This window comes from Anas acuta, chromosome Z (assembly GCF_963932015.1).
Source record: "Anas acuta chromosome Z, bAnaAcu1.1, whole genome shotgun sequence".
Taxonomy (NCBI): Eukaryota; Metazoa; Chordata; class Aves; order Anseriformes; family Anatidae; genus Anas; species Anas acuta.
Window position 1 is genome coordinate 49,721,276 of NC_089017.1, and position 103,083 is coordinate 49,824,358.

The 103,083-nt window shown below is 43.4% G+C and overlaps 2 protein-coding genes and 3 long non-coding RNA genes across 10 annotated transcripts; 2 read left to right on the forward strand and 3 right to left on the reverse strand.

The window, feature by feature from the left end:
* Positions 1–459: 459 nt before the first annotated feature.
* On the reverse strand, positions 460–29,659 carry LOC137848495 (uncharacterized). The gene is made up of 5 exons (XR_011091390.1): positions 29,508–29,659; positions 20,037–20,202; positions 18,556–18,630; positions 15,149–15,285; positions 460–2,790 (listed from the first exon to the last, which is right to left on the reverse strand). It is a non-coding gene; the product is annotated as an uncharacterized lncRNA (long non-coding RNA).
* LOC137848496 (uncharacterized) lies at positions 28,116–40,351 on the forward strand. Its single transcript, XR_011091391.1, has 3 exons — positions 28,116–28,247; positions 39,301–39,478; positions 39,565–40,351. It is a non-coding gene; the product is annotated as an uncharacterized lncRNA (long non-coding RNA).
* A 9,554-nt stretch (positions 40,352–49,905) lies between these two features.
* On the forward strand, positions 49,906–78,155 carry GNE (glucosamine (UDP-N-acetyl)-2-epimerase/N-acetylmannosamine kinase). 3 transcript variants are annotated; one of them, XM_068668008.1, is made up of 12 exons: positions 49,906–50,081; positions 62,769–62,977; positions 64,278–64,729; positions 66,020–66,172; positions 66,608–66,820; positions 67,556–67,643; positions 68,748–68,958; positions 70,061–70,190; positions 73,032–73,253; positions 74,263–74,445; positions 75,111–75,227; positions 75,928–78,155. In XM_068668008.1, the coding sequence occupies exons 1-12, from the start codon at positions 50,031–50,033 to the stop codon at positions 76,161–76,163; spliced, it is 2,265 nt and encodes a 754-aa protein (XP_068524109.1). In that variant the 5' UTR covers positions 49,906–50,030; the 3' UTR covers positions 76,164–78,155. The 3 variants fall into 3 exon arrangements, with proteins under 3 accessions (XP_068524109.1, XP_068524111.1, XP_068524110.1); XM_068668010.1 differs by lacking the exon at positions 49,906–50,081 and adding an exon at positions 57,142–57,229; XM_068668009.1 differs by lacking the exon at positions 49,906–50,081 and adding an exon at positions 61,518–62,028.
* A 4,764-nt stretch (positions 78,156–82,919) lies between these two features.
* CLTA (clathrin light chain A) lies at positions 82,920–96,176 on the reverse strand. Of its 4 annotated transcripts, XM_068668017.1 has the most exons (7): positions 95,914–96,176; positions 90,268–90,305; positions 88,302–88,419; positions 87,150–87,261; positions 85,672–85,725; positions 84,405–84,440; positions 82,920–83,356 (listed from the first exon to the last, which is right to left on the reverse strand). In XM_068668017.1, exons 1-7 carry the CDS (start codon positions 96,125–96,127, stop codon positions 83,185–83,187), a joined length of 744 nt encoding a protein of 247 aa, XP_068524118.1. In that variant the 5' UTR covers positions 96,128–96,176; the 3' UTR covers positions 82,920–83,184. The 4 variants fall into 4 exon arrangements, with proteins under 4 accessions (XP_068524118.1, XP_068524120.1, XP_068524119.1 ...); XM_068668019.1 differs by lacking the exon at positions 85,672–85,725; XM_068668018.1 differs by lacking the exon at positions 84,405–84,440.
* On the reverse strand, positions 91,732–95,896 carry LOC137848676 (uncharacterized). The gene is made up of 2 exons (XR_011091475.1): positions 93,048–95,896; positions 91,732–92,456 (listed from the first exon to the last, which is right to left on the reverse strand). It is a non-coding gene; the product is annotated as an uncharacterized lncRNA (long non-coding RNA).
* Positions 96,177–103,083: the final 6,907 nt, after the last annotated feature.

Here is a 103,083-nt window from a genome sequence, read left to right on the forward strand (position 1 = left end):
CCCTAGAGAAAAACACATGAAAAAGAAAAAAAAAAGAAAAAAAAGAAAAAAAAAGGGGTGCACAGGAAGGAGTCTTCTGTTTACAGCCTGTTCCCTTCCCTGTGCTTTTCACCTGGCTCTCAGCCACAAGTGAGAAGTGAGATGCCTGCACTAGTCACATGAGAAGGAAGAAGCTGCAAAAGACAGTGCCAGCAAAAAGGGAAAAAGCAGACCTACCCGACCTAGGGTAGGCTCATGCCATTGTAGAAGAGGGATTTACAGACATTGCTCTATCACTGCACGGCAGATGGAGGGAACTGACCCTGGGAAAAAAAAAAAAAGAAAAAAAAAAGTAGTGAACTCTTTAAGTATCCTCAGAATTATGCTGTAAATCACACAGGACTGCATGAAGAGATCAGAGTGGTGTACCCTTCTGTTAACACTGTAGCCTGTCCTCTGGGCTCTGCTGGTAGCTACAAATAGAAGTTGGAGCCTGGAGGATCTCATCTCTCTCTGCCTGAGTCTCTGTAAGCCTTGGCAGGATCCCCGCATATCCCTATGCTGAAAAGCTCTGCTTAAAGTAGTTCACATGATGGAACTGAGGTCAGGCTGTTGTCAGGCTGGATCTGGGGTGGGTGGAGAATTTATAGCTCACATAGCACCACTCCGTGACACTCACATGTCGCTGTTTACATGAGCAGGGCAGCTGCCTCACAGCTCTGCAGTCAGCCTTTCCTCTGCTCCCCTGCCCATAGGCTCCCCGTCTGCGGCTGTAGCTCAGGGAGAGGAACTAATGCAGCGGTGCCAAAAACGCTGAGCACAGCTGCTGCTTGTACACGGTGGATGAGGGTACGGAACATAAAGCTTCCTCCAACCTTCAAATACCAGAAGCCATTAAAGCAACTGGAAACTTTTATCTCCGTACTTTCTAAGGCACAATGTAGAGGCATGACATTTTATATGAAAGAACCCCATTCGATCATGTTATTTTCACTGCCTGCTTTTTCTACCTTTACTTTCTGTTAATACAGTACTCTAGACCCTTGAAATTGAAGTCAGGACTGCTTTTATTGGACATGCTTTTTAACCCAGTGTCATCCATTCTTTTGCACTCAAAAGAATTTACTTGGTACCGGACAAGCAAGTGAACAACTTTTAGAGAGCACGATGACACCTCAGCAGAAGGAAATTAGCAGAAGATGTGGGCTCACAGGAAGGTAAGGACACCATGACCTCCCATGCAGCACAGCATGAGACCTTGGCACAGGAAACAGGCTGGGATCTCAGTATGAGAGTAAACTAATCGGACGGGTGCTTGGGCTCTTTCACACAGGAGCATGGCACTAGTATGGAAATACGAATTGGTTGGCTGTACATCCACCCAAACGCTTACCAGCATTTCAGCACACTCCTGATCTTGCATGCTGAAGTGCAGGGATGAATGCTGGCTATCAAAGCTTTGGGGAAAGTCAGATGGATACAGCATCAGAGTTAACCATCACCTTCTTGGTCGTGAAAGGAATCCCACTGAGAGAGGAGATTGTTTTCACCCAGAAGACAAAAAACCTGAGCACTTCCTCCTCCTTTTATAGAAATCTTCTATTTTCACTTGACATTCAGCAAAGCAGGGTTTCACCAGATGAAATCCTTTCTGACTCGCAACTGTTGAGCTGCCATTTCACCAATTGCCTTACGCCATAAGCAAATACATCTTGTTATCAGGAGAGATCTCATGACATCTCCACAACTGTTCCAGCTATTGAGTGGCATATCAAATCTACTGAATGAAGTGAATGAAGTATTGACCTTTCATGGAAAAACTGTTTACTTCAGGAGCCTTATATCTTCATTCTGACTACAGAATCAGTCCTACAAGTATGTCAAACACATCCCAGGAGACTACAAGTACATGTTATTACCTACAGTTAGCAATAAAAGAATCAGCAACAGAAACAGCAAACACAAAGAATCTCCTCCCCAGTCAGTCCTCTCTGTTTGACATCACACCTATTTCAACAGATGGTTATTTCGAGTTCCATGAAATGAAAATATTTTTGAAAAGACAACACACCGCTGGTTTATTTGTTCCATTGGGAGATATCCATGCTGTACAATGGCTCTCCATACATAGCTTCAAAGCTACCAAAGTTTCAACGCTTCAAAGCTGAATTTATGTTCTATGGCAAGAGGTGGCATGAGGTAAGATGATAATTCTGGAAACTGAAAGCTTTCACTTCTCCTCAGGCTACAGTGGACCTCACTGCCTGGAACTTCTGGTAGTGAATCTGTCAAATTGTGTAACCACAAATTGGAGAGAAAATCACACTGTCAGCAGTGAGAAAATGATACTGTCTGGCTGGCTATTGAGTCACGGACATTAGACCTCAGGAGGAAAGCTGTCTGATATTAGCAGACTGAAACTTAAGGGGAAGCATACCTTCCTCACCAGGCAAAATTTGATTCTTAAATAAATTTGCTGACAGCTCTTGAGAGTCATCTGCCTTGAAGGCATTCTGGAGAAATCACTGGACAGAAGGAAATCAGAAGATCCAGAACTCCTCTGTTCACTTTTCACTCAACAATCAATCAATCAACAGATGGATTTCTTTATCTCAGGATTCACTTCTGCTGTTTATATTATCCCAATAGATATGACTGGTTACTTTGACATAGTTGTGACATTGACACCTCTTGCAAATTTCTTCCCTTATTTTATGTTATGTTTCTATGCATATAGGTTTGCAGTTCAGCATTGTGCAGCTATCCAGAAGCAATTCTGTTCTGAACTTCTTCCAGTCCAGATGGACAAACCTGCAAAAAGAATGCAAAATGATTTTCTTGAAGTTTTAGAGCAAGCCAGTAGCAGAAGCAGTGCCAAGCCTCCAATATTTGGTATGGTCTTTCACAGGTTAATGAGATGAAAGGAGTTTTCTTTCAGAGCATGTTCCTAGCACAGAGACTATGCTTTTAGAATTTAGAAGTATATTCTTAAACTTGAACTTGCTCCTAGGGCTGCAAATCTCCCATGGTCTCCTGCCTGAATAAAAGTGCCCCTAACTGTTAAACCAACTCTGATCCAAACTTCTGCTGCATGAGACCTCTCCTCTTTCCTTTGCTGCAGAGCAAGGATCATTGGCTCTGTCCAGATTTGCTGCACAGATGTTTCTTATCTGTTTGTAACTAAAAGAACTCTCCCCTGTGTTCTAACATGGAAAATGTAAAGGCACAACACCACAGCAACAACCTTCGTGGGCAGAAAACAAAAAGAGGTGAAGTGGAAGGGGAAGTGCTTTACCACAGTGGTGCTAAAGGTTTGAACAGCAGCATAGACCCTCCTGACCTCGTTTGATCTTGCCAGACCACCTGCACTTTCCCTCCAGAAGACATACTGGGCAGAAGGCTCAGGTTCTGGGGCCTTATGGAAGTACACCTGAGAAAGCAACCAATGCCTGCTACAGTCAGCGGGAGCTCCTCCATCCACTTCAAGGAGCTTTGTGGGAGGGTTAACACAAATAAAAACGTCTGCTGTGCTCCTCCTAGCACCAGGACAGAAACCCACATGCTGCCCTCTCCTAAAGCCCTAGTCTGAGAGAGCTGGGACTGGTTTAGCCTGGAAAAGAGAAGGCACAAGGGGGTTTTATCAACGTATAGAAATACCTGAAGGGAGAGTGCAAAGAGGACAGAGCCATGTTATTTTCAGTGGTGCCCGCTGCCAGGACAAGGGGCAATGGGCACAAACTGGGATACAGGAGGTCCCCTCTGAACACCAGGAAGCACCTCTCTACTGTGCAGGTGCCTGAGTTGCCCAGAGAGGTGGTGGAGTCTTCCTCCTTGGGGATATTCAAAAGCCATCTGGATGTGGTCCTGGGGACCCTGCTCTAGGTGTCCCTGCTTGAGCAGTGGGGTTTTACCAGATGACCTCCAGAGGTCATCTGGAGAAAGGCAGTGATTGTTATTACCAGCTCTGTCCTCCGGAGCAGCTGGAGACACAGCTCTTAGTTCTTAACCTCAGTCACTCCTCTGGATGGTGTTTGGAAAATAGGGATGACAATGTAATCCCTAACTCTTTCTGGTTCCTCATCTGCTAAGAAAAACGTAGACCTTACTGCCAGACAAAACTTAGGGACTGTTAGTCCAGGAAGGTGTCATGAGGACAACGGGCATTGATCTGTGCTTGAGCAGTCAAGAGGCTGGGAGACAGATAGATAAACCTTGCAATAGCAGACAGAGTTCTCCCATTCAGTCCTGGAGATACAAGATCTGTCTTTTTAGGGAAAGGCACTCAGATTTCAACCCACCTCTCTTATTTCACCAGCTTCTTTAGCTGCAAAAATGACAGAAGTAAACCAGAAGCTGATTCTTTCCCCAAAGTCCACACAAGGGGTCTTGTGCCTTCCAGGTTCACCAAAAATAAATAATATTAAAAGAAATAGAAAAGAAAAGAAAAGAAAAGAAAAGAAAAGAAAAGAAAAGAAAAGAAAAGAAAAGAAAAGAAAAGAAAAGAAAAGAAAAGAAAAGAAAAGAAAAGAAAAGAAAAGAAAAGAAAAGAAAAGAAAAGAAAAGAAAAGAAAAGAAAAGAAAAGAAAAGAAAAGAAAAGAAAAGAAAAGAAAAGAAAAGAAAAGAAAAGAAAAGAAATAAAATAAAATAAAATAAAATAAAATAAACAACAAGCATTTTCCATTTTCACAGGCTGTGTTTCAAAGACACAAGCAGTTCTTGAACAGCTCACTCCCACTAGTGGCCAGTGAAGGCCAGGCTCTCTCAAGTGCATAGTGCTATTTCCAGCATGTTTTTCTACATGTATTCAGTTGTACTCCTTTGACCTGAAAAGTAACGTGCTTTTTTGTTTGTTTGTTTTTCTTGCAACAGTCTCCAAAATGTGATTATCCAAGTACGTTGTGAATAGCTACCATCAAGCAAACTCTCGATCTCAGTCTGCAGATATGCCTCTAAGACAGAATATGACTCCATCCTCTTCATGCTATTCAGGAGAAGTTGCCATATACCATAAGTGGTTCACATCCTGCAGGAACAGATTGTTCAGGCAATCTGTGCAAGGGATTCAGGGAGTTGTTTGCAGAGCTGGAAACACAGCTCTTGCCATTCCTGGTCCAGTACCTTAACTAACCTCTTTATCTAGGATCATGACAGTGACAGCAGAGGAGGAGGAATAGAAATCACTCTTTCCAACAACTTTGATTTCTCATTAAAAATGATAAATTTGTATGTGCAATAGAAACTTAATAGTTTTCACACTCAGTAGATGACCAAAGTTAACCACTGAATGCTGAAACGTAGTATATTTAAATAACTCATCTGTTATTTAAATGACCCAAAGTCATTTGTTATTTACAGTAAAAATAAAATAAAATGAAACATATGTGAATTTAATTTATGTTCAGGGTTTAATCAACCCTTTAAAATTTGCCAAGAGCATTTTAAATAAGATCTATTTTTGTAAATCAGAGATTTTGACTAGAGTCTTTTTTTTTTTTTTTTTAATGACTGGGGAAATAATTCTTTCTCATGGCTTCAGAAAATCTAGACAAGAATTGGTCTAAATTGATCTTCAAAGTGTTCCTGAAACATCTTCAGAAGCTGCTAAGCATCTCTCAGTTCATTTCAGGAAGCTGCCATGGTAATCAACACAACAAAAAGGGTAATGAAATTACCAGATCAAAATGGGCATTTCATCATTTTATGCAAAATGAACAAATTAGAGGAAGAACGGTCCCTGAATGCCTCCTTTATCCCAAGCAATGAGCCACTACAAACTGCTGTTTGCTGCTATCATCCACACAGAGACCTCTGCTCCCACCATTTCTCTCCAGACTTGGAAACATACCATACTGTGCAGCTTACTTGTTCCCTGTCAAACAGTTCTCTGGTGCTTGCACGCCCAGTTGTCTTTCTCCCTTGTTCTGCTCATTTCTCCCAACTTTAAGTCACATGCAATAAGCTACAATGAGTTCAGGTGTCATTAAAAGAGCTCTAATAGAAGCTTCTAATGAAGGTGAAGCACATGCCTGTCTTTTAGGAAATGTTGTCCCTGGTACTATAGGAAAGCATTGAGAACACCTTTACAGGGTGCCAGGAGAGTCCTGCCACACCACAAACAACATGAGTAAAACAAACAAACAAACAAAAATTGAAGTTATAGAAAAATCCTCTGAAGCAGGGAGAAGACATGAGGCATGGAAAGCAAAGCATCTTTGGTTCCTCAACAGTTTGCTTCAGGAGGGGTTGTTTAGCATGGAAGCAGCCAGGATGTTAAAACAGACTTCCTACATTCCAAGAAAATGCAATTTTCCCTACATATGCACCAGTCTTCATGAGAAAAGAGAAAAGCTGTGGTGATCACTTTCTAAACTGTTTTTGATCCATGTAAAGGATTTAAGCTCCAGCTCCAACTAAGGACACAGACTAATCGTTTTAATGTGCTTATTAAGAGACTGCTTAAATGACATTTCCAACCAAAAGGTAGTTAGTAATCTCATTAAAATGGTGTCCTTCAAGCTATTAATAGACACTGAAGAGGCAGTGCATGTAGTTATGGAAAACCATTCAAAGCTGAGAAAATACTGCCATTTTTATTCCGTGTCAAAATTAATAAGAATTATAAAATTAGACTTGTGAATAATTCAGGTTATTCCTAATATAACTTGGTCAATTTCAGCCATCTGCAAGTAGAATGGTTTGCAGTTTAATTGGAAAACTTTCTTCTTTTTTTTTTTTCACTTTATATCTTTGCAGTGTTTTTTAACACCATCCTCTACTGAAACACAGATAAAACCTACTTTTAATATAAAAAAGTACCACATGCTCAACAACTCCACTGGCCCATGCCAAAATATAAAAATATATAAAAAGTCATTATTTGTCTTAGTGTTGATTTCACACTAGAAAATGTCTGCTTGTGGACATAAAGGAGAGGACAAGAAGGGAAGGCTCTTTTCAGTGAGGAAGCTTGGATAGTTTGGAAGCCAGGAAATGTCATTCATAGTTTCAAATCAACACCAATCATGCTGCAATGTTCTGCAGCCCAAGAGGTGTTTCACAGGATGTTCCCAGTAACTTGGATGAGTAACAGGGGCTGAAGACATGAATGGCCTAAATGTTGTAGAGGTCTTTTTGTTGTTTGTTTGTTTTGTTGTTGGTGGTGGTGGTTTGGTTTGGTTTGGTTTAGTTTGGTTTGGTTTGGTTTGGTTTGGTTTGGTTTGGTTTGGTTTGGTTTGGTTTGGTTTGGTTTGGTTTTTTCTCCTCATTAGCACTCCTGTGTTTGTGACTTAGAACTTGGGGTCTTCTACTAGTCTGGGGGCCACCAAACTCATTCAAGAATTTAGCTGGCCTCTTTTGTCTCTCAGTTAGGAGTTATACTGAGGAAGATGCATGAGGCTGGCAGCTGCTAATTAGATGGCCATTTCCCTAGCACTTCAGATTTTTTTATTTTTTTTCCCTAGTTTGGTATAAAGCTACCAAACTGTTCCCAGAATCTTTGTTCACAGAATCACATGCATCTTTGCAGACTGCATAATTGCTGGTCAGAACCAGACTATTCATCTTTCCTCAAAAGACCAAGCAATTACTCTTCCTTTAAAGAAGGGAATTCTCCAAAGTACATAGCTTCCTAGTGGTTTACACACTGACAAAAACATGTTTTCAGAGGCAGGAGCTGAACCATTCTTTCTTCTCCGCAGTCATTTCTTGTTTTCATTTTCTCAGCAAGCTTTAGCCCACTAAAACAGAGACATGAGGGGATGCACCAGTAGGCAGAGGCTCTGATTCCCTACGTAGATAATTGTTTTGTTATCTGTCTGCCTCAGCATATTTCAGGCATGGGAAAATCCAAAGTGTAAAGCTCCCATGGAATTCTTCAAAGTAAGTACCTTGGTATGGGGGTTCAAATTAGAGTCTCCATTGCCATAAAGCCAAAGTCATAACTGTAACAATTACTGTTCTGTGAGCTGGCCCATCAGCCAGCGTGGGTCTGCCAGTGTACATACATATCAACAGGAGCTGCCACCATTCCACCTGGACAGAAAATTTCATTCTTGTTTCTCAGTAAAAACACTAAATCACAGCGGCACTAAAAGGTTAAGCGTCTCTGGTTTTAGAGACCTAGAAGGAAAAGAAAGATGTGCAGCCATTTGGAAAATGAGAATCAGAACCCTAAGTGCTCTGTTAGGCTCCACAACCTCTTGTTCTCCAAGGGATTGGCAGCCTGTGTACAAATCCAGCTTGGACGTAGTACATCTGTGTAAGCAGGGAGGCTGGGAAAGAGATGGATAAGAAAAAGCTGTGAAAAGCCTCGTCTGGGATTTCCACTCAGACACCAGACACCCTTTGGCTTGGGAGCTACACTGCTCCATGCCTACGCTACTCTGCCTTCATGCTTGTGCCCGACCACGTGCTGACCCTGACCATCTACCTTGCCACTGGAGTTCAGACCTGCCCCATCTCTGGATTTGTCTGGCCAGCACAGGGTTCTTGTCTGCCTCTGGTCAGCATCACAAGACCTGCCGTGCTCTCCTCCTTCACGTACTCTGTTTCCACACCTGATCAGGGAGGTCAGCGTCCTTGCCTGTGCTGTGGCCACCCTCAGCTCCCTTGTGAATTCCTTTCCCTTGTGAAGCAGCCGCCTCATGCTGCTCTTTGGATAGCAAGAGAGAAACAACCATGCTGAAAATTTTGCATTTGCACCTGATTTATGGATTGTTTCAGTCCCCTGATGAAATACAGTGACTTACAAAGCTGGAAATGTGTATCACACCCTCCTAAATTCAGTCTTCCTGGTTTTGCCAATACTTCCCCAAAGCATGCTAGTCCTACGTGATTACAATGCAGAGTATGTACTCACTTTAGAAAGGCTGAACATACATGGCAAAATGGAATACAGCTGGAAAAAAAAATACCACTTTTGTGATGTTTACAGTTGAAACTGCAACGAGGGTGTCAGTAGGCCCGTGAAACTTGTTGCTGAAGTGAAAAACACTGACATACACTTAAAAGAAGAATGGGTGAGCGTTTGCATCAGGCTTACTAAACAGAAAAAAAAAAAAAACACATCATGTTCAGGGAGTTCCCTGAGACAGAAACAGCAGGAAGCTGGTGATTACTCAAAGGAAGTGTCAATTACACCTGCCCTGTTCTTATTCTTCCCTCAGCATGTGCTTTTGTATGCACTAAGAGGCTGGCCAGTGAGAGGGGCATCTGAGGCATTCATCCAAGGCAGTGCTGGTATGCTTATGTTCTTGATATTGTTGTGCTTACAGATGTGCAACAGTAAAATTTGAATTAGCCCACAGAGAGTAGACACATCTAGCACAATTAACATAGCTACAGTTAATAAAATAAAATAAATTTTTTTTTTTTCTTTACTAAACCAGTGTTCCAACTGAAAAATTGTGACCATTTCTAACAGCTTGAAGACATGCATCAGCAGATGGCAAACAGAGCTGAGCAACTGTGATCAAAGTGCTTGTCTTTCAGCTTCACCATGAGGATGATAAACCGTGTAAGTGAGAGCAAGGTATTAGTCATGGTTAAATTGCATAAATTGTTACGGGACTACCCCATTGAGTCTCCTAGGAGGAAAGAAATCCCTATTAAACTGAAAAAACTGTAAAATTAGTAACTGCTGCTGGAAAGCAGGATAACTGTCTGACGCTGGCTGTCTTTCACACTGAACAGGCCACAACAGGCCTGATACAGTGCTGAGTCTCCTAAAGTCACTGCTCCCTGCTGTCTGTGCATCCAATAAACACCTGGATTTAATAGCAACATGCAGCTTCAAAGGAATAAGAACAACCAGCCTTAAACTGACAGGTAATATCCCATTTCCATGCATTTACCTCCGTTTCTAATGCATGCCACACGCACCAGTTTGTGGGGTAGTGTGGAGATCATATAAATATTTGTAAAGTCATGGATTCATCATGCTGCTCCTTAGCAGCAAAGAATTATGTCAGGTCACACACTTGGAGCTCCTGTGCCACCAAGAAGCTGACCCTGGACAAGGTGCCAGGTGCTGAATGAGTGACAGGACCCAGTAGAGGTCCTGCAAAGCCATCACCGCAGCCTCCCTGCACAGCACCAAAACTGATCAGCACATGGAGAGCCAGCGTTCCCTTCTGCCATCCTTTTGCCAGCAGCCTGATTTCTTCATCCCACATGCTTGAGACCCTGGATAGGGTCTCCCTTGGAAGGCAATGGCCATATGCCAGGAGGAACTGCAGGCCAGAGAAGACCATAAATCTGCCTTACCCAGAAATAAAAGGTGACTACAGCACAGCCATAACGTCACCAGCAGCAAAGCTCATCCCTCATCCTGTGCCTATTGCCCCAGAAACACACGTAGCATGCCTCAGAGCTGCACTTCCTATGATTGAAATGCCTGCTGCTGGCATTTCTCAAGACCTGGTGGGTCTCCAACTGCCCAGGACAGGAGAGACAGGTTTAATGGGTGGCTTTCTGTTTGAGCTTGCTGTGGTGGAGGAGCACAAGGGTTTGCCATCAGCACTCAGCCCAGATAAATACTCTTATGCAACATTTCTATTTCTGGCCCTGCTTCAAGGTCACTCAAAAGTCAAGCTGAGAAACAGATCTTGTGATGGCATCTCTTTTCCCTACCCCCTCCCAAAATCTACGCTCCCCAAAATCTGTTCTGCTTTGCTAACTACAGATGATATCAGAAAGCACAAGCACCCAGCCTAGCTTTGGCTGGCAGTGTGATTTCAACTGCAGTGAGATGCCATGAGGATTAGCTCCCAGGAGGAAGCAGGCACAAAGCAGCTACCTAGACAAAGCAAGATTAAATGATTCAAAGTAAGTAGTGAGACTACAAAGCGTAATTTAAAGGCCTAGGAGTTTAATACTTGATATTGTATAGGATTCCCAACAGAGACTCTGTCTGCTATGGTACCAGCATAAACACCCTCAAAAAGCAAGCACGTGGATGCATGAAATCACACTAGCAACTTCTATGGCACTAAGGATAAACAAAACAAAATGAACAAAAAAAATGTCTACAGTATTTCTGAGCTGCAGGACTAATAAATAACTCTTGCTGCATGTTGCATAAGGCTGTATAGAGGTCCTCTCTGCTGCAGACTCAGGTGCTCCCACTGCGTCACGGGGAATGGCTCTCTGATGGGTGGCTCTTGTTTAGTTACGGTGCAGATGTATTTGCACACAGAGGTGCAGAGAAGCAATTTCCATACAGAAAACAGTAGCACTGAAACTCAGATAGCTGAACAAATTCACTTTCCAAATATATCTTTTCAGAAAGCGGCATGTGTGTGTCTGTTTGTGCATGCATGTGGCTATACATACACAAAGACACACTCAACTGAAAAGCTTTGGCAGCTACAAATATGGCAGGTAGCTGGACAGATGCTCAGCTGACTTACCAGCACATACCCTTGAGGTAAATTTTCAAAGGAAAGATGTTTTCTTGCCTCCTCCCAATCCCAAACTGCTTATGGAAAAAGCAGACAAGAACGGCTCACTCAGAGCTGTTCAGCTTGAAACTACTCCTTCCACAGCATTGTCCCTGCTTGAGTATCTTTTTTCACTGCCTCACTTTTCACTTCCCTCAGTGTACCCCAAAACTCTCCTGCAAAGCAGTCTGCTGCCCCGTGAAGCACAATTACCGCTTATGCACTGAAGGAAGAGATGTCAGTTGGTGCCCCCACCTTGTGCAATCCTTGCACGGTCAAGACGGGGTGAGTTGAGTGCACCATGACCCTTGCTTCCTACACTCCCCTGTTTTTTTCCCGCGTGTGTTGCTCACTGCTCAGTTGTACACAGTTCACAGATGTCAATGCAGTGCTGCTTGTTCTGCATCAGCTGGGGCAGGGGTGAGAGCAGCTGAGACCAGGCAGGGCTCTTTCTGCAGCTCAGCAAGGCCTGACAGCAAATGACTTACAAAACAGCTGTTTTAATAAGACAGAATAAAAACAGGAATAGAAATAGCGAGCAAACCTTATGTCCTTTCAGATGTTGAGAACCCCGCATTCATGCAGCATTGGGCAGACCCTGATGGGTTTTCACACAGCAAACTGTGAAGATCCCATCTGTGGGGAGAAATTTTTTTCTTTCTGATCATTTGAGATATACTATTTTCTTTAGATTTTTTTTTTTTTTTTAGAGAAAACATCTCTATTTATAAAGAATTTTTACATGACAGCTTCTTGTTGCTCTTGTAGGTAAAGGCAAGGACATGTGGGTGTCCTAATTGCTGGTACCAAGTAGGAGCTGCCTGCAGGCTCCTCTGTCGCAAGGAGCTGGCTGAGTTTATTTGTGTGGATCACTAGCTCCAAGATGTACAACAGTCTTCCAATCAGTATCGATACATCTCACCCCTTGATCCACATAGTGTTTACATTTCTCAAAGGTATTATAAATTACAGATTATATTAGCAAGCTGTTCAGCTAATAGAAAGTTTCCTGACAGGTTGCAAACACAGCCTGGCACACTCGTGCTAGCATATGGGCTGTTCAGACCCTAACTGCAAAGCCCAGTATGCATGGCCTATTCACGATCACTAATTCCTCAGATAAGATGTCTTCTGCAAGGCTCTTAATACACCATTAACCCTTGAGACCAACTCCACAGGTTCACCTGGCTGTCTTTTGACTCCCGATACACAACTGATGTTGCCACAATCAAATTACATTACATTCACATTCCTTTTTCTATTCAAGCCTACCTGTTCAATATCAAATACACTCAGTGCTCATATTTTCTATTAAAGAATTAAATTGCTGTGTCTCTTTTTTATTAGGGATATCCTCATTATTGCTTTCCACAGAAACATAAAGCTCACTCCATTGTTCTGCTTCAAAACTCCTAAAAGAATCTTGATTTCTAATCTCAGGTGAAGGCAAGACCATTTTCCAAGTCTCTTTTCTCTAGATAGGATATTAGAATCCAAGATACTCTTTGTGATTTATCTATCTATCCATTCATCCATCTATCCATCCATCTATCTATCTATCTATCTATCTATCTATCTATCTATCTATCTAATCCTCAGCATTTTGGAAGGCCCTTAATGATGGGTGAAGGTCAGACATCTAATCTTCTCACTGCCTAAGACAGCTATATTCCACACAGTGAGGAGCCCTCTGAGTGTTTCCAGATGAGAGAAAAGCTTCCACATTGCATACTGTCAGTGAATTAGTATTTTATACCCACTTCAGACAAGTGTGGTCAACAGTAAAACACAGAACAGAGACATAAATGCAGGCGTCTCAAAAGGCTTTGGGATCATACTATAGGGAGTACCTGAAGGTCTAGTGTCACCACATAAAACCTGGAAATTCCTCAGCAGACTCGCCAAAACAGATCTCAGAACCCTTTGTTTTCTGGTGAAACAGAAAGTTTGTCTTCTGGTCAGGTCCGCAATGGGCCACCACTGCTGTTGGTGGGTTTCTACTATGCTAATTCCTTCAGTGACACCTTTCTACCAGAACTTCGTCTAGGCTGAGCTCTTAAAAACCTATCTTCTTCAAGTAGACCCTCCCCTTAGGAAGATAGGACTCAAAACAAAATGCCTTTTCCTCCCTTGTCCACCAAACAACTCACCAAAGACCCATGGCAAACAAATCAAGGCAGGGATTTTAACTCATTCTTAGGCAAAATCCTGTACAATCATGTCCTTGGTGACAGCTGGGATTTCTGTCCATGACACCTTGCAGGTGGATTCATGGATCTGTGGAACAGGATCACACCACACTCTTGGTTTCTTAGTTCTCTGTGCTGATGTCCCCATCCACCTCAACTAGCGCAGCCTTCACTCCAGGCTCACCACCTTCCCCATCAACTTCCACCCTACTCTAACCCTGAACTCAGATTTTGTTTCTTGAGTGTTTGCATCATTACCCTCATAAAACAAAACCTAGCCATAAATCCAGAAGAGCAGATGCATGACATTTGGAAGACAGGTCATCTGACGGAAGGCTGCCTTAGGGTTTTAACAGGACATGAGAGCACATCTTAGCATTAGGCCTATTCTACGAGAGGTTTCACCCTCCATTAGTAACACACAAAGAAGCTACAGGAATCTGCTTCTCCCTGAAACATGCCCATCTGAAAAGCAGAGGAGAGGTTTGTGGTGATTTCTGGAACATATTCAGCATAGATGAAGTAGAGCCACTAATGAGGCAATAAGCACATTTTCTGGGAGTCACATCAAGAACTGAGATCTGGGCACCTGGGGTGCCTCCTGTCCAGCAGAGACTCTTAGCTGCAAGTGTGCCTGACAGAGGCAGCAGGCAAAAACCACCAGGCCAATGACACAGATACCCAATCCCCAGGACCATAGCAGGATGTAAATAATCATCTCTTTTTATTCCTCTGTGGTAGTCAAGGCAAAACAGTGGGATAAAAAGATGCCTTTGAGGACCCTTGCTGTTTCTGAGGCTTATTTTCTTAACCACTTTTGGCAGAGAACTCCTGCTTCTCTGTAACATAACAATTTTCATAATGTACCCACACACTGAAGCAACAAGCTCCTCTCAATGCATTACCTCAGAGATTATCTTGCTAAGAGCAGTTCATGTCTTACACCTGGTGAAAAGCTCACAACATTTGATCTAGCTATTATTTAAAAATAAAAATAAAAAATAAAAAAGAATGATCCGTTTAAGTCCACGTTTCTAGTCCATATTTCTAGTCTATGTGGTTAAGAGACAAACATTTGAAGACTTGCTCCAAAAAGGCTCAATATCAGCTAGTGTCATGAGCAGGAGACCATGAGCATTCCCCTTAGAAATTAGTTCAATATTTGGCAGGACTGAATCATGCTTTTGAAGCATTTGGAAATAATATACAGTTTGCACAAAGAAGATCTCAACGTCACCTCGCTTGTGCCATATTTATGTGATGGAACATGGAAACCTTGGTAACAGAGTAATTTTCTATTGCTAGTATTATTACAATTTATTCTTGACATTTATGTGGCCTGTACCACCACAGTAGTTGAGAGCACATTGTTTTTATTACTCTTCTCATCATAGCACCCTGGGGAAAGAAGGAAGAGAGAAAGGCTGGTTTCTTTACCTGGCAGGTGGTTTTGAGACCCACAGCAACAAAAGAGCGCATGTTTTTCCTGATCAGAAATCTGGAAACCATTAATGTGTCTTGTCTCTTAGGCTGAAACTTACCTCCCTTCTCTCAGTGGTCTCCAAGACAAATGAAGAGAAATGACAAGAGAGCATTTCAACCCATCTCAAAGGCCTAAGGTGCCTGGACTGAGCTGCTTTCAAGGGGTGGGGCCTGGTCTTCTGAAGTGCTGGACAACCTGGATGAGATGACAGATTTTGAGAGAAAGAAACTGAGGTACGCTGAGTACCCTGGCCACTCCCCACCAGAACTGAAGCACAGTGGTTGCAATAAACCTGGCAGAAACCACTTCCCAGAGGGACTAAGCACCTATGTAACTAAGAAGATCTTGCCCTCAGTTTGAAAAATGCACTTGCTCTCTCTCACGTGATCTCCTACAGGAACAAACAGGATTGCGGTCCTGTGGTCCCCACACTTATACACATGCAGCCTCTGTGCCTGTGACCAGCGTGCTGGTGCTGTTGCACTGGTGTACACTGGTGTACAGCCACGCACTGCCCAGTGCAGCAAGCCCTGGGTACTCCTCCCCAGTTCTCTTCACACCACTTCCCCTCTCCTCTTTCCAGCACCACTGCTGTCAGGCAGATAACTTGATTTTTTTTCTTTTATCTGAAGCAGGCTGGTGGTTTGTGATGCTGCACTGCAAAGTAGATGCTGATAAATGTTTGGACCAGCAAGGCAAACAAAGGGTTTCTCAGACAGCGGAAATCTAACGATGCATTCCTGTCATTTCACTGTCCCACTTCATTAGAATCTTGTTTCCTGCTCTGTACATCTTTGCTCTCCAAAAGTTCAGTATTAATAAAGTTATTTCTGCTTCCCCAGTATGACCTGTATTTTCCAGCTATAACACCAGGCAAAGCAGTACATATGTCGTATCTCCAACCTTTCCCCAAAAAGGCAAAATGAAAAGAAGTTCTCAGTGATGAAAAAAATAAATAAATAAAAATCCTAGGCTGCAAAGTCAGGTGTCAGAGTATGGAAAAACTCTGTAACTGGGATTTCAATGGACAATTAAATTAAAATCTCTGCAGGAAGATATAGAAGAAAAACTTTGCGAGACCCTAATCTTTTCACTCAGCGATACCAGGTCCTCCCTTCCATGGCTGGACAGACCAGAGAGACAGAGAACAAGAGGGCAGGACCCCTACTGACAGGGTGCCAGGACAGGGAGCAGCTTTAGCAGAGGCAAGGAATGGACTTAAGCAACCTGGAAGATTTGCTCAACTCATTTGGTTTCAATCCAAGGAGAGTTAGTGTTTTACTGATTTATCAACAGCAAGCAATTAGCTAGCAATCACGGAATCATACATTCACAAACCATGTCAGCAACAGGTAAAAAAGAGTACAGGACCCTTACTAAACGCTGGTGAACACCCACCAGTTTGCAAACACACTTCAAACACCTCGTCCCGACACCTCACACCCACACACACAATCATCACATGGCTATGTGCAACTCCCCCAGTCACCGGGCGTGAGGGTTACACGCAATCCCCTCTCCTGGCCATGTGGTTTCTCTACTACACACACACACCACTGCAAGCTGTGTGTGTGGCAGAGAAACAAGGGTGCTTGAACTTTAGCTGTGCCCAGGCTGCTCCACACAGTCCAAGCATCCTCGCACCTGTGTGACAGCCGCTGTGAGGTCCCTCGGCACACTCATGGCTGGTCCTCACGTGTTGCACCTCGTCATGCAGCCCACGAGCTGCAGAGCAGCACACCTGGCTGCTCTTCCAGGAGGGTGTGAGACCAACAGGACCACTTCTTGCACCACCATACCCGGCCTTACTGATCCCCTCCGAGGGCCAACCCCACCAACACATTTCCATGCACATTTTCTACTTCTCTAGCCGAATCTTCCTCTGTTAAAAAAACATCTCGATACCCCTTTGGTTACTGTTCAATCTGGCTGGTGGTCGTTCTCTAGCCAATTTAATCATTGTTGCATTTGTTGTGGCATTGCCAGCCTTTGAGCAAACACCCACTCAACACCTACAGTTTTGGGCACTCTGTCTGCTCCTGTTACACTCACACCTCTGCCGTATCAGCTGTCAGTATCAGGGCCACATTGTGAAGAGGAGCACTTGCTTGCCCCCACAGATTTTTGTATGTAAACCACCCACTGCTTGATAGAGTCAGGCTCAGTATAGCCACTGCGTACTGTTCTTGTATTTTTATGCAGGGCAAGTGGTTTAGAAGAGCCTGAGGCATCTGATGTGCTTTCTGAGTTACCTTATCAAGTCCCTCTCTATTATACATTGACAACAAAAAAATAGACTTTCTACACCGTATTGGGCCTTCTCTCATCACTGAGCTGTGTCTGGGCTCAGGCATGACAGACCCAAGGCTTTGTCTCCGTGGTGCCCCGATTCCTTCTCCCTGCTGCCCCAGAGCAGAGCTAGCCCTCATGTCCTCAGTGCTCGGAGCAGCTGCTCAGAGCCTAGGCTCTGAGTATGAGGTCACAGAGCATTGCACTCTGTGGATGATGCTAGAATTATAAGAATTATAGTACAGTTAAAATAGTTATACACACAGTGGTGTGTTTGGTTGTTTGTTTTTTTAATTTGTACTCTTTTTCTTGCTGTTATGCTCACTCTTGCATGGCTCATGGGTCCTACTATTTAAAAGAGATTAATTTTAATTAATCTATTAATTAAAGCAGTGGTGGGAGTGTTAGTATAAGTTATCAGCAAGGGGGAGAATCCTTTACTGGAAGGAATATGATCTTAATGGTTTATTTCTTATTCCTCAGGCTAGGATCCACTCAGGGTTATTTTTGTATGTTTCTTACTATGCTTTTACACCCTGCTTTTTCTTTATTGGTCTGCAGATCTAGATTACTACTTAATTTACTATAGATGGTGCCTTTCACATACATTAATATTTGCTCTTTTAATTACTCTTGAAACAACCATTCTGTCCAGGTCCAGGTCTTCATTTCAATTGCTGTCTGTTGTCAGCCCTGTACAACTCTTATCATCGCATGCCTGTGGTCCTCTACACAACAGCCTCTGTCTCCATTTCTCAAGACCTTTTTTGTCATAACAAACCTGTTTTACTCTATGCTACATCAGTATGTCAAAGTGATAAAATCATATAAATGTAAACAAAAGTAAAACAAATTAGCCATAGACAATCGCTCAATTAGAAAAAATGCTGCTACTGATGAATCAAGTGAAACAAGTTGCAGGCATATCAAGATAAGTCCAGGCAAAGCACTCCTGGCAGGTCTCAGTCTATTGCCTTTACAAACTTAGTAAAGGCAATGCTGAACTATGAGGCTTTACAGTAAAATATTGCAACTTAACACCAGCCAGCACAGCTCTTGATCCAAAGGTCATCTGGCCCAGGGTCTCATTCTGCAGATATGTGGATATCTGTAGAACACGGGAAGCCCAGAGCAATCCTTCCTCAGGATATTATTCCAGCCTCCAAAGGTCTGTACCTCAGGGCTTCCAGCAAAGCTGAATAAAATCTACACATCCTGCAGATAGTGGCATGGACGCTGAGCTTCCAGACTCTGTGGAAGGAAGAAGAAAGATAAGGATCAATCCTAAATGTGATTATCATATCTTTTCTAGGGGAGAATAAGTGGAACTGTGAGGCAGTTACCATCCATGTCAGGGAGGTCATCCAAAGGGGAGGTCTCTGGAAGTTCATTGACTGACATTTTTACACTGAGGCAATGCCAGAAACTTCATAGAATCATAGAATCATAGAATATCCTGAGTTGGAAGGGACCCTTAAGGATCATCAAGTCCAGCTCTTTCACACAGAGTTTTGGCTGAATTTAATCCATGTGTCCGTTGAGGACTGAGTGCTCCCAAAAGGGAGAAACAGCCCAGCAGAGGAGACAGGCAGAAATATCCGGGGTGTTTATTTTGCTGCCCATGCACAGACGTTTGCAGGAAGGTTACTGAAAGGATCGAGATACTGATTTGCTTCTTTAAACTGTGCCCTTGCCACCAATCCCTATTTTGATTTCCCTACTGAGATATATACAGCAGGAGCATAGGATGTGCAGGTCCCAGGAAGCTGAGGTGATAATCTCCTGTTTTGTATTGTTTTAAACAAAGAACATAACTGTAAAAAGTAGGAAACTCAGTGTTTCAAAATCCACTTCCAGAAGAAGTCTCCTCGTGTGACTAAAACTCCAAATGGCCTTAGTTGTCTTGTATTTTGCATCTTTGTTCTGAGGCAAGAAACAGTGTACTGCGAGAGAGGCAACTTTTAAGTGTTGCACGGGCAGCTTGATGCAGTCCATGAATGAGGTGGTTTGGATCCACAGGAATTTCACATATCAACCGAAGTATCAGAAATCACAACCATAGCAGGATTTTAATGCCCTGGATATAAAAATACAATAAGGTGTGATGGTTGTCATGGTGAATTTCCATCACACTGGGCACTTGCAGATACTTGAGAATAATGATTCAGAAGTTGAAATGCAAGATGCTGCTTCAGAGGGAGGTATTTTTAAAAGCCACTTTTTCCCTGTGTTATATAAATTCATTTTTTTTTTCAGATTGTCTTTTCTGATTTACCATGGCAGCTTAAAAAATAGCCTGAATATACTTGAATCCCTTATTTGTAAAGAAGCAAATCCCCTCTTTATATTCCCAGCAACAGATCTCAGGTTTCTGAGCCTGTAAGCTTTCAGGAAGGTAACCCCATGGAAAGACTTCAGATATCTCTAATATTCTTTGGTCATGACGTAAAACTTTAATGCATAGCTCACTTAAAGAACAATAAAGGATAACAAGTAAAGGTTCTTTTTGACAGCAGCATCAAGATTTTTTAACTTCGGAAAGAAGAGGGGCCCTGAGGACAAACCACTCTTTCTTTTCAGAGAAAAGATTGACTGGATTCGTGTACAGAGATAACAGAGATCGTTTGCAGCAGTGGTAATTGTACTGTAAGACTGACCTTGTCACTCATCCAGACTTGAATGACGATTTTTCTTTGCCAAATTCCCAGAGGTGTTACACGCACTGCAGACATTTCCATCAAAGACAAGTATATCCTTTTGTGTTACCAGGACTTTCCAAGGTGTGACTTTGTTTCCTGACTGGGCACAGAAGGAGGACTAGAGCTGCATATGAGAAGACCAAACGCAAACCCTCCATGACCAGAACCATAACAGCTGCATGTTTCTCTGACATTTGCCAACACAGGTGAGGACATGATCCACCCACGCAAGCAGACCACTGTTTTTGCCCCATTCTGCAGCAGGGTGTTGTTATCAGGAAGACAAAGATAGCATAGGAGTCTCTCACCAAACATAGGAACTAAGGTCACTGTTTGCAGTTGCATGTCAAGCTGGTACTTTATGTCCCAAGAGCTTCTGCATACATGGGTAACGCTCCTGCAGTGCTCCTCTAAGCAGTGCTTGCTTTCCTCTAGCAAACATCTGCAGCACAAGCAGACTTTGCACACCCCGTCTGCCAAAGCTCCTATGTCAAAGATATGACAAGCTGGAAAAGGAGAGCCTCATCACCCTGTCTTGCTCTTCCACCCAGAGCTGGGTCACCTGGGCAGAGGTGAAAGGAGAGAAGGGCTCAGTCCTTCACGGGGATGTTATTCTGTTGCAGAAGTCATCTTTGGTACCCCTGTCCTTTCCTGGAAGAGATCTGCTCAGGGACATACAACAGGTTGCTGGCATGTGTGGGAGCAGCAGTTTCCCAAAATACCCCAAAGTGAAGCATTCGCTCTCGGGTTGCCTTGGCACTTGACTTGTCAATATGCATGCATCTCGAAAGATTTTTCAGGCTCCTTACAGGAAGGCAGGATTAGCCCACCCTATTGCAAAGGGAAAATTTAGGGAATCGCCCTCACATAAACAAGTGTCTCACACCAGTGGCAGAGTCAGATAGAAGCAAATGAAATCACCCGACAGTTTCCACACTGGCAGCCAGTTTTGGGTACTAGCCCAGAGCCCTGTCTATTTCACTAACCGCTGAATCATGAGGAGGTGTCAGGATGCTGATTGCTCGAGGAGTGATTTGCCAGTTCTGTCACTTTGCTTTGGGTGGTGTCTGGAGAAGTCAGAGGCACTGGGGACAGAGAGTTGCCAGGAAGGTCTCAGTCAGAGATGTACAGGACTATCACTACAGAAACAGGAGGGGAAGGAGTTGTGTAGTACTCAAACTACCCATTTGGGACCATTTGGGAAATACGATATGGGACAACTGCCTACACAGCATAGCAAGACCTTCTGTCCAGCACCATGATATCTAATAGTGATGTTTCACTTGATCAAGAAAAACTGCCATGTAGGCCCCTTCTAGGCAGCCTTTAATTACCCGAAGCACCAAGACAGAACAGAAATCTGGGTCAGACTAAATGGGCCTGTGACCAATTTCCACTAAACCCAGCTGGAAATATCCTTGAGAAGAGAATTAAGACAAGGTCAGGAAGTAATGATTTTGAAACAGAAGGAGTAAAAGCAAGAATGAGCCCAAGAGAATAAAATCCAAATGGGTGGGGCCCAAAAAAACTGAAAGCAGAAGATGGATATTCTTTGGGGAATATACTGGAAAATACCTGGGAAATACTACTTGGAAAGGTGCTGCTACCCTTGGCAAGGCGTGTGTGTGTGAGAAGGAGAGGAACGACTTGAAACTATTTCTGATATGTAGACATCTTATCAAGAGCGATAATTAGGGACAAAGTAGAAGTCTCGGTAATAGATGGGTTTAAAAAAGGAATCAACCCACTCTGACAAATTCATGTGCTAATTTCAGAAAAATCCTGGTTCAAAGCTATGTGATGAAGGAAATACCTGAACAAGGACATTGTAAAGACAGAGAATGTTCTCTAAACAGGGATTCAGATCTCAGCCTGAATTCCAGCTGTTCAACATTCAGGTTTTTCACACTCTGGCTTCACATGGAAAATGGGAGCAAAGGATCATGCAGCAACTGCTTTGACAAGCCATTTTTCCAGTTGCCTGGGATCTCATGAGTTCTGATAACTGTTTAGTTTATGTGACCATGCAGCCAGGTTCCTCTAGATGAGTTACACTTACCACAAGTTAATTACATCACTTTTCTGTAGATTGCTTCCAAGTTTTACCAGATATTCTGTACTAGGAGAAGGAGACTTTGCCTCCCAAAGTCCATTTTGACCTTGCCAATTTTCATCAGACAATTTAATTCAGCTGCAGGGTCTCACTCCTGAGTATCCCTTTCTTGATGGGGATAATGTGTTTAATGAAGGGAGTTCAACTGAGACGGTTGTTTCTTGATCCCCTGTAGGCTTGAAATATATCCATGATTCTCTGGTCATCTTACAACATGCTTAGCCAGGTGGGGTTGTAAGGAGGAAAAAGTATTTTTAATAAGACCACCCAGTAGCACAAGAAAAACAAGGAAGTTCTGGGGAGCAGAAGTTCTCCACATTTAGGCAGTCATTTGGAGAGACAGAGACAGACAGACACACTCAGATACAGACACAGACACTGACGCAGACAGACAGACATGGGAAAGAGAGGAAGGAGAGAAGGGAGAAGAAGACAGAGTGGAGAAGAAGGAGGGAGAAGGGACAAAGGGTGACAGAGCAGACAGAAAAACACAAAGGTAGAAAGAGAAAGAAGAGGGAGAAAGAGAAAAAGTAAATAGAGAGAAGGAGAGCCAGAGAAAATAGAGGGAGAGACAGAGGCAGACTCTGAGAGTGACTGAGAGACAGGGACAAATACTTTGGTGTTCATTTTTTATTAAGTAATGTCATATATAAATTTTGTCCATGTGTTATTATAAATGCCTGAGAGTTTACATGTTACTCTAATTATTTCCCTACAGTCCTGCATTCTCCTACAATGAACTTGGTGTAAACCTATCAAAGTCCAACCTCTTTTTCCACAGATATTTCTTTTCAGCCTTCAGACTGTTTAAGGAGTTTAATCTTTACTTTTATATATAAAGATCCATTTTTAGTGCTTCTTAGTTTTCAGAAATTATAATATCATTTGAAATTCTCATAAACTCTGTTCTTAATTTCAGTCACCCAAGGAAGTAACTCAATATTCCAGTGGGGCCTCCAGGACTGATCAAAGAGGGTTGTGAATTCTGTGAATCAGGGTTAGCTACAGTTCAAAAAAGGCTTGCCAAAAAAAAATAAAAAATAAAATAAGATTTCATTATCCATTCACAGACAATTCATGAACTAGAAGGGTGGGCAGGGGGAGGTGTATTTTGTAATATAAATTTTTCCCTGTAAGTCATTATTTACTTATATCTGAAAGATACAAGTCTGGCAGGAAAAACCAACAGGCAGAGGTTAGAGAGCTTTAGCAGGAATATCAGCTCCCTCTATGGAGCTCAGCAAATAATTCAGAGTAAATATTACAGATGATGAATTTTATCTTTTTCTCTGTTTGCAAACTGCCTTGAACAGCTTACAGTAAATTAGAGTTAAGCCAGATTCTGCAGCCCAGTAATGGAGAGGGCTTTTTAGACTTGGAAATCTTATTTCTTCAACTTCCAAGAAAACAGACATACTTTTTTCTTTTTCTTTTTCAAAAATACCATTTTTGTGATACTTCTGAGAAATCGTTTAGGCTGCAGAACATACCAGGAAAAAATCCAAGGAAAAAATCATACTTCATAACTGTCTTCCATCAAATCCCATAATGAAATGGTTATCATTTTCAAGCTAACACTATATTCTAAAAATCGCATCTTTGACTTTGGTGAAACTGTTCACAGAGGTAAATTCAGTTCAGGAAGACTTTTCTGCTCAAGAGATCAAATGAGCTCATGTGGTAGTCCCACTTAAACCTAATGAGTATAAGCCCACAATTTGGTGCATTTATATTCTAAAACTTACATGAGCTCTGAGTGTGAGAAGGGGGGCAGAAAGTCACTTCATAGCATTTGTATGCTTAATCTTTGGTGTCTTGGTGCTGTGAGGGTACACAGGAAATAGAAGCAAGGGCACTTGCAAGTTGAAAAAAAGCAGAGTCAGGAATCATTCAGGTGGGCATGCAGTAAAATGAAAATTCTACAATTCTTTAAGAGGCTGAAGGAACTGGATCTGTTCAGCCTAAAAGGAGAAGGTGAAGTGGCTTCATGGCTGTCAGCAACTAAAAGATCAGAGGGTACAGAAAAGACAGAGGCAGACTTCACGGAGTTGCATGGGGATAGTACAAAAGGTAATGAGTACAAGTTACAACGCAAGAAATGCTCATCAGATATTATAAACGCATAGAATCAGAACATCTGAGTTGGAAGGGACCCACAAGGATAATCACATCCAACTTCTGGGTCCCTGACAGACCACCCGAAAATCAGACCACATGTCTGAGAGTGTTGTCCAAATACTTCTGGAACTCTGGCAGCTTGGTGTCATGACCACTGCCCTGGGGAGCCTGTCCCAGTGCCCGACCACCCTCTGGGTGCAGACCCTTTCCCTAACCCCCAGCCTGACCCTCCCCTGTCCCAGCTCCATGCCGTTCCCTCGGGTCCTGTCGCTGTCCCCAGAGAGCAGAGCTCAGCGCCTGCCCCTCCGCTCCCCTCGTGAGGGAGCTGCAGGCTGCCATGAGGCCTCCCCTCAGCCAACCTGCTGGCAGGATCATTGTCAGCCAGTACCATCAACACAACACCAATGTGCAGCTACACCTCAGCAGAGCTGAATTTTATAAACGACATTAAAATACATTTCAGAAACAAGTGCTGAACTCCAGTTTCATCAGCAGTTTAGTGAGCACCAAACCAAATTAAATAATGCTTAGGGAGACCATACCTCATAAAAATGGCTAATACAAATGGGGCTGTTAGAGTTGGCCTAAATAAAATTATTTGCTAAAATTAACTTCTCATGAGCAGTGACCTTTCTCGGCAGCATTCATTAGCTGGATTTTGAATTGCTCCCTCCAGCCTTGCTGTTAATACAGTTTTGCTGGAGTTGAGTGAGGTGAATTGGGTTCTGAGCTACAGAATAATTTATAGTCACTGGATTGGAGCATATGTCACTCAGGGTAGCAATGATCCCACTGGCTTTTTTAATGGGGTAGGGATATGTTCCCTGCAGAGGAAAAGAATCCAGCTGCTATAATGAAAGAAAAAATCTGGATATCCTAGGCACATCATAACTAGGTACCGCTACAGATAAGACAACTCTCTCCTAACTTTTCTGGCAAATATTACAGTAGTTTCTTTTTCTATCTGGAAAGTTGCCTTCTTGGATACTTTTGGGTTATTTAATAGCAAAACCCTTGAGATCCTCTTAAGCGGTTACAGAGTTTGTCATCTAGCAGTTCTGGGAAAAAAAAAAAAAAAAAAAAAAAAAAAAAATCTAGTCTTTTTCAAAGTCTTTAGTTTCCTCTCCGGCAGGGAAGTGTCTGACTTGCAGCACAGCAGGAAACCCTTTGGAATTCCACCAGACCATCCCTACCTAAAGAATAGGAGAAAATTGTTCCCAGGAACACCTTTTGCCAAAAGCATACTCCAGAATGCCAGCCCTTTCTGCTTACCTGCCTGCTATTCACGATTCTTAAGATGACACTGTGGTTCTGTGGCAGAACTAAAGACAAACAAATACTGTTTTCCTTATGACTTAAGTGAAGACATGAACAAAGTAGCAAGTCGGCATATCATTTCTCTACATCAGTAAGAGAAAAAAATACTTAGTGTTACTTGTGTACCTCATACTACTTATTTTAGTATTATACTACTGTGACAACTCCTCCTTGACCTTGTTGCGGTAGATGTCATACAAAAGCAGAAAAAAATACTCATCCCAGTTCTCTAAAGCGTAGCATTCAAGCATGAGATAGGAAGAGGCCTGGGGGAAGCATTTTTAGGTAGTCAGTGTCAACAGCTGCAGTCTCAGCACACCACCAATTTCATCAGTGTTGAGTTCTGTTTTTTTTCTAAGTGTGGAGAAAGCTCCTCTGTGAGGACACCTACGAACAGGAAGAGCTGTGGCTTAGGAGGTATATAGAGATGCTGTCTGATCATACAGGAATAGGATTACAAAAGCCAAAGACTATCTGGAGATAAACTTGACAAAGGACATGAAGAGCAATGAGAAGAGATTCTTCATGCACATAAACAGCAAATGGAAGGCTAAGAAGAAGTGAATATGAACGATGACGACAATGGCCAAGGTACTCGATGCTTTCTTTGACTCAGTCTTAAATGATAAGACTAGCACTCAGGAATCCCAGGCCCCTGAAATTCAAAGACAGCCTAGAACAAGACTTTCAGGTGAAAGCGACTTTTTGTATTTATTGACCACTGGGTGTCACTGTTACACCACAAGATGTAATTGCCAGGCATGATACTGAGGGTTGGTAATTTCAGCCTGGAAATGTAGCTACGCTGTCAATGACAGATACAAAATGAACCGGGTTGGAGTTGCTTGGGCACTCCTGCATCTGCTCAGGGAAGATGTCTCTCTTTTTTTTTTTTTTTTTAAAAAGAACTGGAACAGTTGAAGGGGGTGAAAGTGAGGTGGAAAGGAGTAAGGTCTTTGGAAGAACAGGTAACAATTACAAGGCAGGAATGGCGTAAGGGGAGATCACTGGAGTTTAAGGTGGGGTAAATGTTCAGCTTAGTTTGCTGAGTGGGTGTTTCAAGTGAGCCACCAGCAGACGAGCAGGCTGTCTTCTATGGAAAGAAGGGCAAACCTGGAGAAACACACATTAATAGGACTGTGGCCTTCCTGTGAGAATTACCCGGTATGGTGTGTGTGTTTGCACGTCCCGTGACAGGACAGACTGTGCAATGTCTCACCCATGCACACTGCAGCTGTGCTATTGCTCAGGGTGGCCTCTTCATCAGCGGGAAGCGGCCTGGGCCCCCTCAGGCCCAGCTCTCTGTACCTGCCAGCCAAGCCATGGACCAAACAGTCCAACCTGCATCCCATGGTCCTGCCATCCCAAGTGACTGCTGAGGTCTTCACAAGGCACTTCCTGGCATCATCACTTCCCCATTCCTCACCTATAATCTTCCACCCTCCTCGAATATGTTCTTCATCTGCAACACCTCCCCTACTCAGGCCTGTCTGCCCTGTTCCACAAAACATGGTACCATGGGTGCCCAGCACCCTGACATGTTATTGACAAAGGGTTGCCACAGTCCCTAGCACATCTTTCAAGTGAGAGAACAGCACTCTGATGAATTAGGTGCAAGAGGATGCAGGACTGCCATCCTGCAATCAAATTCTTTAGCTGTGCCAAAGTAAACCTTAGTTAGTGAGGGAGGGAAGAATTCACCCAGCTGGTGGTGTATCAGCCCTTTGAAGACCAAAGTGTGCTATTTATGTGCAGTAATGCAAGAACTCCAAGGTGGCTGGCGCTGGCATGTAGAATAGAAGCTCTTTTCCTGACAACAGTTTGGTTCCACAGCTGTAAAGCATTTTACAGAGGACTTAGGCTAAGGGAAATCCTGGCATCAGAGATCATTATTGAACTAAATAACAGAGCATAAGGAGAGAGAAGAACACAAAATGTAGGACTGAAATTTGTGGTGGAACACATACAGCCCGACTGTCACTCAGCAGGAACCTGCACAGATTCAGTTTCAGTAGTTTGGGGCAGCTCGGCACCTCCTGATTTTCATTTATGTACAGCCTCTGGGTGTCTGCTTCCTATGACCAGAGAGACTAGCCAAAATCTAAGGCCTTGCAAAATAGTTGCAGTAAGAAAATAAAGTAAATGGGAAAGATGGTAAATCTGTGATCTCATTTCCAAAGGAGGCATAACATATACCTATCCTAGAGCACATGAGGAGGTAAGATATTTGTGTTAGCCTCCACACCCCACAGTCATCACTTGAACCCTAATTTCTCCACTTCTTCTTGGCTTACCCTCAAACTAGGACTCTGTGCCCAGCTCTGCCTTTCCCAGAAGTTGCTGTTTGTGCTAGGGCTGGGAATGTGCCCCCATCTGGGTGGGTGCCCCTTCTGTTCCAGCTTTCTGACAGCATCAGGGAGCGTGAGGCCATCAGACGAGGGTGGTGACCACAACTTTCCTGAGGCCCAGCCCAGCCTAGCCATGACGTGCTTTGCATGAAGCATGGGCCAAGGGACTCTGCAGGATGAGTGGTGAGCTACCAAAATCTTGTGCCTCACTCTCACACACCTGATGGTTTCTCCCTGTGCCTCTGAGAGGGCAGGCTCTGCCAATCTTACAAGGTAAGGCCTAGTGTCCATGCTTTCCTCTCCCTCCACCTCCTTCTCCACAGCCAGCAGCCTAGGGAAGGAGGGGACTCTCCACCAGGCTGAGCTGTCTGGTCTCTGCTCCTACTTTGGCTTGCTGTACTGTCCCTTTGCTTTTCCTCAGGCCCAGTGTAAGCTGAAACTTCCTGCTCCTCCTGTCTGCAGCAATGAGGACAGCTTGCCAGCTCCTCGCAGCAAGCTAAAGGCGCCATCCCCTGGCTCCATGTACAAAGGGAGGGCTCCATTTGGCAGCCACACACTGACTCTTGTTTTTTGTTCCTCCTCCTGGTGAGGAAAATGTTCTGGAAAAGCCTTCCAGTGCAAGTACGGAGACCAGTTTGTTGGACTGTGGGAAGCATACTCAAGTTCTGCTTGGTCCCCTAACAAAACAACCTTCAGCTCTCTGCAACCGGTATTACAAATCTTGTGAATTTTTAAGAAAATCCCATTCTGGTGAACAATTCTTCTTTTTTTCAAAAAATAAAATAAAATAAAATAAAAATAAAATAAAATAAAATAAAATAAAATAAAATAAAATAAAATAAAATAAAATAAAATAAAATAAAATAAAATAAAATAAAATAAAATAAAATAAAATAAATAAATAAGCTTTCTCACACCGGTAATGGAAAACAAGTTTCTGAGGGTTCAGAAATGTGTGGGTTGAGTACCATTTTTGAGCACCGTCATGGAGTTTTGAAAACCTGAGGTGGGAGGAATGGTATGTTTGCCAGCTAGGCAGGAAATCATTTTTGCCAAAACAAATAAAAGGCTTCAGCTTTATCAAGACCAAGAACTGTCTTGACTCCCAGCAGCAAACTGAAAAGGTCAAAAGCAGAATTGCATTCAGCTAAACTCTTTAATTTCATTAGTACTACACATTTTAAATTATTTTCAGTACAATTAACGGACTTTTAAACAATATCCTTAAAGAAGGGAGCTGAGAAATCTCTGAAAATATCTCTCTTCCACTAGCTTACAGCACAGAGGTTTGCTGCCTGTGTCTCCCCATCAGCATAGCATTTCTCAGATAAGGGCACAATGAATTGATGACTCCCCACAACTTTTGGAGTCTTTTGCACTGACCACAGCTTGTTTCGGCCCCCACAGAAGGGATTTGCTCACACCCCTATGATAGCAATGTGGACCCAATAAACTCCACTCCCTCTGTAGCACACCCCACCATCAGAAAATCAAAGTAGCATTCAGGAACCTGTGTAATTTCCCCATACTCACCTAACTGAGGTTAGATCCTGTTCCGCAACCTCACCCCCTACAAAAACACTCCTCCATTGGCCTGAGTGTGTGGAAAAACATTTGTGCTGCCACGTGGGCAGCAGCAGCCATCCCTGTTCATCAATAAGTGAAATCAGCCCTGTGTGCTTTTCATACAGGTCTATCTGGATAAACCCTGAAGTCCTGCCTACAAAAGTTAGCTTTTTTTCCTGGCCCTGCTCCAGATGACTAACCATTCGTCCTTGGGAATTCTATTTTGATAAGACATAAGAGAAATATGATGCTTTTCCTTGAAAATAAACACGAGAAGGTGTGGGTTAGCTGTGTCAATTCACTGCTGGGCACCAGAGATCACTAAGAGCAGTTTACCAGCCATTCCCCTTGCACAGCAGGAGGTCTCCTCCACATGTTCTGATGTTATCTCTGCTGTGTTTCATTTAACCCTCCACCATTAGACTCTTGTAATCAACTGAAGACACCTGTGACCTCTAGCTTCAAAGCACAGGTGCCAAACACCAGAAAATAACTCTGCTATGGTCGTGGCTGAGATCCGCAACCCAGGACTCACGAACCCAGGAGCACCCTAGGAGATGACCATCACACAGTGCTGTTGTCACTTGCAAAATACCACCCTGGCTGTAGTGGCACAACAGACCCAACGTACCTGCATCATCACCTTCACTGTCTAGCCTGTCTGGTTTCAACAGAGCAGGATAACCAATGAAAGTCTCATTTTCTGCTTGACTAGTTACTTGAAAAATTCTTGCTATGTGCTGTTGCACCATATTGGCAATGGATTTTGGCAAGGAGGGAAATATTCTGTGATTCAATGCTACTTGGACAAAGCGCAGAATGCTGGGAGAAAAGGAGAAGGAAGCCTTGATTGAGGGTTTCCATTGTTGAATGAGGGACTTCAGCCTTTCAGGTCTCAAAACACAAATCTGCAATAAATATTTCTTGCAAACTTGTAACATCTATTGTAAACATGCTGTTTCTGTTCTTGAAGTGATGCTCCACATGAAATGGTCTACTGGCTGTCCATTCCTAGGAAGCAAAATGGATTTTCAGGGTACCTGCTGTAATGACTCAGACCTCCTACAATGGGGAGAAAAGCTATGGTAAACACTTGGCATTGTATATGAAGAGTTTTTCATCCCAAATTGAGATAGAAAACATCGTTTTGGAACCTAAACATTTTTAGTTTCTGTAGATTCTAAGCACCTTTCTACAACACTGATCTCCATTTTCTATTTTCTTCAAATGGACGTCATCAAATAAAACTAATTCACATGAGAGATCACAGTTTTTAGGCTCAATTTTTTATCTGGATTTTTCCTTAAATTAAATATTGTTGAAACTGTAGCAATTTCATGGATCACTCTTTCAAAACTTTATTTCCCGGAAGGTATTACTCTGACAGAAATGTTCTATTGAGCTCTCAGTGACCTATCATTGAAAAAAAAAAAAAAAAAAAAAAAAAGAGAGAGAGAGAGAGAGAAGAAAAGAAAAAAAAAAGCCAAAAGCAAAGTTATTTCTCTTCCTGACTAGTCAATGCACAGTGACATTTAGCTCTCCCTCTAGAGACCTAAGCCTGACAGAAACCAAACATACTGCTTTAATTCAGCAACAGAAGTGTTTCATAAGAGCGGGTATGATTCTAGTGGCTTCAGACACAACCTTAACACAAAACCATGAGGGAAGTGTAGTTCAACAGAATGGCTGATGACTGAAGTCTAGAAATGCAGGCCATGCTCCTGGCATAGTCACTAACTTTTGAGGCAAACATTTTACTCTCTCTATGGCTTTACATCCCTCCTGCCGTTCCCCGTTTTTTTTCTTTCAAAGGCAAGTATTTGATGAAAAGGCTAGCTGGGTGTATTCATAGCATTTAGTACAGCAATGACAGACTTCTGTTGGAGGCTTTCAGAGAAATGTACTGTACCACAGGACATGTTTGCACAACCTCGTCAATGCTTCACTGGACTTGGATGGATTGGTAGGTTCCTGGAGAAATTCCAACTCACTTGCTAATATGTTTTAGTGAAACAACAAAACATGGCTCAGTTCATTTTCAAGACAAACTTCTTGGGTCACTATTTACTCCCTTGCAAATTCAAAGCCTTTACTGTTTTTCTTACTGCAGAAGCCAATCCCAAAGTGTTCTGGTAGACTGGATGCAATCACAACCTGCTGTGACAATAAGGTTTCTTTGTCCCCTGTCACACTGCCTGAATTGATTTTGCCGGATAAGTTTGCCTTTACAAGAGGGAAAGCTGTTCCCAGACATCCTCCATTTCCTATTGCCTGACTGCAGAAAGAAAGGGATAGAAGGGCAGCTATTCAGCTGGAGCTTGTTGCTTGTTAGGGAGACCTTTGCAAGTCTTCTTCCCTCCCAGATATAGCTGTCTGAGAGACAGCCCACAGGCTCCAGCAGAGAGGTTCCACTCTGGCAGTAGAGGTTCTCCCATCCACATTCCAGGTGTGTGACAATCATAGTGTTGGTCTTAACCTACAACAGAGATCTAATTTTTTATCACCCCACTGGGGAATATTTTGGAGTGAATCTCACTTAACTTGCTGAGAAAAGCCCTTCCCCTTCCCTTCTAGACTGAGAAAAGAATTGCGTTGCCAGTGAACAACAGAGAGGGGATAGAGGACAGGAGCAAAATTTCAGAGTCCAGTCCTTCTTTTGACACCCTCTAGCTTCTGCCAGCCTTCCCCAGGCTATGGCACCATCTGCAGAGAATCATAGGATCAAAGAATATCCCAAGTTGGAGGGAACCCACAAGGAGCATTGAGTCCAACTCCTGGCTCCTCCACACAGGATCACCCAAAAATCAAACCATGTGTCTGAGAGTGTTGTCCAAAATACTGCTTAACTCCAGCAGGCTCAATGCTGTGACCACTGCCCTGCGGAGCCTATCCCAGTGCCATGACCACCCGCTGGGTGCAGACCCTTTCCCTAACCCCCAGCCTGACCCTCCCCTGTCCCAGCTCCATGCCGTCCCCTCGGGTCCTGTCGCTGTCCCCAGTGAGCAGAGCTCAGCGCCTGCCCCTCCGCTCCCCTCGTGAGGGAGCTGCAGGCCGCCATGAGGCCTGCCCTCAGCCTGCTCTGCCCTGGGCTGAAGAGTGCCCAGGGGGTGGTCACAGTGCCATTACAGGAACAAGGGTCACCTTACAGTAATACATGTAGTTCCTGTCTCTGCTGATGTGAGAAAGTACAGGGGAAAGCTGACGCTGTGTTCCACTTCTCCTGCAAAATGAGACCCTGCTGGGGCAGGGTCACCCCAGCTTTCCATTCAGTTAACTCTGGGAAAGTGGCAGGGTTTGTTTGTTTGTTACCGCACTCAAAAAGGAGTTTCTGCTCTCTGTATAAAAATAAGGAATGCTTTGTGCAGAGGCAATTGCTTTGTGGTTTAAACAGCCATGGTCTGAGACACATTGTCCACTGAACAGACAATTCACACCATTCCAGGAGCCTGATATGGACTCTCAAATATTTACTGTGGTACTGTTTAAGAGGGAAGAAGATTCTACTAAATACACTGGATCCGTTTTTTCCAAATGTCCCAGCTCCTCAAGTCACATCATCTGACTTGCTCCCTGTTAACCAAAAATTAAGGTTCTAACCATTACATTTGCAGAGAAATCTTGAAGGAAAAAAAAAAAAAAAAAAAGAGGGCAAGCAAAAGATTCAAAAACTCAAAGAAAGGAAGCTGAAGGAAAAATATACTGATCTGTCATTTTTAAGTAAGTACCAGTATTTTTTGAATGCAGAGGATTGAAAGTACTTTTCACAGCAGAAAAATCAGAATATGTTGCAAAGTAACTGAATGTTTGAGGTTCAGAGGTACCCAGTTTTGACCTATTTCTTCTTAGTAGGAGGAAACTTTGTAAACCAACTTGCAGTATACAGGTAATGGCTTCTAAGCTGAATTTAGTGGTACTCTTTGAACAGAGTATGAGAATGATACACAGTTCAGAATGCAGTTCTCAGAGTTCATGAATATTTCTTCTCCAGTTCCTCTTTGAATGGCAGACTACAATGCAAGCACAAGCTTTCTGCAATACAATATTTTGTGTCACAGTCTTTGGGTTAATTATCAGTAGTTAATGTTGGAGTGTCTGACAAACATACAGATCCCAACACTAAGGAGGTATAAACTAAACTTAAATTCATGAGCTGACTTATTCCATGTCTCATCCAAAGGTAAAGAACTGCAAGACAGGCTTTCTGCTAGTCTTGGACATAATCAGAACAGCATTCTGGTGTTACAGACATAACAATGTTCTACATTGCCAGCACTTGCGGGACAACAGTTGGCTTCACAGAATCACAGAATCACAGAATTTCTAGGTTGGAAGAGACCTCAAGATCATTGAGTCCAACCTCTGACCTAACACTAACAGTCCTCCACTAAACCATATCCCTAAGCTCTACATCTAAACATCTTTTAAAGACTTCCAGGGATGGTGACTCCACCACTTCCATGGGCAGCCAGTTCACACATCTGTATCTCATCAACAGTTGCTGGTTGCTAGATATGAAAGCACAGAGAGTGTTTATGCAGGATTATGACAAAAGCAAGAGGAAGAAAAGACCTATGTGGTACCCTGGCTGTAACTTAAAAGCCTCTATCATTTTTGCGAACAGCCTCAGACACTGAAATTTTCTCTGGCTTTCCTGCCTTGGGCTGTGGCTTCATTTCCTGAGGACTGCAAATCCTACAAGACAATGACATAGGTTTGGGTTGGTTTGTTACACATACATAGATCTTTTCATTGTTGAGAGGGAGCTTTTTATATGACATCACCCTCCTTGAATTTGCAGAAAATAAAATACAGCTGAAGAAGCCAAATTTGCTGTGCCAGGCAGGGTGTTAGCAGCTGTTCCCAGAATGAGCTGGTAAATGTTTTCTTAAGCCCCTACTGAAATGCAAAGTGGAACAAGAAAATTCAAGTGAACTTGTATTTTCTGAAAAAGGGAAAGATTTCACTGAAACAAATCATTTACGGAAATGCAAATCTAGTCAGCAAGAAACAAAAGTTTTGTTTTCCTCCATAATGTCAGATATTCACTGCATCAAAAATGTTTACATTTTCATTCTGAATCAAGTGTTCATTACTTTAGTTCAGCTGAATCTTAAACAAAAATGAGATAAATGAAACTTTTTGTCCCAAAACAAAACTCTTAGGAGCTTTAGGTGGTCGACAAGATGGAAATTTTTACTTGGTGAGCTTTCAGCCACCTCAAATGAAAATAAATTTCAGCTTGGCCGTAGTATTAAAATCAAAGTCTCCTGTTGCTTCTTGTTTTATTTGTGTTTAATATCTTTATTGATGATTTGGATGAGGGAACTGAGTGCACCCTCAGTAAGTCTGCAGATGACAGCAAGGTGGGGGAAGTGTCAATCTGCCGGAGGGTAGGAAAGCCCGTCAGAGGGACCTGGACAGGACGGGTGGATGGGCAGAGGCCAGTGGGATGAGGTTCAACATGGCTGAGTGCTGCACTGGTCCTGCACTTGGGCCACAACAACCCCATGCAGCACTATAGGCTCAGGGCAGAGTGGCTGGAAAGCTGTGCAGAGGAAAAGGGTCTGGGGGTGTTGGTCAGTGCTTGCTTCAACATGAGCTGGCAGTGTGCCCAGGTGGCTGAGACGGCCAACAGCATCCTGGCTTGTGTCAGGAACAGTGCGGCCAGCAGGAGCAGGGAGGTGATCGTCCCCCTGTGCTCTGCTCTGGTGAGGCCACACCTCGAGTACTGTGTTCAGCTTTGGGCTCCTCACTACAAGGACATCGAGGCCCTGGAGCATGGCCAGAGAGGGGCTGTGAAGTTGGTGAAGGGCCTGGAGCACAAGTCCTGTGAGGAGCGGCTGAGGGAACTGGGGGTGTTTAGTCTGGAGAAGAGGAGGCTCAGGGGAGGCCTCATTGCTCTCTGCAGCTGCCTGAAAGGAAGGTGTGGGGAGCTGGGGGTTGGCCTCTTCTCACAGGTAACTGGTGATAGGACCAGAGGGAATGGCCCCAAGTTGTGCCAGGGGAGGTTCAGTTTGGCAGTGAGGAGACATTTCTACTCAGAAAGAGCAGTCAGGCATGGGGATGGGTTGCCCAGGGAGGTGGTGGAGTCACTGTCCCTGGGGGTGTTCAAGGAAAGGCTGGACATGGTGCTTAGGGACATGGTTTAGTGGGTGACATTGGTGGTAGAGGGATGGTTGGACCAGGTAATCTCAGGGGTGTTTTCCAACCGTAATGATTCTGTGATTCTATGAATTTCATTGTGAAATAATCCATTTCTAGTAATGTTCACCAATCTCTTGTCCACTATGGTTGGTCCTATACAAGTATGCAAGCTAAAAATAAACTATTTGCTCCAGAATTAGGTCTCCAGACAGAAATATTATAGAAATACTAAAGAACTGAAAGGCATAGTGGGGATCCAAGTGTAAAATGAAGACAGTCCCAATAAAATAAACACTCGTCAAATGGCAAAGCAGGTACACAGGATTAAATTAAACAGATGAAGAGGGAAAAAAACAGGTCCTGGAGATAAAATGGGACTGAAGAGCCAGCCTCAGCCAGATCTGAATACCCCACTAAGGTGTGATCCAACCAACAGGCAGCAAGCAATACTTCTGTCTGTGCCTGGGACATGCCACCCTGTGTGTTTCCTGGGCACAGGCAGCCTGCTGCTGCACATGGTCCTTACCTCTGCTCTGCTCCCCAGCTTGGGCAAGGAGCTGTCAGACTCCTGCCCACCACCCCAGAGCCAGCACGGGACAAGAAGAGGGACTGGCACAGGCACCTGACACCTGAAATTCTGGTGCCTGTCTTGCAGAGGCCTAAACGCCATCTCACCTCTGCGCAGCCAAGAAAAAGCTGAGAAGGAGCCAAAGAGACAGGTTCAGAACCGGAAATTACACGTACACTATTAAACAAACATTTGCACAGAAATAATGACCTTTAAAGACCAGTTAGAACTGGCTTGCATTGAAAATTTGCCTGCGTGACTGACACCAACTAAGAAACACCATTTAGTTACCTTGCGTAAAACAGAAGGTGTCCTCGGAGCTACTGCATTGTGTTTATTTTTAACTCACAGAGTTCAATAATTGACTACTCAGAACTGGTGGTTAGAGAAGCGGAAAGATTGCCCTCACTGACAGTAGCAATCAGGACTATTTATTAAATGGTCCAGGACCTGGTGAATAGAACAGTAGTGTAGCACCTTGCCTAGAGGTGGAAACAGACTATACAAAATGCCGCATTTGGGGACCTTTTTACACTATTTCTAGACAACTAAACATTGTCCTCATTGACTCCTGTGGAGGAGCTAAGACCTTTCCTGCCAAGGTCCATATGTTATTTCATTCTCCTGCTCTCACCATCTGGCCTATCCACATGATGGGAGCTCTGGTATCAGGTCTGTTTGCTGTCTGAGGTAGGAGCTGTGATGTGAATTTGCTGTCTGTGTCTTGCATCATAGGACATCATTGTCACCTTCAGAAATACCGTATCAATAAAACCTAGAGTGGAAAATGTAGCTTTACATTTACAAGTGGGGATAATCAATGCCGAAAAGATTGATGTAAGTAAACATCTGAAAAACGTCATGTAAAACAAATTTAATGGAGGAGAAGACCGTTAATTGCCTTGATGTCTCAGAGTTTTTAGCAGATGCTCAATTCTATGCAAGCAAATGTCTCCAGAAGTTTCAAAAGCAGTTTTTTGTTTAGTTTTCTTTTCTGCTTTGATAGAAGAGAAGGTGCAAAAAAAAATCAGAGCTTTTAGGATAAAAAATCTCCCACAAAAAGATGCATTTTTAGAATGTGTCATTTCCTGCATTTAATGAAACAGTGAAGGCTGGGGCAGAGAAACAGCATCAAGACCTTTCGTGAGCCTCCTCAGGTGGCCACAGGTTCCAAGGAGTCTGTCTGTGTTGACTGACTTTAATTGAATGCACTACCTTACCCTCAAAGATAAATACCCAGGAAGATGCTTTTGCAAAGTTAAACCCTGCCAAACGCTACCAGCCAGAGGCTCTTCAGAGCCCAGGAGGGGCTGGGCAGTTCGATTGTATGTCCTATCCTCAGTCCTCAGGTGCCCAGAATGACCCGTCCCTGACAGGGTAGTTTAGGATAGCACCCAGTTAACAGTCGCATAAGCAGCAACGTGGTGGTCGATCCTCTTTTCCCCTTTGGATGAACTTATACTAGAAAAAAATGCAGTTCCGGCTCCTAGATTTGGGTCTTGCAAGCTGTAGTCAGCAGCGTCCCAACAGATAGATATATGTGACAGGTAAAGTGTGTCCTCAGTGCCTCAGGGCAGGCCCTGGAACAGACGTACCAGCATGCTACACACTGTCAATGAGAATGTTCTCCCTGGAGCAAGGACAACCTGATGCTTAGTGGCACCTTCTGCCCAAAAACTCCATACAGCTGTGGGCTCTCCCATGAAAAATGCTGCAGCTGCATCTCATCTTCTATAGCCAGCTCCTGTTTGGCAGTGAAGGTTGCTCAGGAGAGCTGAGGTCACGACATGTCTCCACAATCTCATCACTGCTTTGCTCACTAACTGTCCTGCAAACAATAAAATCTCGGCCTCACAGCTCTCACCAGCTCCATTGTTCCACAGTCAAAGAGAAGTGTCCTCCGAGCCCTGTATTCACCAGTAAGTATTACTGCTGCAGCTTTCCTGTTGTGCAGTGCTTGCTGCTGAAGCTGGAACAAAATCTTGGACCGGCAGATTAAAGGAGCAGTGCTATAAAAATGCTCGAGTCAGTCCACTGTCAAGAGGCATTGACTAGCCTACGGTGAGCTGTGCCCCTTAGCACACTCAGCACTGAGCCTCACCATTTTGCCAGTGAATAGGGCTGTTGTTCCCCTGGACTGCATGATGTTCCTTCCATATCGGAATTATCTCTCAGAGGTCCAAAGGTCCAGTATGTGGGTTCTTATTTTATCTTGAAGGTTAACACTTGCTTCATTTGGCAGCATGTGGGCAGGAAATTAGGATTACTCACCCAGAGACATGAGGAGAATGGAATCACAAAAATGCTAGCCACAGCCAGATTAATTTAATTTAATTTTATTTTTTCATAATTATTTTGAGTCCTTTTAGGTTACACCTTTCCTCTTACCTTCAGATAACACGTTCTTATACCCAACAGCTACAAATGCATTTTGCTGCTTGTTGAAAGTCAAAACTCTGACGCGGTCACAGGCAAAAGACCTTTGTGAGAAACACTAGGTATCATGAGACTGGCACTTAGATTGTTAGCACTGCCTGTTAACACTGACTCTTTACTGTCAGGGTGACAGAGCAATGAAACAGGTTGCCCAGAGACTCTGTGGAGTCTTCCTCTGGCAATATTCAAAACCCACCTGGATGCCATCTTGTGTGACGTGCTCTAGGTGACCTTGCTTGAGCGGTGGGTTGGACTAGGTGATCTCCAGAGGTCTCTTCCAACCCCAACCATTCTGGGATTCTGTGAAAACAGTGTGCTTCTTGGTGATGATCCCTGGCCAAACCCAGCACGAACTTCCCAAACATGAAAGACTCATTTTAAGTGAACTTTTTCCCAACTCCCCTTGCTAGCTGGTCTTCTTCTCCATAAACTGTCCTGTGATCTTCATATTCACAGGAAAGTCCCCACCTTATCCCATTACACAGCATTTCTCAGAGGTCCATCACCCATCTTTCCCAGCCATGGGAAGGCCATGGTAAGTTGTTCATAATTGTCCCTGAATTTAATCCATTAGGGAATCACTGAAGGACTCCCTTGTTCTTGCACCTGCAGGTATGAAGACTTTCAGGATACTGAACTGGTTTTCTCTGACAATCTTCTTAGATCATAGGGTCTTTACAGTCTTAGGAAATGTAGTTGTGTTCCTCCTCCCAAAGAGAAACTGGATTCAAAAGAACTCAAAAGAAAGCATGAACTCAAAGAAAGCATGGGGATGCAAAGAGAATCCCAGGTACTTCAATATTTTATTTTTCTATTCTCCAAATAGGCAATGGAAGATTTTGACACCATGCATTTTTTTATTTGCTTCATTTCTAGAAAGAAGACCCCTCCTGATCTCTGTTAGAGAGTGTATTATTCTTCAGACCCCTTCTGAAAAACCCGATGGAAGAGACAAAGATTAAAGGACAAACACAACACACCTTGGTTAATGTACCAATGGAATGACAACAAACATTTGGTACAGGCCAGCTGGGTCTCTGCTGAAAAGGAAAAGTGAGTCATTTTCTGTTGACATCTTTGGAACACATAAAGTGGAGGTTCCTGGAGACCAGGTAAATAAAGAGATAAATAAAATGAAGTTTCTATTGCCCATGGATTTAGGAGGTGGAAGGGAATGAAGTGCCTCCTGTCCTGAAGTAACATTCCTTTCTCTCTGACAAAAACCTCGTATATCCTGCTCACATACTCAAGATTAATCACCAAGCTAAGTTTGAGTTCAGGAGTGAATTATTTTCCATCTGCAATGAAAAGTGTCTATCAGGACTTTGGTGCAGAATGGAGTAGCAGGGGGAGTATGGCATCTCCTGTGGAAGTGTTGGAACACTTCTTTGTTTTGGGTCCTCTGAGAGTGTTATTCATCTGGGACTTTTATTCAACAGACCTCCTTCAATAACTGAGAATCTTGGACTTAGGTACAAACTCTTCTATGCTTATAAAAGTGTGTACAGTTATAAAACTGGTGTTGATTCTGACGTGAATGACACCACCTGACAACACATTCTTCGCTATGAACACAGTAACAAAATTGCATGGATAAGGGAATGTTATGCACATACCTTATTGTCTCTAGGTTTCAAAAGCCACATCCTACAGCCATCGAATGGCTATGCTGGAGAGAGCTCCTAAGGACCGAGGAAGACACGCAGAATTGAAGTTGTGAGGCATTTGCATACAACGGCTTTTTAAAATCCTCAAAGAAGAGAAAAAAAAATGCAGCTTATGGGTTTACCCCATACTGGTTTCAATATCACTTAAGGATATGCTCAAATTCAAGCAGTTAATTTCCAAAGACTTACTCTGTTTGGCCATCATAACTTGCAAGTGCATATGGATGGCTGCAATAGTCATCCAGCTTTGGTTAAATGTGTATCTCAGCTGTGTTGTACGGACTGGCTGTGTAAAAGAACAGCCAGCTGTGCGGTGGTGCTGGACATCACAGGCCTGATGGAGCAGGTCACCCTGTCACCTGCAGCTACAGCTGCAGCTACAGCACACCTGGGGGCAACACAGCCCTGCCCTTAAACCTGCTTTCTCTGCAATGTCTGAAGCAGTTCTTGTGAGCTATTTGTGATTTCTCGTCACCTGGATTTGTCAAGAAGTGAAAGACTGGTCTGTGTCACGTGTTATGTGCTGTAGATTTCAGCCAAAGACCCACAGTCTTGAGCTGCTGGATGTTAGGCATGCCATTCTCACACAAATACTACAGCTATCTCTCCCTGAACGCAGCAGTGTTTTGTCACACAGCAAAGCTGTGCTTGCCCTTCATGGAGACAACTATGTGCCCTTGAGATTTTCAGCTTAAACAGCGCCCTAAGAGCAGCCATCCATGCACACGGGGTCAAAGCAGCCCCCCATCTCTACCCCACCGGACTGGGCGCCCAACACAGCGTGGTGCTGCCGGGGGACTGCTTACACAGGAGGGAGGAGTTGGGGTTTGGTGGGAGAGCTGTACCTCTTTGTTAACATAACTGTGTGACCTAAAGGGAAGAAGGAAGCAAGAAGGGCCGCTCACCGTGCTCTGCCTCCTGCTGCGCCGTGACGTGTCCCTGCTGCAAGTCTTCTGGCACGGGGGAAAACAGCCCACACGGGTGGTGCCGGTCCCCTGGCAGGTTTAATACTTCCCCTGACTCCAGCCAGGGCTGCAGTCCAGAATGACTGTGCTGTTGGTTTTGTGACAGCCTGGAGCTCTCCAGGACAAAGCTGGGGGCCTCCCTATCACCTTCTCACATACGTTGTGGCCCCTACAGCTGGGGGAAGGTCTTGGCTGGGTTAGACCCTAATGGGCTAAGTGCTAGAGGGGAGAGGAGTCCTGAATTTCAGCAACTTCTCAGGTGTATTTGAAAGTCCCAGTGGTATCTTTTACATATTAAGTGCCAAAGTAGCTTTAAAAAGTTGCCCTCTCTCAGACAAAACTCAGCAAGACCTAACTGCTAAAAATGGCTCTCAGAACTAGGCTGGGAAGGATTGATGTACGTGTCTCAGCACCTCTGCCTTTCACTGCACCTAATTTGCTCAAACAAAATCCTTCAGTCTGAAATGTTCCAGTCTACTCCCTCAAAGGTTGTGTAATTTTCTCCTTTATGAAGCAGTTCAGTTTGGCTATTTTGAGGTAATTAAAATGTGAAGAACACAATATTCTCAAAAAACTTTTCAGATACCAGAAATCTCAAGCATAAGTAATTCTAAGACACATGAAAGAAAACAAAATATAAAATAAAGTAAAATAAAGTAAAATAAAATAATAGAATAGAATAAAATAAAATAAAACAAAATAAATAAAATAAAATAAAATAAAATAAAATAAAATAAAATAAAATAAAATAAAATAAAATAAAATAAAATAAAATAAAATAAAATAAAATAAAATAAAATAAAATAAAATAAAATCTTTCACTAGGTTTAATGTTAGGAAAGCTTGAAACTGGTGCACTCCACACATGCTTTCGTATCCTTTCTAAAAGGATGCACATCTGTGACATTTAAGAATATGAAACCCTGGGGCACTGGGAACAGAGTCTCCTTTGAAGGCTTAGAAGGGATTTAGAGAGTCCTTGGGACTTCCTCTGTGCTTGGGTCTGCGCAGCAGTGAATGTCAGGGAAGCCTGACTCAGTCAGTGGGGAGGCTTTCAGCGCAGGATTTTTGAAGAGCTGTCACTTATACCTGTCACCTCCGCTTCCTAAAGCCTCCCTCTGCTCCAGGCTGCTGGCCTTACCTAAAGACCTGCCTGGAGTCAGCTAGGGTCTCCACTTGGGCTAAAAGCCCGGTAAGGACAGAACATGAATGAGAAGTTTCTCCAGAGCCTTCCAGACAGTTCCTCAGTGGCACAGAGTGTTAGGATGTCCCTCAGCTCAGCAGGGCATAGCCACAGAGCAGCTCAGCTGCAGGGCAAGGATTTATTCAACTCTGCATCAAAAAAAAAAAGGTTTCAACAGATGTTGAGAAGAGGGGAGAAGCACGGTGAAAGCACCAGACTGAACCACAACAACGAGGAGCTGTACTATGAGTTTCTGACATAGGTCTGCAAGGGAAGGACCTAGAAGGAAGCTTCAGACTGACACCTCTACCAGCACAGCTCTGAGGGGCAGGACTGTGATAAAGAGTGGTATTAACAGAGCAGTGTTTGCAGACATCACTGGAGGTGTTAAGTTGCTTCTCAGGCCTCTGCTCTTATTGGGATACCACATTTTGCTCTTGGAGCAAATATGATACAAGTGTATGATCTGCTTACTCGCAGAGCTCCACTACTGCCAAAGCACACGCTGGTACAGCAACCTGCAGTTCTGGGTAAGCAGGGTGCTGATGGAAATAGGGGCCTCGCTTGTTCTTCAGGTGAACTCAAAAAAATAGTCTCTACGTGTATGTAGGCTTCAACTTTCCTGGGTGCCATCCACACAGGTCCTTGTGAAGACCTTTGCCAAGAACAGAAAAGCTGCTCTTTCCTTTGCTTTATCTGAAATGTTAAGTGGCAGCTCACCTCCATGGCTGCTCTCACTCATCATTGTCAGTGTGAGAAGGAAGGAAGGAAGGAAGGAAGGAAGGAAGGAAGAGAGAGAGAGAGAGAGAGAGAGAGAGAGAGAGAGAGAGAGAGAGAGAGAAAGAGAGAAAGAAAGAGAGAAAGAAAGAGAGAAAGAAAGAGAGAAAGAAAGAGAGAAAGAAAGAGAGAAAGAAGGAAAGAAAGAAGGAAAGAAAGAAAGAAGGAAAGAAAGAAGGAAAGAAAGAAGGAAAGAAAGAAGGAAAGAAAGAAGGAAAGAAGGAAAGAAGGAAAGAAGGAAAGAAGGAAAGAAGGAAAGAAGGAAAGAAGGAAAGAAGGAAAGAAGGAAAGAAGGAAAGAAGGAAAGAAGGAAAGAAGGAAAGAAGGAAAGAAGGAAAGAAGGAAAGAAGGAAAGAAGGAAAGAAAGAAAGAAAGAAAGAAAGAAAGAAAGAAAGAAAGAAAGAAAGAAAGAAAGAAAGAAAGAAAGAAAGAAAGAAAGAAAGAAAGAAAGAAAGAAAGAAAGAAAGAAAGAAAGAAACTCTAAAACGTTGAGGCTTGGAAAAGAACTGCAGCAATTTCTGCAGTGTGTCATTTGACATACCACACCAGCCAACACCTCTAAGTCAAATATCTTCTTCCTTTTCAACAGGATCCACATCCTGAACCTGTTTTGTCATCTGCTCCATCCAATGGTGCAATGCTGAGTGGAACAAATGTATAAATTACTGCCAAGACACACAGAGTAATTCAGGTGTTTAAACCTGGTGCCCGGTGTCATTTTAGACACTGTTAGGCACCACTTAAGGCATTCAGCTGCCAGTACATGACCTATGGGACCTTTTACAACATTCTTTACAACATTTATCAGAGAATCACAGGATGTTTGAGGTTGCAGAGGACCTCTGAAGGCCACCTTGACACCTCTCTGCTCAGGCAGAGCCACTGAGTGCAGGTTGCCAGGACCACGTCCAGATGACTTGAATACCTTAATATCTGTCTGGTACTGCAGGACTGCATGCAGTGCTCCAGACGTGGCCTCACCAGTGCTGAGGAGAGAAGAGGTATCACCTCCCTTGACCTGCTGGATATAGTTTGCTTAATGCAGCCCACGATACCATTAACCTTCCTTTATCACCTTCCCAAGGATCAAGGTGAGGCCGACCATCCTCTGCTTGCCTGAGGCCTCCTTCTCACCTTTGTTGAAGGTAGGAGTGGCATTTGCTTTCCTCCAGTCCTCACAAACCTCTCCCAGTTGCTGTGATCATCACGAGGAGTTTCACAATAACATCAGGCACTGATGGGTGCATCCCATCGTGGCCTATGGCCAGTGTCCTGGTCATTTAAGTATTCCATGACCTGATTGTTTTCTACCAAGAGTACATCTGCCTTGCTCCAGATTTCCACCCCACTCCTGTGGACTTCTGAACAAAAATATTACTTCCAAGGAGCTCGATGAGCGAACGCCAAGCTGTGCATTGCCAGCAAAGAGGCAGTCACTGTGAACTGACTGCAGCACAGCCCAGAAGTAGGAATTCTGTAGCAGAAGTAGGGATTTACACCTCAACAGCATGAACAGGAGAACAGTGGTGTCTGTTTCCCGTCTGTGCCCTTGTCTGCTCGGTGCAACAATTTTCCAGACGGGGCTGGGAGCAGGTTCATTGCTAACTGCAGAATGACCACCGTTCTTCAAAGAAATGACCTGTGTACGTCTGGATCATTGCTGTCCTCTATCAGGAGCAGGTAGCTTCTCTTGTCTATCAGCTGTTAAGTAAAGCACTACACGCCCCAGTCCTCAGATGTTCTCTGCTGCTTGGGTGCTTTCAGCTGTGGCAGAAAACCTCGTACTAACCCTGCTTTGACCAAGGACAGGGAGTGACTGGATGCCATACCAGGGCTGTCTGCCAAATCTTTCAGGGACGCTTTTTAACCTCAGATGCAGGTTGCCACAGGGGTGAGCCACAGTCAGCATGCACCTCTCTGAGAGCTGGGATGGGAGTGCTCAGTGCTCCTCACTGCTCTGCTGGATGAGACCTGCCAGGAGCTCTGAGACCATCAGCCAGGGCTGTGTTGTACTCGGATACCTGACCGCATTGCTCCCTTCACAAGCAGCAAGCTCTGTGAAGAGCCAGGGCTCGCTGGAAAGCACGGGACTGTGGCCAACCCCCTGCTGTACAGCAGTGATGTAGAGGGCAGGCTGAGGTATCTTCCCCAAGTTCGGATAAGGGCAGAGGTTGTCTGAGGAGCATCCCCTGACAGTGACGTTGTCTCCGTGACAACCAAGTGCTCTTTTCTGCATGTTCTTTCTCTCCATCACATGAGCTTGCCTACCAGTCACATGGATCTCCTTCCTGAAGGATTAATTAGACCTCATGACTTCTGGTTATGGCCACTGGTCTCAAAGCTCTCAGAGAGCTTTGAAATCCACATGGTTTTCCTTGAGCTAATCACTAAACTCTCTGTTGTTTTCATTTGTCTTTTCTAGCAGCAGAGCAAGTGTCAATCTATAAGACACCAAGGTAGAAGGGAGTCTTCTGATGTAAAAAGCTGCAAGCAAATCTCTCTCTTTATTTTTTTTTAATTACTTTTTATTTTTAATACAGGACACTGATGCACCCTTCTTGTTTTCTAAGTAAACATCCCACACCATCCCCAATGAATCCTTCCTCCAGGCTGCTTCCATGCATCTTCATGTATACAAAGCAAATGTTTCCAGAGTTCTGCTTCACAAGGAAATCTCAGAGATTGTAGTTCAATGCTATATAAACAGTCAGAAGGTAATCGCTATTACATTACAAATACTTCCCTGAGCTCCACCTATGCAGGATTCTGCAGGTGTAGCTGAGCCTGAAGCTTTTGAAATTAGCAACGCATGAATAAGCATGCTTTCCTCTGGCATAGCGTAGCCTGTGCACTAAAATATTATTCCAAGAACTTTATTACGTAGGGTCGTGTTATTGGGATTACAACATAGGACTTTGCTAAAACCTGGCTCAGGGATAATATCTGATTTCACTGAGTGCTGGAACAGGCTGCAGACATGGAAATAAATTTGGTGGTTTGCTCCTGGTAGCAGAGAGATTTTCAGATGCTATTGATTCCACTTTTAATGAGTTGTGGCTAACTAGATACATTAAACATTGACCACGCTGTATGCCACTGGCGATGGAAACCTATGCACCTTTGCCATGTTAACACCCTTGGACATTAGGAAAGGGCTTTGACCTTTTTTTAAAAAAAAAATAAAAATAAAAATGAATGAGCTAATATTCATCTTCTGTCTGAATCAGAACAAATTATTGTGTTTTATTAAGCCCACAAGCCCAGAGATTTTCCACATGGAGCTCTCCCATTCCCCACCCTCTCAACCCAGAGTCCCCACTGCTGAAGGCTCAAGATCCCCTTTCCACTCTTGTCCAGACAAACCTGTCTGGCCAGGCTCTATATATAGAAGATGAAAAGGGACTTGTCCACTACGTCATCTACTTCATCTCTACTTCATCCACAAAAGCTGGCTGGCCCCAAGAGGGCTGCAGAATGCCAGTGGAGATCCCCAATTGGCCTGAGGTGTCCACAGCTCTTCACTGCAGTGCTTGGCAGAAACCTCCTCTTCTTCTGTCACACTGGAAGTGCAGATCCTTCCATTCTCCTCCACTAACTCCACTGTCCTAATTGTTGTACTGAATTCCTGCCTTGTTTCGGGTGGCATTTCTGTAAGTGAGACTGCGTGAACTACATAGAAGTGTCTGCCCTGTTCTGAGAGCTCTCGTTCACATGCCTGCTTAGCAGGAACAGCCTAGGGGCAAGTAAAAGGACAGAGAGGAGGGTAGAACAAGCAGAGCTGGTATAGTGAGGTTAATTATTTAATCAGAGTGCTTTCTGGCCCTCCTTGCCTCAAAGCAAGGGGTCAGAGAAGTTGACATTTACTCTCAGCTTCCTGCACCACCAGCTCAAGGTTCTCGATTCCCACATGGGAGCAGAAAAAAGCCTACAAAACTCCCAGGTCCAGTTTCAGCTTTCTCCATACCCAATGCCTCCTCACTTGGGCAGGGCAGAGACTCCAGGCCATATAAACTTCAAAGAGAGATCAAGCGAACCCATAAGATGTTGCTGAGGGCCCTGATGAAATTAGCAGGGAAAGGGAGGTGCTCCCTGCCTCCCAGTAGGAAATGACAGGGGAGAGGTGTGGAGAAGCACTGGTGGGCATGGATTTTTGAAGCCCTGTTGCTGTCAGTGCATACCATATATATATCACTTTACTATCCCTCATACTAATTTCCCATGCAACTGTGCAAAGGCAAAGCCTTTGTTTTTCCACTCCCTTGTTACCAGACAGCAGGAATGTGTCGAGCTGTGTGCCAGCTGCCTGACCAGGCCAGCAGTGCAAGCAGAACCTTGTCAAAGGTTTGATTTGTGCATGTCCCAGCCATGCCTCCTGCACGAGGCCTTGCACACGTGTGTTGTTGTGCCCACAGTCACAGGGATGACTGCAGAACCTCCATGGGAGCATTGGTGACCCCTCAGCTGGGGAAGGCAAGGCAAAGGCACACACACCGAGCTGCTCAGACTGCTTCAGTGCACAGCATCAGGCACTTAGAGGGTGTTTTACTGCACCTCTGAACACGGTGGCTGTTTTCCTGCACATGGGGGAACGCAGCAGTACAACCTGCATGGCACAAGGGGCCAGGGCAAGAACCTCTGACCGTCCTTGCAAAGCTCATTTGTCTGCAGACGGCTGGTTTGTTTTCACAGCAGATTCAGGAATGCCTCAGCCTGATGCCCAGTGCTCTGGGACTCCTGCTTTGCTCCTGGGAACAGCAAAAAGACCCAGCCGACAGTCAGAGGCCTAATGCTGGGTGTAGAGCTCATGGCAGTGACCCACCAGACACAGTTCCTGCCAGACTTGGGTTTTCCCCAGCGCTGTACAATACAGTGCTAGAGGAACAACTGAGTTAGATGAATGAACGTGCATTACTGTCAGTCCAGAACAAAGGCCAGTTGTTCTGGAGGTGGATTAATCATCAGGAGAGTAGGAAGTAAAGGCCACATGTGAGGCAAGTGAGATTTGGAGAAGCAGGATGACCAATCTCTGCTGAGGTGGAAAAGTACAGTAAGAGGGGAATTTGGCTCGAGGAGGTGCATGGGGTTTTGGTTTTTGTATGTTTGCTTGTTTCTCTGCTTTGTAGTGTAGTCCCAGGGGAAAAACAGAGCCTCCAGCTCCAATTCTAATGGCCTTTGTCAATGGGGAAATTATAGCAGACAAGTATCTGGTACGGGGAAATTTAAACGCAGCTTGTTTTCTGAAATCTCCCTGGCAAATTTAAAAAAAAATAAAAATAAAAAAAAATCCACCTGCATATATACTGATCTACATGCAGAAACATATACACATGCATAATACAGCCCTAGGAGAAGAAAATCTATTAAGTGAATATTTCAGTGCCAAGAAACACTAAGAGCTGCAAGCACATGGGGGGAGAGGGAGGATGTGATTTCAGTAGAAGAGTGTTACACTGGCAGGGTTCAGATTAGACTGAAGAAGGAAAAAATTGGATATTTTTCTGAGGGAGAAAAAGCTAAGAGCGTAATAGAAAATGTGCTCACAGTTAAAACGCATAAGATATACGTGGGGAAAACGGGGAAAATAATGCAACATACAGTTCACAGCAAACTAACAAAGTACCTCCTTTTTCTCTAGTTCTCCATGTACCCGCTCTTTTAAAGCTTTTTGTTGCTGCTTTATTGTTCTTCCATCTCTGATGCTTTATGCAGCAGCCTGCCTTGTAGGTATGTAATGGCATAAAATGAGCAGCTAGAAACACGCTGCTAACAAAATGCAAAAAATGATAAACTGCCATGGTTACAAAGGGATGAATTAAAACAGCTAGCTGCACAGCAGGTTGATCCCGAGCTAAGAAAATCTTTCAGCAATAGCCATGACCACTGCTGTTGATTTGTGTGTAGCCGTAAATCTGGATGTAGAGGAGCCACTTGACTGAATTTGCAGGTGCTGCACACTGATCTGCTTACTGGAGTGCTTTTTGCTGTAAACATGTTAGGCTGAACATGTTTGCTTCAGGAAAAAAAAATAGAGAAAAAAAGGAATAAAAAACAGGAAAGGAGGGAATGGCTGTAGATGAGTCATTTCTCTGCACACACCAAGGCCCACGTATCGAAAACCAAAACATACTTTGCAAAGAAGTGCGGGTACCCCAAAATGACCCGAAATGATGCCAGGGCACCGCGGGCTCGCTTGGGATGGGGTGCCCAGTGTGCGGGCCCTGAAAGGAGGGCAGAAACGCGGCGCTGCAGGCAGGATGCAGCCTTGAAACGGGGCACCCAGGAGCCAGAAGCACGGGGAAGCACCCACCCAAAGTTGTGTCTGCAGAGCGGTGCTTGGAGGAGCCTCTTGCTCAGCATCAGTGCCGTGACAGCTCCCAGCTCACCGCCCGCTGCCAGCCACGCTCTCCTATTGTTCCGAGCAGCTGCGGGCGGCATTAACAACACCGGGAGAGGCAGGGATTAGCTGGGGACACCCGCTAATTGCCCCCCCAGCTACCTGCACCCCCAGGAGGGGTGGATGCCAGCCGGGGACAGGCGCTGCCCGCCTTCCTCCACCCCAACACCCGCAGCCTCCCCCTCGCCCACCCGCCGGCCGAGGGCGGCGCTTGCGGCTCGGGGCGGTCCCGGCGTGGCCCCGCCGCCGTTCCCCGGTGCCCTGGAGCCTCTCCTGTCCCTGTCGCTGTCCCTGTCCCCGTCGCTGTCCCCATCCTCGTCCCTGTCGCCGTCTCCCCGGGCCTGTCAGGGGCCGCCATGGGGACCAACGCGCCGCCGCGCAGGGAGCCGCCCGCCCGCGGCCCCCACGTAAGTCGGGGCCGGGTCCCGGCGGGCTGAGGGGGCTGAGAGGGGCTGAAGGGGGATGAGGGGGGCTGAGGGGGATGAGGGAAAGCCCCTTGCCCCGGTGGGGTCCCAGGGGGGGGTTGTGGTGTGAGGGGAGGGTGCGGAGCCCCCTGAAGGTGGCCGTGGCCGCCTCGCCACCTGTGGAGCGGGCTGGCCGCCCTGACAGGGAGGCTCGGTGTGTGGAGAAGGCACCAGCCCAGGGTATGGTGCCTTGGGAATGGCAGCCCACGCTGTGGGGAAGAAATTAAGGAAGTGGGATGCCCATCGGTGCATGTGCTGCTCAGGGAAAGGGGATTTTTATGGGCAGCGTGAAACTGAGGCGAGGGTAGAGCCGGGGACCCCGTGGGCATTTTCTGTGAACCTGCGTGGTGTCCTGTGGTGGGAGCCACTCGTGGGGGTTTTCCCACAAAGTGCCTCTAAACATCCTCCTAAGTGCCCTAAATACCCCTTGGAAAATCCTGTTCAATTTGCAGGGGAAGTAAGAGGTAGCACCTCTCGCAGCGTGGAGCCTCAGCAGCCCAATGGCAGGGACGCCTGGGCTGGTTTCTGACACACGCTGCCGGAAAGGTGTTCTCTAACCACACGATTTTGGGTGGTCTCCTGCATCCTGGCACACACCCCGTCCCGGGAAAAATGGGCTGCTTGTCTCTGGGTGGTGTTTGAGGTGTGTGGACTTTCCCAGGGGGACTCGGCGCAGCCGGTGGACGTGCCACGCTGAGGTCAGAGCATCTGTCGGGAGAGCTTTCCTGCAAAGTCAGGGAGCCTTGCAGCATTTGGCTTTACTTCTGTGTGATTCCGGACTGTCTGTCATTCAAACACCGCGTGTTAAATCAAAGCTCTCGTAAAATATAACACGGATAGCCAACCCAACTGAGAAATGAGACTATCCTGCAGGTTAAGTAAGAATAACCACTGAGCATTACTCAGATGCTTTTTATGTGAGTGTCTGTTTCAGATAACTATCGAAAGGAAGGAAGGAAAGAAGTAAATTACCATTTACCATGGTTGTTGTTGTGTTGTTTTTTTTCCAAACCATTATTTTTTCTTTCTTTCTAAATGTCATCCTGAGCTCTGAAGCTTTTCTCTTTGTCATTTACAAGGTTCTGGCTTCCTGTCCAAGTAAAACACATTTACAGAAGGTTTGTGGCAGGCTTTTCATACTGTCTTTAGAGACAGTACCTCCTTTAAAATTGTGTGCTTGCTTGTAATTTTCTTTGACTTTTGCTTGTTGCTTGGAAAAGAAAACCGTTCCTGGAGGTTGCTGGTAAGGAAAATAAGAGCTACAGATATTCCAAACAAAAAATGAGGACGCTTCATTCCTGACCCAGAATTAAAAACAAACATGTACTTTTATACGGTGCCTGATACAGAAAACAATGTGCTTTCAGCTGGCATTTGATCCTTCCACGACATCCCAACAAGCATCTTCTAATGGAAAATATGAAATTGTTTCGGGAACTAGTAACAGCCACTAACAGCCATAGTGTAGGATTTAAGATTGCCCTAAAAGTCACACAATTAAAGGTGATGTTTACCTACCTAAGGTGATGAAATCTGGTATGTTACAAGCTTCCAAGACAGAAGGATGTGCTCTTTTCTTAGTGAACAGCTACAGGAGAAAAAAAAATAAATCATTTCTTTGCCCTTTTTATATTCTGTCTTTCAAAATTTCCCCCGCCATCTTTTAAATTGTAAACTGTATCGTATAGCGTAACCATCTTTACAATCAAATATTCTTCTTCCATCACTTTTTTTGTGTTTTTTTTTGGTCTTAGTGAAGCTAATAGCCAAAGTAGAAGTTCACAATGTACACACAAACCAAGTTTATTTTATATTGAAAAAGGGAGGAAATACGTGTTTACTAATACCATTCTTTATTCTTGACATTAGATCACTGCTTGATTAGCAGTTTTTGGTGGTGTTTTGTTTGGTTGTTTTGTTTTGTTTGTGTTTTTTTTTTTTTTTGTAACAATGTAGTAGCATTAATATCCCTTAAAATTAGAAATTAGGAATTACCAAATATTCGTGAGCACATCTGCTGTCTTTGACTGATATTTGTGAGCTGATAGTTTTCCCACATTGAAAACACAGCTGCAAGCAAGACAGATGCTGTAGCACCTTAGGAAGGATAAGGAAGGTGTATGTGTATGCATATATACATATATACACACACACACTAGCTGGACAAGAAGAACAAGTAGGAACCTCTAGATCTGCTCGTAGTGCAGGAAGTATTCATGCTGACAGGAGGCCAGAGTTCGACATTGTAGTCCTTAATGCCAGCCATTTACCATCCTTTTCAATGCCATATGTCAATTTAAATGGGAAAAAAAAATAGGCAGTGTTATCACTAGATGAATATTTGTGGTTCCTGCCCCCTTCTCCTAGCTTCTGGCCTGTTGCACTTCCCGCGCCATGACAGCACAGCTTTCTGTGTGTTTGCCAGAGCTCGCAGCCTCCACAGACCCACACGTGGTGGACCCAGTCCACCCTGTGTCTCTCTGCACCCACACCACTGGGACAAACAGCCCCGCTCCATCGCGGAGAGGAAGGTTGGAGCGAGGGCAGAGGGCTGGCTGGTGGAGGGTGAAGGCAGGATTAGCACCATGACACGACTGGAACACAGAAACTTTGGTATTTCGCATCTTTAGGGTGATAATACAGGAGGCCTGAAGGAGAAACGACGTAGCTTTAGCTTCCGCTGAAAGCAGATAGAGAATTAAACTCAGTCTTGTAAGCTTCCCTCTTTAAAGAGAAATACGTAACTTGCCATTGTGATAAAAGCCAAAAGTGACCAGAACTGAGAAGGTTTATGGGAAGAACTTGGTTTCGCTCTCTAGTCTTTCACATTTGAGAGCCATTTGCATCCAGCTGACGTGGTTGTTTCTGCGGCATGTTTGCCTCGACCCAAACTGCCTGACGCATTTGTCTCCTGCCTGAAAGTAACGGGGGATCTGGTACTTGACAGGTTTATCTGCTGTTCTCCCCTAGTGGTGGCATCTTGCAACCAAGTCGGTTCCTCCCCAGCTTTTGTCCAAATACACTTCAGTGTGTGCAGTGGCTGACTGAATACACCCCACCTAGTGTTAATCAGACTATCTTCTCTATTAATTAATCAATTTGGACACGCAGCACAGGCTTCAGCAGAGTGCATAGAGCTGTCCTGAGTGAAAATCCCGCTACGAGCATCACCCCAGCTCGGCTGCCATCATTGTTCAGGACCAACTGCTTTGAGGCCAGCTTGGGTATGCTAAACTCTGCTACATTCCCCAGTGGATGCTTGACGTGTGTCAGCAAGCATGAATCAGCAACAGCAGTCGAGTTTATTCTAGCAGAAGCGGACAGGGGTGTAGCTTGAGACAGACAAGCCGTGTCTGTAAGAGCTTTTAACCCAAGCAGAGGAAGCAGGCCCCGTTGAAGAGTTGGACAGATCACACAAGCCGAGATCACGCAGCATCACATGATGGCAGCAGAAAGTGGGTCAGTCCCGCTATCTTATTTTTAGAGAGAAAGAGTGCCAAAGAAAAGTTTAGCATTTCTGTCAGCCGAAATGAAGAGAACGGCTCGCGTTGTTAGAGATTGAACGACGTGATAAAAGTCACTTCGAGGGTGTCAGCACTCTTTCCACTGCTTTGCATTGGTTTTAGATGGTATCCTCCTGCCGTGCACGGAGTCCCCCAGCACAGAGGCTGCCTTTCATACCGCACATCTAGTGCAGCCCACAGTCACTGGAAACTTGAGTCAAATTTCATAGATTATCAGAAGATATAAAGCACACCATAAAGCACCAGGTATCAGCATATGCCATCTTTCTAATGAGAAAGATCTGTTACACATCACTGGCAACTCTAAAGAAATTCTTGTGGTATTTTGTAGCCCATCCGTAGTAACCTCGACGAGAATCACAACTCTCCTTCCTACCTGGGGTTTTGGTGGGCCTGGTTTTAAGGTAACCTTCCCAAGACAGAACAGATTTTCACACAGTTTTGCATTTCCTCTCCCTTGGCAAAAAGCTCTTTGCTTGACCGCTGTACCCGTATGTCCTCTGTCTGTGTCGGTGCAAGATACTGAGCAAAGCTGTGAGAGATCTGTGCTGTGATGAGGCGGGAACAAAGCCCCACATCTCCCTTGCGTAGCATAAATGGCTTTTTCTCATCCTCCCTCTCTTCCCATTCTTCTGAAGCATCAGATGGAAGCTGCAGGCCCCTGATGTGATGATGCTGACCTAGCTAATGCACTGCTGTGGTCACCTACAGTTACTGTTGACTGTGCACTGCCCACCTGGCAGTTTTAACGGGGAAGAACAAACAGAAAGAACAGGAAGGCAATAACTTGTTACGCTTTCCCTACTGTGTGGATCAGCTTGTATTCTCCTTACACCGTGTTGTAGGCACTGCCTGCTCTTTTCCTATACAGGATATTCATAACAGAGTGCATTCACAGCAGCTGAGCACTGTGGCCACTTTCTTTGGAAATGATGACTGTGTCAGAAGGACCTGCTCTTCTGACACCCCGATGTCCTTGCCTTTAAAATCCAAGCTGCTTGCCAGTGGTTTTGGCTGCACGGTGCAGAATGGACACGGGCAGCTGCTTCTAGGTAATTTTGGAAATTTTAGACTGAGTTTTCACTTCCTTATACTCAGCAAACTGGTTTTGATGTAAATAGAATCGATGTAAATGAAGAGTTAAGGAAAGAGTTAAGGAAAGCCCCACCTGATGTAGATGCTGATTTAAAAAGACATATTCCTTTGCTTTCAGGCATGAGGAAGTAACCCTGTGCTTAACCTCCGTGCAGAAGATGGCAGTGGCACTGACTCAGTCTGCCCACACTGCATGACAGTGCAGCTATGCACTGACAGGCCCCTTGGTGCAAGTCCAGACTGCGCTTTAGCACCTGTCACCTCATTCGGGATGGTTTCCCAGGCAGGGTGATCATGAAACCAGCTGCAAGATCTTGCTCCTTCTGTTCAAATCCTAAGTAGCGTGCCCTCTCTGGAAAGAAGCAAGCCCATCTTCCGCATTTCCCAGCTCTTGGTGTATCAATGCCCATTTCATCCCTGCAGGGCTGCCCCAATTTCTGCATGGCTGTTTAATGCAGAGGGTGGCAATGAATTAATGTGACTGCAGAGGTCCTGCTCCCCTAATGAGCCCCAGTACTCCCCTCAGGACTTGGTGGGAGCAGAGGCCATCTTCTGAGCCCTGAGAGATTGCAGGTAGCAAAGGGGGCTGACAGGAGCAGGCAGATTATGGCTGAACCTTCTCGTCCCATCTCAGCTCTCTAGCAAGTCTCTGTCTCTCTGCTGAAGAGACTGGGGCAGGGCTCACTCCACAGTGCAAGAGAAATTTTGTCCGATTTATGCAGTGTGAGGTCTGTGGGGGAAAAATAACTGACAGGAGCATAAACTTTGCCCGTTGTGCTGCAGTTTGTGCTGCAAGATGCTGAAACATTTCTGGAGAAAACATATCAAGAGATGCAATGATGCCGTGCTAAGAATAACCCTCAATGTGATTGCTTCTAGCTTCATAAGTACTTGCATAATTCAGAATTTATAAATGTCTACACTCAACCATACATTCATTTGTTTGATTCAGGCTCTTCCTCAGTATTCCCAGATAAATAAGACAGATAATCCACAGGTGAAATGAGAATTAAAGCTGAAGAAGAACAGAGAAGCTGCTCCAGAATGCCATAGAAAAGAGTGTGTTAAATGTCTAGAAGATTGAGTCGTGGTCTTGGAAAATCAGAACAAAACTCTAAACAAAGAACTAGAAACTTTGGAAGATCTTTACTTTCATAAAAATGTGTAAAAACAGAAGGTAAAACTTTCATGCACTGTAAATCTCAAAGGAGAATTTATCTAAATATATAAACACTGAAATTTTAAGCTAGATGAAAGGTGAAAAACAAAACTTTTCTACCTAGATTTCATAACTTAAATACTATATATAGATTTTAGTTAAAACACGTTGCCAGCAAAGTGCAAAAAGGAAGTGAGAAAACCTCACCGAAATTCTTGCTTGCTGGCACAACTGGAAACTTTACAAAGTCACAACTACATCTAGAATAAAAGGAAATTCACATTTTACCAGGTGAAAGTTAAATGTTTTTTTTTTTTTTATGATCAGGACTCTTTTGGGTGTGGATTCTCCATTTGTGGAGATCTTCAGAAGCTGCCTGGGCATGGTTCCCAGCTCTGGACGATCCTGATGGAGCAGGGGCTGGTCCATATGGCCCGCAGATGTCACTGCCAGCCCCAGGCACCCTGTGGGCCTGTGGCTCTGATTCTGTTTCAGTGAAACCAGCTGGAGCCGCTCTGGTGAGCTCATCACAACCCGAAAGCCCTTGCAGGAGACAATTCAGACCTGCGTATAATGACATTTCCAGAGTGCACATGGGCTTTTGAGCAACGTGTACAAAGAAAATCTAGTGATGCACAGAAGAGTGAAACCAAGGAGGGTGTGAGTTGAAGCTGTGGCGCGACCCAGCAGCTGCTGCTACCTCTGGTCAGCACAAAAACCTCCCCAGAAACCTGAGACGTGGGTGTGCTGCCCTCTTCCTATTCCCGAGACACTGAGGCTTGGAGGAGCTGTGACTCACGGCACCACAGCCCTCTGAGGACTTTCCCAACCGCCCTGTACGATGCTTTTTACCACTTTCTTGGGAAGCAGGCACTGGGGACAGAACTTGAAACACTCCCACGGAGAAGTCTCGCCTCGTTTTGTTTCGTTTGACAAACTATATTTTCACAATGGACACTTGGGGTATTTCTAGTTGAAGGTTTCCATATTTGTTCCTCAGAGCCTTGTGAGACTTTTTCTCCTCAAGTATGGGAGAAGAAACATCCCTGTTCTTTGCATCTATTTTAGCTGTGTTGACCACGGGAGCCACTGTTACGGTGGGTCTTGCCCGTGTGTTCCTTTAGGTTTTGTGTGTTTTTTTTTTGACTAGGGCGACGTGTCACTAGGCGGCAACACTTTTTATTTCGGCGCCTCCGCGCGGGCTGAGGCAGTGCCGGCCGCCGCCACGCCTGCGCTGAGGCGGAGTGGGGGGAGGAGGAGGAGGGGTGTGCGCATGCGCGTGGTGCGGGCGCGGGGGGCTGCTGCCGCCGCAGGTGAGAGGGGGCGCGCACCCCAACGGCTGGGGGGGGCGGTTGGGGCGTGAGGGGGGAGCGCGCGTCCGCGGGGGGACAGATACCCACATATACCCACATATACCCACATATACCCACGTAAATCCACATATATCCACATAAATCCACATTTACCTGTATATATGTGATTATACGTGCCTATATATGCATATATGTGTATATATGTGCGTATATCTGTGTAGGTGCGCGGGGAGAGGGTGCTGTGGAGGGGCGCAGCCCTTCGCCCCCTCAGTGCCAGCTGTCCCCTTTGGGTTTATTTAACACGCGTCTGGCTTTCAGCTGCCCATTCCGTCAGGGCAGATAAGCAGCAGCGATACCAAAGCTGCCCCTGCACCAAGGCCTTCCGTGGTTTCCTCATAAAACTTCAGAGGCAGACCCCTGGGAATGAGCCTGCTGAGGGGCTCCCCGAGCCCTGGCTGAAGGGGAAATGCACAAAAGGCACGAGTGGCTTTGGTTCCTGGCCTGCCGGCTCGTACGCCTTTGGTGCATCGCCCTGTCTGCCTCAGAAGTTGTTTCCAGAGGCTGCTGTCGCCGCCGTAACAAGATGTGGGACCATAAAGGTTGGGGCTGTAGGGGTTTGACCTGTAGTTGTTTGACCTGTAGTTATGGGGAGCCTTGACGTTTTTTGGGCAGCGTACAGACTCGTTGTTCTGTGCCCTTTTTGCCTTGGCTTCTCAGTTTGTATTGTATGGGGTATGTATGCAGCAGCGGACGGCTTGAGAGGTCTTGTGAGAGGTTTGCTTCTAATTATAGGAACCTTATTCATGATGGTTCAAAGGCAAGCTTACGGGAATGTCAGAAGTTTCCTTCACGTCTTCAGTGTGATTTCATTAGAATTAGTAGACAGGATGTCCTGCTTAGAAGCACCTCCAAAAAGCGGTCTGTTTAGAAAAAAAAGCAGCGCAGTTAGATCTCTGTCTAGCTTAAGGTTTCAGTCAGTGATGCAGGGTAACGCCCTCTCTGATCTAAATTTATACGTCATCTAGAACTCTACAAATACCCTTTCTCTACATTTTTGACATCGAGTACTGAGTTGCATACATACACTTAAAATGCTTCAAGCCTGCTGGACAAAAAGAAAGAGAAGATTAAATTAAAACAGCAAGCATACACACACATAACTGCAGAAATTTTAAGCAGGAGAAACTACTTTGTCTGAACGATTATTTTTTACCCCTTTGAAAATGTAAACTGGTAGTTAATTAACATACTATTTTTGAAGCAAAATGCTAATGAAAATACAATGAATCTCTGCTCATTGTAAAACAATATCTATTACTTTGTGGCAGAAACCCATAGAACTCAGCTTAATTTGTCATAGTAATCAATTGCTGAAATTCCAGGTTGTGTCTGTTCTGCTGAAGTTGGTTGGTGTTGCTGCTTTGCTGGGGTGAATAAGAAATTGCATTTCTGGTGAGCTGAGTCATGCCAGCCGTCACTGGTTTTTGCCACTTTATTTTCATTTTGAAAGGTAAACGACTCAGGAATCACTGTTGTTGGAGTTGTGCTAGGGAAAAAATAAATCACCATGCCAGTTAGAGTTTTGTAGAGCCCTTACAGCTTGCAAGTGGAGACTAGAAACATGTTTTACCCTTGTCAACTCAGGACAGATTCCTGATAGTCCTGACATGACTTTACACAAAATATTTTTTCATTGTGTATGATAAAACCTAATAAGCATTAAAAATAGGGAGATCTTTAAAAAGTTGCTGAAGTTTTATATATACATCATGGGAGTGGGATGCCTAATAATAGCCTAATAGACCTTATTTTAAAAATTTACTGGAAAAATTACTGAAAACGTTTTTGTTTTGAATTATTTGTGTGGTGTACTATATGCTACTCCAGACTATCATCTAACTTTGAGTCTTAACCAAAATAATAAAATTTGGGCCTTCCATCATAGCTAATATCTTGTGGAAGTAATTCTCTGTTTTCCTCACCACAAACTTCTATTGCAGTGTAAAAAAAAACAATAATAGATGTAAAAGAGCATGAAATTGGACAGTCAGTGTTGTTGTCATGCTTGCATAGCAGCTGCGTAGTAAGAGCTTCCCTAGGTATCAAAATGAGTAGAAAGATTGATACTGCTGTGTCTCAGTCAGAGATAAGTGATCCATGTCCATTAAGCTGGAAAAAGTTAACTTGAGTTTACTTGCTACCAAAATGCAGTAAAAATCTGATGTAGCATTAGATTTCATACCCAGAGGATGGTACTAATTTGAAGTCCAGTTATTTTCAGTCCAGTTATTTTCAGAAGTACAGAAAACTTATAAATATCTGATCTGATATTTTGTGCTACCAACTTGATTACAGCTGGGAGAAGAAGGGGAGGTGGCAGTGCAATTTTAGATCCTATATCATTTTTTTAAGACATATTTTTCTCTAAAGTTTTGTTGTTATTGTTGTTGTTTTTCCCAGTTCTTACGTTTCGGGCAGGGGTGGAGGGTTGTGAAAATAGCAGGGTGAAACGATTAACATGGGACAGGTAAACATTAAACATCATAATGTAGTTTAATCAGCTACTTTACAAGCTGGAAAAGTTAATTGGAGGAAATGTCTTGTTACAGTAACTGTTCATGTTGCTAGTAAAAATAGTCAGTCACTTCCTGGGAAATTTTAATTCTCAGGAACCCTTTAAAATAATAATAAGGACAACGATAATCAAGGTGATCTGGAGTTCTGATTATTATTAACTTACGATTATTATTATTATCCTTACTATCTCCCAAAGTTGTCTGTAATCTAATGTTGTATTATTTAATATTGTGATGTACTTTGGCCTGCAAAATAGTATGGAAGGGATTAAAGGGATTATGAGTCAATATTTAACTCACTTTGCTTCACCAAAGTGTTTTTAACAGATACGTAAACTGACTTGACCACAACCTTTTTTTTTTTTTTTTTTTTGTTACTGGAGTCTGTCAGTGGATGTAGCTCTTACTAGTTTGTTCTTTTGTGTGGTTTTGAATAGATTATTTTTTTTTTCATAACTTACTAAGGCACCAATAATTTTTTTACATAAAAGTTTCCATTTGAACAGGGAAAGCCATTCTGCTACTTAGAATCACAGAACCATCTGGGTTGGAAAAGACCTTCAGTTCTTTTCTTGATGCACCACCAAGTCCAACCATCAACTTGACCTACTGTGTCCTAGCACTAAGCCATGTCCCTTAGTGCTTCATCCATGTGCCTGCTAAATACCTCCAGGGATGGGAGCTCCACCGCTTCCCTGGGCAGCCTGTTCCAGCGCTTGACCACACTCTGCATGAAGAAAGTCTTCCCAATGTCTAATCTAAATCTCCGCTGGTGTAACTCAAGGCTGTTTCCTTGCATATCATAACTTCTCACCTGACAAAAGAGACTGACACTCTCCTCACTCTGCAGCTCCCTCACTGTCTGGCAAACCACACGTGTCTGACTGTGGTCCCACACGGCTCTTTAAGGCCTCAGAGACTGCTTGCCAGGTGCCGAGCAATCCCACTGCAACCTTGTCATTTTTAGTTGCAGAGTCCCACACCTTGACCTCAGTTTGGTCCCATATTTCAGGCTCATAAACTGTCTGATTGTTAAGAAGGAGAATAAGCTGTAAGGTTACCAGGACAGTCTTTGTTTCTAAGGACGTATGATTCCCCATAATGCGCAACAGCTTACCAGTGAGGGGCAGTTGTGTGCACAGCTCTGCTTCTCTCAGCCTTCGCTTCTCTGCAGCTCCGGTGCGCCCATTTCCAGCGACTTTCGGTACGAGCTTCTCTGAGGGGTTCACTGAGTTTGGCCAAACATGTCTTCATGAGGCGATCAATGTCCCTGTCCCTTTGTACTTTATTGATGACATGACTCCATTATATCATGTTGCATTCTCATCTCAAGGACAGGCTCCCCTCTTACACCCTTCACCCCACAGCAATCCTTTTCCAACAACTTCTCGTTGGTCTAACAACTTTGCCGGGCAACAGCAAACACCCAGAAACTTCCATGCCTTAATGGCTGGAGAACAAGGAACCTGAGACTGCCCCTCTAAACTCTTTACATTCCTGATGGCCTCATCGTTAAGAGTCTGATGTTATCACCAACCATGGGGCTTGCTGACCCCCATGGCCACGCTCCCACATCTCCCCCTTCTTTATTAACATCAACCATCTTCTTTACACGAATTATTACTCCATATATCACACCCTGCAAAACCTTCCTACGTTCAAGCAAATTGACAGTCCCACCTAACGTGTTGTCCACAAACTTGCTGAGGGTGCACTCCGTCCCCTGCTCCAAATGTTTGATAAAGATGTTAAACAAAACTGTCCCCAGGACCCCCTGGGGAATGCTGCTGGTGAACAGCCACCATTCACCGTGACTGATCCCAGCCAGTTCTTCAGCCAGTGACCTGTGACCTCTTATTTAAGCCACCAGCAGCCAGTTTCTCCAGGAGAATTCTGTGGGAAACAGTGTCTAATGCTTTACTAAAACCCAAGTAGATAGCATCCACAGCCTGTCCCTCATCTGCTAAGTGGGTCACCTTGTCACAGGAGGAGATCAGGTTAGTCAGGCAGGACCTGTCTTCTGTAAACCCATGCAGCCTGCATTCCTTACCAAGTGGTGCATGAGATGGAGTTGAAGATGATCTGCTCCATAGCCTTCCCCAGTACCCAGGTCGGATTGACATGGGTGTAGTTCCCTGGATCCTTCTTCCTCCCCTTGTGGATTGGAGTCTCATCTGCTAGCCTCCAGTGAACTGTGACCTCCCCAGTCAGCCAGCACTGCTGGTAAGTTACTGAGAGTGGCTTGGCGAGCACTTCCACCAGCTGCTTTACTACGCTTGTGTGAAGCCCCATAGTCCTGTGAACGTTCAAATGATATAATATGTCACCCACAGTTCATCATATTATAGGTGCTTTGTCTCCCTCCCTACCACTGACTTCCAAGTCTGGGGCTGGATACCCTGGGAATAATTTTTTGCAAATAAAGACAGGCAAAAAAGACATTAAGTATGTCAGCATTATTCTCATCTTTCATCCCTATGTTCCCCCTCACATCCAGTAAGATTCTCCTTAATCCCCCATTTGCAATTGAAGTATTTTAAAAAGCATTTTTTGTTATCTTTCACTGCACTAGCCAAACAGAGTTCCAGTTGGGCTTTGGCACTTCCAATTTTCTACCTGCACAACTTGACAATAGCTCTGTAGTCTTCCTGCATTGCCTGCCCCTTCTTCCAAAGGTTAATTACAATTGAAGTCACTAATACTTAAATATTGCTTATATAGAATATGTGAATTATTTATAAGGTATTAAAATTGTGACATTTAGATTTTTTAAAAAATGTACTTCCAAAAATCTTCTAATTATAGGTACTGTAAGCTATTAGTTGTCTGTTATCAATGGGTGAGATATGCGCCTACAGTTCTGGACTGCAATTACTTATGCTTTTCACTAAGCACACCATATACTTGCTATAAAGATTATTATTAATATGTTTTTTTTGTTTGTTTTTTGTTTTTTTTTTCAGGAACTGTATTTCAAGAATCTTTCAAAACAGAAACAAAAAGAAGTCATGGAGAAGAATGGAAACAACCACAAACTACGTGTCTGTGTTGCTACTTGCAACCGTGCTGATTATTCAAAATTAGCTCCCATTATGTTTGGCATTAAGGCAGAACCACAGTTCTTTGAGCTTGACGTTGTAGTGCTTGGTTCCCACCTGATTGATGATTATGGGTAAGGTGGATTTTTGTACCTCTCCCAATCTGTTTCTGCTGTGTTGGCAATAACATCACAAATGCTGGGTCACAAACTACTTGTCATCATGAATGCACATAACAACAACATTTTTAAATATAAATTTTCAGACATTTCAAGTACTTTTTATTTCATTTCCCAGCTCCTTTTGAGATTGCATATTTTTTTCAAACCAGCTTAGTAAATGCTGTAGCTGAAGTTTTCAGCCAAATCATAGAATTTCTCATGAAGTGAGAAATTCATTCAAATTTCCCTCAGAGTCTGATGATTATCAAACAACAGTGTGTTACAGTTTTGAACTTTCACAGCGAAAAGATAGTCTGCAGTCATTCAAAGCTGAAGCTCTTCCAGTTTGCATATTTACTGATTAAAGTCTTTATATATTTGGTATCACAGTTGAATACTGTTAAGTTTTCACATCCAGGATTGCAGGGAAAGAAAGGGAGAGGTCATTTTACTCTGACGAAATGAGTAGCTAATAGGTATATTACGTATGGTTTGGCAAGGGAGATGAGGGTCCCCTCCATAACACCCTGTATGTAAGCAGTCAGATCACCTTCATGGGAAAATGGAATGTCTTGTTCTGGATCCCTTCCTTTGGAAGGACTTCCTATATCCCAGGTGAGTATACGCTTTGCTGAGGGAATGGAGAAAAGCAGAAAGAAAAGCATGTTTATTGCTGAGGTTGGTTTCTGCTTTTCTCTGCGTGCATTTATCAGATTGAGCTCAGTTAAATGAAATTGATAGGAAAACACTTTGCAAGACAAAGGTAGATGTTAGCATAAGGGCCTCAGCATGCCAGCATCACTAAACTTTTAGAAATGCTATGCATATCTTCAAGTAAAGACACATTTTGGACTTGCTATTTTCTGTGAGATTGTGGGAAGTTCTGTTACCTGAAGCTGCTGAGGAGTGAAGTTCCACCACTGTACATTCTCAGCCTTATGCTCTCTGCTTTATACTGGCCATTGTTTTCATGCAGTAACATGGCAAGGTGTACATGTATTCAACACTGTAAAACTAACCTGATTTAAAAAAAAATAATTAAAAAAAAACTTTTTTCTGTTAGATGATAGCAGCAAGGTATTTTACTTGAACATAGAGTCCTCAGCTTTGCATTGTCTCTTGTGTTTATACATTTGTTTGCTTAGGGAAGGATACGCAGGCCTTTGTTCAAGCATAGCACTGTTACAGTTTTCTAGTATGCAATTATTCTGTCAAGCTGTGTTGCTGTAAAACCAAGTTGCATTTCCTCTAACCCTTTTTCTCGTATCTTCAGGAACACCTATCGCATGATTGAACAGGATGACTTCGATATTCATACAAGACTGCACACTATTGTGAGAGGGGAGGATGAGGCAGCCATGGTGGAGTCAGTGGGCCTGGCGTTAGTGAAGTTACCAGATGTCCTGAATCGCCTGAAACCTGACATAATGATCGTTCACGGTGACAGATTTGATGCTTTGGCACTAGCCACATCTGCAGCCCTGATGAATATCCGCATTCTTCACATTGAAGGCGGGGAAGTCAGTGGGACCATTGATGACTCTATTAGGCACGCTATCACCAAACTGGCCCACTACCATGTGTGCTGCACCAGGAGTGCGGAGCAGCATTTGATAGCCATGTGTGAGGACCACGACCGCATCCTTTTAGCGGGCTGTCCCTCGTATGACAAGCTACTCTCTGCCAAAAATAAAGACTACATGAGTGTTATACGTGTGTGGCTAGGTAAGTAGTCCACTTCTTAATGTTATTCCTGTGACTTCAGACAAACTCTGACTGGGTTATTAATCTGTGGTCCACAGGGACTTGGGGATCTGTTGACCAGTGGCTTTGAGTAGAGTACAGGAAGCAACAGGCAGGCTTGTTGCTAGCAGGTTTTAGTTTATTTAATTGGGTATTATTATGAACGTGTTTCCACACAAACAAACAAAACAAAAAACACAGACAACAACAACAAAAAAACAGTATGTTTGCTCCCTGTATCAAGTATTGCTACAAATCTGTCTTAGCAAATACATCTGATCCTTTTACAAAGTCAAAAAAAAAAAACCTTCCTTAAATTGATAACTTCTTTGATATGAACAATTTAAAAATAGACTTTTTCCTATGTGAACAGTTATGATGGTATAAAGGATGTATCAAAAGAGAATCTGAGCTATTTAAGACTAATTACAGAAAAAAAAAATCAAAGGGATTTTATATTTTGAATATTCTTTTGAGGAATTCACTGTAACAGGGCCATTCGTGTTAATTTGCTTAAAAGTAATTTTGGTAAATAGTGGAGTTTTGTGTTTGCTTTTTGTGTTTGACAAAGCAATGTCCTATCTGGCACAATAACTTGTGTACTTAGAAGGTAGAATCTTACTAGATCAATAGGTGAATATTTAGCAGATAAATTGTTTAACAAATGTACTAAAACAAGTACAGCTTTCACATTTTTAAAGCAATGGGAATAAAGTCTTTGCCTGATGATGGAGAACTGACAGAAAACTTGAGTAATGAGTGATAATGAGAATTCTGTACTGCTGTAAGAATGATCATACCTGTCCACCTGCTGTTGTGAAACAGCACTGCAGGACATTATTTTCTCAAAGCCATTAGTGAAAGTTAAGAGCTGCTCCAGGGCTTTCATGTTATTCCAGATTTAGAGTGATGTCATAACAGGCTCTCCACTCTGTCCTGGTCTTTTGCAATGCTTTAGATCGAGGCCTGCATGTTAACAGTGTATTGGGTTTTAGAGAAAGGTGAAAATTATGAGTTTTACTTAGAGAAGCAAGTAACAAGCTAAACCCTCCTGTTACCCCTCAAGTTTTATTGTAGCACTGAAATTTACATGTAAGATATCCCGTTCAGTGCCTTGACTGTGGAGGCTTTTGTGTCAGTAGTTTCAGAACTGTGTCGTCTCTTCTTCATACTATTCTTTACCAATTAAAAAAAAAAAACAATCAAAAAAAAAAAACTACAACAAAAAATAACAAACAAACATAACCTTTTATTCTTTTTCCATTTGAACAGGTGAAGATGTCAAACCCAGAGATTATATAGTTGCTTTGCAACATCCTGTAACCACGGACATTAAACATTCCATAAAGATGTTTGAGCTGACTCTAGATGCACTCATCTCCTTCAACAAGAGAACACTTGTTCTGTTCCCCAACGTGGATGCAGGTGAGTAAAACGCCTGCATGACAGAAGGACAGATAATAGATAGTATGTAAAGCATATACTGGTTCTTACAGAGTGTTTTTATCCCAGAACCTCCAGCAGGATGGAGCTGGACGATTTCAGCATCAGGCTTGCATCCACTGCAACTCTATGTCCACAGTGCTGGAGAACATCTTCTCCACATTCAGGAAGAAGATGAAGGGAAACCATGTGACATGCAGAAGCAACATTCAATGCCTCCTTCACTAATTAAAATATTACAGGAAGGCTTTTTATAGTGGATTTTGGGATCACACTTAGGCTTTTATGCCTGAAAGGGAACAAAAACAGCTCTGAGGTGACAATTCAACTGACTGCTTTCAGCTCCTTTGCGTGTTGAGGCTTTCAGCAGAGCAGCAGAACTTGAATCATTTATTTGTGCCTTTTGTTTTTCTGTAGGAAGCAAAGAGATGGTTCGGGTGATGAGGAAGAAGGGCATTGAACATCATCCCAATTTCCGGGCAGTGAAGCATGTCCCGTTTGACCAGTTCATTCAGCTAGTCGCTCATGCAGGCTGTATGATTGGCAACAGCAGTTGTGGTGTCAGAGAGGTGGGAGCATTTGGTACACCTGTTATCAACCTGGGGACGCGTCAGACAGGAAGAGAAACAGGTTTGTGTTTTATAACTACAGGTTTGTGTTTTATAGTTACATAACTACTTTAATTTCTTTATATTTCTGTTTCGTTTTGATTTTTTTTTGTTGTTCTATGGAATAAAGTAAACCAAATGTTTTACAGAGACCATCCTGCAGTATCGGTGCAAAATAATTTTTGACCTATTCTAAAACTTTGCTTGCTATTCCTGTACCATGTTAGTGATGTTTGTATGTTTTGCTTAAAATAATTAGGCTTTTGACTGTGGACAAGTTAAAATGTATCTCCATTTGGAGTGTAGCAGAATAGGCAACTTTTTTTTTTCTTTAGTTCAGTGTTTTGTGTGCATACAATTTTCACTGTAAAAACAGGAACTCATCACTACTTCAGGAATTAACTGTATTGTGGTATTTCAGTGACACAGATATGGCACAAACAGCCATTTGCCTCCCTCTTTTCATCAGTGCTCTTTTAATTTAATAGTAGTATTCTGTTGAAAGGTACTTTACTCTCCAGTGTTTTGTAAGGCATGACAACATCCTATAGGAGTCAGTGTTGCTTCACTGGGAGCAAGGGCAGGCACAGAAAGGTTGAAGAGTAGTGTTCATTTGGCTGCAGTCTTTCCTGCTCATAGTAAACAAAAATAATTATACGTACTCATCTCTAAAGCAATTTCTAAATTGATCTCTTCTTATGCTCTAACATCTTAAAAGTAGCTGACCTGTCCTATTTTGTTAACTTTTGCTGTCTAGGTGAAAACGTTCTTCATGTTCGTGATGCTGACACACAGGATAAGATTCTGCATGCTCTGAAGCTTCAGTTTGGTAAACAGTACCCATGGTAAGTACCGTTGTCTTCCTTTGAGATGCTAAAGCAGTAGAGAAATAGGCTTTTAGTTCTGACGTGGTCATATTTGATCACTCTTTCCAGTGCACTAATCTGAGGTTGCAAATTATTTTTCATTTTACATGGCTCATTCAGAGTCATAGTGCAATCTCTGGTGTGGGGATTTGTGTCTGGAGAGCAAAATGTTGCTAGGATTATTTTGGTATAACTAGAAATTTAACATTCAACAGAAAATTGAGAAATTCATATGTGAGGCTTAGATTAACATGATAGCTTGCTCCATGGTAGCAGCATGAGGGAGAACATCCTGACTGTCTGCCCCTAACTCCTGCCTGAAGGACATGTTACTTCATAGCTGGATTGACTTCAGGCATGATACACAGAGAGCCCTGAGTGCAAGCTCCCAAGGGAGCTGCTGGATGAATTCATTCCTCTTCAGCCATACAGTACTGACTCACAGTTCTAAAATAACTGAGTTCTTAAAAGCTTCAGGAGATTACATGTGTTTAATTAAGGACAAAATTCAAGAGTATATTTTTCAAGAACCTCAGTAAAGTAAGAAAAATAAATTCTGGAATAACAAATGTGTGCTTTAGGTATGGCAATATTTTAAAATGAGACTTCTCTGTAGCAAACTGGCATGAATGTACCATTAATTGTTACTTAGTTGTCATCTTTCTGATAAGCACATCTTGTCTGGGCATGTGGTATATACGGAAATCAAATTCTTAATTTATGTAATTTTATAACTTTATTATGTGTGTGTCCTTTCATTAAACACTTAATTTTTTTTCTTCTTTTTTTTTTTTTTTGGCATGATTAACCTTCCATTCTTCTACATTCCGTGTTCCACATTCCTAAATGGAGCTAATGCCAAATTGCATAATCTGTTGTGTATGATATTCAGACTACTGTATTCTACCATATCCCATGACTCACTTGAGTAGTCTGAGGTGCAGCATTGTCAGAATAGTCATACCAAAATTTTGTAATGTTACAGTATTACAGTATCCTATCATGTAAAAAAAAAAAAAAAAAACAACTTCATAGATTGCAGTGTTATTTACATTTAAATTGATCTCTTTTCTCATATTACAGCTCAAAAATATATGGAGATGGTAATGCTGTTCCAAGGATTTTGAAGTTCCTCAAATCCATCAATCTCAAAGAGCCATTGCAAAAGAAATTCTGTTTTCCTCCTGTCAAAGATAATATCTCTCAAGATATAGACCATATTCTAGAGACACAGAGTGCTTTGTCTGTGGATCTAGGTGGAACAAATCTCCGAGTAGCAATCGTCAGTATGAAGGTAAATACTCTGTTATTCTTTTAGCTATTCTGCAAACTCTACTGGGCTTTGTGCATCTGTTCCTGTGGTGGGGATATGTGTATAACATAAAACACCTCCAAAAACAAGCAGTCCTACTGGCTTTTGCTGTTGAGGGATAAAGTAGATTTTCCCCAACTGGGTGGACTTCTCATCCAGCCTTGATGCAACTTGCCTTGCTGGTTTGCTTTTCTAAAGCTGCTGTTAAACTAGCAAAGCCCATTTGCTAGTACTTGTTCCTAGCTACTTCTTTTCTGTGGGAAGTCCTAGAACTACAGGACAACTTTCTGATGTGTCTTCTGTATTTTCCTGTCCTAATCCTGCAATATTAACATTACACTAAGGTTCCCTAGTACCCACAGATTCGGGTGTGCATAGTTCTTTTCATTGCCACCGCATGACTGGTAGGCTTTAAAAACAGTCCCTTTCTCTTGGGACCTCCTTCCCACATATGTCAGACATCAAAGTAGATGGTGCTCCAGAAATATTTCAAGTGACTCAGAATCATAACTGCTTAGAAAAAATGTTATTTCTGAAAGGATGGAAAGTTATACATTGAAATTTCAGGTATTTCTCTCTATCTAACTCGCCTCTAGTTGGTAAAGTAGCAGTGTCTACGAAACCATTCAAACTTCCAGGTAGTCAAATTGGAAACATTTTATTCTTAAAGTCCTGTGGATTTTATGTCCTTTTACTATTTGTTATTCTCTTGATCTTTTTAACACTTCAAAAATGAGCTTAACAACACTGCTGTATCACAGTTTACTCCCAACAACAGTTCCAGCAAGCCCTGTAATATTTCCTTACACAACCCACATGTTCATTATGTATTTTATTTCAGACAGGTGGTTGAAGCATAATGTAAGACCTAATCTTGCAAGCTTGTCCCCCATAGTCACCAGGAATCTTACTACACAGAACAGTTTGTAGGACCAAGACCTAAGATATACTTCCTTTTTTTTTTTTTTATGAAAAGAGAAGAGTTGTGACTTCCCATTTTTAGGTTGACTTGTGTTGAAATTCAAGAGAAATTTCATCATAAAGTACATTTCCACGCATCATGTTTGTGATTTTTATTTTCTAGGGTGAAATAGTTAAGAAGTATACACAGCTCAACCCTAAAACTTACGAAGACAGACTAGGTTTAATTCTAAAGATGTGTATAGAAGCTGCATCAGAGGCAGTACAACTGAACTGCAGAATTTTGGGAGTAGGTAAGTTAATAAATATTACCTTCTTTTGTATTTTCATCTGATTGTAACATGTAATTAAATCACTATCAATTAATTTAAAATATTTCTCTAAAACAGATCCTGTGTATTTTAAACACTTAAATTACATTCCTAACACACACAGAAAATAAATTTAAAGTGACTATGAAAATGAGAAACTGGCTATAAAAACTGAAGTTGCCCTAGTCTGTAGCAGCCAGGAATGCAATCTGCTAAGCTTTAACAGCGCCTAAGTCCTAACCTCCAACACGATTAAACTTAGAGGAGAGGCTCCCACTTCACTTAAAAGGTTGCTGTTTGTGTTGTGTCTGAGCTTCATGATTGTGGTTTTGAATGACGCATTCTACAGGTTCTCTAAGTGAAGCCTGTGTAAAGTCTGTGGTATATAGCAGAAGTGGACTTTTAAGTTAACTGCAGTCTCAGAATTGTGACCCAGATGCTGTGTGTATATTGAAACAGCTCTTGAAACGTAACTGCAGCTGAGTCCAATTTCCACTGTTGCCTATAAGCCTTTCTTTATGGCTAGGATCAACTGTGCAGCAGAATCCTCGGTTACACTAAAGCAGAATAAAAAGGCTAGAAGGTTAGATCAGTTTTGCAGCTCACAGAGACAAAGGCAACCTTTTCTTTCATTTCCGTCTTACTTATTACGTAGCAGAATCATAGAATGGTTTGGGTTAGTAGGGAACTTGCAGATCATCTCGTCCAACCCCCCTCCCATCAGACCAGGTGGCTCAAAGCCTCATCCAATCTGTCCTTGAACACGGTCAGGGATGGGGCATCCACAGCTTCTCTGGGGAACCTGTTCCTGTGCCTCACCACCTGCATGATGAAAAACTTCTTCCTTATATCCAATTTAAATCTACCCTCTCTCAGTTTAAAACCATTTCCATTCATCTTGCCACTATAGGACCAGGTAAAAAGGTCCTGTCTTTCTTACAAGCCCCCTATAATATGTCCTGAAAGGCCACAGTAAGGTGGCCTTCAGAGCCTTCTCTTCTCCAGGCTAAACAATCCCAGCTCCCTCAGCCTGTCTTCATAGGAGAGGTGCTCCAGACCTCTCTGATCATTTTTGTGGCCCTCCTCTGAATCTGCTCTAACGAGTCCATGTCCTTCTTGTCATAAGATATATACACACACAACAAATCTTTCAGGCTACCTGTCTGGTAACACACATGACTTAACCAGCCAGACTGTTTTACTGTGCCCAGGTGCTGAATCTTGCAAGCCTCAAACTTCCTGTAGAAAAGGTAGCAATTTACAGAGTTTTTATGTGGGGAAAAAGCTTTCCTTTTGTTTGTCATTCTACCAGGATAACATCCCTATTTATTCTTCAGCCCACTGAGGAGGTGTGCTACAGAATACAATAAATTTCTTACCTGATTACTTTATTTTTGTTAGCTGCTCCTTGCCTCGTTCAGCCTTACAGTTTGAATCAGAATGCTAGTTGAAATTAAGATTTCTCTTTAGAGAAAGACATAAAATTCCTATGGGAATAATTAATTTGCTAGATGATAGTAATTTCCTTAAGGTTAATAATCATAAGTTGGAGTGTTCCTATAAGTTTGGAGGAATTTTTGCAAGGTAGAAGAGAAAGGGTCAGACTTAATCCTGGAGCCATTATCAGTAACTCTGACTAGCTGTCATAGGCAAGGGTAAAAGTAATAATCATTGGAAATAAATGAGAAGAAAGCTTTCTGTTAATAGCTCTATGAGAAAAGCTTTTTCTTTCTTTTGGTCATCACTCAAAAAAATAGCTACATGAGCGTAACTTGTATTGAAGAACTCCCATTAATACAAAACATGTTTAAAGAGCGACTAAAGAGCAGAACACTGAAAAAAATAGTTTTCAACATCTTTGTGTCTTGATGTCCACGTTAAGTCTAGATTGTAACAGCTGTGTAATTAGTTTCTATGCTTTTGTCTTTGTGTTGTCGTGGTGGTTTTTCTCACTCAAAGAATTTGTATTAGAAACAGCTTTATGAAAATGAGGGAAAAGATTAACATTTCCAGAGAACACCAGCAGCTATTAATGATTTATTTTTTTTTTTACCAAACACAAATTTTAAGCCAAAGCAGATACAGTTGTATGCACAAATCTTGCTTTGAGATGTTTATGAGAGCTATCCACTCACTGCTCTTGGACAGTAAATTTACCAAAAATGCATTACCTAGCTTGCACTCTGTAGTACAGAAGTAGATTGCTGTCGGTATCCCAGTCTGCTTGAGAATCACTTACGTGACTACAGCAGAGATGCCTGCAGCAGTATTTAACTTACCTTTCTGGAGCTGATAGTAGAGAAAAGAGGATGAAGAGACAGCTTCTGCTATTTCCATGTTTGTCTACGTTGATTACATACTTAGGACAAAAAGTAGGTATGTTTTAACGAGCTTTTGCTGACTTAGCAACTATTAAGTAAGGTTTTGTTGCAATTTTTTTTTTAATTCTAGGGAGAAATTGAACACTTTTACAGTTTGCTCTTGTATTATCTTTCATACATAGCTAAAAATAAACATAGATATTAAAATTCTTTGCAATCTTGCCTGAAGTAGGAAGACTAACGTCAACCATTGCCCATTTAGTTAGTCCTAAGATACTAGCTAGGTGTGTCATGACTAGAGCAAGGGAGTTCTATGACTTCTCTGTACATGTCAGAAATGGCACTGCCAGAAATACATGGAATTTCTTATTTTCGCACTCTGTTTCAAGGCCTATATTAGAAATATAAATACTTGTCAATGCACAGAGGAAAAAAATATTTTTACTCAAAGTTTTACGTAGACTTAATTTTGTTTTTTCTCTCCTGTATTTCTGGGACTTAGGTATTTCCACAGGTGGACGGGTAAACCCCCGAGAAGGAATTGTGCTTCACTCCACAAAACTCATTCAGGAGTGGAGCTCCGTGGATCTCAGAACCCCAATATCTGATGCTCTGCACCTGCCAGTCTGGGTGGACAACGATGGAAACTGTGCAGCTCTAGCTGAAAGGAAATTTGGTCATGGAAAGGGAGTAGAAAATTTTGTAACGCTCATCACTGGTACAGGTGGGTATGTTACAGCTCAGTGAAACCCAGGGTCAAAATATCACTAGCATCACTCATCTGAGTGAGTCTCATCTGATATTAAAGGCATAAACAACACCATTGTGCCTGTAAAACTTTTATACATTAATTTCTTAAACCGAAAGTCCTTTTGCCACTGTATTTATTTGTTCCTTTGGGGGTGCTTTTACTTTTATTCAGGCAAATTAAACCTTTTGCACGGTACAGGCTTCTCAATAAAAGAATTTCTGCTGATACAGTTATGCAGGCAAGCAGTTTTTTCAAAATAAGCAAAATCTGACCAACTTTAGCTGGAATATTTTTGCTTTATTCAGCTTTATAGATCAGTTAATTCTCTTTCATCTGCAGAAATAGAAGTCAGATCAGAACATATATGTAGAACAGCTAGATAAGCACCTGAATAAGACATACAATATCTCAAAAGCAGATATGTGCAACTTTTTTTTTTAAAGTCCTTTACAATGGTGGCAATAGTAACTGGCTGATAAATCCCCACCTGCGTTTGTGAAGGGGCAGCAGGGGACTGGGTTTAAATGCCCTGGGTCTTCAGCACAGAGTTCACAGTCATTCTACAGCTGTCAAACTGTGCTGCTAAAATATATGAAGCATCTGAAATGCAAAATTTTAAGGCCACTTGGAAGGTTAGTTTTGTGCATAAAGGGCATGACCCACAAGCTCTTAAAGATTTGTCATAGTAGTTCAGTACTATCCATAGGCCTTTAATATAAGCTTGGAAGAAAGAATAAGCATTGCTTACGGGTTTGTTTTATATGAATAGGAGGGAGCTTTGAGCTTGCTTAGTAGGTGTGTTGAACAGACAAGAGCTCTTCAGTAACCAGTCATTTTTGGGGATTCAGTATAGAGGATCATGGATGCACATATTTTATCTTGTCTGTATTAGAATATGTAAACTTCAATGTCCTACAGAATCGGGGCCTTTAAAAACTGTATTTTGTCTTTTTTACTCATGGCCGGTTTTGTATCTTTGCAGGAATTGGAGGTGGAATCGTTCACCAGCACGAATTGATCCATGGCAGTTCATTCTGTGCTGCTGAGCTTGGGCACATTGTTGTATCTCTGGATGGACCGGAGTGCCTGTGCGGTAGCCAAGGATGTATAGAAGCATATGCCTCTGGCATAGCATTGCAGAGAGAAGCTAAGAAGCTGCATGATGGTATCTATGTACTTCATTTTTTTTTAATATTTAGATAGAATCCTAAGCTGTAGTGTATTTAAAAAAAATGCAAAGAAGGCATAAAAAAGAAAGAATAGACCTGCCATCTTTTCTGAGGAGGAGACAACAGGTATAAAGACAGTGAGCTTAGACTTCTTGTGTATGGCCAGGGTGAGCTGCCACAGCCTGTACAGTACAATACAATTATATTTCAGTGATGGCAATACGCAGGAAAGCCATACTTGGAACCTCTAACTTCAGAAGTGCAATAATCATGTCGTACAGTTCAGTTTTTCCTTTTTAAGTGTGCTGTAAGGTAGCCAACTGGACAGGGAGCCTGTGAGAGATTTAGTTTCACAGGGATCATCTTTCTGCAACAGCTTCTCAGTCTGTCAACTGAAGCTGAGAACGTTTTTTCTTATTTGGTGAAATTTTGGGGCAGATGATAGGACTAGTGAATTACCATGCTACAAATTTGATGTCCTGCTTCTGCAAAGAGTTTCCTGAATATGCATATAACTGCTAAACTCAAGACTGGCCAGTTTGCTCAGGTTTCAGTATGAAAGTGAAAGAGATGGAAAAATCTTAACTGCCTGTTTACGCTCCATTTCTTGACTTACCACGTCACCATGTTTTTCTCTTGGCTTTCTCTCCTCCATAAACAGCGGATCTGCTTTTAGTGGAAGGAATGTCAATGAAGAAGGAGGAAGTTGTTAGTGCTGCACATCTCATTCAGGCAGCTAAACTTGGGAACACAAAAGCAGAAAGCATTCTCAGAACAGGTAAGAAGACAGCCACAGGCAGAAAACCCTTATATGGTTAGATTTTGGGGGATACACTATGCCACTGCAAACAACAGACCTGCATTAGACTCAAGGAACTCTGTGTATAATTACTAACTTTAATGAAAAGTTAAATACAATGGTATAGGAAACTTGAGCAAAAGATGTCCTGAAGAGTCTCTATGTTCCTGCAAAGATCAGGTTTGGCTTTAAATTAAAAAAAGAAGTGAGGTCTCAAGATTTTCATATTGGAAATTTTGGGGATGTTCTGTTGTAGTCAAGGGAATGTCTTGTCTGAGCAAGCAAAGGCAATTCACATTACTTTACATTGGATAATTTACTATTTTACTAGCTTCAGACATAGTCCCCTTCCTCATACATAGCTGATAGCACTGAGAAAGTAGAATAATGCTTTGCTATTTTCTCTTACATTACAAGTGTGGTAATACATTGCTTGGTCTTTCACATCCATATCATTGAATAATGCACTATTGTGCAATAAAATTGCCTTTTTTTTTCCTTGAAGGAAAGAGTAATGGCAAACTAACACTTGTGATAACAAATTAAAAACGTTCTGCCATATGGAATAAAACAATTTCCTGACTACTGTGTTATTAGCTGCTAACAGACCTATTGCAAAAAATGATGTTTGGACTGCTTTGAGTGTTCTACTTAATTTTGTTTTATTTTATTTTTTCAGCTGGTACAGCATTAGGCCTCGGAGTTGTGAACATTCTACACACCATGAACCCCTCTCTGGTGATCCTTTCTGGCGTCCTAGCCAGCCACTACGTCAATACTGTCAAAGATGTGATACAGCGACAGGCTTTGTCCTCTGTTAAAACTGTGGATGTGGTGGTCTCAAATCTAGCAGATCCTGCTCTTCTTGGAGCTGCTAGCCTGGTACTAGATTATACTACACGTAGAATATACTAGGTACCTGGAAGAATAGCAGAAATGGACTGTTTAAATTAATAATGGGTGGAGCGAATACTTTGCCCAAAATTTTTTCTTTGACCAGAGCAGCTACAGAATCAGAGTAATGTTCTGAATAGTTAGTGACTACTTCAACATTTCCTAATTAGGTATTCTCTTTTTGTATTTTTTCTAAATTTCATCTGACTTCAGAGGAATCAACGTGCAATTCTGTTGTTTTTAATCACTTCTCTTGGCAAGCCCAGATGTTGCTTTTAAGTGTAGCTGAATTATTTATGAGCATATATTGACGTACGGTAGGGAGTATACATGTTGTGTCAAATTATTAGCTAATACTTGGGGATACACATCTCATTTCCCACCTCTGCGGAATGAGAAGTCTACAGTGTGACCATCTTTTTTATTTCTAGGCTTCCGCCCACAAAGTAAATGCAAAATAATCACCAACAGCAGGTGGTAGTTTCAGTGGGTGGAAACAAGGGAAGGTGCCTCCACAAACAAACAAACAAAAAAGCTGCATTTGGAAATTGTGGCTTTTGAAGGACTTGGAGGAAGCAGTTATTTATTACATCATCTTTAAAGGGCAGAGTCCCATTTTAGAAGCTTTGCAAATGAAGGAAAAAGACCACAGCCTAGTGAGCTTACGGACTGCCAAAGCAGTCCAAACAAACTGACAAGCGTAGCACTGAGCATCTTTGTGCTCTGGCTTTTGCCAGCAGTAAATTATTTGAATTGTATTGTTGGGGTTAATTTTATTTTATGGGGTTTCCTCAAGGGACTTAGTCCACCACTTTGTCTCCCAGATTAGCAGAGAGGGGACTTTCTTCTGTAGCGGCCAGTTAGCTAAAATGCGGTAATGGATTTTAAATTGCATCTGAGCGTAAAGACTACCTTTTGAGAAATCTCATCCACTGCAGAGCGACACGGTGCGTCTCCTCGGCAGTGCTGGTGGCTGCAGGTACGGTATCACTGTCCTGCTTTCACCATCATCTCACGGATGGAAAGTCAAATCTGAGCCTCATTCTCGTGTTCAAGGCACCCAGTGGCCTTGGAGCAGAGTATATAACTACCAGTAAAGGCTTGCTGACCTAGGTAGAGGCTTAAGATGACACAGCGTAGTCATGTTCCACATTTAAGGGAGGTGGTTTCTTTAGCTAGTTCTTCTTGATTCATAATTCTGCCTTTATCTATCCGCTTTTTTAGCGCACTTTAAAGTTATTCTAGTAATGACAATTACTTCACAGAAGGAGAAACTGAGAAACAGAACAATATAGCTGACCGGCTATCCCAGAAAGAAGACACCTGCCAGAGAAACCGTCCTGGGTCCTTCACGTAGTGACCTAAACCCTCTGTGCCACGTTCTTTCACAGAATCAGCAAGTAGGGATGCACTGGCTCTTAGAGCCTACTACAACATAGCAAAGTTATGTCACCAAGGTCTCTTAGTGTTCCTTTCCCTTTATTTACTCAGTGAATCCCAGTAACTTCAATACCAGAGCAGTAGCTCCATGAGCAAGTCGAGGAGAAATGTGCTTTGCTCCACAGTGATAGCATCTCATGGCAGGGGTAACAGCGCTGAGGCTCTAACAGAGAGGATCCCTGTCGTTTGACCTTTCCATCCTCCTCCCATCACAGGGAATGTCTGATTAAAAGTGGGACCAGGCTTTTGCTTTTCAGACCGCCTGATGCAAATAGCATTTTGATAGCTCAGACTCCAGACATGTTTTTTCCCTAGCAGGTGAAGGGATGTTTGAGGCAGTGAGAAAACATGAAAGGTATTTAAGCATTTTAAAATACTTGAAAAAAAAATAACACTAAACATTTTAAAGTCTATTCTCTTCAAGAAAATTGTTCTTCAAATGCCTTTGAATTAATTTTTTTTTTCTGGCAACTGAACAAGAACTTGCTGCATTGGGGCAAGTGGTGTAGAAGTCCTTGGTTTCCCTGCGACATCTGTGGGTTTGTAAAATTAAAAAAAAAAGTTCATATTTAAGAGTGTAGTGGTGATTTTTGTTCTGCTTTTTTTATTACTTCTTCATTCCGTGTTCAGAAACACCCCCCATGCTTCAGACAAATCATTGTGTACCAAAAGTTTTCTGGACATTAACTCGCAGTTGTACACACTCCCAGGGGGAGAACATCGGCAATGTTGTGGTGTCTGGTTCATTGCTGCTGACCCTGTGCACTTCAAGGCACCCCACACCTTGAAAGTCAAAGAGGGCAAACCAGCCTTTGTATCCACTGCCAGGAAGGCAGAAGGGGAGTAAAAGCAGAAGCGAGCAGCTGACATTCCGTCCCCAGCTGTTACCAGACACTACAGACGTGTAAGACATCCTGCACTGCCTTCTCATTACCTTATGGGCATCGTCTGTTACAACCACCTGCAGCAGAAGACCTCCAACAGTGCATATGCTGCATTGCTCCTCATCCTTGCACCTAGGGGAAAAAGACTGCTTTGTCTACCACAGTCCTGGCAAAGCACAAGGCCACTGAGAGCCAGGACTTGGGTCTGTGAGCAGGCCGGCTGAGTTTTGCCAGCTGTCTTGCACATCTGTGCTGATACACTGCAAGCTACAGAGCTAAGTTGGTTTGTTTTTGTTTGGTCTCCTGAGCAGCAAATTTAGTTACTATTTTCTGTCTCTGATCCACTGTCTAGAGACTGAAGACTCACAAACGCCTCAGCCTTCTCCTAGTGTCTTCCCTCAACTTAAATTTACCGAAATGGTCAGGAAGTTGCGTGTGTTACCAGCAGAGAAACTGTCAAGTTGTATCACAGAAACACATAAGGTAGTGGACAGTAAAGCACAGACAGGCTTTATGTTCTGATAATCAAGGCGTTGGCCTGAAGGCCACAGACAGGGTGGTGGTCAATGTCTCAATGTCCAGGTGGAGGCCAGTGATGAGTGGTGTCCCTGTGGGGTCTGTCCCAGGACCTGTGCTTTTTACTGTCTTTATCAATGACATTGACAGTGGGATCAAGCGCACCCTCAGCAGGTTTGCAAACACCCAGCTGAGTGTTGCAGCTGATACAGCAGAAGGAAGGGATGCCATCCAAAGGGACCTGGAGAAGCTTGAGGTTTGGGCCCATGTGAACCTAATGAGGTTCGACAAGGCCAAGTGCAAGATGCTGCACCTGGGCTGGGGCAATCGCAGACATGAGGACAGGCTAGGAGAAGAACTTGGCAGAAGAAATTGTCAACTGAAACACTTGCTAATGCCATGTATTTAGTGCAGCTATGTTTTAGTTTGGCACCAAGCTATGTTTACTTCATAATCTGAAAGCAAATGCTGTGCACTGTGGGCCCATGAAGTGTTTTAAAATGGTCATGATGTTCTGAAGAAGACACAAAGCAAAAGACCCTGGATTAAGTTTTCACACACGATTGTAGCACTTCCAGATTGATTCGTCTGGTAAGACCACACAAAACACAGTGAAATTGTATACGTTTCATACAATTTCATATATACAATTTCTATAGCCCAAAACACTCGCTGCCTGTACACTGTGCTCTGGTATAAAATCAGAGTAAGATGATTACTTTTTCAGAATGAACAAGGCAACAAGAATATAGGAGGCAGACAGTTTGCTGCTGCTATCATAACTGAGGGAAGCTTTTGGGCACACAGCCCTCCTGCTGATCGCATGCAGATGTCAGTAGTATTCTTACCAAATCTAATACTGGGCTTTTACTTCAGTTGAAGAAGGCCTCATGTGAAAACTCACATTTTTTCCATAGGTCTAAAAAGAGATAAATACTTCTCTACACCATTTCTGCCTTGCTTTTAAAATGAGACCACCATTGCTACAAATTCCTGTAGCTGAATGTCTTCCAAACCAGATTTTCCAGCTCTTTCTTTGTATGTAGCACATTATCAGCATTTAAAATTCCTGTGTGAGGTGCTAAACCTGTGTTTAAGAAGTGCATGAAGAGTATATTTAAGATGAAACTTTAAAGAAATACCCTGTTTTTAATTTCCAGAGGTTCCTTCATTTATCAGTTTCACAAGCATATGATATCAGTATGGTTACAGTACTGTTTAAAATGCTTGGTAAGATTTTTATCCCATCCATACCTCATGCCTTTTTTCACCTGACTGTGCTGGGTGAAATACCTGCAGCTGGTGAACAGCTGCCAGAGGAGGCAAGAGCAAATACCCGTAGTCCGCAGGCACTGCAGTCATTGTCATCACACCCAACCACCAGTGACACTCCCTGAACTGATGCAACACCAAATTAAACTGCTCAGCAGCATTGAGTAGCCCTTCCACAGCCCTTCCTGTCAGCCACATCACTGCTGTTGAGATAAGCATCAAGGCGGGGAGGGCAGTGAGCAGCACCGAGTCGCTCAGCGAGGCCAGATGCAGCACAGCGTCGTCACGTGTAGTCACAGCACGGTGACAGAAGCTGGCTCCAGAACAACAATGCCAGTGTTCAGAAACAGACAAGGGGTTGGATTCACCCAAATAAAGCTCGCTGTTCTGTTCAGTGTCACGAGTAGTAACTAAAATAATTCCCAGACACAGCCTGAGCATGGCACTGGTAAGGCCCCACCCAGAGCACTGACTCCAGGTCTTGGCTTCCCAGTAGAAGAGAAAACATGGACATAGCGGAGAGAGTACCACAGAGGTGACTGAGGGACTGCAGCACCTCTCCTGTGAGGAAACGCTGAGAGAGCTGGTGCTGCTCAGCCTGCAGAAGGCTCATGGGCATCTATCAGTGTGCACACATACCTGAAGGGAATACAGAGCCAGGCTACCTTCGGTGGTGCCCAGCGCCAGGACAAGAGGCAGTGGGCACACACTGGAGCACGGGAAGTTCCCTCCGAACACAGGCAGCACTTCTGTGCTGTGCAGGTGCTGAGCACTAGCACAGGCTGCCCAGAGAGACTATGAGTCTCCTCCGTGGAGATCTTCAAAAGGCATCTGGAAACAGTCCTGGGCAGCCAGCTCTAGGTGGCCCCGCTTATGCATAGGCGCAGAGAAAGGCAGTGAGCTTGTATAACTGAATAAAAAAAAAAAAAAAAATCAAGGAAAACGATGGAATTAACAGAAACTCAATGTAAGAGCTAGAAAAGCTAACCAAATCCAAAAAAAAGATGCTCATTGAGTGTCCCAGTTGGATGGTATACACAAGAACTGCAGACCCCTTGATAGCACTCAGCTCATAAAACACTACTTTAACTCTTGTAATATTGTTTTGGCCTCAGATCTGGGAGCCATTGGCAGTTTTTATCAATTACAGCACAAAGCTATGCTATGCACTTACCACTGTTAAAACGTCTGATGGGATCCATGTGGTGATCAACTAGCTCCATAGCTCATTCTTTCACATGACAGTAAATTCCAATGAGCATCTATTTTAGCATAGCACATCGTAGATGTGTGTATTTTATGCAATGAAGTTTTCACTATTAAATTGCCATTTTATTTTAAAAGCCCATGTTTGTAGAATATTGGGGTAATGGGAAGAAATGAGGATTTTAGTCAAGCTGAATGCATAATTGGTCAAGGCTAGCACCTTGTATCAGTGTTCAAAGAGCTTCCTCTGTTTGCTAGTCCTTTAAAACTCACCTGTGGAATTCCCATGTAGTTTAGAAAATATTTTCTTCCTTTAATCTTGTACGGTATTAAGCTTTCACAGCTGTAGTCTGCTATCACTTTCATCCATCACTGCTCAGCTGTACCTTGTGGGCACACTCACAAACACGAGAACAGTCCCAGCTACTGTAGTTAACGCTAGGACACAGCATACTTCAACTAGAGGCCCAACTGGCAACCATTTCTTCAGTGTATTATCCACCAAGGCAACGAGCTGCTAATAAACCAGTTGCTGTGCAACAACTCCACAACTCAGCAAGTTTTAGTCAGCATCTGGAGCCCCCTTCACACTGTCTGTACTAAGCTTCCAGCTCATGCCAGAATGTATTAAAGTAGCCCTCCTACACACTAGCTAAGGTGCTGTATCTGCCAGAAAATGATTGAAAACAGCTCCTCTGAATGCAGAATGAGGCTGGAGAGCCAAGGAAGGAACAGGACAAACTTTGCGGATGTGTTTGTTTCAAACCACTTTGGGAGAGCTCCAGTCTAGTTGGTACAGAAGCAGCAGCAGGAGCACATTTTGAATCTCCTGTCCAGCACCACGATAAAAGCATCTGCAAGTCAGTATGGACAAGGACACAGTTGCAGACACACAACTTCATTACAACCACAGAGCACAGCGTTGCCTCCCTCCTTGACAGCTCAGCTTAGACAGCCTCCACGCAGCAGAGCTTTGCATATGGAACCAGTGTTGAATACTTACTCAGTGAAATGGGCAGTCTAACAAGCAGAAGTGTCAGCAGCTTTAACTGTTCAGTGCCCTGTACTGCATTTCTAGCCAAAGATCTGTATCTGGAGTGAATCACTTAGCAGAAGACTACCCAGAACTGCTTACCTGCAGAAGGTAGTGTCCTCAGTTCCACTAAAAGAGAAATAAGCTCCTTAACAAGCCTGCTGCTCCAGTTTCCCAAAGCTCCTGTCTTGTGTAATAAATTGGATAAGGAAGCAGTTTTAACTAAAGCTCTCAGGAGCTTTAAGAACACTCAGAGACAAGCAGGACTCCTCTAAGAAACCAGGAGGAGTGGCTGGCTGCTGGCTAGTCATTCACCAGCACAGTAAAATCCCCATCAATTGATAGATATGTTTACTCACACACAATGTAAAGACTCCCCGTGGAAAAGGTGCAGGACAACTTCTCAATTCATCCAAAGTCAACACATTTTGCAGTTTAACAGATCTTTAATATCAGTACTTTTGGAAGTGACATCTCAGTGCAAACAGCACAGAGGCTACAGTTCTGGAGGTCCTCCCAGACACAAAAGAAACATGAGGAAGAACATGCAATCAAACAAAGATCAGCTCTAGATACATCATGAGGTTTGGTCCAAAAAAAACATTGAAACAATTAACCCAATTACTGCAAACACAGCTTCTCTGAGTAAGGTTAAGATATTGCATTTGTAGTGTTTCCATTGTGCTTTCCTTCAGCGAACCAGCGGAGCCTGCTTGAGTGAGATGAGGACTGAACGCATGCGGGACACGTCTTTAGCCTGCTTACTAGACTTGGGATTAAAGTCACAGAGCTGAGCCACGCGTTCCCACTCAGTGCCCGGAAATACATCTTCTGCATCGTTCACAAAGGCTTCTTCAGCTGCCCTGAAAGCAACGCAATGCACCTCGTGTTAATGCCCAGCATAAGGCACTCCTTCCCTCTTACAGGATGCAGTTTCTTTCAGTATGTTTTGTAAGAAATGTGACCTGACAGCTGCTTGTGAACATTATGGCTATTTAAGCTCCCACTGCCCCAACCCTGGAGATGGAAGTAGGTTGCAATAGTATGCTGTGCACAAGCAGTGCAGAGGATTGCTGTGTAAAATGTTGGAATACAGGTGTTTGGTTTTAAGAGTAGTTATCGAGTCTTTGCCTACAGGAGTCACCACACAAACTGCCAGGAAGCAAGGTACTCCTATGTAGGCATTTTACATGTATTTATGAAGAAATGCCCAAGTCTCAACTATTGAAGCCTCTGCCACTTGATGGCTTGCTTTGGACACTTGCCAACTAGAAATTTACAGTTCCCTGCAAGCACGTCTTACAACAGATTCCATTTGAGGATTTAGATCAGCCCCAAGGCCTCCAGGCCATCAAAAAACTATCTGCTGATGATTCCCAATGCTGTCGTGAAACAGCATGAATCAAAAGGAATTTAAGTCACAAATCCCACGCCTCTGGGTGCTGTAGTCTAAAGCACATCTTGGCAGAGAGGGTGACTCATCTGGAGTCAGCTAGCAGGATAAACACATTTCATCTGCTCCCTCTCACCCGAAGGATACTCTAAGGAGGCTTTTTGCAACACGGACAGGTTAGTGACAGTGCCTTCCCAGCGGTATCCTTTTGGTTTTTCTATGCTGCCAACAGCATTGCTTCAATGCATGTGTAACACTCCAGCATCCAGTTTAGGTGATCTGTGGGGCCCTGGTGGCTGCCTGAGTGCAAGAGCAGTAAGCATCGAGAGATCAAACCAAATCCATCTACTCCAACAAGCGGTACAGAGAAAGCAGTGAGGATGACTCTCCCATGAGGGTTCAGCACTGTTCACAGGGATGGTAAGGTTACAGACACCACCGAAGACAAGGGTCACTACAACACTGCTACTTTATGTGACATGACACTTTTAAGGGGCAGTGAAGATTTTTTACTTAACTGTTCTAGGCTGTAGCAAGGATGATTTATGTTTGTGCTTAAAGGTGAAGAGAAGAAAAGAAACAAGGAGAGAAAGTTTAAGTCAGATATAGAAAATGAGAATGAGTTTAATGCAGATGGTCAGCTGGCTCAACATGCACTAGTAGCTCGGCCTACATTCAGGAAACATGCTGCCAATTTTATTCTGCAGCACTTGCAATGCGCATTTGCAATGGCTACAGGAAAATAAGTGTTTTATTAGAAGGTCTAAGTCAGCTCCAGAAGACTTCAGAACAAAGTCAAACACCACCTGTAAATCCATCATTTCACAAGTCTTGCTTTACATCCATCTACAATTAGGTAATAAGTTCCACAGGGGACCTTCAATATAAATGCACTCAAGGCCACACCATGGCTCACCAGTACACCTTCTAAAGGTGTCACCTTAGAATCTGTGACATGGCCATCTTTCAATTCAAGTCTACAAATTAAGGGAAGAAATTAAAAGACATGAACAAGCCAATGAACATTGCAATCCTTCCACCCTGCAGAAACTCGCATACTCACTGGGGCTTGAAAGTCATGGCTGAATTCTCACTGGTCATTAGTCTGGCAACAGGTCTACAAATAAGTGCTCATAAATGTTCTGCCAGCAGCTAATGCTGATTTTCCAATACCACCTTCTTGTCCTTCTCATCTGTTCTAACAGCACCCTAAGTTCTACAGGCACCTTTTCTATCCTGATTTTTGGCAGCTGAGTCCTTCCCATCTTCTTTGGTTTGCAGAGCATTACATGCAAGGCTTGCTTGAATATTTTTCTGATTATATAGGCAAACGGCACAGACCAGGAGCACAATGCCTACTACACAGAATGCAGAGTTAAACATTGTACTTCACTGTGGTAGCTAAATACAGCACCCACATGAGGCTACATGTGACATTAACCCGTACATACAAAGCATCGTGCTAAGCAGCATTCACTGGCCTATAAAGCCAGTGAACTGTGAAGTACTGTACCTTACAGACTACTGAACTCACTAGCAAAATGCCAGTGGTATGTGTACTACATGACTTAATTTAAAGGTGCTGGGTGTTGTGCAGATTCCCACAGGAAAACTGACTCTGACCTGCAGCATTAAGTGCTGTGTGAAAGTAGAGGCTGTTCATGTATTCTAGCTTCTACTGGCCTGAGATATTCAGCAGAAGTCACACTTGGTCATTCAGCACCATGTCTGATCCTCCTCATTACCTAGTTACTAGCAAACAGAATTAGTAGTTAAGCAACATACACATAACCAATCACATCAGCGAAGGGTTGTTTGTAGAAAGCTTCATCTGCCACCCTAGGTAGCAAGTAGTCCAACAGGCAGGCAAGCAGGCAGGAGAAAAGAGATAAGGATGAGAAGTACAGAACACAGCTGAAGGCAGTTTTTAAAAAGTGCATTAATCTCATATTGCCTAGACCTCACTCTCACAGGGAGGCCACTTCCACCACCTAGAATGTACCAGTAAGGCCACTGACTCACAGGGGCAGCATAAAAGCTCTATAACCTAAGAAACTGGGACCAGCTAGCCTAGGGCTAGCCCCAGTGTTAGCATTAAACTACCTCCAGTGGACAGAGACTAATTAGGGAGGTCTCACCAGGCTGATGAGAATATCAAGCACCCCCAGAGAAACGCTGTGCTTCTGTGATCGCAGCTCGTTAGATGGGCCTTTCTCCTGAACGCACACCATGAGCTCAAACTGCATCAAGATAAAGCTATGGGGATATCATGAGATCTTGCCACTGCTTGTACGAGCGGCAATCCTGTTTCCTCTTCAACCTATCAGAAAAACTGTACCTCAGGGAATGAAAACATCAAATCCATAATTTAGTAGGATACATAGGCCTCCTTTCTTCCTTTAGGAAGTCTAGTAGTCCTAGCTACACTAGGACTACTTCTGACAAGCCTGCTGGCAATTTAGATAGGAAAAACGGCATTTCAAAAAACAGTTCAGCCTGATGACTGTGGGTTCCCAATGTATAAAGTAGCCCTGATGATTACGTGGACAAAATGACACTGGCAGCCCTAAGTCAGAAGTGAAGATCTAAGTCAGGACTATCATATTTACCTTTATGTAGGCAGAAGTCAAAATTCTGCAAGGAGCTTCTAAGGAACATGTAAGAATTGACTAGACTGCAGCTAAGCCATTAGTTTCTGCTCCACAGCACATAACAATTCAAGCCTTAAATGTAATATTTTAATTTAATTTAATATTTTAATTTAAATGTAATATTTTAAATAGTCATCATTTAGTTCTTCACTAGCAGTACTCTGTGTATTTCTCAAACACTTCCACATGAAACAGTCTGAGGTTTTAAGATATCTAATGGAACAAGTGGCAGCAGAGTAACTAGAAGGCCACTTCTGTGTTTTTGAGAGGTTGCAAGTAAGATTGCTAGTTGCATGGTAGTCACTGAAGACCTGTGCAGCCAGGTACATGCAAATAAGGAGGCAGATTGATAATATCTGGCCAAGTTCAAACATTTTGTCCTAAGGACATAAATATTCTGGTTCATTATCTTAACACTTTCACTTACTATTCTTGGACACAACATCTAGACTTTAAGATAACTTAGAGAAGAGTCTAACACTGGACACCCATCTCTTAATTAGAGAGGTTACTGAAGTGGGATGAAGGATTAGTGCTAGACATTCTAACTTCTCCCCCCACCCAATTACTTTCACAGTAGCATAGGTCTTCAAATGGCTGGAGAAATCTTACCTGTTGCTGGCTTTTGTTTTCTGGAGCTTTTCATCTTGCCTGGCATACCACTCCTCCAACTCCTTTATTGCTTTCTCTTTCCATTCTGCTTCCTGCTTTCGTGAGTTAGCATCTAAAGATTTAAGAATTGATCTGTCAGACACACTTGTTCCACTTAGATCTTGCAGACATTTCAGCTGATCGTTCAGAGTGCACCCTAATGCAGAGTGTTGCTTGATCCATTCAAATAAGGGTTAGAAGGTTTCTGACTTATGCCATGATAAGTCCAATGCCCTCAGAATTCAGAGGCTTAGCTAAACAGAATGCCTGTGTTGCAGACAGCCTACTTCAGCTTAGGCTAAGAATCCATAGACTAATTCAGATTCAGTAAGTCTGCAAACTGTTCAGAAACAGTCACTTTGCTATAGTAGTACTAGAATAAAGCCTCTGCATTAGACAAAGTGAGGGAGCGTGACACTCAGCTTGCTTTTACACCCAGCCCATTTGTTCAGGACAAACTCATCTGCTATAACCAGTACAGAAGAGAAACAACAGGCTCAGCTCTATCTGGAATCACATTGTATACAAAGTTTTCCTAACAGTTTCAAGGCAGTGTCTCCTCCCAAACCGAACTGTAAAGCACACCAGTTTGGTGGCTCTTAAAAGCTGTCCACAGGTAGGTGTCACTTAATTTGATAATGTGGTTTAGTTACAAGTCCATTACTTAAGTTAGCTATTAGGTTAAAGCTACATAACAGATGGCCTCCATGACAAAATTCTTCTCCCTTGCTCAAAGAGCAAGAGCAATCTTCTCCCTTGCAAAAAGAAAAACAAGTGCTGATGGTTGTTGCATTAACTCACTGTTTTCTGCTGATAAAAGCTGATAGTTTTCTGTTACAGGACTGAGGTACAGCTTATTGGTTACTAAAGGGCAAGCCCCTTGAACATTCTTGGATCAAGGTTCAGCGATACACTTGCTTGCTGGATCCCACCTACACCACTATTAACAGTCTCCTTACCGGAAGACTCATCCCCCAAGCTTCCTGCTCAAGCTCAAGAGGCAAGTTACGCTCTGAAGAGCTAGAAACCCCAGTTTGAGAAGTTCACCTTCTGGAGAAACTGCCACTTCTGAGTCACCAGCAAGAACACTACAGCAACAAACACCCTCCTTACCAAGCTGCTCCAGGCGCTCCTTTTGCTCCTCTCTCCACTTACGAATGCTCTCTGGCTCTGACTGCAGTCGATCTACTTGTGATATGGCAGCATAGCAGTCTGTTGGACCGTTACTCTCCTTTAAGGGAAGAAATAATCACGTCATTTACTCATTACAGCTGAATTTTTCAGGTAATTGCCTGCAAGCTACATAAAAGTAGAGACCATCTGAACTGAGCACATGACGTTCATCTTACACTATACCACATCTTCACCATTACAATGAAAATTTCCTTGCCACAAATTACAGCAGGATTGATGCAAATTAATACAGGGCTGCCTCTGGGAATTTAGGATCAAACAAATTCAAGTTGACGAGGAATTCAAACTGTGCCAGAGCTCTATGCCTGAAGAAAGCAGAAGACAGTGCCTAGTGCCTCAGCATGCAGTCACAGGCCTACAGATCCTGCAGCTCATTTCACCTTAAATACATGCTATAACAGTAATTTTTCAGTTTTTATTGGTTTTGTGCACAGGAGTTTAAAGTGTTCTCTGTAACTTGCATTTGTCTGCCTCAGAAAAAACGTGTAAACCTTGAAGGACATTGGCTTTTAATATCAGTCAAAGGAATTACAGAATTTGTATTGTTGTAAGCAGCTATGTTAAACAGGACACAGTTTAACACTTAAGCAACAAAACAGTGCAAGTACTAACATACTTTTTACCATACAATAGTTCAAAGACTTGTAATGAATAGTGTTATTAATGCACCAGACTTCCAAAACTAATGAATATGGTGCTTTTTGCTGCAGAGCATACTCCAGCAGTTTTTACTGGTTCACTCTACTCTGAACAGATGAAATACCACTGCTGATAGTACTAGATTGCAGTTCATGGCAGATGTGGCTACATCCTGCTTTCTTTGGGCCTCTTATAGTCCTCAAAATGAAGGAATATTGCAAAGATAATGAGGAAGGTTGGTACAACAGCACCAGGTTTCACACTGAATTCAAAACAAAATAAATTGGCCGGTCACAGGGATAAATGAGTTACAGGTGGCTGAAAGAAGTTACATATAGCCCATTCAGTCTGTTCCTCCACATTAAGAGGAGGCTCCATCAAATAAAGCAGTCAATTGATTAGAACTGCAAGTAATCAAAATACTTCATCTACCTTTTAGGCACAGAGGAACATTAAGAAGCAGTTTTCCTACCAATCTCACAGCAACAGTGGGGACAAAAATATTAGTAGCAGTGAAAGTAGCTTATGTCTCCAGAAGTCTGTGTTCACTTAAAAGTCTATGGAAAAATAGCTCATACGCTGTGTCCTTTCCAAGCATTCACTTAAGCAGCACTATCCAAGCAACTCCCACAGCAGGAAGCAACCATGCTTTAGCCAAACTTGTCTTAAATTCAGCTACAATGCAGCAGTTGCCTTAACATGCCCTGTTTTTTCCTGACACTGATAAAGCAAGCATCTCCTTTTGTTTACCATGCATAATATGCTTTCATAATACGAAAAGAGCTATCTAGCCAGCAGTTCAGTTTCATGCAACTTTATGTCACTAAGAAGTGTGCAGTGTTTTCAATCAGTTCCTTATAAGACCAGGGCTGATAAGAGAACCAGGATATATGAGCTATCCTTAAAAAAAAAGCAATTTAGAAATCTCTGCTTTAAAGTAGTCAGAACATGCATTGTTCAGTTTATTAGCCAGTGGCAAGTCAATGTTAAGCCATCCTACAACATGTCAACTTGCTCAGAGTGGTTCAGACATGAAGCAGCTGTCCATTTTGATTTAAGTTGACTGCAAGCTCAGAGGAGAGCACAATATGGGCATAACATGAGATGAGCTATCAGAATAGAAGCTCCTCTTCAGACATGAGGTACAAGCAAATTAGATAAGGGCAATGGGAAGCATGAGCCTATTCTGAGGTAAAATGCTTACAGCAGAACAGCACATTCAAAATAAAGACTAATTCTACCTTACCTGATAGACATCTCCATTAATCACTCCATCAACTGCACCTGTAAAGAAATAACTGTAGTTTAGCCACTTGAGAAAAACAATACCACTGGATTTATTGACTACTGTAACTTGTAGGGAAAGCTATACTGCAGTATCCAATGTGGGAGTTACGTAAATGCTTGTCACTTGATACCTCACGGGGTCATTTCCTTATCTCTGCACTTTTACTCCTCTTCCAGAGGGGCACAAGGGACAGTGAGCCATCATCCTTTGAAACCAACAATACAAAGACAGCTCTTCACCACAGGATCACACCAGAGGCCACATGAAGAGCAGAACTAGTATTACTGAACAGCTGCTACAGGGAATGTCCACAAATTATTCCCACTTTCTCTCCTGTCTTCAAAAATGAGTACTAGACAACTGTTCAGTAGCTAAGCAGCATGACCTACTCATCCATCAACCTGGAAAACTAACAATCCAGTATGGCGACGCTTTGTAAATATTAGCATCATTTGGATACTTCCTGATTCCCAATTAATTCAGAAGTTATAGCTAACATTCCTACCAAAAAACAACTCAGCTAACTTTTGCTATCATGTTCTATAGCTCTCTACTTCAGCTGCAGCATTATTCCTTCCAAAGCGACATTGGCAGTGCAGCCTGAGGAACTTGACCAGCTGCAATCTTTGCCATGGAAGCTCAGAATTTCATCTTGAAACAAAGATGTGAGAACATCAATTTTGAAACAAACATTTGAGTTTACAAAACCATTTAAATCACCAGACTATGCAAAAGGCACTAAGATTTTCAGTAGCTGCTAAGTCTCAGCAAGGCACCTTTCTGGAATACTGGTATGTTACACCTGTCTGTGTAAAATAAGTCATGTCGCTAACAGCTTCGCCTCACACATGATATCCAGCACGTGCTGACTTGGGCAGTGTCAGCTGCAAGTAACAACGCTGCTGAATAGGTCTAGGATGACTACAACCCACAAAGGAAATACACTGACACTCCACACCACTTAAACATGCCACAGCTGTTCACCTTTTTCTGCTGAGCTGGAATTAGAGCTAAGCCAGGGTCCGTAACTCGTTCTGACGGGAGCAGCTTGGCTCAGCCAGCTGCCCACTCTGCCTGACCTGGGAGAAGCAGAGAGCAGCTCACCCCTTCAGACAGTCACTCTGCAGGCAGAATTTGGTTGCCTCGACACCCAAAACAGGTTAGCCTTTAACTAGAGGTGGTTCTCCTCTCCAGCACGAAGGCAGCTGCTCCATGAGGCGTACTCCATGGGGAGCACAGACTCACCAGCTAGGCAAGTGGGTTTAGTCTTGAAGATTTTTCAAAGAACCATGAGAATACAAGTAGGTCTTGTTACCCTAACAAAGAGAAAGCATTCATCAATGTCTTTAGCGCTCAGGCTGGTAGACCACGTAGGTGAAAGGAAAAACATTCTTGCTGAGAGCTGCAGCTGAGGAACAGATGTGTTTGTCTTAGGACTGCTTTCTTCTGCTTGGAAACAGCAGCTAATTGGTGCTGCAGAAAGTGCTTTCAGAGAGTACACGAGTCAGAAGCATTAAAAATACTAAAACAAACTTCCCATCTGTTTTAAGCTCCCTAGAACTTGTGATTAAGATGCCGAGTCAGCATGCTGACTGTGCATACTGCCAGCTGAAGATGAGATGGTTCTGTATCAACATCCTATCACATGCCAAGACAAGCACACTAACTGGAACAGAACCAATGGTCAAATATTCTCTTTTCAGCTCTCCAGTCTTGGTGTTCGTGTAATTCAGTCTGAATTACTTAATCTCAGTAAGCAAAGCTAGATACATACCAGATTTCCAAACCAAATATGTTTTTTTGTACCTGGCTTCTTCCAGACAAAGCCTAAATACCATTATCGCTATCATGCTTTCATCAACCATGAACAATGAGTTCTCTACTGGCTTCAGAGTCCATCCAACCCCAACACAGTACTGCATCTTAAAGCTCATGAAGTTAACATCACACTTAAAAAAAAAAAGTTAGGAATAAGTATCCCACATTCCTCAGTGTTTGCTTCTGGACTTGAGATAAGCACAGAACATGTCCAAGCCTCTGTGGTTCTGCAAGGTGCTGACAACGGGGTAACCAGCTTCCCAGACAGCTATTTCCCAGAGGTTTTCAGAGTCTGGGCTCGTGGTGAGAGCTTCAGCCGTATCAGCAATCTGCAGAGACAGGAGACAAACAGCAGCCAAGCTTGCCAGACATACAGCTAGCATCAGTGCCCTCCACATGTCCTACAGCTTACTGAAGAAAGGACTGGGTAGCCTGAAGAGGAACACACCGGTTTTGTCCCTTTAGGTCTACAAGTCAACAAGCAGCAAATTTGCAGATTAAGCTTCTAGCTGAAAGGAACAGCCAAGGAAGTTAACGCAACTTAACAGGGCAGACCAAACAGTTGACCCTGGATTTGGATACAAGTTATTCCTTCAGCATTGAGCTCTTTCTGGTAGAACTACGCAAGAGCTACAGGCCAGTTCCAAGACAGGTTTAGCCAATGGCTAGCTGACATGCTCCTCCTTTCATATTAACTTAATACTGAATGTGGACAGTAAACAAGCTGCTGTAATGGCCATCAGCTACTGCAAGGAACTGCTTTTAAGTAATATTACACCCTGTCTGGTATAAAACCATTTGCTTAGCCTTACTGACTAGCCTCCCTGAGTTTTATTGATGCAATAGATGTGTGCTACCAGAAGTGTCAGAGGCAGGACTGTGTAGAGTTATCACTTGTAACAAGTCCAAGCAGCTCCTACCTCATGGATTTGCCCCTCCTGAAGTCCTTGTATTTGGCTACACTTTGGGCAATGTCCTGCATGCAGAAGAAATCAACTTCAGTATGACTATACATATAAAAGTAGTACTTACAAGCTACTTTTGATATTCGTTTTAGACACTGAGTATTCTGCTTCTTCACTGCTACTTCAAGTGAGCTCGCAGCAATTGTTAAAACTGAAGAACGTAACTTCCCTTTCACCTATCTCTCATCCATAAGACTATAAAAACAATCTTCTAAAAAGTGGTTGCTTTGGTTTGGTTGTTGGATTTTAAGTTAGTGATGCAAGAAACTGAGGAAAAAAATACACTTTCTATCTCACACGCAGGCTTGAGAAATAGATAAAGACAAATGGATCAGGAAGAGGGCTTATTTCCTTGTTAGTTCTAGGCTGCTGTCACAGCGAAAATACTTAGAGTCACTTCCAATATATTTAATAGGTTGATCCTAGATCACACTTCCAGGCAGTAATGCTGCACACCTCTACGTGCAGTAACAATGTGCCAAACTTTCCAGTAGGCACAGCATTCCCTTATAAAAGGCAAAATAGATTTTTCTACCATGAAATTCACAATCACATACTATAACCACAAAATTGCAAATACAAGCAATATAGATACCTCTCCAAATACATTACACCTTTCTCAATGCTATCTTACAGTATCTTGAAGCCTAAAGACGGTGATTGCAGAACAAAATCTACAGCACTGACTGTTGAAACTGTTAAGAAGTATCAACAGCCACCAACTCATTTGGTCTGTGGTGCTAAATAGAGAAAGGAGGAAACAATTCTTTCCCTAATGATATTTTCAAGCAAATTCATATTCAGTCCCTGAGAGAATATTAAATGTTATGAGCTCTTATTGTTTATGGACAAACCACCAAATGCAATTAAGTTCCTTAATTCCTAGAGAGGAATATGAGCCTCTCCCGGAGGTGGAGAGGCATCATTCATTCAAGTTCACATAAAAGTGACAGAGCTCAAAACTGAAGCTGTTTGAGACTAGGCAGCGTACATCAAACTTGAGTAATATTTTCATTATTGTTAACACACAAAAACGCTTTCCTTTGAATGCTCTTCTCAATAAGAAACTACCTGACAAGCTGTCATGGGATCTTTACACTGACACACAGGGTCCAAAAGGCAGACACTTCAACCCAAACACATTCACTCCTGATGAAAGGACCCTGCAAGTGAACTGCTGTAACTGATTTATCACGGAGAAGGGGATCCCACAAGAGACCAAGATACTAATACCTAGACAACAGCTTTATATTACTTTATTTATAATATCTTGTCTTCTGAAGTGGTGATTATGCTTCCCCTTTCAAGGGAAAACGAGATTAATTTTCATGCGCCCAGGAAGCTTGACAGAACAGCTACTTACATGATAAGTGGTCAAATGGGACAGGCCAGCAGTCCAGCCTGACCACAGCACTATGAAGTGGTGCTCTGTGAGACCTAGTGAGCCTGGCAACATTCTGCCATTTCCCCCATACTCACTCAGTATTCAATGTAACTACAATTAACAGGACTACACACTAATACATGTTTGCAGGGGCATAAGCTCCTGGAGTTCACCACTGTCCTTGTGAATGTTTTTGTTTTGTTCTTTTTTTTTTTTTTTAAACAGGCTGCAGTGTAAACACATTGTTGTGTGAGATAGCACATCCCTCAGAAGTACATTACATGGAGTTGTGACTGCTTCTCAATAGTTGAAGTTAAGATCTAGTTAAGGTCTTCAAACTCCGCTTGAGGGTTGCCTCTGCTACAGCTCTTGCCGTGCTATCAATAAGAAAATTTATCCAGCAGCAGATCCATATGTCAGGAGTTCAAGAAGGTTAAAAAAAGTAAATCCACAAATCCCTAACCACAGTGCTTAAGGACTTACTTAAGGACTTATAATAAAATCAAGAAGAAAATTGCATTCAATTAACTTAATTACAAAATTGTTTAATAAACTAGCATGGACTAGAGCTGTCTGATGTTTGTTAGGATGCTGACTAGATCACAAGAAATCCCAAAGACAAATGCCAACATAAGTCATTAATTCATACGTCCCCATGGCTGAACAAGCACATTTTGCATTGCTGCAATCTGCACTTTTTTTTTTTAACTGGTAGAGTACAAGCTCCAACAATGAACAAATGAAGGTTGTGTTAAAAAGAAGACCACCAAAGGTTCAGAAGCACAATCTGCTATGCCTATGTAACAGGCCAGAGGACAAACACAATCCCGAGACATGTCAAGCAGCAAGACGACATACTGATCACACCTAGACTTTGCAGGTCAAGTTATTGTATCCATTATGATTACCTTTTTTCTACAAGTTCTCCAATAGCAGTTTTGCTTCTTCAAACACAGCTTAACTACTTTCACATTTCAACCCGATCTGGAAGCATTTAGCGAGCTGACTTTTTGAGAATAAATCACACTGCACACGTTTGGGGAAGGCGGTGGGGATAGATGGCTCTAGCAGCTGGGAGAGGCCAGCATCCCACAACTTCCCTTAAAGCACTCAGTCCTCACAGAGCTGTTTTTATATTCTGGCATCTGTTTTGAAGGTAAAGGGTAGGTAAGGGCTTTATGAGGGGGGGAAAAAAGTGGGGTGTGAGGTGTATGGAAGGGGGAGCCGTGCGATGTTTCTGCCCTATCTAGAAGGGAGCCAAGCTGCACCTACCAGCACACGATAGTTTCCTGACGACCCCCCTCGCACCCCCCCGCCCCAAACCCTCCGATCCAACCTCCTCCCGAGTCCCGCACCGCCCCCCCAGGGGCAGGCCGCGCCGCCGGGTACGAAGGTCGCGGCGGGGCCCCCGCGGCCGGCCCTGAGGCGGCGCCGTACCGGCTGCGAACCCGTCGGCGGCCTGCAGCGCGGGCGGCACCTCGCCGCTCTCCAGGATGCCGTAGCCCTCGTCGCTCTCGATGCCCGCGATCTCGTTCTCCTGCTGCGCCAGGAAGGCGGCGGCCGGGTCCTCCTCGGCGCCGTCCAGCAGCAGCGTGCCGTTGCCGTTCCCGGCCGCCTGGGCGCCCAGCGCCTCCGCCTCCGACGACGACATTGCTGCGGCGGCGGCGGCAGCGGCAATGGGCTTCCGGCACCGCGCCCCGGCCACTCAGCGGCGCGGAAGGGGCGGGGCCGCCGCCGCAGCCAATGGGAGGGCGGCACCGCCCCGGGGAGGGGCCAATGGGCGGCGAGGCAGGGGGCGGGGCCGGCAGTTGGCGGCCGTTAACGGCCGCCACCGCGGGGGTGGAGGGCTGAGGGGAGTGGCCGTTGTCGCTGGGCTGCCCCTGAGGGGGAGCGGGGGGGCTGGGGGGGTCTCCATTGGGATCGCTGCGCCTTTTGCGCTATTTTAAGCGCCCTTTGTAATTACTGTGTCACGCTGAGGAGAGTTCGGCCGGGGAATAAATAAACAAAAAGACCCAACAATCACCAGACTGCGAAACACCTCCCGTACAGAGCAGCTTCTCCCTGTTCTGTGCGCTGGGATGAGGCATAAGTCTCATTCCCAAACCGACCGTGCTCTGTTTCACAAGGTGTTTCCAAGCACTTAACCAAAATAAGGGAATACAGTCACTTCTAGCACTTTAAGGAAATGATTTCAACAGCGTGACGGGATCCCCATTGACTATTCGAGAACAGTTTCGATTCCTGAAATTAAAGATTTGGTAGAACAGACCTCTCCAGCACAGAAAGTGTAAAATTGCAAGTGCTTTCAGCTGCCCGTTAACCCGTTCAGCATGCAGATGAGACAGGCAGCGTCCACTGACATCTGGGCAGGAAGCGGCTCTCAGGGAGCCTCTCCAGCTGCAGCCTCCCTGCGGGGAGCTGGTGGTTCCCCTGATGAGAAGGGCAGGGCACACACACGCTGCCTGGCGTCTGCTCCAACTCCATTGAAATCAATGAAAAGACCCCCTCGACCTGCTGGTGGCTCGCAACCACCAAGCTACAGACAGGAGTTTGAAAAAAATAATCATTTTTTTTTCCATTTAAATTAACCTAATCTTTTACAACTAGACTCCTGCGTCTGAAAGGTGACAGCTACTTTGCTTGCTGCACCTCCACAAGTCACAGGAGCCAAGGAGAACGGGCCGGAGAGGCACATGGAGCTGAGAGCATGAGGCGTACTCCATGGGGAGCACTGGCTCGCCAGCCAGGCGAGCAGGCCTGAAGTGTCTCGCCTTTACTTCATATGCACACTGACAGACATGTTGTCGCCTTCTACAAGGCCCCCACAACCAGTGCATGGTATTCAGAAAAAAAACAAATAAGTAGAGTGTAGAGGACAGAGGTTGTTCAGTGCCTAAGGGAAGCTCAGAGGTGTACAAAGACAAACTGTACAGAGAGAGGGACAGACTGTTGAAACAGAAAAGTCTTATGACAACAGGCAGGGCAGGAGTGGTATAGAAGCCATCTTTGCAATGATGGGCACAAAATGCTTGAAATGATACAACTGACAGATGTAAAACCATGAAATTGAAGTCTGAGGATCATGAGGTTATGAGACCTTGTTTTTAATGGAATGACGGAGGCTAAACAGCCCAGAGAATAGAATGCAATGTAGAGGTTTTTGTAAGGAACAAGACATTAGGAGTTGCTTTTTTGTATCAAAAGAAGTGGCAGATGAATCACAGACTTGTTTAGCTTCGAAGGGACCTCTTGAGGTTGTCTACTCTGACATGCCTGTTCAAGCAGCATCACCAAGAACTCCATGTTCAGGACTGTGTCCAGTAGTTCCCCAGATGGAGAATGCAGCCTTTCTGGGAATCTCTTTGATTGTTCAACCATCTTCACAGTAAGAAAGTGTCTTCTTGTGTTCAGATTGAATGCTCTTATATTTTTATGTTTATTTGTGCCTGTTGGTTCCTGTCCTGTCAGTAGGCCCTAGGGAGAAGATCCTGGATGTTCCTTCTCCCTGCAGCCTCATCAGGCTGTCACACACATTGGTAAGATCTCCCTGAACCATCACTTCTCCAGGTTAAACTGTCCCAGCTCTCGCTAGGGCAGGACTGAGGCCCCCAGGCTAAGCTGATGCTGCTGGGCTCCTGGACTCTGACACTAATTAGTATTTCTAAGTTTATTCTCAATGTGTCTTTTTTTTTGCATGTCACAAAGGCTTTCTGCACTAGATACCTTTCAAACACTGCTCTGACAACAGATTTCTTCATTGCTCCCCTGTGCCTCTCCTTTGCACCTTTCACAGGGGTGTGGAGGATTTTTGAAGTAATAATTTACTTTTACACACCTCTCAGCAAGGAGAGAGAGAACTACTCCTCCCCTCCCTGTCCTCAATTTACAGAGAGTACACTCACACACACAGGGCAGAACTAAAATACAATGAGATGAGGGTAGAAAGTGTCTATTTATTCCCAATGCCTATTTAGAGATGTCAAAGACTGGTATTTTATGATCATTGTGTAGTTCAGCACACTTCTATTGATTTGTAGCTGCACAAAATCAGCACTTGGATAGACTAAATCATAATGCCTCAAATCACGCAGACATAAAGTGAGGAATTCAAATTTGAAATCTTCTGTGAAAAGCTTAAATTAGTAACTTGCACAGCATCACCCAGCGAATCTTCAGCAAAGGCTGTGGGAATCATCACTGACTCAACGTAGTGTTGTGGTTTAACCCAGCCAGCAGCTAAACACCACACAGCCGTTCGCTCACGCTCCCTGCTCCCTTGCTGGGATGGGGGAGAGAAACGGGAAGGTGAAGCCTGTGAGTTGAGATAAAGACAGTTTATTAAGTCAGGAAAATAATAATAGCAATAATAATAATAACAGTAATGATGATAATAGTACTACTAATAATAATGGGTAGGAAACGAGTGATTCACAATACAATTGCTCACCACCCGCTGACCGATGCCCCACCAATACCAAAGCAGCTGACCCCACTCCCCTGGCTAGCCACCCCTAAATATTACTCAGCGTGACCCCATACAGTACAGAATACCCCTTTGGCCAGTTGGGGTCACCTGTCCTGGGTCTGTCCCCTCCCAGCTCTTACTGCACCCCCAGCCTGCCTGCTGGCAGGACAGAGCAAGAAGCTGAAATGTCCTTGGCTTGGTGTAAGCACTGCTCTGCAGCAATTAAAACATCAGCATGTTATCAGCACTCTTCTCATACTAAGCCAAAGCATAGCACCCTACCAGCTACTGGGAGGAAAATTAACTCTGTCCTAACTGAAACCGGGACACATAGCAACCAGCTTTTCTTTTCCATAAAGCTTTGATCACTCAGTCTCCCATCCTCTAAAACACGTAACATACGGACTTTAGGACAGTCACCTTCACTACAACCGGTACAACCTGGGGCAAAGACTCCTTTTGGGGTAGGGTATTTTGCTGACTGTTCTATAGTAAGTATGCTAAAAGAGGCAAAAACAACTGAAAAAAAATCTTAAAACTAGCAGCCCTTATCTTTGGAGTTTTTTATAGCCCTAATCATGTGCTTTGTGTCATTAGCCCCAAGCATGTGCACTGTCGAATCAGAAAGCAGTGTGTCCCAGAGACATGCACAGGGCTGGAACATTTAGACCTCTGCTACTTCAGCACAGGAAATAACTGAAGGAGGAGCAGACAGTTGTGCTGAAGGAGGGAGAAAATATGCTGATGGCACATCTCCGGTTAGATTCAAAATCTTCACCAGATTGGGATGTGCGCTAGTGGCTCACAGCCTTTCTCCTGTGACATTTTAGGGGAAAAAAAAAAAAAAAAAAAAAAAAAAAAAAAAAGGATGCTTAACACCATCAGTTCCTTATCCTCCAGTATGCCTCTCTCCTGCCTTCTTCTCATGCAGATCCCACATTTCCAGTCCATTTGCCTCACCTCAGTCATCCCACTATGGAAAGGCTCTTCAGTTTCATGACTCAGTCCCTCCAGCTGCTGTTCCCAGCAGCATTTCTCATGGAACCGCTCTCCTTCTATTCAGCCTCCAACTCCTGCACTACTCTGTCCCACACCCTTCAAAGCAACTTCTTGGCCTCCTCAGCTCTTCAGCTTTTCTGCATTCTTCCCAGCTTACTGACCCAGTATCAGGCAGTCCTACTCTCTTCTCTCACTGTTCCCTAATTTATCCTTTGTTCTGTTTCTTTGCAGTTTCCACTTCTGTTACCCTTACCAGCTTCTAGTCACAGTTGTTTTGTGCACACTATCCCAGACAATCCCTCCAAATTCTTTATTGAGTCTCAGACTTCCTCTTCTTCATACAGAATCCTAGAACCATAGAATGGTTTGGGTTGGAAGGGACTTTAAAGATCACCTAATTCCAATCTCCTGCCATGGGCAGGGACACCTCCCACCAGACCAGGTTTGACAAAGCCCCATCCAGCCTGGCCTTGAACACCTCCAAGGATGGCGCATCCACAGCTTCTCTGGGCAGCCTGTTCCCATGCCTCACCACCCTCTGAGGGAAGAATTTCCTTCTAATATCTAATCTAAATTTACCCTCTTTTAGTTTAAAACCATTCCCATCTTGTCCTGTCATTGTCAGCCTGAGCAAAATGTCACTCTCCTTCTTTTTATAAGACCCCTTTAAGTATTGACAAGCTACAATAAAGTCACCCCAGAGCTTCCTCTTCTTCAGTCTGAGCAGCCCTTCCCTGGCTTACAGTCATTTAACATCTACAAAATGTTGTGACACTATACACCCATCATTACTGTACTGTACTGAGATGCTAGCACGTCTAGACTCATTCAAAATACACAGGCTTGCTTTCAAACTGGCAAGAGAAGAGTGCCCAGAGCAAAATGGAAATGCTCATAATCTTGGGTGGAGTTTGAAGTTTAGATGCTGTGCTGAAATTACAAAAAAAAAAAAAAAAAAATCTACAGGGAATGAATTCTTGCTATCACCACAAGTAGGCGTACAGCCTGTGACTATTGTCTGGTGGCCCAACAATAACCACGCTGCTGTTGCCAGTAAGAAACCTAACGCTAGCTTTGCAAGAGCTGGTGAACTCCTAGGCTTGTTGTTAGCTAGTGCGAATTTGCAGTGCAGACTGGAGGTCAGTGCCAGGTGTCTTTTGTTATGATACGGAGTTTAAGCGTGGGATAATTCCAAAGACCTTGAAAATGCACAGGTTGAAAACAGGCCACAAAACTGTAAACATCTCACTGATTCATCTCAGCTTCTGGTTACTGAAGAAGTACAGCCTTAAGAGCAGGGAAGACCACTTTAGACATAACAAAGAGGACAAAGAAGCAGTCACACAACAGGATAAGGCAGCTGATATGGCCGGAGGAAGCCAACACCCACCAGCATTGTGCAGCCAATGTCCAATAGTCCGAGGAGATGAGAACAAAAATTTACAATCCACTGAGAAACTTAAGCAGTTTAGAATTTTGATATTGGAAAGAAATTGCTGTGGGAAAATGATCATCACACTGAACCATCGTGAAATTGTCTTCCTACAACCTGTCAAAGCTGCAAGCACACTGCCTGCTTCGAGAACCATTTTCAGAGGTCTTCTGTCATGCCCTCTGATCTCCACGGCTCTGTAGAAGCCATTTCATGTCAGAATGCTCAAACTACATGCACTTGTTGTCTCAAGCTCTGTAATTCCTGAATAAAGCATTATGGCATAAAAAATCAATTTTACAAGTCACCATCTATCAGTGTGAGAACAATCACACTCTCGTTGGCCTTAAAAGTTTACTTCTCATTATGGTGCCAAAACAAATCCATAAAATCCTCAGTGTGAGGTGGCTCTCACCAAAATAAAAGACAAAACAGAACCAGGTTTTAGACATCACGCAGAGGTTCATGAAAAACAATTTTGTAACTGGTGTTGCCACACCCTTATCAAGGGTAAAAGAGATTGAAAAATTCCCGATATCTGACATCAGTAAGTAGGTCCTAGGCCTACCCATTTTGTATGAGTTTTACTGCCTGCACAAAAACGACAACATCAAAGCTTCTGGCAGCTTCTAGGAGGTGGTAGTATAAAACTGCCCGAGTTGGAACAGTTCACTTGCTGTTCCACAGTTTCTGTACTTTCATTATCTGTTTCCTGCTTTTGTGCTTTACATTAGAATTACAAATGTATAGCTGCATTTCCTTTTATTTCCTGTTCCACTGCTTTAATGCAAGATTTAAAAATAAATAAATAAATAAATAAATAAATACAGGGGTTCAATCCTTTGTCTTGTTAAGACTCTGACAGGCAAAGCTGCATTCTGCTATAGTAAAACTACTTCAGAAGTTAATTATTTGTGTTCCGGAGGCATCTTTTTCCTGCTTCTTTACCATGTGGTTGCAGAAGGAACTTGCCCCAAGGAGGAGGGGTGTGCCTGTTCTGTGGAGCTGCCAGCGAGTTATTTGTGCAGGGAGCACTCGGAGCACCTACTGAATGCTGAGGAGAAATCTGGAGCTTTGGGCTGAGCTGCAAAACATATTGGTTACTTGTCATAATGTCTCATAAGCACACATAGCATATTGGAGTGTAAACTGACATCCACTGAGACCTAGCACTTCAGAGGTTTGCTTCAGAAGTCACTCCAATTATTACAATTAAAAAATATTTTCCTAATGAACTGCTCTTTCAATCTGCAAATTTTGTGGGGAACTTCATTATTCCCAGCATTCATATGCATTCTGTGTTAATCCAACAATGCGTGTGAGGTGACTAGTTATAAATAAGTGGCTAGTTATTTTTACAGCCTTTACATTCAGTTTGTCCATGCTATGGTTTGCAACCCCCTCTAATTCCTCAGACGATACTGTGGCCCATTACTGGGTGTTTTAGTAATACCTGCAAGACACTTTTAAGCTTTTATTCTATCTCTTGAAACTGTTCAGAAACATACAAAGTATGTACTACCCATTACACAAAATGTAAATGTTTCCGTAGGATAAAATGGGACTGTATTGCACTCAGATCTCTAGTGGCTCAGCACCGCTAAAAAAGCTGTGCCTGCATTTGTATCCACACCAACAGTGCTAAGTGTAACTGACTGGTGGGAAGGACTAGTACAGATTCAGTTATCAGGAAACTTTCCTGGCTATGAAA

Excerpts from the sequence above, each read along its gene's own strand:
- GNE (XM_068668008.1), top strand. The coding sequence starts at position 50,031 with ATGGGGACCAACGCGCCGCCGCGCAGGGAGCCGCCCGCCCGCGGCCCC. Across the intron at positions 66,173-66,607 it reads GTTCCCCAACGTGGATGCAG|GAAGCAAAGAGATGGTTCGG; the intron begins GTGAGTAAAACG and ends GTTTTTCTGTAG. Across the intron at positions 66,821-67,555 it reads TCAGACAGGAAGAGAAACAG|GTGAAAACGTTCTTCATGTT; the intron begins GTTTGTGTTTTA and ends TTTGCTGTCTAG.
- CLTA (XM_068668017.1), bottom strand. The coding sequence starts at position 96,127 with ATGTCGTCGTCGGAGGCGGAGGCGCTGGGCGCCCAGGCGGCCGGGAAC. Across the intron at positions 90,306-95,913 it reads CGCCGACGGGTTCGCAGCCG|GTGCAGTTGATGGAGTGATT; the intron begins GTACGGCGCCGC and ends ATTTCTTTACAG. Across the intron at positions 85,726-87,149 it reads AAAACAAAAGCCAGCAACAG|GGTGGCAGATGAAGCTTTCT; the intron begins GTAAGATTTCTC and ends CTTGCTACCTAG.